This window comes from Melanotaenia boesemani, chromosome 6, assembly GCF_017639745.1.
Source record: "Melanotaenia boesemani isolate fMelBoe1 chromosome 6, fMelBoe1.pri, whole genome shotgun sequence".
In the NCBI taxonomy this organism is placed as follows: Eukaryota; Metazoa; Chordata; class Actinopteri; order Atheriniformes; family Melanotaeniidae; genus Melanotaenia; species Melanotaenia boesemani.
In genome coordinates, this window is record NC_055687.1 from 35,911,988 (window position 1) to 36,056,166 (window position 144,179).

At 40.9% G+C, this 144,179-nt stretch overlaps 3 protein-coding genes across 4 annotated transcripts; 1 reads left to right on the forward strand and 2 right to left on the reverse strand.

Moving 5' to 3' along the window:
* Nucleotides 1–24,061: 24,061 nt before the first annotated feature.
* On the forward strand, nucleotides 24,062–43,160 carry LOC121642226 (cytochrome b5 reductase 4). Its single transcript, XM_041988827.1, has 15 exons — nucleotides 24,062–24,540; nucleotides 24,722–24,875; nucleotides 26,501–26,601; nucleotides 27,017–27,101; nucleotides 27,811–27,889; nucleotides 27,968–28,025; nucleotides 29,045–29,138; nucleotides 29,896–29,928; nucleotides 30,113–30,235; nucleotides 30,383–30,523; nucleotides 31,082–31,228; nucleotides 31,370–31,520; nucleotides 35,204–35,287; nucleotides 36,023–36,184; nucleotides 42,132–43,160. Exons 1-15 carry the CDS (start codon nucleotides 24,457–24,459, stop codon nucleotides 42,184–42,186), a joined length of 1,551 nt encoding a protein of 516 aa, XP_041844761.1. The 5' UTR covers nucleotides 24,062–24,456; the 3' UTR covers nucleotides 42,187–43,160.
* A 9,987-nt stretch (nucleotides 43,161–53,147) lies between these two features.
* Nucleotides 53,148–86,193, reverse strand: cep162 (centrosomal protein 162). Of its 2 annotated transcripts, none has more exons than XM_041988596.1 (30): nucleotides 86,102–86,193; nucleotides 85,123–85,218; nucleotides 84,540–84,675; nucleotides 82,771–82,830; nucleotides 78,540–78,677; nucleotides 78,039–78,198; nucleotides 77,739–77,809; nucleotides 77,604–77,665; nucleotides 70,481–70,511; nucleotides 68,430–68,501; nucleotides 67,926–68,123; nucleotides 67,740–67,815; nucleotides 65,552–65,831; nucleotides 65,283–65,463; nucleotides 65,028–65,155; nucleotides 64,326–64,460; nucleotides 63,609–63,740; nucleotides 63,336–63,448; nucleotides 63,162–63,261; nucleotides 62,970–63,096; nucleotides 59,436–59,599; nucleotides 59,216–59,320; nucleotides 58,886–59,110; nucleotides 57,945–58,148; nucleotides 57,559–57,874; nucleotides 57,346–57,478; nucleotides 57,133–57,274; nucleotides 56,961–57,059; nucleotides 56,738–56,872; nucleotides 53,148–53,464 (listed from the first exon to the last, which is right to left on the reverse strand). In XM_041988596.1, exons 2-30 carry the CDS (start codon nucleotides 85,195–85,197, stop codon nucleotides 53,252–53,254), a joined length of 4,011 nt encoding a protein of 1,336 aa, XP_041844530.1. In that variant the 5' UTR covers nucleotides 85,198–85,218; nucleotides 86,102–86,193; the 3' UTR covers nucleotides 53,148–53,251. The 2 variants fall into 2 exon arrangements, with proteins under 2 accessions (XP_041844530.1, XP_041844529.1); XM_041988595.1 differs by having other exon boundaries at nucleotides 86,093–86,193.
* A 34,578-nt stretch (nucleotides 86,194–120,771) lies between these two features.
* On the reverse strand, nucleotides 120,772–121,744 carry si:ch211-198c19.1 (uncharacterized protein LOC100151013 homolog). The gene is made up of 2 exons (XM_041988408.1): nucleotides 121,614–121,744; nucleotides 120,772–121,529 (listed from the first exon to the last, which is right to left on the reverse strand). The coding sequence occupies exon 2, from the start codon at nucleotides 121,527–121,529 to the stop codon at nucleotides 120,921–120,923; it is 609 nt and encodes a 202-aa protein (XP_041844342.1). The 5' UTR covers nucleotides 121,614–121,744; the 3' UTR covers nucleotides 120,772–120,920.
* Nucleotides 121,745–144,179: the final 22,435 nt, after the last annotated feature.

Below are 144,179 nucleotides of genomic sequence, written 5' to 3' on the forward strand. Positions count from 1 at the left end.
CTGCTTCAACTACAAAAATGAATATAAAATCAAATCATCAAATCTGATTTGATTTGACAAGTTCTGTGTCTACTTATTTTGTATTTGTGCGGCCAGTAAGATGTGTTTTTATGTTATGTCAACTGTGGCACAAAAAATGTAAATTGTAAACATTGGAATTTCTGAATTTATTGTTCAAGTATTTATTACTAAAACAGTGAAAATGAGAGGAAATGTAAAGATTTGCTATGCAAGGCGATTTCAGTGTGCACCCCTAAATTTTCTGTTTGGCCCCTAAAAATTTAAGTTAGGGGCCACTGTGCTCCTGGTAAAAAAGTTAGTTAGTGGAGCCCTAATTTCCAAGAATCGTTATGACAACTGAGCCGGTTAAAATAGATGAATGTTGCTTCAGGTTGTACAAAAATGAAGCCAGTACAAGAGAGCCATCAACCTGCTTCCAGTTCCATGATAACCTTAGTTTAAATTGATTCAGGAAAGGTGGAGTAGGCTGTCAGAGTGAGCTCAGAAGGAAAATCAATTAAGCATTTCAACATTCACAAAAGCCTCTCTCTAAAGCTGTAAGAAGAATTAGAAAAAGTTCAAACAGCTGTGTCCTGTAGTAGTTTTCCTCCACCAAACCATTGGCTTCAACAACACAGTGAAAGCAAACATGGCCTCAGGGGTCAGCTAATTGGATGATGTAGCTTAATTCGGCTCCACAGAGTCACACAGATGAAAAAGCCTGTTATCATTGTAGTGAATTCTCTGGATAGTTAACACTATTATTCCTTCATGAAAGTGTGTACTGAAAACATTACGACTATATTCCCAGAGTCGTCTGAAAAAAGACACTTAGATAACAATTTGTAAGATAGAGGCCAAACTGCCAGAATCTAAAAGAGCAACATGAGGCTTTCCCTCTATAAATACGCACATAGTGCGCTCCGGCTCACTAGGGGTTATACATACATTATCCTCACTTTGTTGCAAATTTATACAATCTGGTGAAAGGGATATGCAATTTTTACTCACATGCTGACTCGGACAATCTGCTTTAAAGTGACCTACTTGACCACATAAATGACATGCCAAGGAACCTCTGGGTTTAAACTCCTGAATCCGGGGTCCATCCCTGGTGGGGAAACCTGATTTTGAATTCCTAAATTTATGCCCATTGCCAACTGCTGGCCTAGATTGTGTACTAGTAAAACCTTTAGGTGTACGCCGCGCTGTCAAAAAAGCATCTGCCATCTCCGCAGCTTGCTTTGAAGAAGTGGGGTTCCGCTCTTTAACCCATGTGCGAAGATCAGGGCTGAGACATCTCATGAACTGCTCCATCACTATGGCATCTCCTATTTGCTCCTTTGTTTTCTCCTTCGGAACAATCCACTTTTCATAAAGATCCTTCAAACGGGTGTGCAACTCTTTGGGGGTCTCCTCGTCCTTCACTGTTGTATCGCGAAATCTCATCCGGTAAGTCTCTGCGCTAATCTCAAACTTTTCCAGCACAGCACTTTTCACCTTGTCATAATCCATTGTCTCTGCAGTGTCCATAGCTACATAAGCAGCTCGTGCCTTACCCATAAGAAGAGGTGCAAGATGCAACACCCACTCTGCCCTTGGCCATTGACATCCATTAGCAATTCTCTCAAAAGTTGTTAAGTAATGTTCAATATCCTCATCCTCCCGATAAGGGTGCATCTTGGGACCTTTCCAGCCGGGGGTCCTCATGACGCTAAGTGGCTGATAAATTCCTGAAATATCCAAGGACTGCGTACCCCCTGGATCTGGAGAAGAAACAGACTGCCCGGCAGTAGGCCTCTGGATGGCGCCGAGCCCAGCAGCTGCTCCCCCTAGCGCCTGCTGGCGCTCTCGGCGTTCTGACTGTACCTCCTGCTGGAGCTGGCTGAACTAGTGCTGCATTCTCTTCCACTGCTCCTCCTGAAGTTGTCTCTCCTGCTCCCATTTTGTCTCACGATCCGTTTGCTGCTGGATCAAGCCCCGAATCAAACTGGAAAGTTCAGTCAGGTTATGGCCTTCAGTCGACTGTCCACCAACTGCGCCCTGGAGATCCCCTTCAGCTGGAACATCTTCCACTGGCTCCTCCATTAATACCTGCTGTTTTCTTCCTTTAGTTGATTTCTGCATTGCAGCGCTTTAATGGCCTGGATCCCACCACTGCCACCATTTGTAAGATAGAGGCCAAACTGGTCGAATAAAAGGAAGAAACAGAATCAGCAGTCCGGGGTTTCTTAATGAAGCAAGGTTTATTAATCCGGTGGTATCCACAAGCATTCTCTGGTTCCTTACTTCCCTCTCGAGAGCTTCCCCAACAAACTGATTATATACCCCTGTAAAAACACACCTGCCCTGATTTAGGCTAAACCATTTTCTTAAATCACCCACACCTGTAGCTCTGAAGCGCTGGGTTGGCCACACCCAAACTTCTAGCCTGTAATATGGGTTCAAACACAGACAATGTTAAACAGGAGCATACCAGATGACAAAAGAAATAAAGTCCAAATAATAGGGACAAGTGGTGAACTTCAGGCTCACCCACTTCGTCACACAAATGTTAGACATTCAATCAGTTTTCACAATCTGTTTAACTTTTTGAGTATTGAAGAGCTGAAGTTTGGTCATGATGATCATGTTAACATGCTGATGTAACCCTCTATTTCAGTGTGTTAACAGAGTAACATGTAATCAGTGATCTATGATAGAGACTGGACCAGTAACAGAAGATCCTAAGCCTTTAAGAGCCGGTGGTTTGACCTCAGTAAGGACAAATAACAATGACTGGAGTTTCTTGTGGTCGGTTGTTTCAACAAGAACAATACAGTAACACAAATGAACACTTTGGTTGGACAATATAAGAAAAAAGAATAACAAAAAATAAAGACTATTATTTATTTTTTTTTTTTAAATAAAAGAAATAGAGCCCCAATGAGCAATAAGGCTGATTTGAGGGGAACTGGATTCTCTTTTGTCTAAATTTGTGTCGTGTAGGGATGCCGCAAACAATTATTTTGATAATCGACTAGTCACCAATTATTTTACTGATTAGTCGACTCATTGGATCATGTGTAAATTGTAGCTAATCGCACCAGCATGCAACTGGTCTTATAACGCTGGTTTGGTAAAAATGATATCATTTGAAGAGGAATGCATTTTTTAACCACTGTAACATAGTGTTATAAACTAAAACAGCGTTATCACATTTTCTATTTAAACATGACATTGCTGTTGTAACGTTACAGCAAACACACAACATATGTATGCTAAGGGTAATTAAATCTCCATCACTCTTGTTAACATTACAGCTGTAAATACAAGTAGCTCACTGTTGATGTTAATGTTAACAGCTAACTAGCCAATTAGCTTACAGAGATGACTGTCCCGTTTTGCCAGAAATTGAATCAGCCACAACGTTCTTCCTCTTAAGATGCTCGTGCATCACCAGCGTACTGCCATGGAAGGCAAGTTCTACCTTGCAGATTTTGCATTGCACATGCATTTTTATGAAACACTTTCAAAGTCTCAAGCTCTGTTGCCAGTTCACCATGATACTGTTGTTTGGGCATAACTTTTCCAGTGAAGTCATGGCTGACCAACTGCCACTACTGCCATGTGCGTCAAAGACAGAAAGGCAGACAAGGCGGCGGAAGGTAGAGGGGCAGCTCTGAGAGAAAGACAAGCTTAAAAAACATAAACGTCAATTATTAAATTAATCGTGACTAACTGACTAATCTTGGCAGCCCTAGTGTTGTGTCAGTGTCAGAATGGGTTCCAGTGTCAGTATGCCAGAGTTTGTTGGTCCTACTACACAATCCATGAGGGAAGGGAAGTGAGGCTGCGCATACACACTTATGCTCATGGTTCTTTTGGCGCGCCACCCAGTTCACACTGGGAATCTTTCTGAGCTTCAAGATATGAATGTCCAATGCAGACCCAGTTAGAAGTACTTCCGCTCTGGGTTGGGTGCGACTCCTGATTCATCAATAATTGCTGAAAAAGACCTGGACGAAAAGAACTGACCTATAGGTTGGCCAGAGGAAATCCAAAAGCTCATTACATTCCTATTCTGTCAATCTTAGGCATTATCAGCCATCAATAATATTGTACTTCTTATGAATTGGCTGAAATCAGGTTTTCATTAAGGTTCAGTTGTATGGCAAAAATCCATGTTCATTTATTTTTACAATGACCATTTTTAAGTATTCAAGGACGTCGCCACACAAATTAGTGACAAACTCACACTACAAATAAAATAAAATAAAGAGCAAGAATTTGTGCTAAAACAACAAATATGGAACACTCATACTGATTTAGAGGTACTAATAAGGTTCAGTGTGCTTTATCATCCCTCCTTGCACTGTTAACAGTTGGGGAATGCACTTAAATCACTATGACAAGAGATACACAATAAACAAATAAGCTCTTCAACACACTTTTATTGTTTTCTATACATAGTAAACACACTGATTTGGAAAATAGCCTATTTTGTAAACTCAACTGGAAACAAATCCACTTTTGCAAAGACAAGGTTGTGCATGCAGCACCAGGTACCCATGTCAGGGAAGTAGCTAAACTCAGATTAGCAACATTAGCATCAAAATAGCATTGGGCAGTATTTACAGCTTGTAATGGCAAGACTGAACCAGTCCATACTGAAACTGACGTGAAACGTTTGATGGGAAACAATGTTGATCTGAATCAAGATGTGGATGTCACGTGAATGTTCCATATCACGTTCCATTACGTCACCAATCGTTCTGAAACATCACTGTTGTTTCACCTAGAATTAAAACACAGTCCAACAGAATTGAATGTGAAGCGATCTTTTTGTCTTGTGTCCAAAACGGAACAATGAAAAATGTTTACTGCGTTACAAGTAAAAGTACTCTTAATATTCTTATTCCTCGTGCCTTTGCTGGATTGGCGGATGATTAATCACCTGATGTGCGTAAAACATTTCTTTTTTTTCAAGTCTTGCCTGATTTATCTGAGTACATTGTACCGAGTGTTTTTGAGAAAGTTTGAATTGTCCGGAAATGGAAGGAAGCAGAAAGCATCCCAGGTCAGCGGTCTGGGATCACTTCAAGCTCCTTGAGAAGAAAAGGGTTGAATGTATGCATTGCAAGCAACTTTTGGCCTTTTGCAATAATACCACAATAATGTGGACACACCTATCGGCCACACATCCTGATGATCAGTCCCAGCGCAACACAGTCCGGTGTTGAATCAGGCCAGCTCTCCATTTAGACTTTAATTAGGCCTACTATTTACAATAATTGTAAATGGTACATTGAAGCAAAAATAGGCACATTTGTTATACGTCACACACATTTATGATTAATTCTAATGTTGCATATCATATCTAAAGTTGCGTATCATTATCCCCCCCCTGCCTCTCTCTCCTTGACAGGGACATAAAGGAATGGGACGAGGCACTTGTTGATCTGACTGTGAAGTATTCCCAACCCTTTTCAGTTGAGGAAGATGATGGTTTCAGGAATTTTATGGAGAAACTTGACTTCAATTATGCTCCCCCCACTCAGAAATACACTGAAAACAATGCTCAATTCCAGAAATGTTAAGCGCAAATACAAAGTAATTGATGCAGTGAAAAAGGCTAAAAACATGGACGCCTACCTGGCTGTAACATGCCACTTTGTTAACCAACAAACTTGCCACCACTGTCATTGAAGTGTCCAAATTTCCTCTGTCACCCCCATGAATATTTTTCTACATTCATGGGGAACACAGAAAAATGTTTGATCTCTGATGATGCACCTAATGTGATTGCCTGTGCACATATGTTACAAGTACGACATGTGCCTTGTTGAATTTGGTAGTGAGAAAAGCCATTGAGCATACCCCTGAGCTACATGCAATCGAGGCAGATAGTGTGTTTTTTTTAAATCTAGTGCCACAGCAAAGCAAAAACTTTCAGACATTCAGGTGCAAATGGGAAAACTCGGGCTGAAACTCATCCAGGAAGTTGAGACGAGACAGAACAGCACTTGTTTATTTGTTTCAACGCCTGCTGGCAGCAGCCTTGACCTCCCTGAACACAAAGTTTGACTCCTTTCAACAGTGCTGACCAAGACACAGGGGAGTGCCTTCAATTTCTTGCTGCCTTCGATGAAACAAATGGAATTGTCATCTGAGAAGAAAGCTTCTGCTTCAAAAATAATTCTATTGGTCTGACTGATTCATAAGAAGATTCACAAGAAAAGTCAGAGATTAACCAGTCCAACTGCCTCTCAGGTAGCCATCAATCTTCAGAGGAGCTTAAGAGAATGATGCGGGGTGGAGCCTGTAAGGATCCTTGCGGTGTCAACTCTTCTTGATCCGCGATTCAATGTTCTTAGTTTTAGATCTTCAGAAAATTCATCCAAAGCTGTGAAAGCTTTGACATCGGAGTGTTCTGCTTCCATTCGAGCAATTTCTCAACAACAGCCAGGTGCTCTTGTCCCATCAGCATCAGCTACCACAGCACAGATGGCCAGTGAAAATGGTGAAGAGAGCCTCTGGGATCTGTTTGACAGCAGGGTTGGAGAAATCAACTAAGGACAGAGTGTTACTGCTAATGCCACTGCTGAGGTTCAGCACTTCCTCTCAACCTCATATCTTCCAAGGGGAGATGAGCCTCTTGATTACTGGACTCAACATGCCACCATATTCCCTGATTTATTTCAGTTGGCCAAGATATAGCTTTCCATCCCAGGCACATCAGTCCTTTCCAGCATAGATAGTTGTTTTACAGGAAATTTATCAAGTCTCACGGAGTTTCACTCATCATTGAGTCAATAGGTGCGTTTTTCATGGCCCGTAGAAATGCACAAAACCTAAATATCACAATAAAAATCGGTCATGGAAACACCTACATTTCGAAAAACCTCTCAAATATCACTAAGAAGTTTTTACGCTCTCATGGGGTGGTTTTTCAGATAAGGTGATATAAAAGTATATCACAAAAGTATAATGGAAACACTTTTTTCACATTTACACGTCCTGGACGTGACGTAAGGGGTCATGTGACCAGTTAATTTTGAATAAAGATGGTGCGGTATGAGTAACCGTAGAAGGAGATGGAAATCTTTTTACAAACAGTTAAAGAACAAATATAACTGTCATCCCTGATAGCAAACAACAGCAAAATGCAAGAGTTTTACAAAGAATTAGAAATCTCCTTCTTCCTCAAAATGGATAACAGCCAATGCTCTAAACACCATTCAATGGAAACACCTGCAAATTGCAATTGCACTTCGTTAAAATTGTAGAAATATTGGTTTAATTTTGTGAAATACTGTAATGTAAACACAGCTAATGAGTGGGTCTCTCTATGCACATTATGCCTGATTAGTGGCAGTCTTAAGTGGCAAACTTTTTAACCAATGTATACTTAATAGTCATCACTTAACTGTTTAATGCATAGAAGCTATACTTCAGTTGATTAACTTGAAATGTTTATCAGAGGATTCCATTTAACTTTAATAAAAAGATGATCATTTCAAGACTTCAGTTTAAGACCTGGTTACACTCTCCCCTCCTGAACTCATGTATGTCCCTGTACACAGAAGTAATCAAATGTGATTTATTTGAGGGGAGTATGGCAGTGAAGGTGCAGAGACTGCTTGATCTTCACTCGAAGCATTAGTCAAGAGGTCAGCCCACGGAGAAATGATTTAACTACTGTGATCACCGGGTTTCCAGGTCCAGGATAATCTTGGATAGTTTTGATGGTTGACAATCACCTTCTGATCTGACAGGTGCCTCTGCGACAGTCATTGTCTCTGCTCCCCCTTTGGATTCAATTCCATTTACTTTTGGTTTTTCTCCTTCCTTAAACTTTCCACTCTTTGTTTTGTCTTCTTCATCCTCACCATCTGACTCATCAGAAGACACTGAAAAAAATAGTTTGAATGTCTGTTGGATCATTCTGCCTTCATCAATATGTAGGTAGTGTACTTTCATTGGTTAATTTATACTGCTGAGGCATCACAGCTGTACCCCTGTGTTGTGAGACATGGTGAAGACAACTTCCTGAAGTTCAAACTGAGCATCAGAATGAGGAAGAAAGGGGATTTAAGTGACTTTGAACATGACATGATTGTTGGTCTGAGTATTTACTGGGATTTTCACACACAACCATCTCCAGGGTTTATTGAGAGTGGTCTGAAAAAGAGAAAATATCCGGTGAGCAGCAGTTGCCTGTGTAAAAATAGGAGCTATTGTTTTAGCTAGGTTGTAGCCGAGCAGTCCATCTCTGTTCTTGTTTCTGTATGGACTTGGTAAATGATGACGCACAGGAAGTGTACAGGCATGAGTGTGAGCACATGTAGCCTTGATCAGTTCCCCAAAAAGTTAAATAAATCATACTACCCTGCTGTGTAGGAACAAAACATTCTGTGATCTATGTGTGTGAGAAAGACAGAAACAGTCTGCACCAAAATGTCTTGTTAATGCCAGAGGTCAGAGGAGAATGGACAGACTGGTTGGAGATGATAGAAACGCAACAGTAAGTCCAATCAGCACTGGTTCCAACCAAGGTCTGCAGAACAGCATCTCTGAACACACAACACGTCCAACCTTGAAACAGATGGGCTACAGCAGCAGAAGACCACACCGGGTGCCTCCTGTCAGCTAAGAACAGGAAACTGAGGCTACAATTCACACACACACTCACCAACACTGGACAATAGAAGATGGAGAAACGTTGCTGGTCTGATGAGTCTCCATTTCTGCTCCACATTCAGATAGAATTTGCTTTCTAGAACATGACAATGAGTTCACTGGACTCCAATGGCCTCCACAGTCACCACACCTCAATCCAATAGAGCAGCTTTGGGATGTAGTTGAATGGTAAATAGATAGATCCTACCAACGTCCTACTAATGGCTAGAGAGGGCTGGGTTGAACGACATCACAGAGGCACTAATCATGGCAGCACAGAAGCAGGCCTTGAGTACAAGGGCATTTGATGCCCAAATCTACAACACCAGGCAGGACCCCAGCTGCCATCCATCCATCCATCCATCTATCCATTTTCGGCTGCTTATCCAGGGTCAGATGCCTAAGCAGGGAAAACCAGGGATCCCGAGGCGTTCCCAAGTCAGCCGAGAGATGTAGTCCAGCATGTCCTGGGTCTTCCCTGGGGCCTCCTTCCGGTGGGATGTGCCCAGAACACCTCACCATCCTAACCAGATGCCCGAGCCACCTCATCTGGCTCCTCTCGATGCGGAGGAGTAGCGACTTTACTCTGACTCCCTCCCGGATCCCCGAGCTTCTCACCCTCTCTCTCTAAGGGAAAGCCCAACCACCCTGCCGCTTGTATTCACGATCTCGTTTTCAGGCACTACCCACAGCTCGTAACCATAGGTGAGGGTAGGATTGTAGATTGACCGGTAAATCGAGAGCTTTGCCTTTTGGCTCAGCTGCTTCTTCACCAGGACAGACTGATGTAGAGTCCGCATCACTGCAGATGCCGCACTGATCTGCCTGCCAATCTCCCGCTCCATCCTTCCCTCACTTGTCAACAACACCCCGAGATACGTGAACTCTTCCACTTTGGGAAGGACCTTACTCCTGACCCGGAGAAAGCACTCTACCCTTTTCTGGCTGAGGACCATCGTCTTGGATTTGGAGGTGCTGATTCTCATACCTACTGCTTCATACTTGGTTGCGAATTGCTCCAGCGAGAGCTGAAGACTGTGGCCCAATGAAGAAGGGCCGGCTCTAGGCCGGCAGGTGCCCTAGGCAAAACAGGAGTTTTGCCCCCCACCCCACGGGCAAAATGCTTACCAAAACTGAAGCTACATAACTCAGTAGCACACATTTTGTAACTCATGTATAAATTCTTGTCTCATTATTAACAAACAAAACAAAGTCACACTGAAACACTCTATACTAAACAAACCGCTACAAAAATTATAGATAGCACAAAATAAATAACATTTAGTGCAAAAGTCCAGGGCAAGAAATGGCACTAGTGCAAATCCTAAAACAGTGTAAAATGGTGCGATCAAAAAACACATTAAACTACAAAAACTGCTTCAGTTATGATCAAACAAAATAATGTCACTGTGTAAAACAAAAAAATTAAGGAATCAAAGAAAATTTTTAAGCATGTTTTAAGTTGTAACACAAAGTTGGTCAGTTATTAAGAAAACTCCCTCATGCCTTTCCAGCCACCAGGCCACCACTCAGAGACACAGACACAGTCTGTGTGTAGTCAATCATTCAAGACACAGATCCAGACATTATTTAATAATTGTTAGATAAAAAAATTATAAAACATAATAGTACTGCAGTCATTATTCTTTGTTGAATTAACCTTAATTCCTCACTGAGAGCCTCTGGTGAAGACCATGAGGCTGAGGCCTCCTCTCTAGCAGCTTCTACCTGTTGTGTCCTGTTGTGGTTGCAAAAATTTTGTCATCGCATCTGGACAAATACAAATTTTAACACATTACTTTAAGTTTATATCAGTAACATTAAATAGCAGTAGCGTACCCTTACAATAAACAGTCGCATAAATACAGTATTGCAAATACAATTAGAAAATTTTTATGTCGTAGCAAACCTTTATTTTGTCATTTTGACATTATGACATGCATGCTTTTTATTGCATAATATAGGTGGTACTTTATTATGTTGTTCAGATATTGTTGTTATGGTACAGTAGCATCTATCTTAGCTAGTGTTATCGCACTGTTGATGTCAAAATGAAAAGGTAACACATGCTGCCTTAATGTTCAGTAACTCAGACATACCTCTGCTCTGGGCCTGTTTTTCCTCCTCCTCCTTCCTTCCTTTTCTGTAAGCAGCACCTGATGGCTTGTATTGTCTTTTCGTCTTAAACTTTACTTTTACAACTCACGACAAGCTGACGTTGTCCATCAGTATTATCTTTATGAACCTGGATGCTCCGCTTCCCTCCCCCCTCCAGGCGAGGAGGTCGTCTTCACCACAGAATGTTGTAGCTTCTTTTAACTTTTTACTATTTGTTTGGTCTAGTTATTATTTACGAGGAAATGGAATGGAAATCAAATAAGCATAAAAAAAACATTTAATCATAATATATGAGAAATATTTGTTTATTTATTTTTTGAAGGCAATTTGACGCCCCTTCCAACAAATGGTGCCCTATACTGTATCCACTGAAAACCAGTCTAAACACACAGTTAAATCCCATTAGCAGCAAAGATATAGGCGATATCATATGTGAGTTAAACTCCTCCTCTTGCTGCTTGGATATCCTGCTCACAGGTCTTTTTAAAAAGGTCTCAAGAACTCTGGAGAGTTCGGAAAAGTAAGATAAAAAAAATCGTTAAAAATGACTTTTTAACACAAAACAACTGCTACAGTGTGTTCCATTCAAGTTTTAGACAGCACCACAGCACATGTGGAACATGATGTATGGAAAAATGTCAGTCTTAGTCTTACTGGACCTCAGTGCTGCATTTGATACAGTCGACCACAATATAGTACTTAAACGACTGGAAAACTGCGTGGGTCTTTCTCTGGTGCTGCACTACACTGGTTTAAATATTATATAGAGAACAGAAAGTACTTCATGTCAATAGGTAATTTTACATCTGAGCAGACAAGAATTACATGTGGAGTTCCTCAAGGTTCCATCCTGGGGCATCTTCTGTTTAACATCTACATGCTCCCACTGGCACAGATCATAAATACCAATAAAATTTGTTACCATAGCTACGCAGATGACACACAGATATATATTACAATGTCACCAGGAGATCGAGGCCCTATACAGGCTCTTGGGAAATACATTGAGGAGATTAATGACTAGATGTGCCTAAATTTCTTCAGTTAAACAAAAACAAAACTGAGGTGATTGTCTTTGGAGCCTATGAGAAATGAATAAAGGTCATCACAGAGCTTCAGTCTATACATCAAAAAACCACCAACCAGGCCAGAAATCTGGGTGTAGTGATGGACTCAGACCTTAACTTTGAGAAACGGGGGAAAGGGAATCCCAAACTCAACCTACTATCACCTTAGGAATATTTCAACAGTAAAAGATCTGATGTCTCAGCAGGACCTGGAAAAAGTCCAGCTTTAATCTTTAGTTGGTTTGATTATTGTAACAGTGTTTTTACAGGTTCCACCTAAAACATCAGTCAGACACCTGCAGCTGATTCAGAACTCTGTTGCTCCGGTCCTCACTAAGACCAAGAAAGTGGACCACATCAGTCCAGCTCCAAGGTCTTTACACTGCGATCCGTCAGAGGATAGTTCAGTTTAGTTTATTTGCCATTTGCAGAAGGAAACCATATTGGAAAAAACAGCTGCAAGGAGCTCAAAGTGCATTGTCACATTTAACAGACAAAACAAACAACCGCAAGCCTAAGAATACAACACAGACACATCCTAAAACGCATAATACTAACAACAATAAAAACACTAAATCAATAAAAAGAAAAAAAAACTGTGTAAAACACTGTATAAATAAATAGCAGTAAAAGTAAATAAAACAGTAAAATGCATGTCTTAGGCATTTCAGAGTACATTGTTCAAAGTCATGACAGCTTGTGGAAAAAAACGTTTACAATGACGAGATGTAGCGCATTTGGTAGCACGATATCGTTTCCCTGAGGGCAAGAGGTCAAACATCTTCGTAGCAGGGTGGTCAGAGGGATCATTGATGATCTTTAAAGCTCTTGTTAAAAGTCTGGATTTGTATATGTTCTCCAGAACTGGTTGGTCACAACCGATCGTCCTTTGAGCAGAGCGAACCACTCTGTTTAACGTTTTCTTTTCTTTCACAGTGAGGTTACTAAACCACACAGTGATAGAGCTGGTAAGAAGACTTTCAATACTACACCGATAAAAGTTTCAAAGAAAAGTTTTGTTTTGAGTGAATTCTTTAAATTTCCTTAAGAAGAGACGCTGGCGAGCCTTTTTTTGCAATGTTACCAGTGTTTTACTGCCAGCATAGATCTTTGGAGAGAGTGACACCCAGAAACTTACATCTATCTATCATAAATGACAACAGGTTTGTTGTTGTTCTTCTTACACCGACTAAAATCAACAACCAGTTCACAGGTTTTAGAAGTGTTCAGAACAAGGTTGTTTTCTTCACTCCAACGGACATTTTCTACCTCTGCTCTGTAATGTGATTCATCCTTTGAACTATTCAGACCGATAACAGTGGTGTCGTCTGCATACTTGACAATCAGATTGTTAGGATGGGTAGCAGCACAGTCATATCTGTACAGAGTGAAGAGCAAAGGATTTAGAATACAACCTTGTGGGGAGCCGGTGTTTACACAAAGTTCATCAGATACACAGCCACTAATTTTGACCTTCTGTGGTCTGCAAGTTAAAAAGTTTAAAATCCATTTGCAGATGGCATCACCAAGTCCAAGAGATTTCAGTTTGTGAATGAGCTTCACAGGAACCAGAGAGTTAAAAGCAGAGCTATAGTCTATAAAAAGCATCCTTGCATAAGATTTTCCTTTATCTAAATGTTTATATACAGAGTTCAGAACAAAGCAAATGGCGTCTTCAACGCTTCTGTTTTGTCTATAGGCAAGCTGCAGTGAGTCCACAGACACAGGAACCTGTTCTTTAATAAAGTCCAACACCAGTCGCTCAAAAGTTTTCATTAAAATAGAAGTTAAGGCTACTGGCCGACAGTCATCAAGGCACTTCACAGGTGTCTTCTTAGGCACTGGTATTATCACAGACTTTTTAAAGCTAGGTGAAACAGTACAGTTTCTAAGTGACATATTATACAGGTGAGTTAAAACAGGAGCAAGTTGCTTTGAACACAGTCTAAGAACACAAGGAGGAATGCCATCCAGACCACGGGCTTTCCTCACCTTGGTCCTGGACAGGACTCTCATTACGTCCTGCTGATTGACAATAAAATCACTCTCCTCACAACAAAGAGAGGAGAGGACAGACTCTCAGTTTCAAACCTGCAATAAAACTGATTAAGACTTTAAAGTTCTGCTGCTGGTCAATAAAGCTCCGAATGGTTTAGGACCAAAATACATCAGTGATCTCTTGAGCCAGGATGAACCTACTAGAACCCTCAGGTCATCTGGATCCAGTTTCTTATCAGTTCCCAGAATCAGAACCAGACATAGAGAAGTTGTATTCAGCTTCTATGCTCCACATGTCTGGAACAAACTCCCAGAAAGCCTCAGATCAGCTGAAACACTCAGTTTATTTAGATCCAGGTTAAAGACCCACCTGTTCTCTGCTGCATTTCACTAGTTCATACTGGGAGTCCAGATCTGCAGCTGGCTCTTTTACACTAAAATCTTAACTTTATTCTTGTTTCTCAGCTTTTTCTTTCTGTTTTATGTCATCAATTTATCATTTTTAATCTTTGTTTTTCTAAAACACTTCTATTTTTTTTCCTGCACTTTGCTGTAATGTTTTTATGTTTTATGTAAATCACTTTAAATAGTCTTGTACATGAAATGTGCTGTACAAATAAAATTGCCTTGCCTTGCTTATGCACAGGGCTCCTGCAGACACTGAAGGATCTGAGCCGTCTCAAGAAGTAAAACCTGCTCATCCCCTTCCTGTACACAGCATCTGTGTTGGATCTCCAGTCCAGTCTATGGTCGCTCCCAGGTACTTATGGATGTGCAGCTGAAAAATCTGCAACTGTGTGATGCGATCATGACAATATGGAGCAATAAAGGAATTAAGGAAAGGAGGGTCTAGCAAGGTGGACCTGATAAAGTGGTCAATGGGTGTAAATCTTCAAACATATCTCAATGGGAAATCTAATACAACCATCTAAAATAAGTGCTAACATGTTAACACTAATGTTTATTCCACACAAACTTTGCATGAAAATGTTGCTACATGTTAAGAACTGATCATTTTGGTTGTTTCATTGAACGTGGCTTTGAAAAGAAATATATAATGTGAAAACAATTAGAAGAATCAAGTAAATAAATCTTATGGAAAGCAGTTACGTCTCAGGCAGCTTGCAGAAATAGGGTTGTACACATGTACTGTATGTGTAGCATGTGGGTGATTTTCTGTGAAATAAGCTCTAATTATGCTGTAAAACACATCCAGAGGCAGCAGGAGAGAACAATGCAGGGCCTACAGAGGGAGACATCCGGACTTAAACACTCTCAGCTGTGTTCACACTGTCAGCTCTGACAATCGCTGTTTACAGCCCCAAATCTGGCCTCTTTCTCTTTAAGTCATTATCAGCCTCCCTTTATCTCTCCCTAAGATAGAGAAGTGTGGGAGAGCACATATTTACCTTTGAAAGGTGGGAAATACCACCAACACTTGTTAGTAAATACAGACTTCTCTGCTGTGAGTTTATTCATCTCAAAATCTGAAACCTGATCTGTGAAATGTCCAAAATGACTCAGAGCTGTTCCTTTCACTACATTTATTTCAATTTCTGAGTTACTATAGACTGTAAGTAGCACTTCGTAAAATGATGTAATGATCGTTTGAGTTAACATTTCAGTTCAGTTTGCTGAACTGAAATCTCGGTGGGCTTGACATCTGGTTGGGGATCTTCTCTGTATGTAAACTCTTTTAATTCCTCTTTAATCACCTACGTGGAGCTAGGCTGAATGTTATGTACCAACATAACTTAACCAGTGGTTCCTCTCTAAATCCCACTATCCCAGCAAAAATAATCATTAATTTAAAAGATGTCATGGAAGATCCAAAGTAATGACATCCTTCATGATATTAGTTTAGCTTAGCTTAGCTTAGTTTGGCTTATCTTAGCTCAGGGAGTATTACAAAAAGTGCGGTTACTGGTTTTGCTGGCTATGTTAACCTAGACTAAATGGTAATCTTGGGTTTTCTGTTGTATGGCTAATCTAGGTAAGTTAATATGGAAACTCTGAACATTCTGGTAGGTAATAGGTTTTGTTCAGGCTATGCACAACTTATCTCCTGCATGAGGGTCAAATCTGTCAAAACCACTTTGACTTAAAGAAATGCACAGGAAACTCTATTTTCTACATATTTTTTTTGTTTAAAGTTTTGTCTGGCAACGTCCCCAGTGCATGTTTCATTGCCTGAAAAGAGAAACACTTTGTTATGCAGTCATTGTTCACTAACTTTATTTCTCCATAGAATTCTTAACTTCAGATGTAATTATTCCATTTCCAGGTCCGCCTTTGCAATCTGATGTTGTAAATGGACTTTATGAATTCATGAAGTTATGAAGTCATCTGGGCTTGGTTCTGATTATGTAACCCCCCTATGATGCGCCTCATCATCTTTGGACTGTGATGCTCACTTCGAACTCCTCCACATGGGTTAGAGGTTGATGTGGTCGCCCCAAACACCACTTCCATGCCTCCGATGTCTTGTTATTGGGTGTGAAAAAGGTACCGCTTTGCACTGAGTCTACAGTGATAATTATGGAAATTATTGGCTACCAGAGGAATTTTGTCTAAGGTGCAGCTATGAAAGTCTGTCCCGTCTGAAGAATGTTTTGCTTTCACTTGGAACCAGGTAAACTTGGTGGCGTATACCTGAGTTCTATTTACAGTCTGTAATAACTCTGAAATATAATATAATATAATATAAGCTTATTAAGTTTAGTAATTAGATATCATGTGCCAACTGTAGGCTACCAGGCTTTTAATATCCACGCATGCGTTGACTTTGCTGGAAATCCTCTGCCAAGCATCACAGCAGGCAGTGGCAGATGGAGCTGTTTTCCTTTTTTGGTTATTTTCATTGTGATTTTGGGGGCTCAGTGGGTGATGCCTTTCATTTGGCTTAACCAACACAGGGTTCATAGCCAGTGCTTTGGAACTGACAACACATGTCCATGTCCAGATCACATGGGCTGGCAACAGGGGGGCCTCAGGGCTCGTTGCTTGACCCTCTTCTCTTTTCACTATACATCTCCTCACTCAGTGCAGTCATTTGCTCTCATGGTTTCTCCTACCAAAACTATGCAGATGACACTCAGCTTTTCCAACCAATTGACCTTTAAAGACCATGCTGCCTTGGTTGCGTGATCTTGCCGATTTGCTCTCTAAAATATCAGGAGGATCAGACCCTACCTGACAGAACACATGGCACAGCTCCTATATATATATATATATATATATATATATATGCACTGCCTGCCTCTAGCACTACATGACAGCACCTGAGTCCAACTTGACTCACAGCAGTCTGACTACCACTTAATTAGGATGTCCTATCTTGTTTGAATTCTTGCTTGTGTGGGTCTTACTCTCTGGATAAAAGAGTAAAAGCTAAATGACTGTAAAATAGAATAGAACACAGGTTAAGACATCAGTGAATTTAGCAACCTTGAGCACAGGCTTTATCACAGGATTTGTTTAAACTCCCTTTTGGAATTCCCCCACTTTAGTTTAGTTTAGTTAAGTTTAACTTAGTTTATCTTAGTTTAGATTAGCTAAGCTTATTTTGGCATAGATTTGTTTAGGTTAGTTTAGCTTAGCTCAGTTTTTCTTAGCTTTACTTTATTGAGTTCAATTTAGTGTAGTTTACTGTGGTTTTGTTTAGATCAGCAGTTTAGCCTAGCTCAGCTTAGCTTAGTTTAGCTTATCTCAGCTCAGTTTTGCTTAGTTTAGCTTAGCTATGCTTATTTTAACATAGGTTAGTTTAGTTTGGTACTGTTTAGCTTAGCTTTGCTTAGCCAAGTTTAATTTAGGGTCGTTTACTGTAGTTTTGTTTAGATTAGCCATTTTGATTATCTTATTTACCTTACTTTAGTATAGCTTAGCTTAGTTTAGTTTAGCTTAGCTCAGTTAAGGTTAGCTTTGCGAACTGTGCTAGCTGTGTGTAATTTAGTTGAACTTACTGCAGTTTAGTTTAGGTATTTCATTCTTGAGATAAGACATTTAAATAAAAATACTTCACTAAGGAAAATTTCAATACAAACAAATTAAACATCATCCAAAGCAAGAAGGAAAAGAAGCAGAACAAATTAATTGGTCATTTTTCCTTTACCACATTTTTTACAAAGCACAAAGACAAAAGATAAAAACAATGTTCACCACTAATGGAAAGGGATTTTAGTTTGTGTGTCCTTGTTTAAACCCTCAATTACTGTCTATAATTTCAGTAAACCTCCTTAAAAGATGTCCCCAAAATGTTTCCTCAAAACTCAGGTTCTTGGTGTCTTACTTTAACTATACCTGAGTAAATTCTAACAGAGGATACAGTATTTATTTATTTTTTCTGGCTATCCTACAGAGGATAACACTACCATGATTCGTGAACACAGTGACAATCACCTTTAGCAACTAATAATTTCTAAACATTGATGTTTGGCATAAACTACACTTTCAGTCTGGTTTTGGGAACATTAGAGTCTAACAGTTGAGAAGCAATTGAAAATAAACATCACTGTCCTGTTTAATTAGTTTTTATTGTAGCTGATTGTATAATTTTCAACCCTTTTGATGACTGACAAAAGTTAGGGCCACCATTTAACACACTTATCTTGGTGTTTAACACTGTAAAAATTTACATATTATTATCATTATAAATTACCCCATTAATTTAATTTAATTTAATTTAATTTAATTTCTATATATTTATACAATGTTTGATAAGGTCAGATGGTGATTCTATTTGGAACTTCGAAAATAACTTTCACGATTGTTTTTCCTGTTCATATATTATTGTTATATTTAAAACAAAACATAAAAACCTAAAACAGTTCAGTCAAGAAATTTAATGTTGCAAATTCAATAGAAATGTGGCTTTTTCACATCAAGTGTAAAGTAGCTAATTACATGTTAAAGTTAAAGATGTGCAACACCCACATATTTCCCTTATGTAAATCAGACACAGCATGTTATTTTGTTCCAGTGAAAGACGAATGGAGGAAATGCTGCCAGCTCAGGGTAAAGGTGAAGTTAATAAATTCTTAGAAGAAAATCTTTCCTTCTGGAAACTCTGACCTCAAACCAAGCCGAGTTGTTCCATGTGAAATCCATCTAAAAGCAAAAACCTTTACCTGTCCAACAGCGGTTTGACCATCTGACCTGACCTCTGCAGGGCTCCACGAGGTATCTATAGAAAAGCTTACCAGTAATTAGTTATCTAGGGCTGTCAGTGACAAAGCACGAAGTAATTAGGATGAGGTCGCTCCCAATAATTATTACAAGTGTAGAACATTTAAAGTGATAAAGGCTAGATGGTAGAGTCAGCTTCTTGTTGATGGAGATCTTAATAAAAACACGTGAAGATATTTAACTGTGCCTGTGGAAAGACTCCTGAAGGGGAAACAGAATACTTAAGGTTAGTATTTTATTAGGCCTGTAGCGGTTTTTATGGTACATTTCTGCCTTTTAACACAGAGGGCAACTCAGTTTTTCTGAAGCGCTGCACAAATATTGTTGTTTCTACTGTTCTGCATAATTTTATAAGATCTTCTGAATAAAGCTCAACTCCTCACCCTGGGGAAAGAAAGGTCTGCTTACGCTCTGCTCCCCCACAGATTTAATGGGCCCTTAGTTAGTTTTGTCCTGCTGAGAGTTTCTCTATGAGGCTGCTCAGATAACACTCACAAGACTATTTCATTCCCACCCCTCCTCCGGTGACTGCTGCCCACCAGGAAGAACAGGGGTAGTCATGGCAGTTAGGTTGTACTGACATCTCTGGGACTGGGGGGACCCGTGCAGAAACATGCTGCTTGACTGATGAAGCTCACATTCCAAGTCACTGAAACATGTTAAACTGCTGCAAAGCCTGAAAATGATCCACAGATTCACTGATTCACTGCTTGGACATTAGGACTTAAGATCGTCCGTACCTGAGGGATTTGTTGGTTGTTGACCAGATGTGATCGTGGATCTTATGTGTTAGGTCCTGAGCTGGGGTCAGAGGAAAGGTCACTGCGGTAGCCTGTCAGAAGTTCTTCTTAAATCATTGCTTAACAGTCCACTGAAATAACAGATGTCCTACTGAGCATCTCAATGTTTTACACACTTTGAGAAAATTATTATCACCTATATTCATGGTATGTTGGTCTGCAGCTGTTTTTACTTACATTTCATTACAGTTTAATTAATAATTAAATTAAGAGGCAGATTATATACATTTTTTTTCCTCTCTGTACGTGTCTGTGTGTGTGTGTGTGTGTGTGTGTGTGTGTGTATGTGTGTGTGTAAAAAGTTATATATAACTACACACACATATATATACGTGTGCGTGAGTATATATAATTATCTATTAGTTATTTGAATTATTAATTATTCATTAAAAACACACTAAATATAACTTGTTTTCTACATGATAAATATCAAGGGGTGTTAAATGATTTTTTTAAATGATTTTAAAGCACTTTTTTGTGCATGGAAATTTTTGTCCACGAAGATCACCAAAGGCAGTAAATTTGAGGAGGGTGGATGGATTATTATGAATATTGTTGGACATGAAATAACACTGCTGTATATAAAAACTTTCTTCTGTAAGCCACATTTACAGTTCATACTGTACAATACAGATGTGACATTATCTCTTTTCAACCTGTAATTAAGACGTTGATTTGGCAGCTGAGTTGACACACATGGTCACACCATCCCTAACAACTAACATGTTTGACCAACTTTACCGACAGCGTTAGAGCAGTGATGCTAAGATGCAAAGTGGTGAATACAACAAAGGCCAAGGTTACTTATTGATGCACCGTCTTTAGCCTCATTTGTTGTCATGGAAACTCTTTTCGCTGTGGTATGAAGCTGTCTGGTCTACTGACACAGTGAAGGAAACACAGGTTGCTGTGTCACATTTAAAGCAACTGAGGAAAAACTGTCAACAACAGCAGTCTGTTCAGCTGAAGGGTTTATGGGGACACGCTGGTGATGAGCTTTGAACTAAAAACAGAAGAGATGATGGACATTAAGGTCCAGGGGTTACATGACATTACAGGTAAAACAAAGGTAGTAGCCAACATAAAATAAATTAAATAAAGCTTGTAATGAACTATGTAAAGAAGTTTAAAAGCAGTCACATTGACAAACTGGAGGAATATAAAATATGACTTTGCCATTTGAAAACAGCATATGTTTGGACTTCACTGCATGAATCTGAATAAAATCAAAGGCAGATTGGTGGTTTTCCATGGGTTTGAATACGGAAGAAAAGGAAAAACAAATGATTAAAACATTCATGTAGCATTGGATAATTTCTTTCCTGTCACATTTCCACTCTGTCATCTTACAGCTCAGTCATGGACCTTAAAATATGGATTTACACTCCTGCAGGTCTGGTCTGGAAGAGGTGCGCGTCAAGCCTCCACGGACCTACGCAGAGCATATATGGTGCTAACGCTGTCCACATCAGACTTAAAGAGAATGAACTGATCCAGGAGTTCTGGTTCTGATCTGCACACAGTTAGCCTGTATGAAAATACATAATCTGTTGACCCTTAGCTGGAGAATGAATGATTGTAATGGTTTTATTTAAAGATATTTAAGTTAAATATGAATAGCAAATTTAATATTAGCAACAGAATTTCATAATAGAGCACAAAGTGAAAACTTTTCTTTTTCAAATCGTATTAATCACATTTCTCTCACTTAACGGGGATAGAACTGAAGAAAATAAACAAAGGAAAAATAACTGGCCATACAAAAAACAAACTTCAAATAAGACTAAAAAGACTAAATGCATTTATAGGCTAAAACAAAGCTAAGATAAAATGTAAATAAGTTGCCTTGGCTCACACTCTTTTTGTTCGCTAGGATCATTGCACCATAGGAACGGTGCACCAGCTTCAGTCTCAGCAGTGTGGTAGTCCTGCAGGGCAGACTGGTGGTCCTTGGCCTGTGTTTGTGAAAGGGCCTCAAGCTGCCCCTCACCATGGCAAATGAGGCGCGTGACTCATCAGACCAAACATGGGATTAGCTGGTAATGATCTGGCAAATGGTTTAGAAATTGTAATTATCTGCTCCTCAGCTGGGTCTGCTGAGGGGGAGGAGATGGATGGAGTGACAAAAGAGAGGAAAAAAGAGAAAGCTGATTAATACAGTACAGAGATGAAAACAGAAGAGACACACACTTCACACACAATGTAAACAAATATAGGAGCATGCCATAAAACATGCTGGGTTTGGAAGTCCTCAGGTTGCATCATTTGGGAAAATAATTCCTGCGTGTGTGTGTAACATTGAACAATAAGCAGCATCATGTGTGTCCTTAAGTTTCATGCTTTAAACGCAAAAACACAGAAAATGTCAGTCATGGAGTTTATTGTTGACTTTTGACGCCCTCTGCAGGAAGAAGAGAAGAAGAACATGAGACATGCAGCATAATAATAATAATAATAATGATAATAATAATAATAATAATAATAATAATAATAATAATAATAATAATAATAATAATAATAATAATAATAATAATAATAATAATAATCAGATATAAACACAGGAATCATTTTAAGGGCTAAGCTGCCCACGCCATAGGCACTAATGCAGCCCCATCAGAGATGCAGCTTTTCACCTGTCCACTGATAACAAGCTGGATGCTCCCTCTCCTCTTTAGTCTGCAGGACATGCCGTCCATGCTTTCCACAAACTTGTTCACATCTTCATCAAGGTTTCCACTTTGCCTCAGAACATTTTAAATGAGTCCAGAGAAGACGGCACTGGTTCTGGATCTTGTTCACATCTGGCTTCTTCTCTGCATGATGGAGCTTTAACCTGTATTTGTGGATTTCAGGGTGAACTGTGTTCACAGACAGTGGTTTCTGGAAGTCTTCCTGAGTCCATGCAGTGGTTTCCAGTAGAGAATCATGTCTGCGTTTAATGCAGATGATCACCAGCATCCAGCCTTGTCACATGCACACAGAGATTTCTCTTGATTCTCTGAATCTTCTGATGATATTCTACACTGTAGATGGAGGATCTTTAAAGTCTGTGGAATGTTTTTCTAACATTGTTCCACAATTTTTAGAGCCAGTTTGTCTCAGATTGGTGAAGCTCTGTCCATCTTTCTATCTGAGAGACTCTGCCTCTCTGAAATGCTCCTTTTATACCCAGTCATGTTACTGACCTGTTGCCAATTAACCTGATTAGTGCTCCTCCAGTTGTTTTTTTAAATAGTACCAATTACTTTTCCAGCCTATTTACAGACATGTTGCTGCCATCGGAATCACAATCAGCTCATGTTTTCCATTAAATGATAAAAAGTCCCAGTTTCAGCATCTGATGTGTTGTTTATGTCTTAGTGGAAATAAAATATGGATTAATGAGGTGTGGAATTAATTGGATTCTGTTCTTATTTTACTCAGTGTTCCAACTTTCTTTGAAATGGGGTTTACAACAATCTTCTCAATAGAAACAAGAAGAAATATGAATGTTTACTGCATATATGCAAATGAATTGCAGTTTAAATGTTTTGCTGTTATTTAAATTGATAATAAGAGAGTGTTTTGATTTTTATCTTATCTAGATAATTTCATGATGGCCAGTCTATGTTAAACTCACATGCCTCAGTCCATGTTTGTACAACCAAACAAAACATTAGATGTAGAAAAGAAATCTTTTAATTGAAGAGGAGGACTCCTGTCCAGGAATCCTCTTAAGAGATTAACCTTCGAGAAGATAAACAATTCGTCTGCCATGATGGAAATCTGAGCTTCACTGCGTTTCACTTTAAATAAATACAGCAAAACCTGCGTGAAGTACAATGATTCTGTAATGTCAGGTGCAAACCAGAGCGATTCAGAGGATGAAAGTGACAGTGAGAGTTTATCCAGTGGAAATGGTTCACATTTCATCAATGCTTTCAACAGCTTCATTTCAGGTGTGTAACTGGCGTTTTTTTGTGCATTATCGTACTGATTTTAGTGAGTGTACAGAATACTACAGATGTCAGTCCTTCCTTCACTTGTACACTTTTTTAAACATAACTGTGTAATTAACTGTTTTTGACATTTTTGCTTCTCTGTCATATATCCTAAAACGACTGAACGAAATTTTGTGTAACACCAGTTTCGTAATTGGCTTTTGTTGCTGTTGTAAATTGTTATTGTTTTGTTCTTTAGTAATAGGCAAACCAGATGTGGCGCAATTCGATGACGTAGTTTGTTGTCGCCAGAGTGAGCGACTGTTATTGCAGTCTTTATTTGGAGACAAACCAACTTATAATTAAACCTTATTTGTCAAGTTGTTGTTGCATTTTCCATACTAACATTTCTCAACAACACACAGTTAAATCTTAATCTCCTTTCAAAGTGGAATTTTACCATTTTTTGACGAGTTAGGTAGTGAGTATATTACATCATGTTAGCCTAGCTTAGCTTAGCTTAGCCTTCCAGTGGAGTGGCATTATTGTCTTTTAGGGGATGTGTCATGACAAGGAACGAGCTTGTTCCGGTTACAAAATGCTGCTAGGGTGACTACCGGAATATCTCTCATGTTTTTGTTGTTGTAAACCGCCGCTGGTTGCATAGGTTTTGTCAGAAACTTGGGCTGCCTCCGAAGGGTTCCCAACATGTTGAACATTCCGACCCAGTCCTTCCCTGCGCCGAGCTCCCAGCAGAGGGTCGCTCCGTCCGGCCAGGCCGGCAGGAACAAGGTAACACTCCAACTAGATAATACCTGATTTTTACATTACATTAGAGTTCACAAAACCGGTCTAAATATGATCATTTCAGCTCGTTTTTGCTCGGATAGATCATTAACTTGTGTTTTGAACCCATCAGTACAGTATATACCTGTGTATATATGCTAATTAGCTGATTTTCTGTGACTGACAGGTGGCTTTGAAGCCAGGCCATAGTCTGATGGACTGGATTCGGTTTGCCAAGAGTGGAAAGGATCTCACAGGACTCAGAGGACGTCTGATCGAGGTGACCCAGGAAGAGCTTCAGAAACATAACACAAGAGATGACTGCTGGACCTGCATACGAGGTGAGCGGCATCGCTTCAACACAGCTGATACAAACCTGTAAAGGAGGTAAAGGAAACAGCAGCTTTGGAGGACACTGTTTTGGGAACATTGTTCACTGCAATCATAATGACAGATGTTTGAACTTCCTAAATACTCTGGAAAGAAGCTCCAATGGCTCTTTAAAGATATCTTTTAGCACAGGTCAGGATACCTGAGACCATTCGCTTTGAAAGAAAGGAGATAGTTCTGTCCCACATCTATGAAGAGAATAAGCAATCAGACAAAACATATTTAATTTTGTACTTATTACTTTTTTAAGTATTAACATTAATTATAAAGTCCTATGTTGTATTACGTCTTACCATGCTCATCATCTACATTATCAGGACAAACTTCTAGTACCGGGTTGGACCCTCTTTTTTCCTTCAGATCTGTTGTAGTTCTTGGTGTTATAGATTAAAAAAGGTGTTTTCTCAGTTGTGCATCCATGATGAGAATCTCCCGTTCCTAAAGCTGCTCTACTGGACTGAGATCTGGTGGCTGTGGAGGCCGTTGGAGTCCAGTGAACTCATCGTCATGTTCTAGAAAGCAGGTGGAGATGATCTGAGCTTTGTGACATGGTGCATTATCCTGCTGGAAGTAGCATCAGAAGATGCTCCACTGTGGTCATAAAGGGATGGACATGGTCAGCAACAATACTCAGGTAGGCTGTGCTGGTTAAACCAGGCCATGTTGGTACTAAGGGGCCCAAAGTGGACCAAGAAAATCTCCCCCCACCATTACACCAGCAGCAGCCTAAAGCGTTGATCCAAGGCAGGATGGATCCATGTTTTCATGATGTTTCCAGCAGATTCTGAGTCTAGCATCTGAACGTGGAGCTGAAATGGAGACTCATCAGACCAGCAATGTTTCTCCATCTTCTATTGTCCAGTGTTGGTGAGTGTGTGTGAATTGTAGCCTCAGTTTCCTGTTCTTAGCTGGCAGGAGGCACCCGGTGTGTCTTCTGCTGCTGGAGCCCATCTGCTTCAAGGTTGGACGTGTTGTGTGTTCAGAGATGCTGTTCTACAGATCTTGGTTGGAACCAGTGCTGATTGGACTTGTTGTCTTTCTATCATTTCCAACCAGTCTGCCCATTCTCCTCTGACATCTGACACCAACAAGACGTTCTGGTCCAGACAACTGCTGCTCTGGATATTTTCTCTTCTTTAGAACATTCTCTGGAAACCCTAGAGATGGTTGTGTGTGAAAATCCCAGTAAATACTCAGACCAACAACCATGCCACCTTCAAAGTCTCTTAAATCTCTTCCTCATTCTGATGCTCAGTTTGAACTTCAGCAAATTGTCTTCACCACGTCTTCCTGCCATGTGATTGGCTGGTTAGATATTTGTGTTGACAGGAAGTTAAACAGGTGGAGCTGATAACGTGGACTAGTGTACTTTGGCTTCATGCAACATTATGTTCATATTAGACTAACTATCCAGACTTCAGCCACCTTAACCATGTGATGTTTTCTAGTGAGTTTTAGAAAAGATGGTTGGTAGCTGTTGACGCCGTCAGACTGAGTTTTCTAATGTGGTAAAAGGTCTTTTACTGTGCAGGTAATACACTGCAATGTAACGTTTAGTGTCGTGTTTATTTTTCAGGTATGGTTTACAATGTGACCCCATATATGGACTACCACCCTGGTGGAGAGGAGGAGCTGATGAAGGCCGCAGGAATAGATGGTACCGACCTCTTTGACCAGGTATGAGAAGGAAAATGTTGACATTTTGATGTTATTTTAAATTATTTTAAAGAAATACAACAACTTTTATGAAGGGAAAGGTCCAGTCTGTATTTCAAGGCGTGTTGGAGATCCACTGAGAGTTTTGTGTGGTGAATGTTGATCAACAGGAATCTGGACAGTGTCAGAACGTCTGCCACAAGACTTTTTGGATTTTTACTTATAGAATAAATGTTTCACAAATCAGAATGAATGTGTTTCCTCTATAAAAAAAATTCAGCCCAGATTTGAACATCATAAGGCTTTTACTTTTTAACAGAACCTGGTCTAACGTGGTTAAGGTCCTGGATACGTGTTTGAGGTGGTAATGGAAGCCAACTTCATGGTGGTACTGTGTGTGATCTTGTTAACGTGGTCGCTGTGGGTGTGTGGACAGGTCCATCGTTGGGTCAACTATGAGTCCATGTTAAAAGAGTGCCTGGTGGGCAGAATGGCGACGAAGGCTCCAACAGCTGTTAAAGGTACTCACACACATTGGTGCTCATTCGACCTCTGCAGGTCTTCCTCTGATTTCTGGCGTAAGGCTCAGTTATGCTCGCGTGACATCGGCATCAGGTCGGTTACGCCGTCACCGTTGTAGGCTCTGCGTAGGTCTGCAGAGGCTCGACGCGCCCCTCTCCCAACCAGACCTGCAGTCCGGCAACCCGACGCGACCACGCAGAAGTAATCCATTGTGATTGGTCAGTTTGGGATTACGTTTCCAGAGTTTTGGATCTTCTTGCTGAACGACTGTGGAACGACGTCTTCTTCTCATTTCTTTGTGATGTAAAATGTTCAACAGATCGAAAATTTTGTCGTCTGCTTTCATGTTCTGTCGAAGACACGGCACCATGTCGGCTGCCATTGTTGCTCTAAAATAGGAAATATTTGCTGGAACTGAAGCGAACCATCGAAGAAACTCCGCCCTGTGGATTTACCAGCTGATACCAGCCTTACTGCCACCTGCAGATCCAGAACAGAAACTGCAACAATGACGCTGTTACCCTACGCTCGAGTATATCCGCACATTTCATCTACATCAGCCACGCGGACCCGACGCAGACGCCACGCGAGTATAACTCCAGCTGTCCTCTAGTAAACAAGCACAGAAGCCTGATCTTTGGTGTAAAGAAGTCATGTTTAAATCAAGCAGATTTGTGAATATTTACTTCTTTTTCTTCCTTCTGTCAGCCATCATCCCTTCATCACCTCCAGGCCTCGCTCCACCTGCCTCAGCGGCTCCTCCACCAAACAAAGATTCCCGGCCTCGGTACAAACAGCAGATCTGAAGCTCGTACATCAGTTACAGAAACGTCTTTTGTGACTTATCGTCTGCTGTCTGCTGCAGGTTTGACTGGTTCCAGACTGAAGCTGCTGTTCATCTGGTGGTTTACACCAAAAGAAAGGTAATCCAGAAACCACATCACCTGTCGTTCAGAATGTGAGACAAGGAAAAGCTGCAGAGCTACATGGCTAGAGTTCAACCTTCAAAACTCCACTAGATCTCCTTCAGCCCCGAGTGCTGTCACTTCTCTCACCACCAGTGTCTCGGGACCTCTGTGGGGTAAACTGTGATGGATAGTTACCCTTTAGATGATCTACAGAGGTTTTCCAGACACTTCTATCCCATCCAGGAGGTTTACATTCCAGAGAACAAAATGTAGTTTTATTCAGAGACTCTATCTGGTAAATCCACAAAAATCCATGATAACAGCATTATTTATCACATTTCATCATAAAAACATCACCATCACTACTATGTTGCTAAGAGACCTCTATTTAGACCTGGACATGATGATGAAGCCACTTCCTGTCAGACTTTCCACCAATCAGAGAGCTTAGATTGACGGTAACGTCCAATCAGGAGCAGCCAAAGATCAACCAGTGAGCAGAAAGTTCTATGTGTGTGTGAAAAGAAGAAAAATAATGCTCCTCTATGGCTGGAATAAAGCCAAGAAGACGTTTCTGATGCACGGTGGCGCCACAAAGCAGCTGAGCTGGAGTTGCTTTAGTGAGGATAGCAGGTAAATAGTAGCAGGAATAACTGGAAATGAGGAAAAAGTGGCAGCTCCTACAGACTGGTTTATACTGGGAGTAAAAGCTGCTACAGACTGGTTTATACTGGGATTAAAAGCTGGGTTAGAAACATTTTTTACAAATATCTTGGAGTTTTAAGGATTAAATTTATTGGTAGCAGGCATCCTGTGTGTGGGACACACAGGATGGGACAGTAAACATTCAGGAAACACTGATTTCTGATTTCAGTCTCAAATGCAGTTTATCTTTGAAGCCCTACTGTACTCCAGTAGCAAAGGATGCTCCTGTTACTTCAGCAACGGTCCAGTAAAATAGTTGCTCCACTACCAGTCTTTTCTCTGTAAACACCTGTTTTCTTAAGACATATTTCTACCGTGTTGTTTCTCAGATCCCCGGCTCCGGCTGTGCGACCGTTGACCTGCAGGCAGGTGTACTTCGGGTGGAAGTGCTGCTGGGCAAAATGTCGTACATGATACATCTAGGTGAGCAGACTTCTGGTTTATTCTTACATTTCTATCTGAGACATCAAAGTGGCACATTTAGTTTATTTTCCTTAATTTATAGCGAACTATAAATACCTGTTAGTGTGTGGCAGAGAAAGCCATCAAGGAATCTAAACACGCTTTCTATGCTCGCTGGAGTTTCTTCACTTTCCTACATCGGATGACGAGGACCTCAGTGAAAAACACCTCGCTATCTCTTTCCTGAAACCTCTGGAACTTTGCTCAGATTCGCCTCAGCTCCATGAATCTCTGCATGTTGATGTCCTCATGTTGATTCCTGCTTTTATGGAGGTTCTTGTCTCCTGCGACAGATTTTTAAATATTTTTTATAAAATTTAAAAAGATGGAAAATCCTTCATTTTTCTGATCTTCCATCCTCATTGACTTTGATGCAGCAGCATCTGCAACGATGCTTCCACTCCTGATGAATCCAACATGGTTTTCACACAGTGTAGAATCGCAGAGAAATAATTCATTCTTTCTGATATTTGAAGCTTATGAGGTTTATCCTCTGAGGGAAATTATAAGAATGTCATTTGTAATAATATAATAATGTTTAATATATTGATAATTTATAATTTGTAATTATTTTCTTTAAAATTTAAATTTCACTTTAAATTTTTATTGAATGATTATTAAATAATTAAGTTAATTGATTAAATGAAGTATGTTTTATCTTGTGTAAAATCCTCCTCGTGTGGATCACAGGCTGTAAAATGAGTGTTTGCATTTTCAGGTCTCGCTGAAGAAGTTGAAGGAAACGTTTCTGGTGAGAGAAAATCTGAGTTGTTTATTTTAATGGTGCTGATGGTGATAATGATGCGTTTCTAACTCATCTCTGATTGGCTAAAATAACTTAAGTGATGCATTAAGGTGACTCCCTTCAACTTCTGAGGTTCAATCAAACTTAAATAGATTCATGTTGTTTATTAAACTCTGGTTATCACCGACAGTCCACACTGCTTCCTCAGTGGGAAAGATCCAGATCAGCATTCGGAAGCAGACTAAAGGAAAATGGACAAGTCTCGGTCAGCCGCGGGAATTCCACAACACCTTTCTATGCAAAAAAGACCGAGGTGAGACTCTCACATCCAGGAACTCTTAAAGTAAAACTAACATGTTTAGAGTCACGTGTAAAGTTATTTTATCCGTCAGATCTGTTTCTCATTACACAACATTTAATAAAGTGGATAACGAGCATCATTCCCGGTCTTCCTATCCAGCCGTCTTCTATCGAGATTGTGTGTTGGTATCAAAGACCGAGGTGACCCATAACACCCATGTGTTCAGACTGCAGGTTCCACATGGGACGGTCATGCATGTGCCTGTTGGAAAACACGTCTACCTCAAAGCCCAAATTCAAGGTAATTCTTTCATCATCCACGTCCAGCAGGACATGCACACCTGGAGGAAAGTGTGAAATATTCCCACAAAAGATCATTTAACTCGCTGAAAAGTTGCTCGTATTGGTCCAGCTCAGATCTTTTAAACATGTACTGTCTAGTTTACAGTCTTTGTGTCGAGACAAGCTGATTTTATCACGTTTAGCTAAATTCAGTAATAATTCGTTAGTAAAGCAGACAAGCAGCTCTCATTATCTCCTAAAACCACAGCAGGGTTTTTCTTTTGTATTATCTCCCTAATTCAGAAGGCAGTATTTCGAAATCATAAAACCAAGCAGGGTTTCAGCACGGGGTGGGGCAGGGGGGGCAGGGGGTCCATGGCTTCTAGTTGCATGACGGAGGTCCCCATGGAAAATAGGTTGGGCACCGCTGCTGTTGCAAAGCAAACATTAGTTTAATTAAAGCAGGAAAGAAGCAGCAACGCAATTATTCATGTGTCAGTCTGCATGTCACGTTATTACTCCCCTATTAAGATTTTTACTGATGTTTGTACATCAATATATTTTTATCCATATTCAGACACTGAGGTAGTGCGGCCGTACACTCCAGTCAATCAAAGCCTGGTAGCCGCTCCCCACCCCCCCTCACAGGACTCAGACCTCTACCTCATGATCAAGGTTTACCCTGATGGAGTTTTCACCCCATATCTCAACAGTCTGCATGTCGGTGAGTCGCGGCCAAGATACAAGTCTGTGAAATAGAACTCATCATATTTTCACTTTAATATACCTTCAAATCTCAGAATGGAAAGTCAAAATGTTCATTTAACCATCTTTAACTGTGTCCTCTGTTCATCCGATCTCCAAGGTGACCACATATCTGTCAGTGGTCCGGAGGGAGCTTTCAGTCTCCGCCCACTGCGTGATGTCACAAATCTCTACCTATTAGCTGCAGGAACAGGGTTCACGCCCATGGCTCGCCTCATCACTCTGGCCCTTCAGGACTTTGACACCATCAGGTAAGATCTTCAGTTCAATTCAGGTTTGTTTACACAGCACCAATTCACAAGAAAGTCATCTTAGTTTACTTTTACACTCATTCTGATTTGTTATGGTCCAATTAAAATCCAGTTTAAAGAAATCCACATTAGCTTAAAACTGTTCATAAAATAATGACCAGCTAAGAAAACCAACGGGTTGGATCAAATCTTCTCCATCCTGAACTGGACGAGGAGACAGTGGAGACGAAAACCTCCATCAGAACCAGAACCAGGAAGGAAAAACTCCATCAGGACCAGAACCAGGAAGGAAAACCTTCATCAGGACCAGAACCAGGAAGGAAAACCTCCATCATAACCAGAACTAGGAAGAAAAACCTCCATCAGAACCATAACCAGGAAGGAAAACTTCATCAGGACCAGAACCAGGAAGGAAAACCTCCATCAGAACCAGAACCAGGAAGGAAAAACTCCATCAGGACCAGAACCAGGAAGGAAAACCTTCATCAGGACCAGAACCAGGAAGGAAAACCTCCATCAGAACCAGAACCAGGAAGGAAAACCTCCATCAGGACCAGAACCCACAAGGAAAACCTTCATCAGGACCAGAACCAGGAAGGAAAACCTTCATCAGGACCAGAACCAGGAAGGAAAACCTCCATCAGAACCAGAACCAGGAAGGAAAACCTTCATCAGAACCAAAACCAGGAAGGAAAAGCTCCACCAGAACCAGGAAGGAAAAACTCCATCAGGACTAGAACCAGGAAGGAAAAACTCCATCAGGACTAGAACCCGGAAGGAAAAACGCCATCAGGACCAGAACCCGTAAGGAAAACCTTCATCAGGACCAGAACCAGGAAGGAAAGCCTCCATCAGGACCAGAACCAGGAAGGAAAACCTCTATCAGAACCAGAACCAGTAAGGAAAACCTTCATCAGGACCAGAACCAGGAAGGAAAACCTTCATCAGGACCAGAACCGGGAAGGAAAACCTCCATCAGAACCAGAACCGGGAAGGAAAACCTCCATCAGGACCAGAACCCACAAGGAAAACCTTCATCAGGACCAGAACCAGGAAGGAAAACCTCCATCAGAACCAGAACCAGGAAGGAAAACCTTCATCAGAACCAAAACCAGGAAGGAAAAGCTCCACCAGAACCAGGAAGGAAAAACTCCATCAGGACTAGAACCAGGAAGGAAAAACTCCATCAGGACTAGAACCCGGAAGGAAAAACGCCATCAGGACCAGAACCCGTAAGGAAAACCTTCATCAGGACCAGAACCAGGAAGGAAAACCTCCATCAGGACCAGAACCAGAAAGGAAAACCTCTATCAGAACCAGAACCAGTAAGGAAAACCTTCATCAGGACCAGAACCAGGAAGGAAAACCTCCATCAGAACCAGAACCGGGAAGGAAAAACTCCATCAGGACCAGAACCCACAAGGAAAACCTCCATCAGGACCAGAACCAGGAAGGAAAACCTTCATCAGAACCAGAACTAGGAAGAAAAACCTCCATCAGAACCAGAACCAGGAAGGAAAAACTCCATCAGGACCAGAACCAGGAAGGAAAACCTTCATCAGGACCAGAACCAGGAAGGAAAACCTCCATCATAACCAGAACTAGGAAGAAAAACCTCCATCAGAACCAGAACCAGGAAGGAAAAACTCCATCAGGACTAGAACCAGGAAGGAAAACCTTCATCAGGACCAGAACCAGGAAGGAAAACCTTCATCAGGACCAGAACCAGGAAGGAAAACCTCCATCAGAACCAGAACCAGGAAGGAAAACCTCCATCAGAACCAGAACCGGGAAGGAAAACCTCCATCAGGACCAGAACCCACAAGGAAAACCTTCATCAGGACCAGAACCCACAAGGAAAACCTTCATCAGGACCAGAACCAGGAAGAAAAACCTCCATCAGAACCAGAACCAGGAAGGAAAACCTTCATCAGGACCAGAACCAGGAAGAAAAACCTCCATCAGAACCAGAACCAGGAAGGAAAACCTTCATCAGAACCAAAATCAGGGAGGAAAAGCTCCACCAGAACCAGGAAGGAAAAACTCCATCAGGACTAGAACCCGTAAGGAAAACCTTCATCAGGACCAGAACCAGGAAGGAAAACCTCCATCAGGACCAGAACCAGGAAGGAAAACCTCTATCAGAACCAGAACCAGTAAGGAAAACCTTCATCAGGACCAGAACCAGGAAGGAAAACCTTCATCAGAACCAGAACCGGGAAGGAAAAACTCCATCAGGACCAGAGCCCACAAGGAAAACCTTCATCAGGACCAGAACCAGGAAGAAAAACCTCCATCAGAACCAGAACCAGGAAGGAAAACCTTCATCAGAACCAAAATCAGGAAGGAAAAGCTCCACCAGAACCAGGAAGGAAAAACTCCATCAGGACTAGAACCAGGAAGGAAAAACTCCATCAGGACTAGAACCCGGAAGGAAAAACGCCATCAGGACCAGAACCCGTAAGGAAAACCTTCATCAGGACCAGAACCAGGAAGGAAAACCTCCATCAGGACCAGAACCAGGAAGGAAAACCTCTATCAGAACCAGAACCAGTAAGGAAAACCTTCATCAGGACCAGAACCAGGAAGGAAAACCTCCATCAGAACCAGAACCGGGAAGGAAAAACTCCATCAGGACCAGAACCCACAAGGAAAACCTCCATCAGGACCAGAACCAGGAAGGAAAACCTTCATCAGAACCAGAACCAGGAAGGAAAACCTCCATCAGGACCAGAACCAGGAAGGAAAACCTTCATCAGGACTAGAACCCGGAAGGAAAACCTTCATCAGGACCAGAACCAGGAAGGAAAAACTCCATCAGGACTAGAACCCGGAAGGAAAAACGCCATCAGGACCAGAACCCGGAAGGAAAACCTTCATCAGGACCAGAACCCGGAAGGAAAACCTTCATCAGGACCAGAACCAGGAAGTATGGCCATCTTCCTAGACGGGTTGGGGGTGTAGAGGACAGGGAAGAGGGGTCAACCAGCAGCAGAACTCTAATCCAGGGATTCCTGCTGAGAAAGAAGAGAAACATGAATGAGTGACAACAACATATGTTTCTACGTGGAGAGTAAAGAGAGCAGAGAGGAGCCCAGTGCATCATGGGACATCGCCCAGCAGCCTTCGTCTATAGCAGCAGGACAAGAGGATGGATCAGGGTCATCAAGCGAGACCTGCTATAAGATTTATCAGGAAGGAAAGTTGAAGATGATCTGAAGGTAGAGACGGGGTCTGCTTCCTGAAGCCAGACTGGGTTTGGTTGTAGCTTCATGAAAACACACTCAGCTCCTCAGAAACATGAACAAGCAACAGAAGAAGAGTCGTGTGTTCTGACAGACTGACCCTCATCCTGTCTGTTTCACATAGATCTAGAACATGTAGATGTTCTGTAGCTCCAGTGATCTTTTAAACCTCAGATTGCCATCTTCACTCAGGTTGTTGTTTAATGTTGAAGTTCTGACCCAGTTTAATGAGCGTTACAGCAGAAATGAGGAGTGAAGTTTCTCCTGTTAGTTTATGCTGCTGAAATGGACAAATTAAATTATTGACAGTTTAATGGTGATGTCAGCAAACTGACCAAGTCTACAACAGGACACGCCTCCTCCTTGTGTTTCATTTTCCTCTCCTGTCACTAATTATATTTGCAAACACTGATTCACAGCAGGTTTGTGTGTTTTCAGACAAACAAAGCTGCTGTTCTTCAACCGACGAGAGGAGGACATCCTTTGGCAGCATGAACTGGAAGAACTGGCAGCTGATGAACGGTATGATTCCTGTAAGGAGTTAGGATGGGCTGTAGGGATGTGGGGAGAACCAGAAAAGAACTACTGGAGGTTTACATCCAGCTGCAAAACCAGTGAGGAGAAAGCTCTATCAATCAATCAATCAGTCAATCAGTCAGTCAGTCAGTCAGTCAGTCAGTCAGATCCCATATACGTTTTAAAAATAAAAAGTAAATAATCAGAAAAGGGTAAAAAAATACAGGTGATAGGAACAGATTAAAATCCTCAGGGTTTCAAGCCAATTTAAAATAAAATAATTTAAAATCAGGATTTAGTAACTAAACCAACACAACAGGTAGACGAGTATCTTCTTAGTTTAATGGGGCAATCACAGATGAAAAGTTGTTTTCTTGAATCTTCCATGTATTTTTAGGTTATGCTGCTATCTTACTTGTCCGACCCACTGGAGACCAGATAGTGCTGAATGTGGAGCCTGTAGATCCTGCAGTAAGGGAGGGTTAGCTTCAGTTAGAACAGCTAACCACAGCAGCAACGTCCAGAATATGAGTGGGAAAGCCGAGACTTTAGAATCTACAGAGGAAGGAAAACTGACCTGTTCGGTGCGTCAGATCATTGATGTTTTTAGCTGATTGTCCCATCAGTCTGTCCCTGGTTGTAGTGGGGGTTATGGTTTGTAACCAGGCCTCTGCTATGAGGCTGAGGTGTGATGCTGCATCTCTGTGAAGCTTATCATCATGCTGCTGTTCTGTGTTTCAGGTTTCAGGTAGAGAATGTCCTCTCCGAGCCCTCTGATAGCTGGACTGGCCGGAAGGGTCGAGTGGACGAGGCCTTGCTGAACGAGGTCCTCACCAGGCCGGACGGGTCCAAATGCTTGGTCTGTGTTTGTGGCCCTGCAGCCTTTACAAAGATCACCATGGGGTAGGAAGGAAGAGCCTTTCACTCTAAAGCTCCATTTGTGCTCATGTGGCGTCTGCGTGCGGTCGGCTACGGCGTGGTTGATGCTTGTGAGTTTGCTCCAACACTCGAGTGTAGGGGGAACGTGTCGCAGGTGTGAAGGTGGCAGCGTAGGTGGTACCTCTGGTAAACTCACCAGGTCAGAGTCCTTTTGGTGGTTCAGGTCGGTAGGTATGTCCTGTTTTGGCGTCCATTATGGTTCAGTGTGTTTATTAGCGATCAGCTCAATCAGCTTCTCATCAACTTGATCCACTGGGTGTTGTTTTTAAAAATGTTCAGCGATAAGATCCAGAAATCTGGCAACATGCGATCCCAAACTGACCAATCACAAGGGAGTACCTCCGCGTAGCCGCCTGCGTAGCAGGGGTGCACGTCAGGTCTGGAAGAGGTGCGCGTTGAGCCTCTCAGAGCTACGCCAAGCCTATGGCGGTGACGCCGTAACAGACTGTACGCAGACGCCGTGCGAGTATAAATCCAGCTTTAGTTTAATTTTTAGTCATATATCCCCACAACAGCAAGCTGTAGTTTACATGATGAAATGGTGACCCTCAGAGATCAGCTGAAATATTATCCAGAACAATAACTCAGAACATCTGCTCCCTGACTGCTTCAACATCCTGGACAAATATTTACCTTCTGTGATTAAAAAAGTTGTTCTTCATGTCATTATTACAGACCGTAGGAGGACACTGCCATAAATGTCTGGCCAGATAAATATTTAGACTCCATGTTGTTTAATAGTCAGAAAATAAAAAGTAGATTGGCTTTTTTTTAAATTAATTTTACTTTAAACAGATAAAAAACTGATAAAGCCGTTTTTCTGTCTGAGACTGATTATAAACCCAAACAAGCTTCTGTTCACACGCCTGTTAAATTTAAACCACAATCAATCGTTTCCAGACTTTTCCACCTTTAACGTGACCTTTAATAACCTGGAAAACCCTGGTCAAGGAGGCTGCAGAGAGACCTGAAGCAACACTCAAAGAGCTGCAGGGGGTTCTGGAAGTTCTGGTTGTCCCTTCGTGAGACAACTACTCAGCTTTATATATAGAGCTCTTCAACACGGCAGCTGAAACAAGCGCTGAACACAGCATGGAAGGAAAAATATTAAAAATAAAATGAAATGCAAAATAGAAACAGAAGTAAAACATTAAAACAATAAAACACACAAAAAAACAAGCGGAGACCAGATAATGTTGAATGTGGAGCCTGTAGATCCCAAGTGGTTCGGGCTGCGGTTCAAGCGGCGGTCCGGGCGGCGGTTCAAGCGGCGGTCCGGGCTGCGGTTCAAGCGGCGGTCCGGGCTGCGGTTCAAGCGGCGGTCCGGGCGGCGGTCCGGGCGGCGGTTCAAGCGGCGGTTCGGGCAGCGGTTCAAGCGGCGGTTCAAGCGGCGGTTTGGGTAGTGCAGCTGCGCTCAATCCCAGGTCAGTTGGGATGAATGAAGGAAAGATGATCAGAAACGGTTCATATTCATATATCTGAACGTTTTTCTGGCAGCATATAAGTTGTGCAATCCTTCGTTCATGAGGTTCCAGGTTAATAAAGGGGTGTGAAAACTTATTATATTTACTGTGCATCTCTGTCTCCCAATTCAGTTCATTTCAGTTCAGCTTTATTAGTGTAGCAGCACTTCATAACATCATCTCAGGGCTTTACAGACCAATCAGTTCCAGCCAGTTCATGACAAATAACAGCCTAGTTAAGGTAAACCAACAGATTGCATCAAATCTTGACTTCGATCCAATCCCCCAACCTGAGCTGCAGTGGGCGACAGTGGAAAGGAAAAACTCCCTTTTAACAGGAAGGAAAAACCATCCACCAGAACCCGGCTCAGGGAGGGCAGCCATCTGCCTCAACCAGTTGGGGTGGAGAGGAGAGCAAAGAGAGGCCAACAGACACTTTTAGCCAGGAAGACCTGTTGAGAGAAAAGAAATACTATAGGATTTATCAGAAATTAAGGCTTTAAGCTGGATCTTAAAGGTAGCGAGCGTGTCTGCCTCCCAAACCCAAACTAGACAACCTGCAGTCTGAGAGCAAAATGCTCTGTTGGGAATATGTAGAACTGTGAGATCTTTGATATACAATGGAGCCTGGTCATGGAGAGCTTTATATGTGAGGAGAGGAATTTAAACTCTATCCTGGATTTAATGGGCGGAGAGGGCTTCAGATATTTTTATCCATAGATTGAATGTGTAGATGCAGTGATGCCACAGATTACTTGAAAAAGTAATCTGACCACTGATTACTGATTACTTCTTTAAAAAGTAATCTAGTTACTTTACTGATTACTAAGGTTTAGAAGTAACTAAGTTAGATTACTAGTTACTTTATTAGTTAAAACCCCCCAAACAAAAAAATGACAATCGATTTTTTTTCGTATATACTTTACTGAAAGTGCATTAGTTACGAATGGTGACTTTACAATGTTTTGCAACTTGTAACTTTTAATTGTTTTTCACCTTCTATGAACATAGTCAGTCTCTTATTAACTTTGTAAATCATTCAGTGCTTCTTCCCTACCATCATATACATTAATTCAAATGAATAACAATAAAATAAAGCAACATCTCTCGTTATGGTCACAGCATTAAAGCAGCAATTGGTTTTACATAACATCTAACACCAGCTTAACACCAAACGTGGCTATGAGTGATGTGGCCTTCATCCTATGTTTATGGAAAAGAGGGAGAAGTGAACCAGTGGTTATATCTCAGTAAGAGAAGCTTCTCAAATCTCTTGTCAGATAATCTGTTCCTTTTAGGAGTGAGCACCAAACCTCCGAGACTAAAAAGTCGCTCGACAGGAGCACTAGATGGAGGTGGAGTGTTATACTTCAGGAATATTTTCTTTATGGTAGGAAACACATCCAAAACCTGAAGTTCATGCCCTGACCTTAGGTAGTCCATCACTTCCTTTTCTGCCACATACCCCTCCTCTGGCTCAGTCTCAAAGGAGAAAAAGTCCACCTCAACATCGCTGGTAGATGTTTTGGTGACAATGGCAAGACTTTGTGCTGCAGCAGGAGTAGCAGGAGTAGCAGGACCAGTGGAGCGACACTCTTCTATCAGGAGCTCCTTTATTTGCTCCCTCCTGCCTTCATCTCTCAGCCACCGGACTTTAAATTTTGGACAGCTGACAGCTGCAAGGAGGGCATCTTTATTGTCCAGCACACCCGCAAAGCGATTCCCGATAGCCTGAAAAACATTTTTGATATGTTTACAACCATATTGTATGTATTTGTAGTCTATAAAGCTTAGGCTACAATTTATTTATCCCAGAAATATTTGCAAACCATAAGTGGGATTAACATTATGGATATTTTTAATATGATTTTCAGTGATACAGTTATTACTCAAAAATTTTAAATATCCTGAATGAGTGCCTGCAGTTCTGTGCATTATTGTAACTTAACTTCAAAGAAAGAATGCACATATATAGACAAATGTTATGCAATATATATATACAATATATATATTGTTGATAAGGGTTTGCACCTTCAGAAAACCTCATATTAAAAAATTCAGAAAATTAGAATATTTCGTGGAATCAATAAAAAATTATTTTAAATACAATACTCAGAGTAAACTTTGGATCTGTACTTAGTACATAAAATGTATTGGTTTCCCCTTTTATGCTGAATTACTTGAATAAGACAACTTTTCCACCATAGTCTAATTTTCCAAGTAGCACCTGTATTTGTGCTAACAACTTACATACTGCAATATTGTGTTTTATGTTCATGAATAGTGCAGTATAAAAATGTCAAGATGGAACATACCTGCACTATGGCATCTGGAAGGCCTGCAGTAGTCTTGGAGAGGGTGTCCTTCAGAGCCAGGGTCTTTTGCATCAAGACTTCAAGAGTTGGTAGTAGAGTCCCATAAGGGCAGTCAGCTTGTAAAATGTCCAGTCCGACAGTGAGAGGCTTCATGGCAGTGCAGTACTCAGCCAGGAAATGATATTCTTTATCCTTGAAGCATGTCACTCCAACCTTGGTGCACAGGGTATTAAGCTCCTGCATGGGGATTTCTGTTATTCTTGTTACAGCGTCATAAAATGAATTCCACCTTGTGGATGTTGGCACCAAAAGCTTCTTTTTGCTGACCTCCTCCACCATTTCTGAAGCCAGTGTAGACCGACTTGCTTTGGTCCACAGGGCTGTACATTTGGCGGTGCTGCTCCTGTACACAGCTTTGCTGTCCACGCTGCCCAACAAATATTTCTCCACATCACTAGTAGCAATAATATTTAAAGTATGGGAAGCACACCTGTAGTGCGGGGGGAGAGTCACCTGCCCATCATTTTCTGCAGAGAGGATTTCTGCCAAATCTGCAAAAGTGACATCATCCGCGGTAGGAACATCTTCTTCCTCCCCCATATCATCATCGTCGGACTCTGCAGGCTGATAGACTTTAAAAGCTTTTACGAAGTTTGAACCATTATCGGTCACCGTTGCAACAACTTTTATTGATCAGTCCATATGATGAATGGATGTTTTCAAGTTCTGTACCAATAACATCGTAGGTGTGCCTGCCACGAATTCTCCGACATGCCAATGCAGCTTTGTTACGTTCTAATGTTGATCTACTGATCCAGTGCAGCGTTACCCCCATGTAACTCCGGTTATTAGCAGTCCAAATATCTGCTGTTGTTGACACAAAGTTAACCTCGTTTAGCGCGGCCTTCAGGTTCTTCTCCATGTCTGCATACTCCTGCTCCAAGTATGATGAGAAAGACGCTCTGTGGGGCAGCCCAGGATTGGCACCACTGGTAGGGATTTTGTCTATTATGGCACGGAAAGCGGGTGAGTCGACGGTATTCAAAGGTAACATTTCCTCAACAACATATCGCCCAACCAATTTCTTCAGCTCTTTCCCACTGATTTGTTTATTACTGAAGTCCAGTTTTTGCTGTTTGAGCGGAGGACCTCCTGCCGAAGTCGAGGCTTCCCTAGTTCCATCTTTACTTGGCGCCTTTTCTATCAATTCAGTGGCACTGTGCAGTGACTCCAAATGCTTCTTCAGATTAGATGTGGTGTTTTTAGCAGTTGACAATGTCTTGTTACCAGCGCAAAGTTTACAACGTACTTGAATGTTTTTCTCTTTAGATGAAATAAATTGAAAGTAATGGCGGAATTTCCAATGTGAAAACGCACCTTTTTCTTCTTGTTCCATTGTTGAGCTTGTGACCATCAACATAAGTAAATACATGAGTTCATGTCACGTTCTCGCGATAACCGGACTTTAACGTCCACCTCAGTTCCAGAGGCAGCTTGCAAGTTTTGAAAATTACGGGGGAAAAAAAAAACGAAAAAAAAAAAAAAAAAAAAAGCATAAGACAAATCTGCATTATGTTTTACGTTTACACATGAGAAAATAATGAAATAGTAACGGACTTATTAAAAAAAAAAAATCAATTCGGTTTGGAATAGGTTCTGATGAGGGAAGTGGAGAGGCGGACCTCCCATCATGCACCAGGGTAATAAGTTTCTATATCATATTTTTTTCTAAAGTCATGTGCAGTGAATGATTTGTGTTTGTCGATTTAAAAAAGGTCAAGTTTCAGCGAAGAAAGGTAACTGCATGCTTACGAGTACATAAAATTTCTGTACCACCGTTAATGAGAAGGTGTGTTGAGTTAGATAAATACACTTTCGTCCACGGCGCTTGATTTCAAAGCATATGTGAAAGGAGTGGGGAGTGCCGAAGTAACGCAGGACGAATATGAAGAGTAACGGTAATTTGATTACATTGTAGGACATCCTAACGCGTTAGATTATATTTTGTTAAAATATGTAGTCAGATTACTGTAACGCGTTGGCATCTCTGTGTAGATGGTATAAAGAATGTGCTGACGGAGACCTGTGGTGTCATCAGCGTTGCTTTTTTTCTGCTTCCTGTTCATCTCTCAGGTTGCTGAAGCAGCTGGGCTTTAGTGAAGAGGAGCTCCACGCCTTCCAGGGATGAAGAGTTCCTCCTCAAACTGACTCCACTCCTGCAGAGACTGAGTGCCTGGAGCCGAAGCACAGAGAGGATTTTAACCTTTAGACTTTTATGTATTTCTATGCACCAAGAACACGATGATGCTAACAGCACTCAGACAATCCATCCCAGGGTTTCACAGTGCAGCCAGATTTTCATGTTTCTGGACAGTTTATTCAAACCTGTGAGATGTTAAGGTGTGTGAAATAAAAGCAGTAAAATATCCATAGAGAACCAATGAGAGCGAGTCTCAGCGGGACTCAGACGTTCGGTCATCAGGTCATTCAGATGTAGGATCAGAACCAGAGGCCTCATTTATCAAGCTGGCGTAGGAACAAAACCCGGCCAAAAATACACCAAAAATAGTCAACTTTTGGGATTTATAAAAACAAAACTTGTCGGAAAAATGTTCCTTCCTCCAGGCAACTCTGACCCAGGCGTACGCACAAAATCTGGGAAAATGGGAAACGGCGACACCAACGGTCCATGATGGTCAAAATAATGATGTGAAATGTGAGACATTTGTACATAATCCACTATGACCTTTCACACCACATATTAATTCTCCACCAGATAAAGTCTCAGATTTACATGGAAACGTCAAGCTGCTCAGTCTGATCAATAATTCCTTCATACAGCACCGATTCACCAGTCATCCCAGCTTTACAGACGCAGTTCAGTTCATTCTAGTCCAGTTCAAACAAATCCAGTGTCCACATTAAACCAGGTTATAATAACTGTGTTCTTATGAAGCAGGGAGCAAATCAGTTCAAACTAAATGAATCTTTATTTATAGAACACTTCACATACCAAGAGGTACCAAGAGTGCTGCACAGGTAAAATAATACATAAAAACAACAACAAAAAACAATAAAAAAGAAAGGAAAACCTCCATCAGGACCAGAACCGGAAAAAAAAACCTCCATCAGGACCAGAACCGGAAAAAAAACCTCCATCAGGACCAGAACCGGAAAAAAAAACCTCCATCAGGACCAGAACCGGGGAGGAAAACCTCCATCAGGACCAGAACCGGAAAAAAAAACCTCCATCAGGACCAGAACCGGAAAAAAAAACCTCCATCAGGACCAGAACCGGGGAGGAAAACCTCCATCAGGACCAGAACCGGGGAGGAAAACCTCCATCAGGACCAGAACCAGGGAGTAAAAACCTCCATCAGGACCAGAACCAGGATGAAAAACCTCCATCAGGACCAGAACCAGGATGAAAAACCTCCATCAGGACCAGAACCGGGGAGGAAAACCTCCATCAGGACCAGAACCGGAAAAAAAAACCTCCATCAGGACCAGAACCGGAAAAAAAAACCTCCATCAGGACCAGAACCGGGGAGGAAAACCTCCATCAGGACCAGAACCAGGGAGTAAAAACCTCCATCAGGACCAGAACCAGGATGAAAAACCTCCATCAGGACCAGAACCAGGATGAAAAACCTGCACACTCCTGCTTAATTAATGACAATGTGAGATATTTCTGCGTGGAGGGTAACTCATAAGTGAAGGTTCTGCTTCCTGAGCTCCCAGTTAGAGTTTAAGATGTTTGTGCTGTTATTTTTGTGAACGTAGTGAAATGAGTTAAAGGAGAAATAAAATATTTGGACATTTCCAGGTCTTTAAATTGTACTGATGGTGTGTCAAAATATTCTTAATTTAAGCTTCTATTCAAGTCTAATTTAGCCATTATGAATGGTTATTTATTTATTCTTTTTAATGAATAAATCCTTCTTTTTGTGCATTTGTCATTGAGAAAATAGTTTATATTTACTGTTTCCATTAAACCTTTAAATCAAGGGTCTGAGCTTTTCCAATCCAAAGAGCCATTTCCCCTCAGCCAGCTAAATAAAACTCACCCAGAGCCGTAAATGTTACCAGACCCTTTGATAAAAGACAACCTATCATTTCTGATAAAAGAGAAGGAAGCTAACCCTGAAGCTAGCTGCAGATTCACCCATGAGGAATCAGGTCTCCTCCACCTCCACATTGGTGTGAGGCAGAAAGTTTAGCAGATGCTTCTGTTGGAGTTTCCACCCATAGTGGAGGCAACAGACCAGAGCAGCACGGTTACTAAACCCTCAGAAGTGTTGCTTCAGGAGCAAAAAGACGAGGAGAATCACTGGTTTTGTGGTAGATGAACACTCCTGTGTTTAGTTCACCTGGTACAGCAGCCCCTATATAAATGCAGCCAAACCAGGTTCAATACCAATGCCTCCCAGACCCACTTTCTCATCTACCTACTGGGTAATAAAGGAAACTAGAGCCCACACAATGTTAAATATATAACAATGAACAAACACTTGGATCTATAACAAACACATTATACAAATAATATTTCACATGGAGATAAACATGGAATTTCCATTTGGAGATAAAGTATTTTTTCATTTCATTATTGACGACATCATTATGACTTCAGAACTAATCGACTAATCAGTTTTAAAAGGCCTGAACAGTCAACTTTTAAAAAAATGCCAAAATGCCCCTCCCTTGGCAGGACACAGCATGCTTGGTTTGGGGTCTTTATCAATCAGTCAATCAGCTTTTATTTATAAAGCACTTTTCATACAATAATGCAGCACAAAGTGCTTTCCATGGTTAAAACAATCCGGCAAGCTGTTCCACAGACGAGGACCATACCACTGGAAAGCTGCCTCTCCGTGAGTATGTGTCCTGACTTTAGGTACAGTCAAGAGGCCAGTATCGGATGACCTCAGGGGCCGCAAGGGTTCATAAGGTAAAAGCAAATCTGAAAGATAAGAAGGCCCAAGACCATTAAGACATTTAAAAACCAGTAAGAGAACCTTAAAGTCGATCCTGAAACACACGGGGAGCCAATGCAGTGATTCTAAAACCGGTGTAATGTGGGCCCGCCCTCTGGTCTTCGTCAGCACATGAGCAGCTGAGTTCTGTAGAAGTTGTAGAGGTGCAATACTCTTTTTCTGAAGACCAGAGAGCAGGGCATTACAGTAGTTAATACGACTGGTGATAAAAGCATGCATCAGCATCTCCGTGTTGGCCCGAGAGAGAATGGGACGGACTCTGGCTATGTTTTTTAGGCGATAAAATCCTATTTTAGTAACATGCTTAATATGTGGAATAAAACCAAGCTCAGAGTCAAAAATAACGCCCAGGTTTTTTACTTGTGATGATGGGTTTAATGCGGATGCCTGTAATTTAGCTAAGAGTTTCTCTCTCTGAGCCTCAGGACCAATGATTAAAACTTCAGTTTTGTCCTGGTTAAGCTGTAAAAAGTTTTCTGCCATCCAGGATTTGATGTCTAAAATACAGTTGAAAAGGGCATCCATTGGTCTCGTGTCATCAGGAGACATGGAGATGTACAGCTGAGTATCATCAGCATAACTGTGGAAGTTTACTCCATGCCTCCTGATGACACTGCCAAGAGGGAGCATATACAAATTAAAAAGAACAGGGCCTAAAACTGACCCTTGAGGCACACCACATGCCATTTTATGGATCTTAGAGGAGCATGTATCCAAACTTACCATATAAGTTCTGTCTGTGAGAAAGGAAGTGAACCAGTTGTGAACAGCACCAGAGAGGCCCACCAGGTGTTTTAGTCTGTTTAAAAGAATAGTGTGGTCTACTGTGTCAAAGGCTGCACTAAGATCCAGTAGTACCAAGACTGAGAGGTTCTGTGAGTCACAGTTAATCCTAAAATCATTTAAAGCCTTCAGGAGAGCAGTCTCTGTGCTGTGGTTCACCCTAAATCCAGACTGATATGTCTCAAGGATATTTCTACTATTTAAAAAACCATTAAGCTGAATAAAAACCAGTTTTTCTAAAATTTTACTTAAAAATGGTAAGTTGGATACAGGTCTGTAGTTATTAAGATCATTACAATCCAAATTGCTTTTCTTCAGAAGGGGCCTCACCACCGCCGTTTTAAAGGCCGCAGGGAAAACGTGCATCTGAAGAGAGCAATTTATCATGCATAAAAGCTCGTCTTTAAAAAATCCATAAAATGATTTAAAAAGTGAAGTGGGAATTGGGTCTAAAAGACATGTGGTGGGTTTTACTGTGGAGAAAACTTTATCAAGGATCTCAGCATTTACCAGGACAAAACTGTAAAAGTATTTATATAGCGCTTTAATGTACCTGGAATGATACCCAGAGGGCTTTACATTATACATCACATTCACTTGTTCACACATTCACACACTGATGGTGGAAGCTGCCATGCAAGGCGCTAACCACGACTTATCAGGAGTAATCTGGGGTTCGGTGTCTTGCTCAGAGACACCTCAACATGAGTTTGACAGGCAGAGGGTCAAACCGTCAGGCAACAAGACGACCACTCTTCACAAGAAGCAGCGGAGTGGAATATTTAATGTGGCTCGTTGCTCTGACACAGAACCTGCAGCCCGGTCAGTCAGCTGGTGTATTAGACCTGATCAGTGGAGAGAAGGGAGATGATTGCTTAACTACGTGACACAAACGTTTCAGAGGGCGGGTGAAGCTCTTACAGCTTGTGTGTGTCCACAGGATGATGCCACAATCTGTTTCAGTCACAGATAGTTTCCTAAATCGTTTTTATTGCAAGAAATATTATTTACCATTCACTCTGATCATTAAATGTGTATCAAGCTAGTAAGTCTGTCCTAAATCGTTTTTATAATGTTATCCATCCTTCACTCTGTATCAAGTAGTAAGTAAGGTAATCAAGACAGAAAGACAGGCGACGACATATTAAAATTAAATGCAACGTTGCCGTTGATCGTGACGTTTGAAGGACGGAGATTTAACTGCGACAGATGTGTATACGGAGAATATCACACACTAGGATTTCTTAAAGTTGTGTATATGGAGGGTATCCAATGCTAGGATCTATCACAGATGTGTATCTGCCGCATATCCTATACTAGGATTTGCCATAGATGTGTATACGGAGGGTATCCTATAATAGGATCTGTTACACACCGATCTTCCCGTATGTCCCCGGAAACAGTCAGGATGTGCCGCGGATACGGAGACTTGTATCCGCTTGGATCTCTCCGGATCTTTGGTCTTTTTGTCCAGTGATCTACCAACCATAGGAAATTTATCATTTTTAAAGAACCACATTTTTATTTCTATTTTTAGGTTTTGAAATAAAGAAAAGCAAATCTTTTGCAGAAAGAGGAAAGAAAGACTTTATTATGTGGGATGAAGAAAAATAGTTTAAAAACAAAATTACTGCTACTTTTAGTGTCGTGATGTTGTGGAAAGTCAATGCAATTATTCCATGAAAAACACAAAAAAAACACAGAAAACTTGTTAAAACCCTGCATTTGTTATTATATATATATTTAAAACAATAGTTAGCTCTTTAGCATGTTTAGGCATGTATTAAGAGCCACAGTGAAGGTCCAGAGAGACACTTGCTGCTCTGGAGCCGCAGGTTGAACACCCCTATAAAAGAAGAGCAAAGTCTCCACATAGATTCACTAATCTCTCCACTTATTGATGTACTTCATGTACTCTAACAAGATAACTATATAATGCAAACTCATAAAAAGTAGTTTGATGTTTCTCACTTATCTAAAACCTTGATATTTATTTCAGGAAATTGGACAAAGTTTCTTTTTTCTTACACTGAGATGAGGGATGCACCGATACTGATACCAGTATAGTATCAGTCTGATACTATGATACACTGTGCATGTACTTGTACTCATAAAAGTGTTCAAATACTACACAACCCAATACCAATGTGAAAACCAGGACTGCCAACATTAACATGTTAATACAAACAGAATTATTATTAATATTCATCATGTGGTTACGGCGGTGAACAAAAACCACTTTAACCTCCTTATTTGTGAAGGTGGTGACAGTTTTCTAGTCTTACATGTGGAGGAAGCAGCAGGATGACCCGTGTGATCATCACACCAGCCTCTCTGACATCCTGGTCCACACTCCTTACCAGTAAAAACTAATGGGATCTATTAGTACTCATGTCGGTACTCTGTATTAGCCAGTACTTAAATGTCTTCCCTAGCGAAGATGGCTGCTTGTTGCAGTGTGTGTTCTGGGACTGGAAGGCCTTGAAACAAGTTTTAAGTTATAATTGGGTCTAAAAGAGTCTCAGTGAGTTTATTTAATATAATGTGCCTGTAAAATAACCGATTTTAGGATAAAGTAAGTAAAAACCATAAGACACGGTTAATAACCTTCCGCGCTCTGCTCCCTCTCTAAACCAGACCAAGAAGGCTTTTTGTTGGAAAAAAGATTCTAAGTCTTGCTTAGATTCATCATTTTTGCAGTGATTCTTCGAGTAATGATTTTTTCCTTCAACAAAAAAACACCTGAATGTGACACAGAGCTGCTCTGTCCTGTGCTGCGTTCGAGGACCAGTTTTTAGCAGTAATTTAAAGTCTCCAGTGATTGGACAGCAGAGCCAGCGAAGCTGCATCTCGCCTGACGTAGTCGACAGCGCTGATGTTTAAATCTGATCAGGTCTGTTTCTGTTTAAGCCTACTTAAGCTACTGTGAATGTTTTTATTTCTTTGTTTTATTTAAGCCTTCTTTCTACGCATTTTTTCATTAGAAAAATGAGTTTACTATTTAAAATTTTATCAAACTTTTGAATGAACAACTTAAAAAAGTCTGAACATTATGACGCTTTAGATTCACTAATCTCTCGTTCTTGATGCACTTGTAATGGCAAACGTTCCTACTCGCTCTCCTTCAGTCGGTGTACCTGTCCTATGAGCCTAATCTTTCCTTGCATCCGATTGGCTGCATGGTGTGTCAGTTAAAATAAAGTCCCCCCGCTGTGGTAGGTCAGCTCTACACCGGTCCCTTCTATCTGTAGACCCCCAACCACCATGAGCTCTGACGACTGGGAGCAGTGTTTCTTCCTTCTCCGTATCATGACATGAACATCACACACCATGTTTTCTTCTTCATGTGCTTCTAGGCTGTTGGTCACGTATTCACATCTTAATGCAGATGTGGCTCCAAATGAGGGCACATGCACTCCAGCGGGTACAAGAGAAAATAGAGAAAAAGTGCTTTTGTATAATTTAATAATAGTGTCACAAATATTTCAGTAAAATATAAAGAGAAGCTTATAAACTAAAGTTTAAGGTACATATTCTCTGGATTGGAACGCCTTCACTGTTTCTTTCATGTCCACTTTGTTGCAGCATTGATTTATTTCTGAGGACAGCCTCCTTTCCTCCAAGCGGTTCCTTTTCATATCATTTTTACTGAATTCTTTCTCATTTTGTATTTTAGAAATTGCCATTTGTTGGAATAGTTGCAGAGACTCTGAATTTTGAATTTCAATGATCGTTTCTTTTATGTGTTTACAATCATCTTCAATTTTCAGTCGGCAGGAGTTAAATTTCCAGTAACTTTTGTGTTTTCTACCATTGCTGGCAGAGCCGAGTTTCCTTTCTACAATGCACAGATCGGTTAGTGGAGCTTTGGAAATGAAATTAGCAGCTGGCTCAGCGACCAGCCAGGTCAGTCCTAGAGTTGGTTTGTGCCCAGTAAACAGTTTCTTTCCTGGATTTTGGATTCTCCATGTATCTACTAGTGACTTCTGTCTGTGACTTACTGACTGTAGTGAAAATTTTCAAACTGGGAGGGGCCTCTGTCTTTCCATTCATCTGCTGTCACATTCCAGTCGCCTCCCATTATAATATGTGGGGTATAGGAGTTTAAATTCTGAAACCATATTAGTTACAATTTCAAACAGAGACAGAAATGGTTTTGTGACCATATATATTAACTGTTCAAGTAGGTTCAACTTTTATCCCGTGAGCTTCAGTGAGCTTCTTGGTCCATTTCATACAGTGCAGCAAAAGAGTATTTATTCAGCCACCAATTGTTCAAGTTCTCCTACTTAAAAAGATGAGAGGCCTGTAATTTTCATCATAGGTAAACCTCAACCATGAGAGACAAAATGAGAAAAAAAAATCCAGAAAATCACATTGTCTGATTTATAATGACTTAATTTGCTAATTATGGTGGAAAATAAGTTTTTGGTCAGTAACAAAAGTTCATCTCGTACTTTGTTATGTACCCTTTGTTGGCAATGACAGGTGAAACGTTTTCTGTAAGTCTTGACCAGGTTTTCACACTGTTGCTGGTATTTTGGTCCGTTCCTCCACGCAGATCTCCTCTACAGCAGTGATGTTTTAGGGTTGTCGCTGGGCAACACAGACTTTCAACTCCCTCAGAAGACTTTCTATGGGGTTGAGATCTGGAGACTGGCTAGGCCACTCAAGGACCTTGAAATGCTTCTTATGAAGCCACTCCTTCGTTGCCCAGGCGGTGTGTTTGGGATCATTGTCACGCTGAAAGACCCAGCCATGTTTCATCTTCCATGCCCTTGCTGATGGAAGGAGGTTTTCACTCAAAATCTCATGATGCATGGCCCCATTTATTCTTTCTTTACATGGATCAGTCATCCTTTGCAGAAAAGCAGCCCCAAAGCATGGTGTTTCCACCCCCATGCTTCACAGTAGGTTTGGTGTTCTTTGGATGCAACTCAGCATTCTTTCTCCTCCAAACACGACAGCTTGAGTTTTTACTGAAAAGGTTTCATCTGACATTCTCCCAATCCTCTACTGGATCATCCAAATGCTCTCTAGCAAACTTCAGATGGGCCTGGACATGTACTGGCTTAAGCAGGGGGACACGTCTGGCCGTGCAGGGTTTGAGTCCCTGGCGGCGTAGTGTGTTACTGATGGTAGCCTTTGTTACTTTGGTCCCAGCTCTCTGCAGGTCTTTCACTAGGTCCTCCCGTGTTCTGAGATCTTTGCTCACCATTCTCATGATCATTTTGACCCCACAGGGTGAGATCTTGCGTGGAGCCCCAGATGGAGGGAGATTGTCAATGGTCTTGTATGTCTTTCATTTTCTAATAAATGCTCTCACAGTTGTTTTGCACGAGGAACAAGCCTTCTGTAATCAAGCTGTTTTTATTAGCCTTCAAAGCAGCCGTGAGGACTGCGGTGGGGCCTCGCTTTACCTCCCCTCATTCTCGTTCTACAGGTCCTTCGCAAAAAATTAAAATATCAAGAAAAAGGTCAAAATTTTTATCACTCGTTTCAGAAAGTGAAACATTCGTGACACACAGAGAAAAATATTCCAAGCCAATAGTCCATGTGCTGGTCCACTGGGCTTGATTAAGTCCAGAGTCCATGCAGCTGTCTACCAGGAGATTTTGGAGCACTTCATGCTTCCTTCAGAAAAGCTTTTTGGAGCGTTTGACCCACTGCCAGGAGAACCAGAACCTGGCTCAATGACCATGGTGCTACTGTGAATGACTGGCCAGCACACTCGCCTAACCTGAAGATGACACCAGACCCAACAATGCAGACGACCTGCATCGAAGCAACCTGGGCTTCCATCACACCTGAGCAGGCTGACTGCCTCCACGCTGCAGAGACCCAACCAAGTACTGAGTGCATAGGAACATACCTGTCTGCAGCCTGACATCTGTTTAAAATATCCTTTTTATTCATCTTATGCAATATTCTAATTATCTGAGACTGAATTTTGGGTTTACATTTTCTGTAAGCCATAATCACCACAATTCCAAGAAATAAAGGCTTAAACCTTTCCCCCTGTGTCATATATGAGTTTCACTTTCTGAAATGAGTGACACAAAACAGACCTTTTTCATGATATTCTAACTTTCTCAGGTGTAACTGTATCTGTGGCCATAGCTTCTTCCTCGCTTCTTCGTCCTCTCTCGATAGCTCGGCCATGAAATCTACATATCGTCTCCTTGACGAGCCTCCGTGTAAACAGCACCACAACAGGGCGAGGTTTGCTGTCACCCCTTCAGCCGACTGTATGATGTCAACATATCTTCTTCCAGCTGACGGACTTCTACGTTGGGAATGAGCTTGTTGAAAAACAGCAGGCCATCTGCTTTGACGTTTTCTCCTTCGACTTTCAAGCACCACCTCGTCTTGTATCTTTCCTGCTCTGAAACCCGCTCTGAGCTCAGCAGTTCATTTTGTGTTCCTGTCTTCGTCTTTAATTCCTTGATCCCTTCATTGTTAAACTGGACAGCTTTTGCTAAGCTGACTATCATGTAGCTGCTCTGCTGAACTTGTTGTCTGAGTATTGTGCGTCAAATTTTTGTCATGTTTCAAATGGTTTCTAATATTGTGGTATTTGAGACATTATCAACCTGCTCAGCCTTACTTTTCCTACAACTGGAATCTTACTGGAGTGGCGGGTGCCGCATCTTTCCTTTTGCTAGCTGTGTTTGTTTCCGTGGCATAGTCATGCTAACATTTCATTTTCTGCTCTTGCTTTATCGCCATCTGTCATTGCAGCGTTTCCTTCATGTTAAGGTTTCGATTGTTCATCTTTGGTTTCATTTGGACCTTGAGGAGTGGTTGTCAGAGTTCATGTTGGCCTTTTATTTGGGACAAAGCGAATGCAGCTATGACCAGATTAACAGCTCCACATGCCATCTTGTCATAAGTCCCTAAGACAGGAAGGTTTGAAACAGGAAGTAGGTCTGAAACAGGAAGTAGGTCTGAGGCAGGAAGAAGGTCTGAGACAGGAAGTAGGTCTAAGACAGGAAGTAGGCCTAAGGCAGGAAGTAGGTCTGAGACAGGAAGCAGGTCTAAGACAGGAAGTAGGCCTAAGGCAGGAAGTAGGACTGAGGCAGGAAGTAGGTCTAAGACAGGAAGTAGGCCTAAGGCAGGAAGTAGGTCTGAGAAGGAAAGTAGGTGTGAGACAGGAAGTAGGTGTGAGTCAGGAAGTAGGTCTGAGACAGGAAGTAGGTGTGAGACAGGAAGTAGGTCTGAAACAGGAAGTAGGTGTGAGACAGGAAGGTTTGAAACAGGAAGTAGGTCTGAGACAGGAAGCAGGTCTGTGAGGCAGCTTTACCTGAAGATGAATGTGCTTCTATGATTATTTAGTTTTTACTTAGGATGAAGATGTAGGAAAAGAAACCGTTTGGCTCAGTTTTATTTTCAGTACGTCTTCAATAAATTACAATAATTTAAACAAAAAGTAAAAAATCTGCACAGAGAACAGCAGGAAGCTGAATTGCCATCAGATCAGCTGTTCTGGAGGAGGGGGGCCATCTTCAGGGTGTCAGGAGTGGGGAGGACCACCCCCTGTTGTTGGAGGTGTCTCAGGATGTCCAGGATGGAGTCCAGCTCTGAGCGGAAAGCCTCCAGCTCTCTGCTCTTGTCCTGGGCCAGACGCCGCCATCGCTCAACCTCTGACTGGAGATCAGCTTCAGGAACCTGCAGCATCCCTCCGACGACCTGCAGACCCCCCCACAGACATCGTCTTTCATCAGAGGGTCTGTTTACTGCTACTGAGAATAACCTGATGGAAAAATGTTCTGATCTCATCAGAAACAGACAGAAATTCTAAAAACATTTTCTTTAAATTTACTGATTTAATGTGTCAGAGATCCACTGAAAGAAGACGCTCCAGGTTTTAGTTTCTTCCAGAGTAAATAATAAATGATTTATTAAGTGTTTCTCTGTCATTCACTAACTCAGAGGAACTTTAAGTCTAACGTTGGGACATATCCTCTCCACCTGTTCAACTTCCTGTTAACACAAATATCTGCTCAGCCAATCACATGGCAGCAACTCAACACATCTGGTCATGTAGACGTGGTGAAGACGACTTGCTGAAGTTTAAACCAACTCCAGCTCAGCTGCTTTGTGGCGCCACCGTGCATCAGAAACGTCTTCTTGGCTTTATTCCAGCCATAGAGGAGCATTATTTTTCTTCTTTTCACACACACATAGAACTTTCTGCTCACTGGTTGATCTTTGGCTGCTCCTGATTGGACGTTACCGTCAATCTAAGCTCTCTGATTGGTGGAAAGTCTGACAGGAAGTGGCTTCATCGTCGTTTCCAGGTCTAAATAGAGGTCTCTTAGCAACATAGTAGTGATAAGTGATCTACTGGGGCGGCTGTAGCTCAGGGGGAAGAGCAGTTGCCTTCCAAAGGGAAGGTCGGTGGATCAATTCCTGATTACATGTGTCACACCCTTGGGCAAGACACTAAACCCCAAGTTGCTTTCTGATCGGGGTGTGTATGTGTGTGAATGTAATTTGTAGTGTAAAGTGCTTTGAGTGGTCAAGCTGACTGGAAACGTGCTGTACACGTCTATTTATTTCCCTTCGGTCACATCATTCGTCACCATGGACTTAATTTTCACTTAGAGAATAAGACAGAACTCCTCATTTCCGGACCCAGTTCTCTTCTCCCCTCTGTACAGAACTTTACCCTCCTCACTGATGGTCTCATGGTCACCCCCTCCCCTCTGTATGTAACCTTGGTATCATAATGGACTCCACCCTCTCATATCAAAGATACATTTCACTAAAGCCTCGTTTCCACCAACGGCTGCAGCTCGGGACGGTTAGGGTGTGGATATGATCTGTAAACTGTAATCTCGCTGCGTTTCCACGGTTCACCACAGCCATAGATGCCTCAGCTACGTAACATGACGCCTTCCTCAAAGTAGAACCTAAACACGACTCAGAAACAAAGGAGGAGGATGGAGGTCATCCAACAGTTTGTGTTCTTTCATCTTGCTTCGTATCGGGGTTTCAAACAGAGATTTAATCAACAAAAAGAAAATCTGCTGCCGGGTCGGATGTTAGGGTACTTTCAGCTTTCGTGTGTAGAAACACAAAAAATGCGGTGCTTCAAACATCCTTCTTCCACCTCCATAACACCGCCTGCCTCTGTCCACTCCACCCCTCAGCCAACACCAACCTTCTCGTACTCATCACCTGCACTAAGAACCGGACCTTGGAGGACCAAGTCTTTGCTGCGGCTGCCATGTCACAAATCTGTAACTGTGTGATGCTATTATGTCAAAATGGAGCAAAATCTTTGAGGAATGTTTCCACCATCTGGTTCAGGGCTCCAGACAGCGATCAAATGGTCGCATTTTTGAGTGAATTTTTCATCCACTCGCTTAATGGCGACCGATACATTTGCCACTATTTTTCTTGTAGTAGTTATAGTTGAAATTATTTTGTCGCTAACAAACTTCTGCTCCCCTCTTCAGCCCAGAAGATCACAGTAATAACAAATTAGCTGCTGGTTTGCCGACTCAAACTAACTTCAATACGAGAAAAGGAGACAAACACCAACGAAGAAGACGACAGCCGTGTGAGCGGAGACGAACGACCACTGTGGTTGGCTTATGTGTGGAAAGAGGCGGGTATTGGAGGAATTTATTATTCCTTAGTGTTGCCAACTTAGCGACTTTCTCGCTATATTTAGCGAGTTTTCAGACCCGTCTAGCAGCTTTTATAAAAAAGTGACTAACAACAAATCTAGCCAGTTTTTCTGGTTTTATTGGAGACTTTTGGAGACTGAGGTGAATGAAGGTAGTTTATCTTCCCAACGAGGAGCGGTGCTGTGCAGACCCTCTCATACGAGGCTTGGTCTTCTCACAGCAGCAGCAGCTGCATTCAGACGACGTTCACCTCTGTTTCATGACCAGGCTGGAAATGAAACGTACAAAACTGCTGCTGGATGATCCTGCGCTGGTTTACCGTCAGATAGTAATGTCTGTTAATGAAGAGTGTGGACAAAATATTTAAAAAGTTAAAAGTGTTGTGACATGTTCCAGACTCCTAATTAAACAAAATATACTTAAAAAACTTGACAGAATTCTTATTTTATTTATTTCTTTTGCTGTTCTAAACATTTTTAAGTTGTCTTTTTATAAATTTTTGCCTTTCCCGCTCTTTATGGCAGCATCCATTACAACTATACGTACCAGGCTGATTATGCTAATAAACAATTTCTAGGAAAGCCAATAGCTGCTGTTCTTACTGAGGAGTGGGAACAGTGGCTGCAGAGGAGCATCAGTCCCTGAAGCTGTTTATTACCAGGAACTACATGGACCAGTTGTACCATGCCCTGTGGGGGATGATGAGGACAAAGTTGCCGCTCTGTTTCGACTACAAAGTGAAAATCAAATCAAATCTGATTTGATTCGACAAGTTCTGTGTCTACTTGTTTTGTATTCGTGTGGCCAGTAAGATGTTTTTATGTCAACTGCAGCACAAAAATATGTGAATTGTAAACATTGTAATTTCTGAATTTATTGTTTACATATTTTATCACTAATAAAAATGAGAGGAAATGTGAATATTTGCTTTGCCACATGATTTCAGTGTGCGCCCCTAAATTTTCTATTTAAGCCCCTAAAAATTTAAGGTGGTCTAGAAAAATTTAGTCTGGAGCCCTGTGGATCCATCTATCACATGAAGAGGTGTGGACCTGACAAAGCAGATGATGGATGTAGATCTAGAGCATAACGATGAACAATCGTAATATCTTCTTGTTTCCATCCTCTGTGATTCAGTCAACAGAAACGAAAGGGTTGAAGGATGCAAAGACACGAGACGTAGACTTTCGTTAAACTCTGAATCATGACGCCTTTCTCTGGAGGCTAGATGAAACGTAGCGGCCTGGTTCCAGCTCTGTGTCCACAGCTGTGTTAAAACCTTTCCAGGGAAGGTGTGTGTGTGTGTGTGTGTGTGTGTTCAGACCTGCTGCAGCTCCTCCTCTCTGTGCTGCTGTCTGAGCTCCATGTTCAGGATCTTCTTCTCCAGGCTGCACAGGAGTTTCACCTCTGAGCTCTGAGCTTCTTTAGCTTCCTTCAACTCCTGCAGCAGCCGTGTCAGCTGGAAACACGAAGAGATTCCAAAGGCCAGGAATTATGTTCCGGTTCAGCTGGAAATGGAAACTTCTGGAACAGGAAAAGCTGCTCACCTGCTTCTGCAGAGCATCTTCTCTGCTCCTGGAGACTCTGAGAGCCTCTTTGGATCCCTGCAGGTCATTCAGCTGCTCTTGCAGATGCTTCATGGATATCTGGAGGAAGATCTTAGGGTTAAAGGTCAGGATGAATCTGAGGAACCTCTGCAGCAGGAAACTGAGCTCGTACCTCCTGAGTGTTCAGCTTGTTGCTCAGCTCTGCAACCTTGGAGGATGAGTGCTCCAGGGCGTAGGTGGCCCGCAGATGGTCCAGGACCCGGAGGTGTTCTGCCTTCATGGAGGACAGCTGCTCTGCGAAGTGCTCCTTCAGCCTGCCGGGTCACATGACACAGCTCAGCATTTTTTCTGGTTCAGGTTAAACAGGTGGAAAGTCTCCACCTACCTGCTCAGATCCTCCTCAGCTTTCACGGCTTCAGCCTTCAGCGCCTCCTTCTCCTCCTCACGCTGCAGCTGGAGCAGGTCCACACGCTGCTTCAGAGCCTCGTTCTCCTGCAGAACCTCAGAGATGTGACTTCCTGTTGGAGGGCAAGGCAGAGAGGAGATCAGGTCAGGTTATAATAACTAAGTGGGTTATCTACGACTGAACTGTTGAGACCTGTGAAGACGGTGGGCTGGTAGGTCTTCTCGCACTGAGCAGCTGGAAACGTTTCTTCTGGACGGGTCTCTCTTCCAGTAGCAGAGCCTTGTGTTCTGGTCAGGCCCGGTTGTGGTCTGGTTTCTGTAGAACGGGATTCTGGTGGTGGGTTGGGTCCAGACAACATGTTCCTCCTCTCTTTCTGCAGCCTCTCCACCACGCGGCTCAGCTCTTGAATGCTTCGTGTCTTGGTGGCGAGCTCCTGGTTCAGTCGTTCTATCCGGGCTCCAAACGCAGCCTCAGCTTGGCGCTGGTGTCGTCCTGGACTGGGCTGAGCCTGAACAGGAGAGGGTTTTCCAGGACTTGTGTCCTTCCCACAGAAACCTGAACACCACACACGCACTCACCTTGTTTTTGAGCTGCTGCTGAAGAGACTCGATCTGCTCACGGAGACAGTTTTCCTTCTTCTGGTGGTTTTCCTGGAGGCGACGCAGGTCTTCCTCCAGACTCTGACACTTTGACATCCACGGTTCTGACCTGGCTGCTGCTTCAACTGGCTGTTTCTGCTGCAGCTGTTGCTCCAGGTCTGAGATCTGCTGCTCGTAGCGGAGCTGCACAACAAAAACCCAGATGCAAACATTTACAGCATTGCTTCAGTTGCAGCACTGGTTTCTGCAGCTCTCTGAAGGTCCCACCACAGCCTGTCAGTCAGGCTGAGGTCTGGACAAGTCAACACCTCAAATCTTTTCTTTTTCAGCCATTCTGTTGTAGATCTGCTGCTGAGTTTAGCTGTTAGACAGATGGATCCAGAGGAGTTCATGGTCCACTCGATGACTACAAGCCCAGATCATCATTCCTCCACCACCGTGCTGACAACTGCTATAAGGTGTTTAAGGACAAAACATGTCCACTTTGAACATGATAACCTTCCAAGACTGATGGGCAGCAACAGTTGCTTCTCTAAGATCATTTCTGATGTCTTTCTTCCTTGGCATCGTGTCAACATGTTGAAGAGAGGAGCTGAGTGATGATGATTAGCTAACCAATGTATTTTGCTCAGTTCTGGTTTAAATAAATACTGAAATCTTGTCATATATGAGGTTCTGGTAGAGACCAGATGAGTTTTCATTACTGCGATACAAAAAAAACAAACAAAAAACAAAAAAAACTGAAAAATAAACAAATTTACTTTCACTAACACTGAATTAACTTCACTTTCAAGACTTTTTAGAAAAGAAAAAATGTCCCTGAAAGTTTTTCCTGTGTTAAATAATTATTTTGACTCATGGTTCAGATTCCAACGATGAGTTCATGTTCAAACCGGCCGTAAAATCATGTTCAGTTCTACCTTGATCCTGTGGAACTGCTGCTCCATGGTCCTCAGGCTACGTTTGGCATCTTCATCGTGGCTCTCCAGCTCTGCCTCCAGGCGCTGAATCCTGCGCTCCAGCAGAGCATTGATCCGGCCGGGCGGGGACGCTCTGGCGACATCTCCAGCCGTGGCTGCAGCATAAATCAGAGCTGGCAGCGAGTTCGGGTTTCTGCTCCTCAGAATCTGCTCCAGTTCCTTCACCTGGCCAAAACAGGTGAAGTGGTAAAGCAGGAACAACAGCATGGTCCTGAGAAAGGAGGGTGGAGGTCAACAAGTCTAATTTGTGTTAATATCTGTGGGACAAACCTGTCTCTCCAGGTCCTTCATTTTCTTTGAGTCCACAGATTTGTCCCGGGCCTTTCTCTGCTGCTCACTGCTTCTTCTGCCCACTTCCTGTTTCAGTTTTTCCACCTGGAACAGAGACCAAAACAGCAAACATTATGGAATAAAACAATGAACTGGAGGACTGAAATTCAGTTTTCAGTGTGTTTCTTCAGGTCAAACTGATGTCAGAGCGGAGCCTCACCTGCTCTTTAAGCTGGTGAATCTCAGCTGTAGCCGTCTTCAGTCTGCCAGCATCTCTGTCCAGAAGCTCCTGGTTTTCAGCAAACCACTGCAGCTTCTTCTTCAGGGTCAACACTTCTTCTCTGTGCTTGTCCTCCAGAACACGCATCTCAAAGGTCATATCTCCTGAAACATTCGGAAAGGATCCAAACTTACTGTGTTTAACTGAGCATTAGTGTCGACTATCATCAAGCCTGTCTGCATTCTGCAGCTGGAGGGGTCAATTAAAACACACTGGCTGTAACTACTGGTTCCAACCAAGGTCTGCAGAAAAGCATCTCTGAACACATCCAACCAAACGTCATTTACTTTAACACAGCAGCATCTTCCATGATGCTACCACTCCTGATGAAACCTCACCTGTGTTAGCTTCATTTTCATACCAACATGCTTTACACACAGTTCAGAACTGCAGAGGAATAATCAATTCTTTTTGGGTCATTTTAGAGCAGAAGCAACAAAAAGCCTCTTAAGAGATAAATATCTTTAAAATAAAAGCAGCATAAACATGTGCAAACGTTTGACGGTATTTATGTTAGATTTGCAGAATGTGGTGAGGCCAACTTCACCCAGATGTTACCCGGCTTGCAGTCGTACCGTCATGATTTTTTTGTCTCATACAGGACTAGCTTGTAGAATTTACTTGCAATACCATACCCTAGAACTACTTTTTACATTGTGCTGAACATTACCCTAGAACTACTTTTTACATTGTGCTGAACATTACCCTAGAACTACTTTTTACATTGTGCTGAACATTACCCTAGAACTACTTTTTACATTGTGCTGAACATCACCCTGGAACTACTTTTTACACCGTGCTGAACATCACCCTGGAACTACTTTTTACACCGTGTGGAACATCACCCTGGAACTACTTTTTACACCGTGCTGAACATCACCCTGGAACTACTTTTTCCACCGTGCTGAACATCACCCTGGAACTACTTTTTCCACCGTGTGGAACATCACCCTGGAACTACTTTTTACACCGTGTGGAACATCACCCTGGAACTACTTTTTACACCGTGTGGAACATCACCCTGGAACTACTTTTTACACCATGCCGAACATCACCCTGGAACTACTTTTTACACCGTGCCGAACATCACCCTGGAACTACTTTTTACACCGTGTGGAACATCACCCTGGAACTACTTTTTCCACTGTGCCGAACATCACCCTGGAACTACTTTTTACACCGTGTGGAACATCACCCTGGAACTACTTTTTACACCGTGTGGAACATCACCCTGGAACTACTTTTTACACCGTGCCGAACATCACCCTGGAACTACTTTTTACACCGTGCTGAACATCACCCTGGAACTACTTTTTACACCGTGTGGAACATCACCCTGGAACTACTTTTTACACCGTGCCGAACATCACCCTGGAACTACTTTTTACACGTGCTGGACATCACCCTGGAACTACTTTTTACACGTGCTGGACATCACCCTGGAACTACTTTTTCCACTGTGCCGAACATCACCCTGAAACTGCTTTTTACACCGTGTGGAACATCACCCTGGAACTACTTTTTACACCGTGTGGAACATCACCCTGGAACTACTTTTTACACCGTGTGGAACATCACCCTGGAACTACCGTTTACACTGTGCCGAACATCACCCTGGAACTACTTTTTACACCGTGCTGGACATCACCCTGGACCTACTTTTTACACCGTGTGGAACATCACCCTGGAACTACTTTTTACACCGTGTGGAACATCACCCTGGAACTACTTTTTACACCGTGTGGAACATCACCCTGGAACTACCGTTTACACTGTGCCGAACATCACCCTGGAACTACTTTTTACACCGTGCTGGACATCACCCTGGAACTACTTTCTACACCGTGCTGGACATCACCCTGGAACTACTTTTTACACCGTGCTGGACATCACCCTGGAACTACTTTTTACACCGTGCTGGACATCACCCTGGAACTACTTTCTACACCGTGCTGGACATCACCCTGGAACTACTTTTTACACCGTGCTGGACATCACCCTGGAACTACTTTTTACACCGTGCTGGACATCACCCTGGAACTACTTTTTACACCGTGCTGGACATCACCCTGGAACTACTTTTTACACCGTGCTGAACATCACCCTGGAACTACTTTTTACACCGTGCTGGACATCACCCTGGAACTACTTTTTACACCGTGCTGGACATCACCCTGGAACTACTTTTTACACCGTGCTGAACATCACCCTGGAACTACTTTTTACACCGTGCCGAACATCACCCTGGAACTACTTTTTACACCGTGCTGGACATCACCCTGGAACTACTTTTTACACCGTGCCGAACATCACCCAGGAACTGCTTTTTACACTGTGCTGGACATCAGCCTGGAACTACTTTTTACACCGTGCCGAACATCACCCTGGAACTACTTTTTACACCGTGCTGGACATCACCCTGGAACTACTTTTTACACCGTGCTGAACATCACCCTGGAACTACCTTTTACACTGTGCCGAACATCACCCTGGAACTACTTTTTACACTGTGCCAAACATCACCCTGGAACTACTTTTTACACTGTGCTAGACATCACCCTGGAACTACTTTTTACACTGTGCCGAACATCACCCTGGAACTACTTTTTACACCGTGTGGAACATCACCCTGGAACTACTTTTTCCAATGTGCCGAACATCACCCTGGAACTACTTTTTACACCGTGTGGAACATCACCCTGGAACTACTTTTTCCACTGTGCCGAACATCACCCTGGAACTACTTTTTACACCGTGCTGAACATCACCCTGGAACTTCTTTTTCCACCGTGCCGAACATCACCCTGGAACTTCTTTTTCAACCGTGCCGAACATCACCCTGGAACTACTTTTTACACCGTGCTGAACATCACCCTGGAACTACTTTTTACACGTGCTGAACATCACCCTGGAACTACTTTTTCCACTGTGCCGAACATCACCCTGGAACTACTTTTTACACGTGCCGAACATTACCCTGGAACTACTTTTTACACTGTGCCGAACATCACCCTGGAACTACTTTTTACACGTGCCGAACATCACCCTGGAACTACTTTTTACACGTGCTGAACATCACCCTGGAACTACTTTTTCCACTGTGCCGAACATCACCTTGGAACTACTTTTTACACCGTGCTGAACATCACCCTGGAACTTCTTTTTCCACCGTGCCGAACATCACCCTGGAACTTCTTTTTCAACCGTGCCGAACATCACCCTGGAACTACTTTTTACACCGTGCTGAACATCACCCTGGAACTACTTTTTCCACCGTGCCGAACATCAGCCTGGAACTACTTTTTCCAGATGTGTTGCTGCATCAGATTCACTATCAGATCATATTTTCCATGAAATGGTAAAATGTCTCAGTTTCATCATCTGACATGTTCTTTATGTTCTGTTGAGTGGTCTAACCTTTTTGGTAACTGGGTTGCTGGTTTTGTGTAAGCATTGCCCTGTAGCCGGTCTAACCTGAGGTAGAGATGACTTGAGCTTTAGCCAGGTCTCTCTCCTTCTTCACGAGCTGCAGGTCAACCTCCAGCGACTGCTTTTCTTGCTTCAGCCTGTGGTTGTCTTCAGACAGCTGAGCCTCGTTTCTCTGCACACAGAAACTAGTTTGTGACGCAGACAGAACTTCAGCGTTTCAGCTACTGCGGTACTAACCTGAAGAACGCTGATCTGAGCCAGCAGGTCTGAAATGTGTTGAGAGTGATGAGCTGAGATCAAACTGCTCACAGGTTTACAGGTTTTCTTCAGCTGTTCTCTGATGAGGAAGCAAGAAATATGTTTGTTTGGTAACATGAATCACTGATATTTAAAACAGCTTTCAAACATCACCTTGTAAAAGCCAGTTCATTCAGCAGCCTCTGGTTCTCATTAAACATGGCCTCCTCATTGGCTTTACCCCTGGCCTGCTGAGCCTTCATTTGCAGATACAGCTTCTCGTTCTCCTGGAAAACATCTTGAATTTACCGCTTTGTCTGCAGACATACTGACAATACAATCACTAGATAAACAAATCCCTAAGTTCTTCCCCCCTTAGCTGCATCCAGTTCACTTTAAGAGAAAATAAAAGTCAAATGAAGGCCGTCAGTGCTGAGGTTGACAAACCTGCTGGTAACCTTTGATGAGAGTCTCCTGCGCTTTCATTTCTTTATCTATTTGTTTTAGCCTCTCCTCTGTAGCAGCATCTGCAGCCTCCATCCTGTTCTTTTTCTGACCTGCTTCTTCGGCACTTCTCAGCTGAGAAGGAAAAAAGGGCAAAAGATTGTTTGTTCATGTCCACATTTATTTGGATAGATGCAACACTCAGGATGTTGTCTTATTAAACTGCTTCCCTCTCCCCAGCCACTTCTTCCAGCTTATCCAGAGGGAATCCTGAGGCATTCCCAGGCCAGGGGACTATTTCCTCCGTTTATCTAGTATCTCTTGGCTGGAGGACGTTTGACAAAGGAAAAAAATATCCAAGAGCAGAAGTTGTGAGAGTAGAATGTGTGTGAGTGTGAGGGAACGAGACCAAGCTGGAGCACAGGAGATTTCAATCTGCAACCCTAAACTTAAGTAGAGCAGAGTTCTGAAAGGAAGACGAGATATTTCAGAGCAAGAAGGAACTTTTAGTGTGAGTTTTGAGAAAGAGCAACATGATATTTGAGCATGAAAACCAGAAATCTTGCTCTCAAAGCAAACAATTACGCTCTGATTAAGAGCGTAATGTAGACAATGTTGAAGGAACTCTGCTTCCACCTCCTGAGGCGCTGGATGATCAGAAGCAGTTTAAAAGACTCAGACTGGCTGATAGAAACTGAAATGATGGTGTGTGGCGGGTACTTTGCTCTGCAGTAAGAAGTTCTGCTGTCTGAGGGAACCAAGCTCCTCTGCTGCTTCCTTCATCATCTGCAGTTCCCAGTCTTTCTGAGCCAGCTGGACTCTCAGATCCTCCACCTCAGATCTGTCCTCGTCCTTCTGAAAGAACGACACCACCACCAGTTCAAGATTTATGAGAACTGCTGCTTCCCACAGATGTGGAGGAAGAATAAACTTACATTTAAATACACAGACATTTATGTCTAGATGCACTTTAGTTTTGGTTTCACTCTCACTGTGATAATCTGATTAAACCTGATGAAAGATGCTGCACATGCACATCAGAGTAAACTGCTGTAAACTCGTGTTGGCTGCATGGGACGAGAAACCAGAAGGTTTAATTTAACAAACTGGACTGTGCATCACAAACTCAGCCTTCAACCTCAACCTGCAGTTTATTTATAATTATAATAATAACAAATGATGCAAATAACAATTTTATGTGTAAGCGCCTTTCAAGATCCTTAAGGACACTTCACAACAATTAAAAAAGAGTAATGTATAAAATTAGCGTCCTATAAAGAAGATGAAGGGTTGTGTATTAGCACGTACGGTGGCTACAGTGAGTAGGACACCTGAAACAGGTGGGCTGTGAGTCTGGATTTAGAGGAGTTACCTAGTGTTACCATAGTGTTACCATAGTTATCAGGTGAAGGCTGGTCTTACACTGATCTGTCTGGTTTCATGACGACCTCTGACTTCCTGTGCAGCATCTGGGTCCATCTGCTGCTGCAGGACGGCCACTAAGGACTGAACAGACGCCACCAGCTCACTGCTCACCTTCAGACCCGACTCTGCTGACCAAAAACACATTCAGGATCTATCCATCAAACTCACTGATTCTACATCTCCATTCTGACATCACATGACATCATAGCGTTGGTGGGGTGACTTAATATGTGCGTGAAAGTCAGCGACGACCTGCAGAGCTGAAGTCATCGTTTCTTTGGCTCTTTGTGGATTTGGTTTTTAGTGGATGATGAGGGGAACGGGTAAGAGAGGAATTTGCTTTCGCTGATGTTCCTGATGACTTGGAGTTCAGTGCTGGTCTCCCCCTCACAGGAGCCACAGAGGGAGGGAAAGCAGAGGAGCCCCGGGAACCCTGGGAAAATGTGCATACTTTATCAATATTAAGTCTTACATGGTTGAGTTGCCTGTAGCAGGCCTGAAACCTGAAAATAGCTCCTTACCGGTTGCTTTCTAGCTTTAGTGGTCTTAGACAATGTCTGAGTGGGACAGTTACTATGATCCTGCATCAGTCTGTCCACCTCCTCCCTGATTCTCCAGGTCAGGTCATGGACGGGGGGGTCAGGAGAGCTGGACGGATGGCTGGTTCCTCGCCAGGCTCTCTTTATTCCTGCAGCAGCACCAGGCTTTTCAGGCTGCTTCCGATCCAACTCTGGACGTGACCTAACTGGAAAAGTCCTCTGTAAGGACCGGGATGTCTCTCCCTCGTTGAGCTCCACAGAACTGAAATCAGATTTTCAATTAATGACGGAGCTTTACCAGAAAGAAGAGACTTTTATATTTAGACAACATGAGTTGCAATTATAAAAATGTTTTAGGCTCAATACATATTTTAAACTTACAACTCCAGTTCTAAAAAGGCTAAAAAACAAAAAAGGTTCTCTTTGTAAAATGTAAATAAAACAGAATTCAATGATTTCTAAATCTCATCAACTCCCAGTGAAACATAAACAAGATGATGATGAACCTGAGACGTTTCACCATGTGATGAAAATATGAGCTGATAGTGAATCTGATGAAGCAACACGTCTGGAAAAAGTTGGAACAGGAGCAACAAAAGGCTGGAAAAGTACCTGGTACAAACCAGAAACACCTGGAGGAGCATTTGACAACTAATCAGGTTACCTAGCAACAGGTCAGTAACATGACTGGTATAAAAGGAGCATTTCAGAGAGGCAGAGTCTCTGAAATGTAGGACTGTAGATGTACTCAGAAAGTGGGCGGCATGGCTTAGTGGGTAGAGTGGTCATCCTGTAGCCCAAGGGTTGCCGGTTCAATCCCGGCCCGGCGAACTAATGTTGAGGTGTCCCTGAGCAAGACACCAAACCCCTAACTGCTCCAAATAAGTCGTGGTTGAACGCCTTGCATGGCAGCTTCCGCCATCAGTGTGTGAATGTGTGTGAGAATGGGTGAATGTGACACACATGTAATGCGCTTTGGATAAAAGCGTTATATAAGTACAGACCATTTAGCATATTTTGATTTGTGAAGACGTCAGTATAGATCTTATGAAGTCAAAGCAACATAAAGTAACTGAAGATTTCTTAAAGGTCTTCTAACGGTCATATGTGTCCTCATAGCCTCTGTACTTGCGTTGCCATGGTTAAGTCAATTCCTCCACTAGCGGGCAGCAAGTTAAGAGTTCACTTCCACAAGTCTTAGTCAGTTTCAGACACCGTTTACTGAAACTTAGACATGAAGAGTCATTAATTTTACAACATTTTTATAAACGTACCTGTCAGGAAGCACCACTCAGACCACTGTTAATATAACCTGGCTGTAGCTACTAGCTAACCTTGTTAAAAAGACAGGGGGATGACTGTGGGACTGAATGGAGTCAGAGCTCCATCTAGTGGTAAAACACAGCAAGGACATCATTCTGCAGACTCTGACACTTAACAGCATTTACTGTTTATAAGAAAGTAAGAATAAATTGGCGTATAATCACCAAAACAACGGCCGATATTGGCCATTTTGAAAAGGGCTATTATCGGCCGATTTACAAGGAGGCTTTAGAGCAACATCTGCTCCCATCCAACGTCTCTTTCAGGGAAGACCTTGCAGATTTCAGCAAGACTGAACCACATCCTGCATCCATCACAGCAGCATGGCTTCACAGGAGAAGAGTCCGGCTGCTGAACTGGCCTGTCTGCAGTCCAGACCTTTCACCAGTACACAACATCTGGATCATCATGGATGCAGGAATCCAGCAACCAAGGTCCAGGACTGTAGAGCAGCTAGAATCCTAACATCAGCCTGGAACTACTTTTTACAGATGTGTTGCTGCTATTAGATTCACAATCAGCTCATATTTTCCATCAAAGAGCAAAATGTCTCAGTTTTAACATCTAATATGTTGTTTACCCTCTACTGGGAATTAAATATAAGTTGATGAGATTTTAAAAAACCATTAAATTTTGTTTTTTTAAATATTAGACCTGACTTTGTTTGGAATTATGGTTTTATCCATGAAGTCCTGAGGGCTGTTCAAACAGGGAAACTGAACCATTAACTGAACTAAAAGTCATGAGTATGAACCTACGTGTCGTGTAAAATGTCTCTGAATGTTTCATAACCCTGAACTTGTGCTGGTGTGACATCATCACGTCAGATAATCTCAGGTTACTGCACCTGGCAGGCTGGAGGCTGAAGCCTCTAATGTCGTCTGGCCGGATGGGCTTCATCAGCTCCTCAGCCGTGGGCAGCTCTAGATGCACACACACACACACACACACACACACATCCTTGTTTTTATTAACATAGAATCCATCATGGGAACACAGAGCGTTCAGTGGTGCTTCAGGCTGGTTGTCTGACCTGACTCAGTGGTGGAAGCAGGTTGAAGAGACTGTGGAGGATGAGGAGGAGGGGAGGATGGAGAGGAAGACCTGGTGATCTTCCTCCTGTCTTCTACAGAGAAGTAATGATCACTTGAACTCTGCGCAGTCTGAATCTGTCTGTAAGCCTCCTGAAGCGCCTCCATGTCCGACCCTCCGCTCTGTCCATACGACTGGCCTGGACAGAAACACCAGTTCACCCGGAACTTACGGAACCAGAAAGATGATGACAGCTGTACACAAAATCTGATCTTATCCAAGTTACAATACAACAATTAGCTGGATTTAAAACACACAATATTCTACACTGAAATATGATTTAGATTTTTAACCAGACAACAACTGGACCAACAGTCCGACTGTTCATATGGATCAGGAGGCAAAAAACTTAACATGACTTAAAAAATAAAAAATCAAACATCCTATCAAGTTCATAATATACTAGTGTCTGAAACTGGTGTGACGTCACCTTTATGTCCATTACCTCTGTCCAGAGAGCCGGCCATGTCCTTCCTGTCCTGTCCACCGGTCTCATCCAAGGAATCATACAGAGACACTGACAGCAGAAGTCAGATGTCAGCTCAGTAACTGCAGCTGTTCTCAGTTCAAAACACTGAATGCAACCAACACAACTAACAACTGCTTTCAGGACTGAGATTCAGATCGTTTTCTTTCCTCATGAAAATCAGACAGAATTTTCATAAACTCAAACTAATGAAACTGGTCTGGAGAGAAAAGATGCTTCCTTTAACTTCTGCACCTGTCCAGGTATTTCTGCTCCAGCTGCCTCCAGGTTGAAGGGATTTTATCTCCAGACTGCTGGTTTCAGCTGCTTCTACACATCAGTTCAGATCACGGTCCAGTGTTAGGTTCTGATCTGTTCTTGGCTGGTTTCAGCTTTTTGGGTCAGGGTCCGGTAGAACAGTGGTTTTCAAATGTTCTGAGCCACGACCCCCAAGATAAGTTGGTGTTCGTAACCCCCACCCCCTCACAATTAGACTTGGTTAATTAATGGGTCGTCTTGCAGCCTCCTCTACATGTACGGCTGGAAAACTGTCAGACTCTTCATACATACGGAGGACAAAGTGGTTTTTGGTGGTTTCCCGCTGTAATAAAGCACCTACACACCCAAAATCAACTTCTCTCATGGGGAGAAAGTCAGATTCAGAATTTTAATATGGCCGGTTTACTAACTTTGTTGTTTATGTGTTAATGTGTTAAACAATTTTAAAATTTAAAAGATTTATCTCCTCATAAATGGCTTAATTTGAACAGCCCTTGTAAAATTTCAAATTTGTTAGATAAATGTAGGCTATGCACTTTTTACAATTATCTTACAACCCCTATGGGGGTCCCGACCCCCAGACTAAGAACCACTGCAGAGGACCTGTGACCAAGACCAAGACCAAACTGAGATCTTGTTGCACTCTGGACAGACTGAAGACACCTGAGCCAGAAGCAGCTCCAGAACAGAACCGAGCCTCCTCCAGGTTTCGCAGTGTGACGGGCTTGTGCACGTTAATCTTTTTCTTTACTTTTATTGCAGGGCTGCTGATTGGTCGTCCACCCTGATTTGGAGCACCTGGAGCCTGGGAGCCTTAGAACATAATAATTTCCAGGTTCCCAGGCCCAAAGTGTCCGGTTGACTTCCACTGAAAATACACATTTTAGTCTCACAGTTATTACTTTAAAACCATTTCATTTGGAAGAAAAGTTGTGATAATTGACATTTTTACTGGATTTCACCAGATTTACTGGTTTCCCATTAAAGGCATGTGCAGGAAATTCTGGTGTTTTTGCAGTTATAATATGGAGCCATGGGACCACCAGGGGGCGCTGATAGGGGTTCATTTATGATATCATTTCTGATTATTAAAACACTGAGCAGATGTTTCATAGAGAAAATATTTCTCTATTTAACGCATCTCTGTGGTGAAATTATTTCAGCCGTTCTGTCCCATTTCATTGTTAAATGATCTGTTGAACCGTGACTCAAACACACTGAATGTCATGAGTTCTTTTCATGTTTTACCGCTGCAGTCACTTTCAGGTTATTTCAGAGAAATTTGTGCATTTCATGTCAGATTAAGTCTTCCTCAGCATGAACGATGAAGATGTTCTGACATTTTCCTCAATGTTTGTTTTTTAGCCACATTTATCTTTAAAACTACTTCTGGGTTCATCATCAGACGTGGTCGTTATTCCTGCTGCTCAGAGGTTTTTATTCTTTTCTCTTAGTTAGAAAAATGTCAGCGGAATTTTCGGTACGACACCTGATGACTTACTGTTTGAAACATGATGCAGATAAACTGCCCACAGGTCTTACATTGACCCATAAGTCGTTGGGTTAACTGGAAATCTTGTTTCAAGCCTGTATTTGGCAGTGAGGGGTGGTCCAGTTTTTAAAAATCTGGTTTCTAAATAAAATGGTGGTGTACTTGGTTTTGTTGTAGATAATATTTGTGTCTTAATGTCAAACCATTTCAGTCCTGAAGACGCCAACGTCACAGTTCAATCCATCCATGTTTTTCTTACCTCCTGCCAGAATTCGAGACGTTTGAGGTTCCTGAAAAACAGACAGAAGAGGAGCAGCAGGATGAAGGGTAGACAACGTTTTCACGGGTGACAAGATGTCAGGTTTGCCACATTCGTTCCCTTCAGAGATTCCTCCTGAATCTTCTGGTGTTATTATCGACTGTAGTTGGTGGGATCTTCAAAATCTTCAGTTTTATGTTCAGGAACATTTTTCTAAATTTTTGTTCTCTAATGTTTAGAGCCAGTTTTCTCATATTGGTCAACCTCCGTCAATCTTTCCATCTGAGAGACTCTGCCTCTCTGACATGCTCCTTTTACTTTGATTAATTGGAGTTTTTTTTATTTCAAACATGCAAGAAAAAATAAATAACAAAACAGACATTAAATAAAAAAAAAATGCGGATGCCTGTAATTTAGCTAAGAGTTTCTCTCTCTGAGCCTCAGGACCAATGACTAAAACTTCAGTTTTGTCCTGGTTAAGGTGTAAAAAGTTTTCTGCCATCCAGGATTTGATGTCTAAAATACAGTTGAAAAGGGCATCCATTGGTCTCATGTCATCAGGAGACATGGAGATGTACAGCTGAGTATCATCAGCATAACTGTGGAAGTTTACTCCATGCCTCCTGATGACACTGCCAAGAGGGAGCATATACAAATTAAAAAGAACAGGGCCTAAAACTGACCCTTGGGGCACACCACATGTCATTTTATGGATCTTAGAGGAGCATGTATCCAAACTTACCATATAAGTTCTGTCTGTGAGAAAGGAAGTGAACCAGTTGTGAACAGCACCAGAGAGGCCCACCAGGTGTTTCAGTCTGTTTAAAAGAATAGTGTGGTCTACTGTGTCAAAGGCTGCGCTAAGATCCAGTATCACCAAGACTGAGATGTTCTGTGAGTCACAGTTAATCCTAAAATCATTTAAAACCTTCAGGAGAGCAGTCTCTGTGCTGTGGTTCACCCTAAATCCAGACTCAAGGATATTTCTACTATTTAAAAAATCATTAAGCTGAATAAAAACCAGTTTTTCTAAAATTTTACTTAAAAATGGTAAGTTGGATACAGATCTGTAGTTATTAAGATCATTACAATCCAAATTGCTTTTCTTCAGAAGAGGCCTCACCACCGCCGTTTTAAAGGCTGCAGGGAAGACGCCCATCTGAAGAGAGCAATTTATCATGCATAAAAGCTCGTCTTTAAAAAATCCATAAAATGATTTAAAAAGTGAAGTGGGAATTGGGTCTAAAAGACATGTGGTGGGTTTTACTGTGGAGAAAACTTTATCAAGGATCTCAGCATTTACCAGGACAAAACTGTCCAGTGTTTCCTCGGGTAAAACCAAGCACTCAGATGTGTTTGTGTTCTGGTTGGATAAAATACCACATCTGATGGCACTGATTTTACCTCTGAAGTGGTCTGCAAACTGCTCACAGAGAGAGTCTGTTGGGGTTCGCTGGGAGCTGTTAAAGTCAGGGTTACATAGGTGATCGATTTACATACCATCTGTAAAACTTTCTGCTGGGATCTCAAAATTAACCAAATGATAATTAATAAAATGTATTTATTTGTAATAACAGGTAGAAGTCATATTAATGGGCATGTTCACATAACTATGCAAGGTTATAGTCAGCTAATTTTGATCTTTGGTCCCTGGGCAAGTAGTCTTTTTCCATTGTCACCATGTTTACAATCTACACATTCAGCAACTCTACCCGGAGAGTCGGAGTGCTCTGATGAGCCCCTAGTGGAGCCCTCTGGTACCGAGTTTAGTAAACAAGCAAATAGATAAAAAGTTCCACTCCTAACAGAGCTGTTTATTTAGGGGAACGCAAGGTTAAAAAGCAAGAATATTCTTGGGCTTAGTCTCCATTGGACATGCCTATTGAAATAAAGATAAAATTAAATTAAAGAAAAATAATAAATAATATAATTAATAAATAATAAAATAAAGATTTTTTTAATTCACCAAGAGTTAGAAAAAAACATTTTATTATTGAAAAAAGTTCCATTTATTTAAAAAAAAAAGTGAAAACAAAATTCCATCAAGAATAATAATGAAAATTATGTTGAGATTTTTTTTATGTCAATTTGGAAAAAGAAAATCACAATCTTATGGTAAATTGTTATCACAGAAAAACAAATTTTTTAAAAATTTCCAAGGTAAAGGGGGTGTTTTCTAAAGAAATGAAACCAGCTCGACTAAAAGAACCGATTCTGACGGAGCTTTAAAACACATGATGATCTGGGATCAGCCGGTCTTTGTTATCAGAGGTTAATCTGATCTGTTTACATTTAAATTCTGAATTCTGAAAACCTCCTTGGCTGTGTCCGAATGTCCACCCTACTCCCTAACCCCTCCTTCACTACATAGGGCTGCACTATATAGCACACTACATAGTGACTCATTCTCTTGGCGATTCGGACACGAAGCTGCCTATTTTTTTCATCGCCGCAAATCACGTGACTACCGCCGTCACCACGGCAACCACAACCCACGTCAAGATGTCATTCCAAATCCAATCCAAAGTTGTGTATAAATAATTTTATTTTTATTCCTTATGTTGTATTTTATTCTTTGTTTGCTTATAGGTAATTTCGCGCAGCTCAATTTTTTCACCTCCTTGCGCCATGTTGAGCTTCTGCCCGCAATGCATTGTGGTCTATATTGGCCTGTCTAGTGACCATCGATGCTCACTACTTTTCAAGATGCATTGTGGGTAATTTTGAGTGCCCTACGTTTTTCTCTCTGGACATTCGGACACCCCTATCTATATAGGGCACTATGTAGGGAGTAGGGTGCATATTCAGACACAGCCCCAACCTGCCTCATGTTGCCTAGCAACAAGGAGAACTGCTGACCATTCCTTATTTGGGTTAGAATCTTTGTGACATCACTTTGAGGGCACAAAAAAGATCATAGAAATTGTCATGACAACGTAATTCCACCCTATATAAGGGTCAGATTTCAAGCTCACCTCTTTGTGGGATTATCTTGCGTGGAGTAGAGTTGTTCGAAGCATCTGAATTGATTTTCATATCTTTTCAAGATTGTTTGGTACACGACAGAAACTTGTAGAACGTTATAACATTGAATATCGTTTTGAGAAAGATTGTATTTCTCAAGTTTAAGTAAAGATTTCAGCGGATCCTTGGACATTGTGTTGAGAAATTTCAAATTTCTCAATTTTTCCAAAGAGTTTGACGGATCTTTGTTCTTCAGCGTGTTAAGAAATATTAAATTTCTTAACTTTTTCAAGGACTTCAACGAATCTTTGGACACTGTGTTGGGAAATATTAAATTTCTCAACTTTTTCAAGGACTTCAACGAATCTTTGGACACTGTGTTGGGAAATATTAAATTTCTCAACTTTTTCAAGGACTTCAACGAATCTTTGGACGCTGTGTTGGGAAATATTAAATTTCTCAACTTTTTCAAGGACTTCAAAGGATCTTTGGACGCTGTGTTGGGAAATATTAAATTTCTCAACTTTTTCAAGGACTTCAAAGGATCTTTGGACGCTGTGTTGGGAAATATCAAATTTCTCAACTTTTCAAAGGACTTTGGACATTTTTTTGTAGTAGTCGGACTCCAAGAAAACACAAAATGGAGGAAAACAAGGTCCTGACAGGAAAACTCTGGAGTGATATTATTGACGAGGAATTGGGTTTGCCTGAAGACGTAGATCCAGCGTCTTTTATCTTCACCTTCAATAGTGAAGAAACTAAAATGGAACCCATAGTCCAACGAAAGACTCCAGATCACGACACTGAACATGTCGCCCTTAATAAGGAGTGCTACAAAACCTGGACTACCCCATCCACATCTTCTAAGGACATGCAGGTTGGTGGCCAGGAGTCGACAACTCAGAAATCACAGAGCGTTCAGGGTTGTAATCGCTCCCAGACACCTTTGACTTCCGGTCGACATGAAGAAACGCAGGAGTTTTCACGTTTCCAGGGCCCTGCTCAGAAAGCAGCTCAGAGATCTGGCTATGTCCAGGAGCAGTCTTATCAACAAACTCCTGGTAACTCTGCGTTTATTTATTCACAAGATATCAGAAATAACGGGACACGATCCCAGACATCTGCTGACTGTGCAGCCAACATCCCACAGAGAGAACGCAGGTTCCCAAATCCTGCAAATAATGGTCAGAGATCACCATCACAACACCAAACACAACTGGACTATCTGAGAAATCAAGTAGAGGATCTCAGAGCTAGGCTCCAGAAAAAGAATCAGTTTCTTACTTTGGAAAAAGACAAAAGGATGAAAGCAGAACAAGAATCTCAGTCCAGCCAAAACCAACTTGACTACCTGAATAATGAGGTTGAGGATCTGAGAACCAGACTGCAGAAGAAGAATCAGCTTCTTACTTTGGAGAAAGAGAAGAGAATTAAAGCTGAAAGAGAATCTGAAAGTACCTGGAAAAGGTTTGTAGATGCAGACCGGGAACGGAAGAAAGAATGCTATCTCAGAAAGCTTTATGAACAGGAGCTGAAGAAATACCAGAACAATGAGGAACTGGGTCAATCACCTGAGGAAGCAAACCCAGAAGCTCAGAGTGATCTCATACAGGTAGAAGCCAAGATGGGGAACCCTGACGAGCTGGAAAGTTTAAAGACACGGTTGGAAAAAGAGATCCGAGCCAACCAAGACCTGAAATCCAAATTGAAGTCTCAGGAGGAGACGATACAAAATCTGGAGTGGAAGGTGGCAGATTTTACTGTCCAGTTCAGGATGGTATCTGGCACCAATGACCCTCAGATCCCTGATCAGGTATCTGAACCAGGCTGTCCCTCAGTGGAAGCAGAGGTCAAACCAGAACTGCTCGCAGAACCATCTGTGGACTCAGAAATTCAAGTCCCAGAACCACAAGCAGATTCAGAACCACAGGCGGTTTCTGAACAAGTGGACCTCCTGTTACAGGAAGTCTCACAGCCTGCACCACAGCCAGACCCAGAATCCAGGTCAAATCTACAAGGTAAGTCATCATCTCAGGTCTCAGGAACAGGAGTGGACTTCCAGCCACAGGAAGTCTCTAGACCAGAGGAGGACTCAACATCAGATGTGCACTTCAGAAGGCCAAAATCCTCTTCTCGGTGGAGATGTCTTAAATCGGAAACACCAGAACGTCTCCACCAATACAAAGGCCAAAACCAGTTCAATAAAACTGATAAACGTCCTCCAACACTGGTCTCAGGAGAGTCTTCCACACCAAGAAGAATCTCAGGACCAGAGGAGACCAGAGCAGAGACCCTGCCAGAATGGAGGCGCTGTAAAAAACAGATCAGTCCGGCACATCAACGCCAACACAAAAACCTAAGGAAAAAAAATTAAATCTGGAGTGAAGTCATCTTCTGTTTCAGCAGAGGATTCCAGATTAAACTCACAGTTAATTTTTAATTAACCGTTATTAGTTTATTCAAAGCATTTTATTATATATTTTATAATATATATATATATATATATAAATATATTATAATTATTAAATGAATTACATATATATATATTATTTAAGGAATTTTATGCATTATTTTACTTATTAGTTTTTTATTTAATGCATTTTATTTATTAGTTTTAGTTTATATTTTTTAATTTAATTTAATTTTCTCCAAATGGAGAAAACAAAAACAAAACAAAAAAAAAAAAAAATCAATAAAATCTAAAGAAAAGATAAACTAGAAATGTATTATGTTTTATTGTTTCTCTATATAATTTTGTATTTTAAAATATATTATTTGGACTTCTTCATGAATAACAGTATCATGGCAATTAATGACATAAATGTTTTCCATTTTGGTCCCTGTAACTTTCTCAGGAAACCACAGACTTTTATCAGGTTTTACTCCTTTTCTTCATCGACACGATAAATATGACATAATGAAAACATTGTTGAATATGTTAGGGAGTGTTTAATTCTAATTTAGTTACTTTTAATGTCCAAGGACTTTTAAAAAGGACATTTAATATTAAATAAAAACTACTAATGGAAAAACATTAATTATTGGGCACCACAGAAAAATGACAGAAACTAAAAACTAGATGTTGATTCTCGAGGGTGAATGTTTGTTGCCATAACAACAATAAAGTGACAAAATGGTTGTCAGTTGCCATGGTAAAAGTATTTATATAGCGCTTTAATGTACCTGGAATGATACCCAGAGGGCTTTACATTATACATCACATTCACTTGTTCACACATTCACACACTGATGGTGGAAGCTGCCATGCAAGGCGCTAACCACGACTTATCAGGAGTAATCTGGGGTTCGGTGTCTTGCTCAGAGACACCTCAACATGAGTTTGACAGGCAGAGGGTCAAACCGTCAGGCAACAAGACGACCACTCTTCACAAGAAGCAGCGGAGTGGAATATTTAATGTGGCTCGTTGCTCTGACACAGAACCTGCAGCCCGGTCGGTCAGCTGGTGTATTAGACCTGATCAGTGGAGAGAAGGGAGATGATTGCTTAACTACGTGACACAAACGTTTCAGAGGGCGGGTGCAGCTCTTACAGCTTGTGTGTGTCCACAGGATGATGCCACAATCTGTTTCAGTCACAGATAGTTTCCTAAATCGTTTTTATTGCAAGAAATATTATTTACCATTTACTCTGATCATTAAATGTGTATCAAGCTAGTAAGTCCATCCTAAATCGTTTTTATAATGTTATCCATCCTTCACTCTGTATCAAGTAGTAAGTAAGGTAATCAAGACAGAAAGACAGGCGACGACATATTAAAATTAAATGCAACGTTGCCGGTCATGCGGATAGGTGTAGATGGAGTTTTTTTTAAAAACGAAATGGTGTAGACGCTTTCTTTTTTTTATTATACGGATATTCTGTTTTACAAAAACCCGGCTACGTGTGGACAAGGCGTAAGTCTGGTGTTGAAGTCAACTTGCTCTGTACAAGAAGAAAAACAGCTGATAGAAATACTGATAAAATATCAGAGGCTCTTTAATCAAAGAGCATTGTTTTATTTTTCAACCTGTTCAAATCTGAGATAAACATCCTCCAACAGCCAGACAGCAGAGTCCAGCTTCTTCCATTAACTGCACAGTAACCAGGTCAAAAGTTAACTTTTAGGCTCTAACATGAGAGTCTGATCTGACTACAAACCTCCTCCAGCAGCTCCTTCATGTTCTCCTCGTCTTCAAAATCTTCACTGTAGTGAGGAGAGTCTGAGAGAGAAGAGCGTCTGTTTCAGACCAGCAGCTGAGTGTAGTGAGGTTTACCTGAAGTCTGCTGCTTTACCTGGAAGCTTGCCGACAGCCTCTGAGCCTCCGACTCCGCCGTCATCAGCCTGCCTTAGAGCTGCTGTTTTCCTGGAAGCCGTCACACACAAGTTATAACCCTGAGCTTCAGGTGCAAACACTGTTTTGTTAGAAAACCCCAAATAACCAAACCAATGTCAAGACTGGGCACAAGTCAGTAAAGACTCTCTACAAACTACTATTCTATACCTCCAGGTACCAGAAGCTTTTATTTGAGCTTTGAATGTGAATAACCAGATGACTGACTGACCTGCTGCAGAGGGGATGTCTGTCGACATACCTGAGGTCGGTATCGATGCTAGGACTGGTGGAGTCCAGCTCTCTGTTCAGCATGGAGTAATCTATAGCTGTAGAAGCTCCTGCCTCCAGCTGGGCGAAGAACCTGGCCTTCTCCTCTTCCTCCTCCAGAGTGTCCAAGCCCACACTGCTCATGTTTCCAGCTGGTGTCAAACACAGCAGAAATGCAAAGAACAGCTGAGATAGTTCTGAAAAGCAGGGCTGATTCAGCAGTCATAAAATTAGTTTTCCCTCCAAATGTGCAAATCTAGTACCAATATACAAAAACACAGCATGCAAAACATGTTCCTGACTATCTGTCATCTACATGGAAATAGGAAATTTACTTAATAAAAGATCATCTTTTTTCAAGATGCTTGGAATCATCTGATTGTTTAAATTCCTGCAGAGGAACATTAATCCAGTGAAAACGGCTAAAAGACACTTTGTGTTGTGCTACCGCGCTAAAATGTAAAGAGCGAGAAGCGAACATGCTCACACTCACTTTGAGCATCTGTGCCGGTTCTGCTGAGAAAAACACCTTCCCGTCCATCATCACTCAAACCAGCATCTCCTGGATCCTCATCCTCCTCCTGGATAGGCTGAGACGTACTCAGAGACTTTCTGAAAGACTTCCCTGATCCTGACAGCGATCCAGAAACAGAAAGTCAAAGAAAGCACAACAATGAAGCTTCAACTTGTTACTACAGGACATTTAGGTCCCAACAGAGAATCTAACGGAGATTATTAAAAACATTAAATAAAGCTGGGAGTCTCTGCATTTCCAGTTCTGAACTGGTTACTGTTCAGCATCTACATGAGGAGTTCCCCAAGGCTCCATGTTGGGCCCCTGCTCAGGATCTACCACCAGCTCAGATCATGGAAACAAACCAAATACCTGATCATAATGATGCAGATGACACTCAGCTCTATATTGCTGTCTCACCAGGGGAGTCTGTTCCCAGACAAAGCGTCAGGTAATTTCTTGGTCAAATCAATGCTTGGATGTTTCATGGTTTTCAGATAAATAAAGAAAAATCTGAAATTATTTTGTTTTAAAACAAAGATTAGTATCCAGCTTCAGTCAGCAATATTAAAACCAACTAAATCAAAACCAATCCAGAAATTCTGGTGTCTTTTAAACCCTAAGCCAAATTTAACCTCCCACACTGAAGCAGGAACCAAATCAACCTTTTACCACCTGAAAAATAAACCAAGAATAAGCAGACTGCTGGCTGATTCAGAAAAAGTTAATCTGACTACTGTAAAGGAGTTTTTACAAGTTCTCACATCTTTACGCTGGTTCTGGATTCGGTCTAAAACAGGGGTCCACAATGGCTTTTAATGCATGGTTTTTAAATATAAATATAATAACAAATGCAGGTTTTAACTTTTTTTTCTAATTTTTTTCATGTAATAATTGCACTGAATTTCCACAACATTACGACACTAAAAATACCAGAAATTTTTTTTAAATATATTTTCTCTTCACTATGTTGAAAACTATGGACTTCTTTTTAAACATCTTTTTTCATAAATATCTACTTCCTATAGAAGAAAATCTGTTTATCCTCTTTTTGAAAAAATGTTTTTATTTTAAAACCTAAAAATAGAAATAAAATGTGGTTCTTCATAAATAACATTTTTCCTATAGTACATATTTACGATAAATTTTCTTTTGTTCAAAAGCTCTGGAAACATTTGTATCTGAACAAGTTTTATTTAGCTGGCTGAGGGCAAAATGGCTCTTTGGACTGCTGTGGACCCCTGGTCTAGAATATACTGTAGATCTGGTCTGCAGACGAGCCACTGAGACTTCTAGGATCATCTGGGTCCAGCTTGCGTTTCATCCCGAGAGTTCAAACTAAACATTTAATTTTTATGTCCACATATCTGGAACGAACTATGAGAAAACCGGAAGTCTATTCAAAACATCAGTTCTGCTAAATTTGGGTCTGAAAATGAATTTATAAAGATAGAGTTTTTCTTTTTATAATAATAATGTTAAAAATCTGTAACTCAGTGTCTGAATATTTCTTATGAATATCACCAAGAATGTCCCCTTTAGTATGTAAATACCAGAGACACAACCACCATTTTTCTACGTTTTCTATCAGTATAGAAAACACCCTTCTTTAGCTCTCAAAGGTCAAAGCCTTTTTATTCATTTATTCGTTTTTTTTGTTGTTCCTTTTTTTTTGCTATTTTTGGTCTGACTGTTTTTAAATTTTTATTTTACAAATTAACGCCTGTAGCAGCTGAAGCTTTTAATCCCAGTATAAACCAGTGTGTAGCAGCTTTTAATCCCAGTATAAACCAGTGTGTAGCAGCTTTTAATCCCAGTATAAACCAGTGTGTAGCAGCTTTTAATCCCAATATAAACCAGTCAGCATCAGACATGATGTTTCTCAGCTGTCAGATTGGGAGGTAAAATGATGTAAAATGAATGTATGAATAGATTTAGCAGCATAAAGGTCGACCAGAAGAAGAAAACAGAATTTATTACTAACAGAACTTTGTAGAAATAACACACAGATCAACAGTGACCAAACCTTTTCTCATCTCATCGTTCTCTCAAGTCTTGGCTTTCAGGAGAAAAAATATTGTTATTGAAACAAACACACAACAGAAACTATTTCCATGTTTCCACTTTTTCCTCATTTCCAGTTATTCCTGCTACTATTTACCTGCTATCCTCACTAAACCAACTCCAGCTCAGCTGCTTTGTGGCGCCACCGTGCATCAGAAACGTCTTCTTGGCTTTATTCCAGCCATAGAGGAGCATTATTTTTCTTCTTTTCACACACACATAGAACTTTCTGCTCACTGGTTGATCTTTGGCTGCTCCTGATTGGACGTTACCGTCAATCTAAGCTCTCTGATTGGTGGAAAGTCTGACAGGAAGTGGCTTCATCATCATGTCCAGGTCTAAATAGAGGTCTCTTAGCAACATAGTAGTGATAGTGATGTTTTTATGGTGAAATGTGATAAATAATGCTGTTATCATGGATCATTGTGGATTTACCAGATAGAGTCTCTGAATAAAACTACATTTAGTGGCTGGATTGTAAACCTCCTGGACGGGATAGAAATGCCTGGAAAATCTTCTGTAGATCAGCTAAAGGGGAAGCTATCCATCACAATTCACCCCACAGAGCTACACACCACCACTCCTGGGACATTGATGATATGAGATCTAGTGGAGTTTTAAGGGTTAATGAGGCAGACACGAAGAGAGCAACATGAACACACAGGATGTAGGAAGAGCGATACAGGGGGACTACAACACTGCTGAAGGACTGGGGCGTCTGATGGGGCTGTTAAGGTTACCATCATCAGTGTCCCTCTGGGACACCTCTGGACCATCAGTGTTAGCTGGTGGAGATTCAGGAGAATGATGTGGAGTGGGACCGCTCAGACTTTCTGGGTCCGAGTCATCAGATGAAGATCTGCATCTTCCCATGGTTTGGGACACGTCCAAATCTGTGGCTCTGGGAGTCTTGTCAGACTGAACGGGTTTATCCGGAGCCTTGCAGCGAGGCATGGGGACGGGTTTATGGAGGGGATCCCTGCTGACAACTTCACAAGGCAAGAAGAGAGAACGTACAGATAAAATGATGCTGCGTGCAGCTAAATCTAATACAGTCTCAAAACTACACAAAGCTTTTTCAGTCATCTTCAGTCTTGCAACACTTTACTGCAGCTTTTAAAATGTCAAGACACGAGGACGTAATACGCTCTGCTACTACTTAGTGGCCCACACACTGCCTCTATAGTCCAGCAGCTTCTAGAAGCTCCTCCAGCAGCAGGAAGTTGCAGTACTGGTTTTCTGGATGGTGTTATCAGTCTCTCTCATGGTTGTGGAGGAATTTTGTTCCACTCTTCTCTCCAGCGTTGCTTCAGCTCATTGAGGCTTGCAGCTCTCTGAAGGTCCACCACACCATTTTAGTCAGGTTTAGGTCTGGACTTTTACTGGACCGTACTGAGACCTCCTCTCTCTCCTGGAGAATCTCTGCTACGATACCAGAAGACTTCATAGCAGTGAGGGGCCAGTGAACAGGGCCATGCACTGTTAAATACAGAAAAAGACCCTCCTGACCTCAAAGACAACACAGAAAAAGAGTCACGTATGAGTCTTCCAGCATGAAATGACCCAAATCATAAGGCCAACACACCAAAGGAATGACTCCAGAAGAAACCCATTAAGATCCTGGAGTGGCCTAGCCAGTTTACGGACTTCAACCCCAGAGAAAATCTGAGGCTGGAGCGTCGTGTTCTCAAGCAACTGCCTGGAAACCTTCAGGATTTGGACCAAACTTTCTCCTGAGATATAAACAAACCTGGTGTGACTACCAGAAAGATCTAACCTCTGTTTGTCAACAAGAGTTTCTCCATGAAGTAGTCATGGGTTTTATTTTATTCAAATACAGATGAACTTAAAAGCTTTATTTAAAGGTCCAGTGTGTAAGAAATACTGACTCTAGCGTTACTGATAGACCTTCAGATGCCAGGCTCAGCTGTGAATGGACGGTGGTCACCAGGGGCCAAAATCCCTCCATGTTTTCATCTACTTCAACATTGTGTGCTGTCTTCTTCCGCGGCTCTTTTATAGCATTTCTTTTCCCAAACGGTGCTCTAGCATCTACCAAACACAGCTGCTACTGACCCGCTGCACATTTGCTCTGGAAAGCTGGAAATTAAAAAACGGCTTCATGAGTTTAGTGAAAAGATCTCACCGTTGCTGAACTCGGGCTGTGACGTTTTGGTTTTGATAAATCTGCGCTTTGGAGACTCCGCTGAGAAAAAAGAGAGGAGAAGTTTTCCAGTCAGGAAAAACATGGACCAGTTAAACGTGGGCCCATACTGGCTCCATACTGGTTAGACATTCAGTTATGGTGAAGTGTGTTTCACAGCTAAATGTCTGACCTCATGACTGAAGCTGTTTTAAACCATGAACTGAACACCTTTCTGCTTTTTTCTTCCCACCAAACCAGCTGGTCCAGAGTCAAAGTCTTAACTTAGAACCAGTTCCTTCTGTTCCCACCACCAAAGGTCCATAGCAGACAAACTGGTTCTACACTGGAACCAACCGCTGTGTTTGCCAGTTCCTCTCATTTTCCTTCTGTTTAACGTTTTACACGACCAGCCGTGTCTCTGAAGGCTGCACCTTCTTCCACTTCCCGATTCCTGGGATTAAATGTTTGCTGGTTTTATAGAAACATTGTGATCTGGAAGCTGTAATGAACATGTATATTAAATAGTCTATTTTTACATACAAACTTTAAAAATCTATAAAATTAATAGAAATTTGTAAGATTTTATTAATAAATTAACTGTTTAAATGATAAAACCATTTTTGAAAAATTAAGGAAATTTTAAATTTATTTCATATATAAAGGCTGTCAAAAATAACACGTTAACGACGGTAACTAATTTATGTAATCAACTGTGTTAAACTTTTTATGTGTTTAGGCCAAAGCAGATTCAGGCATAGTCGTGAATGGTGATTAATCATGATTAACATGAGAGGGGCCAATGAGGACCAGAGTTTTAACGTTTTCAATCAGATTAATCACAGCTCACAATAAAACTCCAGTGTTATTGATAGACCTCACATGCCACGCTCAGCTGTGAATGAGCCACAACTGAAGGTTGTGTGTGTGCAGTAAAATGATCTGCAATGATCTGATGATGAGAAAAATAAAAAAAAAATCTAATAAAATGTGTTAATGTTGTTGAAACTTCACTTATTTTTCTCCAGGAATTTCCGGTTGTTCATACTGTTTTCTAAAATGTTAGATCATTAAATGTAAACATCGTGATAATGGACCAAACTTGTACTTGTAGGGGAAAAATTTGGCGTTTTCATTATTTATCGGTTAACTTACTGGTCCGACTCACTTTAGACTAGAGATTGAGCTGAATGTGGACCCTGGACTAGAATAAGTTTGACCCCGCTGATCTAAAACCCGCAGGACAGTGACCCACGAGGACCAGAGGCTGCATCTCTGCTCTGGACAGCAAAATGACGTCATTTCGCTCTTGTGGACGTGAATGGGGACAGTTCTCGACAAATCGGCAGAACTTTCTTCTCCTGGGGCTCTGAGAAGTATTGTGTGATTGGTCGGACATCTGAGGAGGGCGTAGTTAACGCGTAAAAGAATGAAGCAGAAAGTTGTGTTCTTCCCCTGATCCGAGGTTGAATGGTTTGTTTAATGAACAGCTGATTGAGGTGGTGAGAAAGTAAATGTTAACAACATGTGGAATTTAAAGTCAATCCCACCCTGCCATGGATGACCCCCACCCCAAAAAAGCTTCTCGTGGAGTATAAACTGACCAAACCAATATGAGCTTCTTCCTTGTTCTCGCGGCATCAAGAACAAGAACAAAGTTCTCGCTTCTCGTGGAGTAACAAGCTTAACAGGTCATGAGTGCAGCTAACCCCCGGAAAGGGTCAAAAACGCGACCAGTCCAGCGACAACCAGCATCCTCTCCTGAGTCGTACCTCCTCCAGTTCCTTCACTGCTGTTTTCATCATCCTGCCACCATGACACGGTTGGTTTCTGGCTGCATTTCTGGCTGCTTTGAGCCTGAGGCGGCTTGTCAGCGCCACCCAGATCCAGAGAGTCATCTGAAACAGACTGCCAGATACAGGTTTAAGCCAGGATGAAAGGCTATATGTTAAATCTATTTCTTCCTCGTTCTGATGCTCAGCTTGAACTTCAGCAAGTCGTCTTGACCGCGTCTAGATCTCTACATGCTGTCATGTGATTGGCTGGTTAGATATTCGTCTTAACAGGAAGTTAAACAGGTGGAGGTGATAAAGTGGACGGTGCCCTGACAAGGATCAAGTCTGCACATCACATGTGCCATCATTCGCTGCAGCGATTGATCAACAGGTTTGCAATCGTGTAGCTTCAGACATGTTCACTGACACTCTGTAAATGTCACTACTATAAAAGCAGAACATCATTATCTCAACTGGAAAGATTTAGTGAACACAGTAACACTCTGAACATGACAGTTACATGTAACATGTCACCCACAACATGAATCCATTACATTAACGGGCCCTTGCTAACAGTTACCTCTTTCAGAAACTGTTCAAACTGTGCATCCAGCTCTTCCTTGGTCAGCCTCTGAGACATCCTTCCTGACGACATTCACATCATCAGCCGAAGGACCTGAAACAAGCAAAATGTCAAAAGCTAGAACATTCTAAACCTAATTCATTTGGTGCATCAATGCAATGCACCAAATATCATCTACAAATTTTTATTAATTTTTTTGGTCTAATTTGGGGTTAAGACCAACTTTACTTCATATGTCATACTTAGTGTATTTTAGTAAAATCAAATGCTAATTTAACAACAGATTCGATGACATTTAGCTTCATCAACAAAGAAAATCATAATTAAACATATTTCTATTTGCATATGCTGTATTATCTATTTCCAGTTATTCAGTTAAGAGCTAATGATTCAAACATTGGACAGACATGAAATATATCAGAGGACTTCTTGACAAGCACACAATTAGCGCCTGAAACTTCACAAAAACCCAATAATTCACCAAACAGAAAATAGTGTGTATTAACCCCGCTATATGAATAAAAAATTGCATGGCGTTTAAAATAGCATAACCAGAAAACGAGATGTTGTAGTTCATTATCCTAGCTTTAAGGACTTAATTCTATCATTCGTTTCCGGTAGCTATCGTTAAAATAAAAGCTGATGAGGAATTTGTAAACCACAACAAATCAACGTTTAAACCCCGCTGGCATAGCATTAGCAAGCAACTTCTACATAAAAGGTTGTATGCTACCAAACTTTTACGTCTGGCACTTTCTTAAAACTGCCTGCAAAAACGCATTGTTTATTTTGAAGAAAGCATTACCGTATTTCCGGTGTGTACAGGGAACAGCTAACTATAGCTAAGTAGCTATTCCAAATCATCTACTTAGCTAGCAACGTAAGGTAACCAGAAGAACTGGCTAACTTTCGTGTTTAAGTACACATTTTTCTGCAGTTACGTTATGTGTATGTGTCTGGTATCAACAAAACTCACTTAAGACACTGGACTTTGACAGATCCCCCCAACGGAACACTTGTTGAAACCATAGACTGTGAAACACCCTCACGTCCCAGACGTCTGTTTTGAGTTTCGGGCAGTTCCCGCGACACTATACGCGAGTGAGAAAAGCAATGGGATTGGCTAATAAAAAACGTCATTAGAAAATAAACCAATGGACAGTGACAGAAGTAGAGGAAGTAGATTTTTTTTTTTTTTTTTTTTTTTTTTATCAAATTCACAAAATACAAAACAAAACTAGGGCATTTATCAGCATTCACTCAGGTTGAGCAAGAAAAAAAGCTTATACAGGAAACTTAAAAAGTAAAGCAAAATACAAAATAAAATATACTTGTATATAACTAAAGACACAAATAAAAATAAGTAAATAAGTAAATAAAGTTATCTTAAATAAAATGAAAATAAAGGGCATTATTATTCCATCAGGTTAAAATGTTCATGCATCAAGTATAGCTTGACTGCATGTTTAGTTTCGACCAATCTCAGATAATATCCAATAATTAATTGTAGGTTTAATTGTGAAATAACTACATCTATGAATAAAGAACTTTCCAATTAAAATCAAAATGTTTATTAAATATTCAGTTGTTTTGTTTTCATTTTCTACTGCATTTTCTTTAACCACATCCAGATTTGTAAATATATCCAAAAAGGAAGTTCTGGTTCACAAATAAAACAAATTATTCAAGCTCTCAACATTTCTCAAACAAAAGACGCAATTTTCTCTATTTAAATTGAATTTAGACATCAAAAACTCATTAGTTGGATATTTTTATTAAGCATTTTAAATCGCATCTCCTTTGCTTTTGCAGCGAGTGGATAACTGATGAAATTAGTTTGTATTTTAATAATTTGATCTCTTGTAAAGTCTTTAGGTATGTAGTTTCTTCGAAGGGAGTTTGGGAAACTTTCTTTAAGGAGGAAAATCCTCAGCGTTGTGTTGTTGTGTTGAACTTTCAATACATTTCAAAATATTTTTAAGTCATTTTTTGGGACAATCTAAATGATACTTAATACAAAACCTTTCATGATCTAAAAAAATCCCTTCTGGGTCCATCAAATGACTTACTGACAAGACGCTTTTGGAAAACCGCTCCTTTTCCAACACTGATTCCCGGTTGACCAGGATGTATCTCGGCTGTTCCATATAGGAATGTTGTGTGGTGTAAAATCGTGTTTGTATATTAATTTTCAATATAGTTTCATATACTGATGAAACGCTGAGAGTTTGACTGGTAACATATTACAACTAAAGTCACAACATAAAGGAAAATTCGTTCCTCCCATTTTGTAAAAATAAATTTGAGGATTGAGAACCACAGCGAATCTGCATTTTTAATGAATGACTTTTGTTATTTCAATTTCAAGATTTCATTCATTATATCAAAATCAATGAAATTTAAACCCCCATCTTCCAGCAGTTTACCCAGATCTTCTTTCCTTATGCAATGGCATTTATTCCTTCATATAAACTGTGATAATAAGTCATTAATTTGTGGTTAATTCCCTTGAAACAGGCAGAGAAGATGCAGGATAGATTAGTCTAGAGAAACCTTCCATTTTAGACAATAGCACTCTTCCAAATAATGAAATGTCTTTCCTTAACCAACTGATTGATTTGCAGTTTTCCAGATTCTTCACAACGTTGAAATTCTCATTTCTAGCCTTATCCTTGGAAATGACGATACCCAAATACTTTAGATCTATTTAAACATTTACGTTATACAAGGATTGAAATGAGCTAATATGCAACGGCAACACACATTTGTTACATTTAATTTTAAACCTGAAACAACTAAATAGTGACTAATTTTAATTATTTTAGCCATCCCTAGTTTATCCATACCTTCCACATCACTCTTCTGAATAAGAATAGATAAGACTTCTGCCACCAGAATAAACAGTAACAGGGAGCAACCACAGCCTTGCCATATACTTTATTTATCTTTAGATACTCTTTAGACCTTAAACCTCCACCAAGTTATACGTTTTATATTTCCCCAAATATCTGTCAGATTATTCATCTCCATAAAATTGCCAATGATATAACTGTGTCTGGCTCTCCCTGTTCCATCGTCGATCATGTTCCAGTCCCCCCAATCACAATATTATCTGTTATTATCAGCTATTTTTTTTGTTGTATCTATATACATTAGTAATAATAAACAACCTGTCCTCTTTTTTCAAGACCACAGTTAACCAGTGTCCAGCTTTATGTGTCAGGATCTTCCCGGAAAGCTGTACAAACAAATGTCGACACCACCAGACATCTTGTCTCCCCACTGATTAGCCCAAAATGTTTTATCCACCGCTGAAGTGAGTTTGCCCTTTAAAAACGAAAAAGTGCCTTTCTCTTTACAATGTCCCTAATGTCCCGAACATGTAAAGAAGTAAAGAAAAATGTATTATTCATAACTAGAACACTTGGAAACACAACAGAAAAAAGTTTTAGATTGTCTTCTCACCCAAAAAACAGTAGCTCACTACTGTCACTAACCATCCTGACCGTCCACTGTAGTAACTTCTCAATATGCACTGTTGTTTACACACACTTAAAACATAGAATCTTATTTATTTATTTATTGATCTCAAATGGGAAATAAGCCGCTGTATTTTACCCATCTCTAGATTTACCAGAGAGCAGTGGGCTGCCATGTTTCAGCACCCTGGTAGCAGCTTTGATGTTTATGTGCTCTCCCCTGTCCTGTTCACAATCTACACATCAGACTTCCAGTATGAGTCTGAGCTCTGCCACATGCAGAAGTACTCGGACGACACTGCCATAGTTGGATGTATTAAGGATGGACAGGAGGAGGAGTACAGGAGTTTGGTGGAAGAATTTGTTGGCTGGTGCAGGGCGAACCACCTGCAGCTGAATACTTCCAAAACCAAGCAGATGGTGGTGGACTTCAGGAGGAACAGATCAGACCTGAGGCCCGTCTGCATAGAGGGTGTGGAGGTGGAGTCGGTCAGTTCATATAAGTACCTGGGACTGCAGCTGGATGACAGACTGGACTGGTCAGAGACCATCAATGCCATCCACAAGAAGGGACAGAGCCGTCTGTACTTTCTAAGGAGGCTGAGGTCCTTCAACATCTGCCAGAAACTGCTGCTGATGTTCTACCAGACTGTGGTGGCCAGTGTCCTTTTCTGTGCTGTGGTGTGCTGGGGAGGCAGCATAAAGAAAAGGGACGCAGCACGGCTGGACAGAGTGATCCGAAGGGCAGGATCTGTGGTGGGCACAGAGCTGGACTCTTTGGTCTCAGTGGCAGAAAAGAGGACCTTGAACAAGATCCTGACCATCCTGGACTCCTCCTCTCACCCTCTGCACAGAACTCTGAGCAGGCAGAGGAGTGTGTTCAGCCCCAGACTACTGTCCCTGACCTGCTCCACCAACAGACTCAGAAACTCTTTCGTACCCCGGGCCATCCGGCTGTACATCATCTCGCTGAGGGCGCAGGGGTCACAACCACAACCATAGTCTGAATAGTTTTTATGGACATGTGCCTTTTTCTCATTTGGAAGCACATTTGCTCTTATCCCATTCTGTAAACACTGTCTCAGCAGTTCTTGCACATCCTGCACTTTTTCACTCATGCACCTTGTTTGGCTACCACCGTCAACATATGTACATACTTGATCACCTGAACAGTATATATGTACATAGACCATAATAATGACTCTTGTTCGGTCCAACTCGGAGTGTGGTTTTGCGTCACAGCACATCTAGCTGAGTAGACATTACAATGAGTGTACAATAGTTTTTACCATTTTGCCTTCTTTATCTACCGTTGCCTTTATTTAATTTTAAATTAGTCTAGTTATGCTTAAGTACTAACCCCTAATGTCAAGTACTAACCTTTAATGTATGTATATGCTACTGGATGCTTGAATTTCCCTCAGGATCAATAAAGTATCTATCTATCTATCTATCTATCTATCTATCTATCTATCTATCTATCTATCTATCTATCTATCTATCTATCTATCTATCTATCCATCCATCCATCCATCCATCCATCCATCCATCCATCCATCCATCCATCCATCCATCCATCTATTTATGTTAAATTAGTGAACAACGCTATTTTCATTGTGGAAGCCCACAGTCGGTTATCATCGAGCTGATGTGTTAATCATTTCCAGACCAGTGGCTTGGGACATTGGAACTGTGTTTTCTTTTCTTTTGCTTTTTTCTCTAAATGCAGCATCAGTACAGCTGATACCAAAACCAATGCTTCATAACAATTACGTTATGCTGTTTAGCTGCTATAATGCACGTGCACTCAACATTCAATCCGCCATGTCAGGTTGTGCACGAATCGTTAAATGTTGTGTAAACTCTGCTCTCACACTCTAAAAGTTCCTTCTTGCGCTCAAATATCTCGTCTTCCTGTCAAAACTCCGCTCCTCTTAAGTTAAGGGTTGCAGGTTCAAATCTCCTGCACTCCAGCTTGGTCTTATTCCCTCACACTCCGACACCTTCTCTGCTCTCTAAACTTCTGCTCTTGGATCTTGTTTTTTCTCTCATGGGTTCCTGAATGAGCTGTCTGTACTACTAGATAAATGATGATGATTCTCACCACCTTCAGGGTTCTATCTGAGTGTGGTTCTGCTGCTCAAAATCAAGTTCTATACCTTTTTCAGTGCTTTTAAAACTGTTCTTCTGTCTCATAAAAAAGAAGCTGATTGCCATGCACATGGACAACCTTATCATTTGTCTTCAGCACCTTTTGAACCATGTGTTCTACAGGCTAGTCAGCAGTAAAGAAGCACAACCACCACCCAGTTCCCCTTTTGTTCGAATCAAATGTCAGATCTCACACGTACAACCGAGAGACCTGCAAAATCTCTTAAGCACAGTTGTTGAATGTGTTGCACCCTTAAAGCAGACAGGACTTCCTTCTCCACTTTATTCGCCCCGTGCTGCATATATTTTTTTAAAATGTGGATTTTCTTAAGGGAAGCAAGGACATGCAATGTGACCGCAATACACATGTGAACTAGCAGCAACACACACGTCACACACACACTGCATGCAAGCTGATGTGTGAGTGAAGTGTTATTGTGTTCCTGCAACATACACAACAGAAAATACAAACAGAACAAATGACTTGAGCCCCGAATGATAAAAAGAAAATTAATATTACTGAAACACTTCTCCTGGACAATATCTAGATTAGAATGTTTTATTCCTTAAAATTTCCAGGCCATAACAAACGCATGAATGAGATATGTCCCAACACCAGAGGGACATGAACACTGAATGGACCGTAAAGTCCACTAAATGGACTTTCTGGTTAAATAAAGGTTTACTGTTTGTGTTGACTCTTCCTGCTCTGACCCAGCTTTCCAAAAGCACTTAAATTCACCATGTAATTGTGATACTGTGAGATGTCTGGAGGCTGGAAGATGTTTCACAATCCCACATGCACACCTAAACTGACCTGACTGTAAAAATACTTTGGACCATGCATATCAACAACAATTTATCTGCGCAGCAGTTTCTTTGAACATGACAATAATCACATCTCTGAGATTGAGGGTAAAACTCTCTGTAAAATAGTCAGTTTATAATGTGTATATGTGTAAATGTATGTTTTCAAATTGCTTGATATTTACAAGAACCCACAGTTACTCACAAAATGGTTTACATGTTCTAGAAATCATGTTAATCATGTGTAACAATACTGAGCTGATTTTCTCTCCCCAGTAGATGGCTTGTGACAGCTGTGCACCACATGCCCCTGATGTTAGATGATGGCTGAAAACTAAACTCAGATTTAATTACAGAAAAAAAAATCTAATTAAATAATTGTTTTTCTTATTCTGAGCATCTGTAAAAAAAGCCATTTCTCTGCAGCATTTCCAGCAGATCAGTTGTTAGAAATTTTAGTTGCATCATCACAATCAAACCACGCAGTTTCTGAATCTGTAACTGTGGCTTGTGATGATGAGTAAACTAACTTACTGACTCATTCTTTAATGCAGAAAATCCCACAGTTCATGGCCACGTTGCAGGATGTGTTGTTGTGGAAATGACTTGGCATATTTGCTCCACTTGGTGGCAGTATGGAGCTGTGAACTGCTTCGCTTCCTCCCTGACTGTGTGTGTACCTGGAAGGGCAACCCATCACCAGAGATCACTTGTAATCTAATAAACTCTACTGCTCACTTTTCTGTCTCTTTCAGAGGTCAGGGCGGATCCATATAAACTCTGTTTTCACCAGCCTCCCTGTATGACACTTCTTCAGCTCTCATCCTGTGTGTCAAGGATACAAGCAGGTGAAGGGATGTCACTGATGTGGCTTTGTGCAGAATTTCCTGTAAAGCTTTATTCTAGTCCATGTTACTGCAGGTATCACATCAGAAATGCACGTGGACATCAATGTGTTTAACCTCTTCCTGACCAATCTCTTTGTTTCAGCCTCCTGTCTGAAATTACATCCCCAAAATAAATAAAGTCTTCATGACTGCAGGGGCTGTATAATCTTGGTCTCAGCAGAAAGCTGAGACATGAGATTCCAACAGAAGTTTCAGAATGAAGATATGTGCGTGTCAGAGTAAAATCACCTGGAACACAGTAGAAGATGTAAATGATTATCTCCTCCTAAAAGAAAACGACATCACTTTCAGTAAAAACCAGAGGATAGCAGCCGTCTTCATCTAGGAATGAGTAAAGTAGGGATGAGGAACGGTGCTACAGTAGAAGGTAAAAGTGAACCTGAGCAGGTTTTCAGGTGTTTAATAGAGGTGTTATGCAGGTAAATATCCCAGGAAGCGATGATGATGATGATGATGATGGACGTCTCTATCAATGCTCAGAGTCAGGAGGATCCAGGGCCCCACATTCACCTTAGAAACACCATGAGGATCCAGAAAGAAGACCAAGCTAGCCCATGATAGGAAGAGTGAATCCTTCACTATAAAACCTCCTTCATCTCCATGGAAACCAGTAGGACTGTCATGGTTCATTTCAACAAAGGTAGAGTCAGAACACATTAGCAGAGTTTTTAGAGCTGGAATCAAACTTTTCACCACAAAACAGCAACAGAAAAACCTGGTTTCTGGTTCTGGCTGCTAGCTGCAGAGTTTCTGTCCCACCGTGATGGAACCAGCAGAGTCTCTGCTGTCATGTGACTCCTTGTTTGTGAGGAGAAATTAGCAGAAGCTCTAAAGTGGACAGAGCTGTTCTCATGGTTTTCTTACATTCCCATATAACTGCTTGGGGTTTGAACTGTGTTTGGTTTGGTAGAGTCTTTTAGCCGAGTTTCTCCCCGTCATGTTGCTATGCTACATGTTAGCATTGCTGCTTCCTGGTGTGTGCAAACACAGTTTGCACTACATGGATCTCATGGTGCCTCCTGTACAAGAGACTAGTCAAAAAGGAATATGCCTAATCATATCTTTTATCACATCTCTGTCTGACAAAACATGTGCTTAATTACATTTACTCCTGCTGAAGAGACAGGAGAGCATGTGTTGTTGTTACTGTATCATGTTGAACCAAAAATGCTTTAAACTGCAAATTTCAGCTGCAAGTTCAGCTTTGACTGAGCTGGCATGTTGGGTACAGAAATGCAAGAAAATATTCTAAACTCTAAACTAAATGTTTTACACTTTGTTGCATCACTCCAATTTCTGATGTGTTATAAACGGATCAAAGCCGTGACATCACGGAGGAGCCATGTGTGATGACATCCAGAGATGGAGCAGATAAAATCATCCTTAGAGGCAGTTCTCTGCACCGACTTACATCAGTAAGTTTCTGTTGGGCTGGCAGCTGTGAGAGTTTAGCTGTGTAATCCTACGCACTTACCCAGCTCTCCAACTTCAAATAACCCATGAAGCTTCTTCAAAACTCAAAACACCCCAGGTGCCACCGCAAGTACACACAACTGAATCTTAACATATATTTAGCGAAACTGATATTTACGTGGTTAAACCTCAGATGCACCAACTACAAGAGAAAGTAGCAGAAAGTGTCTCATCAGCATGGGAAGGAAAATAAATGTGTGTTAAAGTTAAATTAATATTGTCTGAGATGTTTAATGGAATCAAATAACCGATATAATAAAAGATCTATGAAATGTGACATTGATCGAATTGATAAAATCAGAAAGTTAAAGTGAAAAAAAAGTTTGTGGTATTTGTAAACCAAACCAATCAGCTGTTTTCCTGCTGCAGGTCCTTCCTGTTAACATGTTCTGACATGTCATCATATTTTTTTTTATCATAAGGCAGATTTAAGCTGCAGCTTAACAACATGTGTCCAGACTGTTTGTGTTTCATGCAGAAGATGTAAAAGTCATAAAACCAGCTGAATGAACGCTGATAAAACATCTGTTCAGACTCAAAGCTGATGTTTTCCCCTTTTCCACTCTGTGTCTTAAAGGTCAGGAACTACTTTGTTTATGTTGGTAACTATAAATCTAGTGAGGAGCTTCCTGTCTCAGAGTGATGCAGAAAAACTAGTCCATGGATTTGTTACTTCCAGACTGTAATTCCTGATTATTGTTCTGAATCTGATCCAAGATGCTGCAGCGATGGTTCTGATGAGATTTATCATCAGAGATCTTCCAGTTTCCTCCATGAAGGAAAACCTCTAATAGAACCAGGAAGGGCGGCCATCTGTCTCAACTGGTTGCAATGGAGAGGACATCAACGGGCACCATAACTTCTGTCCAGAGAGACCTGCTGAGAGAGAAGAAGAAAAATACAAGTTAATGATGCCAATACGTCTATAAGTTTATACATAGAAAATAAAGAGCAGACAGATGAAACAGAAAGAGCTGAATGCATCATGAGACGTCCCTCAGCGGTCTAAGCCTACAGCAGCATGACTGAAGGTATGACTAGACCCCCTAACTATTTCATCCAAAGGGAAGGTTTATCTTAAAGGTAGGGAGTGAATGTTTCCTGAAGCCAGACTAAGAGCTGGTTCCACAGAGAGGGGTCTGATAACTGGAGGTTCTGCCTCCCATTCTACCTTTTGAACCTCCAGGAACCACCAGTAAACCTGCAGTCTGAAAGTGAGGTCATCTGATGGGAAAATAAAAAGAAGATAAAACTGCTAATAATTCTCGTCAGAACCTACACTGCAGGGTAATCAACATTTTCAAGATGTTATTTATGTAATCTGTGTGTTCCATACACATATTATTTATTTTCTTAGATATTTAACATTCTGTGGGCTCTAGTGTTCTTTATTGTTCAGTGAGAAAGTGATGAGAAAGGGAGACATCAGGATTGAACCTACTTATGAGGCGGCTTCTTTGCCAGGTGAACTGAACACCACTCCCACAGCAACAGTCTTCTTTTTTGTCTTTCTGTCTGGTCCTTTTGCTCCTGAAGCAACTTTTCTTTGACGGTTCCATGCTGCTCGGGTCTGCTGTGTCCACTTTTGGGGAAAACAGAAACAGTTGGTAAACTTTCCTGCTTCCACTTTCAAACCGAGTTCACGAAGCAGAGATGAGGTGATTCCTCCTGGGTGAAGCAGCAGCTATCGTCAGTGTTAGCTCCCTTTACTTTACCCAGCATCAGCTAGCAGCAGCTAGCTTCAGGGTTAGCTCCCTTCACTTTACCCAGCATCAGCTAGCAGCAGCTAGCTTCAGGGTTAGCTCCCTTCACTTTACCCAGCATCAGCTAGCAGCAGCTAGCTTCAGGGTTAGCTCCCTTTACTTTACCCAGCATCAGCTAGCAGCAGCTAGCTTCAGGGTTAGCTCCCTTTACTTTACCCAGCATCAGCTAGCAGCAGCTAGCTTCAGGGTTAGTTCCCTTCACTTTACCCAGCATCAGCTAGCAGCAGCTAGCTTCAGGGTTAGCTCCCTTTACTTTACCCAGCATCAGCTAGCAGCAGCTAGCTTCAGGGTTAGCTTCCTTTACTTTACCCAGCATTGGTGAAGCAGACACAGGACTCTGCTGGAACTAGCAGGGCTGTGTGGTGTTTATTGCTAAAGCTGGTAACAAAACATTGACCACTAAACAGGAAGTTTCTCACAGCAACCTTACTCTGCTCCGGTGCCCCCCCTCCCCTCCTCTCCCTTGCACTGCGCATCTCTCCTCCCTTTCCAGCTCATAGAGGGGCCACGCTGTTCTTTTAACATAACACTGTAAACACCACCATGTTTCTGCCCAATGAGACATAACTCTTGCAATCATATATATATTTTTTTTTAATTAGTGTGTTGGCGGTATGCCACTTTTGGCCCACAGGCCGCCAGCTGCTGACTGGTAGGGCATGTACGCCACCCGAAAAATAATCACAAATCCATTCTGGCCACCCCAGTGCAAAAATTTCCAGGCTCCGCCCCTGCGTTTCAGGGCCAGATGGTACTGTGTGTGTTGTACCTGATCCTGATATTCTCAATAAATGGCTGACTTATTGCAGCGGCAATATTGACCATACGGTCAAAAATAAATGCATTTCTTGCCCTATTTAAGCTTTCATCTTCCATCACTTTGGCACTGAAATTACTGTCTTCACTGTGAAAACTGGACAGCTACTTTTATCTTCCTACTACTTCTTCCTCTTTATTCTCATTCATATTCATGTAAGTTGCTGCTTATGGTAAGAAATGCACTTCCCTCACAGATAATTGGAGCGACCTTCAGAGACTTTCTGCAGAAATAGGCCTTCTGAACATTCACCTCATGCTTTTTATGTTGAAAATGTGATTGGTCTGCATGTGAAGTGCCCTCTATACAAGTCCAAATCTTTCCTGTCAAAAACCATTATGATGAGAAAAAAACTCACAGTGATTATTTTTATAAAAACACCAACTGTAGTTGACATGGAGTGAAAAGATGATGAAGGATAAAAAGGATGAAAGAATAAGATATAGAGGAGAAACTATAAGTGAATGTATACAGCAGCTGTGTGTGGCCCTTTAGTCGATATATATTTACTATATATATATATATATATATATATATATACGTGTGTGTGTGTATGTATGTATAAAGCATTCATTAATGTATTAATGTAATAAAATGAAACATATCTGACAAAGAAGGTAATAAGTCAGCTGGATGAATCTCAAAGCTGTATGAATCTGCTTCTTCTAAACTCAGCAGGAAAAAAATCTGATTTATTTTCCTGCTGGAAAAGACAAAAAGCAGGATTAATATCTCAACCTTTCTAGATTGTGAAAGATTATGTGATATTTCAAGAAAAAAATAAAGATCATGACCTAAAACTCAAATTCAACATTTTCTCTTATTACGACACATCAGCGGTACGAGACAAAACGACACCTGATCAGTAACACGGTGATGACATGTTTAGCATGTACAAAAGTTATTTTAACATTTTCACATAAAACTTACATTTAAAGTGAAAACTCTGAAACCATGATCAAAGTTTAGTGTACATTACACTTTTTGTTTCTGGTAAAGACAAATGTTTGCTGAGAACATGAAGAAATTATTTTTTAATGACATGTTGTATAAAAAACTAAAACTTTCTCATGTTTCCTTGGTATGTGTGAAAGGGTCAGAGATTCTCAGGGGGCAGACCTTGACACAACATTGGTTCGTGTGATAGAACAAGATAGAATAAGATTTGATTATTTTTTGTATTTTGGGCCCAGTATGTTACTAAAGTAGATTTAAATGTAAAAAATGACCAGATCATGAAATATGATACCAATCATAGGTATGAGAAATATTTTTGGTAGATAAAAAGCCAGATTAAAGCTATTTAAGCAATCAGAGCTCTCCAAGTTATTATTTTTAAACAGAGTAGAATTACTGACATTTCAGTACTTGTCGATTCTAAACACCGACATGAGTACTAATAAGTCCCATTACAGTTCACTGGTAAGGAGCGTGGAGCAGGATGTCAGATGCATAGACTCACTGGTTAACTGTATGGTATATCAGATTATCAGATGGGCCATCCTGCAGCAGCTAAACAGGTAAGACTGGAAAACTGTCAGGATCTTCATTAAAAGGAGGACAAAGTGGTTTTTAGTTTGGTTCATTGCTGTGACAAAGCACCTACATGCCCCCCAAAAAATGCTTCTCTCAACAAGATAATGCAAAATTATGAGGCAGGATGAGTGTAATAATAATAATAATAATAATAATAATAATAATAATAATAATAATAATAAATTAGTTTCACTGATTAATCTCTTTGCATTAAAGTGTTAATTTAGTCAGCTTTACTTTTTCACATTGGTACTGGGTTCTGCATCGAACACCTTTATGATTTCAGAGTACCAGTACACACATATGTAGCGTTGGAATGATGCCTGGTATTATCGGAACAGGCACAATGATAACGCTATAGTAAGCCGGGGTGAATGTTGGACTAAATTCTTTTTTGCTTAAACAGAGTTTGGTTTCAGTATTTCAAAACTGATTTTATTCCTAAGTTTGGCACCACACAGAAGTTTTTATTTTTAATTTTTAAATGAACTTCAAAAGAAATCATAATTAATTCATTAATTTATTTTAAACTTTCAGCATTTTAGTTGTTTTGACCAAATAATCAAACTCATTTTTAAGGTTTAGAATAATCCTATTTAGATAAGTCTTTTTAATATTTTTAAATTAGTAAAGGTTGAACAATTACATTAAGTTAATTTCACAAATCCAAATGAAATTGTATTAATCTAAAGTATTACTGTAAATCAAACTGATTTAAAATGAGTTAAACACACATAATTGAACTGGGTCAAACTAGAAAGAAAAATAAGCTTAACTGAAATAACAAAATTGCTTCATGTTTAAAAATATTTATTTGTGTTGAAATAAATTCCACATTTTCTTTAAATTCATTCAAAAACCTTTTTTTTTCTTTTAGCATACAACAAATAACACCATCATCTTAAATTATTATATCTAATTATTATGGCTCATGCTCTAGAGCAGTACTTTCAGTACTGTACCCCCATGAAATATTTTTAAATGTTTTGTTCTCTGACAAAACGCTAAGAAATTATTATCATTTCAAACATTAGAAACACTGAAATATTCATATATGTGGTTTGTTTTGTACTTTTAAGTTGATTTTATTCCTAATTATTTTACAACTCAAAGTTTTTATTCTCTGGTGTCATTTATCTCAAGTACCTCCTTCAGTACTCCGTAGTACCCAGTACCAACCGCTGCTGCAGATAACCAGGAAGGCTGAATGTCTTCATTGTTGTTAAACATGGTGAATTTAGGTTCAGTTTAATGTTAAACATTTTGTCTTTGGTAGTTTTCTGGTGGATGGAGAGAGACGGAACAAGCTAATAGAAAAGGTAAAGAGGAAGGAGCAGCCAGGGGAAGAAGGAAGAAAGGAAAGCAACAGGAGCAGGTGAAGAGATAAGCTGAACTCTATCATGTTTCTTTTCTGTTTACTTAAAATGTAATTTTCTAAAACACAAAACATGAGGTCTAATATCTGAAATAAATGTATTAATCTTAATACATTAGATGGAACGTCGTATCGTTTTGACAAGCATGAATCTGGACATTAAATTATTATGTAGGTTCTCTACAGTCTACTACTATGTACACTATTGTCTACTATCACACTTTATTTTGTTTGAATTAACCTGCGGTCTGGGCCTCAGCCCAGGGTTTCCTTAAAGGTGAAATAAGAAACAATAACACTTAGTGTTTCAAATCAGACCTGCAGGCGAAAGAGAAAAACACGGAGAGCAGAGAAGCTGACTGTTGGTCATGTAAGTGAACAGAATCCACCGAAAAGCACTTCATCCTCCAAACATGCTTCGTTTTTTTACAGTAAATGATCACTTTTGTTGTAATAATCAGTTCAATATTTTATAAAATCTAGACCTTAAAAAAGGTCTGATTTTTGCCACCATTTTCCAGTGGGTCAGTGCGATGCGCCTGGTGAGAGGCACCTAGCAGGTCCTGAATGAAGCGGGACTTTGAGTCCAACTGGACTGTGTCCTGTGCCTCTATTGTTGAGACAGCCAACCAGAGCTTTGGCCATAAGGTGGTTGGTGCCAGTCATGGTGATAATCCCCGAACTTGTTGATGGACACCAGCAGTGAGGGGTACCTTCAAGCTGAATGAGTCTTATCGGGCCTTCTTCGCCTGTTGGACTTTGGTGGCAGCTGATGGGTATTGGCAGGCTAAGCAGAACGCGAAGACAAAAACTTCATGGGAGGAGTTTGGAGAACGACCTCTGAACGGCTTTGAGGAGGTTCTGGTCCACCACCTGACGACTCAGAGGGGGAAGCAGTGCTCAATCAACACTGTGTACACTGAAAAATAAAGGGATGCTGGCCTTGGATTAGGACATTCATTTTATCAAATCAAACACACACACACACACACACACACACACACACACACACACACACACACACACACACACACACACACACACACACACACACACACACTATCCCCCTCCCCCTCCTTCCCTATTCTTTACAAACATGAACTCCAAATGCTAATTTCTGTCTCTTAATAGAATATGGTTGTAAAAATACTCCTCTCCACACTACCGCTGGAGCCTTGAGGACACCAGCATCCAGTCCGGCCTTCTGCAGCATCCCCAGAAAATAGAGGTGCTGTAGGACTTTCTTTAACACAGTGGTGGTGTTGTTTAAACAGGTAAGGGTGTTGTTCAGGTGTACTCCGAGGTACCTGATGAAGGTGACAATTTCCACAGCTGGCCAGTTGATATGTAGAGGGGTTGGGCCTGTACCACTCCTGCAGAAACTGACAGCTATCTCTTTGGTCTTCTAGACGTTAAGGATAAGGTTGTTATCGCTGCACCACGTGTCAATTTCTTAATCTCCTGCATGTACGCCAGCTCATCTTCATGGGTGATGTGTCCCACCACTGCTGTCTGCGAACTTCAAATCAAACTTTATTTAAAGAGTGCTTTTCATGCTGAAGGAACCACACAGTGCTTTACATGCTAAAAAAATCAGTTCATTCATATTAAAATAAAACAAACAAAAGTAGGTCTTAAGCCGCTTTTTAAAAGCATGGACAGATCTCTGCAGCCCTGAGGTCCGGTGCCTCGTGGTTTACTGGTTCCTGTTTAATGTTATCCAGGGCAGTTTGAAAGAGTTACTGGTCCCAGTTTAACTGTTAAAAAACAAAGGAAAACTATTTTGATAAGTTTCTTTTAATCACTTAGGATAACAGCAATCAATAGTTTTTTTTATCAGACCTCACATTTTTTTTCCTCCAGAGCTCGACTAACACATTGTTGTCAACTTAGCTACTTTGTCGCTACATTCAGCGTTTTTTTGTTTGTTTGTTTTTGTTCTTTTGTTTTGTTTTTTACACCTCTAGCGACTATTTCAAAAAAGCAACTAGTAACAAATTTAACGACTTTTTCTGGTGTAATTGGAGACGACGTGAAAGCACGTATGAAGCATTCGTCTCAAAATTCGTCTCTGTTTGCTCAAGTTGCTCCTGATTCTTATCGGTGCAACAGCATCCATTACATTCAAGACTTTCAGACTGAAATGATCCAGGAGTCCATCAACTGACTCTGCACTGGTTGTTGGTAACATAGCTATGCCTTCAATAAACTTAGCACTTGTTCTTTCATTAATGTACCTCTTCCTAACCGAGGAGCAGGTTGGTTGGTGTCACGGTTTCTGGGTTTTGGTGGGTGTTTTGATTGTTTAGGATTTTGGTTTTTGTCATGATTAGTTTGGTCATGTTCTTGGTTTGTAGTTCTTATGTTCATGCTTTAGTTTTCAGTTTTGTCATGCTTGGTTTTCCCTCTTGTGTTCCTGTGGTTTTCTGTTCCTGCCTCGTTAGTTCACCTGGTCTGATTAGTCATCCACTTCACCTGTGTCTTGTTACTCCCTCTGTGTATAAGTACTCCCGGTTTTCAGTCACTCCTTGTCAGATCCTCATTTTGTCATGTTTGGTTTTTGTTCTCTGGAGTTTATCCCCGTTGTCTGTGGTTCCCTGTCATGAGTTCCTGGGTAATAAACCTTTTTACCTGCACCAGTTCTGCCTCCTGCCTGCATTTGGGTCCTCACCTCCGCCGCCACTCGTGACAGGTTGGACATTCTGAGTGATCAGTAAATCAAACTAAATACAAAACTGGTCAGACAAGGCTGAGTCAGTGACCACAACAGAAGAAATATCAACACCTTTTGAACCTCGAATGTTGGTCGGTTCTTTTACATGTTGCCACAAACCAAACATGTCCAGAATAGAAGGAACTTCCTTCATATTCCCATCCGTCATGTTATCTATGTGGATGTTAAAATCCCTAGTTCAGATAAAATGTTTAAAATCAGTCGAGATAACCGACAATAATTCAGAAAATTCATCATTAAAATTTGCACAGTGTCCTGGACGCCTGTAGATGATTAAAAATAGGATTTTAGAAACATCCCTTAAAATAAAACTAAGATATTTAAAAGAAGTAAAATCATCAAATGAAATTTCTTTACACTGGAATGAATCTTTAAATAAGGCAGCTTCTCCTCCCCCTTTCTTCCCGTTTCCACATTTATTCATAAAACTAAAATGAGGGGTGCTGTTTCATTAAGAACTGTAGCACTTGTGTCTTCTGTTAACCACGTTTCTGTCAGAAAAAGAAAATCTAAACTGTGAGAAATGATGAAGTCATTAACTAACAGTGACTTGTTGGACAGAGATCTAACATTTAGTACAGCTAGCTTTATGAAGTTTACACTGGTCTCTGTTGTATTCTGAGTTATACAAGGTACAGTTAACAGATTAGATCGATTCACCCCACAAGCTGACCGTGTTCGATTCCTTATTTTACTAACTAACACAGGAATCCTACTGGGTCCAGGCTTGATCTCAGAACAGCTGTCAGTAGTAGCAAAACTACAGCAAGGACCCTGAACGCATCATGGATGTTATCTTTGTTGTGAATGCTGCTGCTCTGGGAACCTCCTGCACATCCTCCCGTGTCCTGCTCTGCCAGGACAGATGATCTAAGAGGAGGATGAGGAGGGGGAGGAGGGGGAGCCCTGTGTTTCTTGGTAGATGGTGGTCGCTGGGGTCCAGACCGGGATAGAGACATCCTTTTAGGACCTTGGGTGATGTGGAGAAGAGGGTCTGGTGAGGGGGGAGAGCTGGGAGTTGATCTCCTCTCTGCTGTGTCCTTCGCTCTTATCTGTACATCATGTTTGGGTTTGCCGTCCCAACAGCATGACGCAAGTGTGCACCAAGTAATCTGCATCCAGTTAGATTTGGATGCAGACCATCAGGTCAACTGAGGAGGATGAGGAGGAGGGCCCTTGAGTGAAGCTTCACTTTCACGCGTTAGATGACTAGCCGTCATCCTCAGGAGGTAAATGTTCTCCTCCACAATCGGAGATGCTGATAACTAAGAACGTTCTTCAACAATGGTAAAAAAAAGTGTTTCGATGTGTTGCTGTTTCTCTGTAATCCACGCTGCATCACCAACTATGAGCTTCCTCGTCGGCTCTGTATGGTGTCTTTCAAATCATATTTCTTCATAAACCTTTAATAGACCCCCCACCTGTCCCTCCCCTCTCCTACCAATCAACTTACACTGAAGATTTACATGCCTGTCATCTAGCGGTGAAAACAGGTTTAAGTTCTCTTTCTGGCTTGGTGCTCGTCACCATTTTGTGACACTGGCACTCAGAGGATTAACTGTAACTCTGCATGTACGTCTACTGGACACGTAGTTACCCAGTTACAGAACTTGTAACACAGCCTGTACATTCATTTACACCTGGCAACCTCTTTTTGAAGAAAAAATGACTTGTTACTGACAAACCTGGATCTAGTATCACCCCGGGTCGGTGATGTGATGAAACACTGCTGCTCACTGTGGGACTTGGCAGGAGAGGCAGGTTTAATTGTAAAGCACATTTCATGTACAAGACACTCAGTGTTCTAATGCATTTACAGCAAGGTGCAAAAGAAACATTAAAACTACATTAAAATAGAAGAATGAAAACAAACTCAAATGAAAGAAATTAAATAGAAACAGAACAATCGAAATAGAGAGAAACAGACAACAGCATAAATGCACTGACCAGAGATGCTCACAAGTCCTGGTTTGCAAGTCCAAGTCAAGTCTCAAGTCACTTGTAATTGTGATGAGTAATTTGTTGTCTGGTCTGCTTAGACTGAGTTATAATATCCAAGAAATGTAAAATCCATGCTCACCCTTTAATCTACCAGCATTTAAACAGCTCTGATCTGTAGCTTAAACTGACCAAATATCTTTGCTTTACTGAATCCAGAAAACCTGGAGATGAACATGGAAATGTGTTCAGATTAGTAAATGTGTTATTAATATAATTTATTTAAGGGTTTTTACTATGAGCAAAAACCCATCTGGACCCACTGAGAAATTTAACGTACTAATACTGCAGTTCATAGCATTTTTTCTCTGAATGTAGAGAGGAGGCTCGATATGCTGCACTTCACCACCTGTCCAAAAACAACAACAAAAAAAAGAAAACAACCCCCCCCCCCCCCCCCCAAAAAAAAACCTTAACATGTGATTAAAAAATATTAACAGCATTAATTAATTATTGTGTTAACGTGCCCAGCCCTAATAAATATATATTTATATATATCATGGCTGTCAAATGATTAAAACTTTTAATCAGATTAATCACAACTTTTAAAATCACGATTAATCACCATTCCTGAGTTTTTATATGCTTGAAATCTGCCCGTTTTACTTTATTGTATCAACAGAACCGATGCTACACATATTTAGTGTTAACTGACCTTCTCTTGGGAAAACTTCAGATGTCCAAGGGTCAGTTAATGCAGCATTTAATGTACTTCTATATGTTATTCTAGATCATCTCTACCATGTTCTAGATCAGGGCTACTCAATTCGGTCCTACGAGGGCCGCAATCCAGCAGGTTTTCCATGTATCCCTGCACCAACACACCTGAGTCAAATTAGGTGGCTCTAACAGCCAATCAGGTTCTACACAATAACTCATTAACTTGACTCAGGTGTGTTGGTACAGGAATACATGGAAAACCTGCTGGATTGCGGCCCTCGTAGGACCGAATTGAGTAGCCCTGTTCTAGATCACAACTCAGAATTCATATATCATCATCTCACCAACCGTCTCCATGGTGATAATTTCTGTCATAAAACCAGCAGATGTTACGACTGAAGTTAAACAGCCAACACTGATAAAACTGATGATCTGGATAAAAACAGCTTTTTTCTTTTATCACTGAAGTGTGTTTGTGCAGCAGTGATAAATGTCCTACAGCAGCTTCACCCAAAGTAAACACCTGCTGATAAAATACACCATTGGCTGTTTGTTTTACTTGTTTTTCTTCACTTTTTTACATTAGATGAGCACTTTAGTTGTAATAATATGTTCAATATTTCATAAAATCTAGATCTAAAAATGGTCTTATTTGTGCCCCTTTTCCTGGTCCGTGCTCCTGCCTGGCCCCCCATCAAAAGTTTTCTAGACCCGCCCCTGCTTATCTGAAGTATAAACCATGTCTACCACCAGCCAGCTACTGTGTTAGAGAAGGTCCTGCCAACAACACTTTGGGGTAAATATGTGACGGTGTGAACCATGAACAAACGCAACGAGAGAGAAAAGTTGATCAGCTGATCACCGACAGCCATCATGATTCATGAAACAACATAAGAGGAGAAGGAGAAGAGGGAGGAAGCAGCTGCTGCACAAACGCAGAGACAACCAGAGCAGGAAAAACATGCAGGAAAGTCCAGGTGTGTGGCTCATCTTTTCCATCTCGCCACGTCCTGCCGTCATAACAGAGGAATGACGGATGTATGGAGCTCGTCATATGTTACAAATATTAAAAATATTACTGTTTATATATACGTTTGTTTTAATTTATATTAATAAAATAGTTACTGCTGTTAACACATTATTTTTGACAGCCCTCATATAATAATATTTATGTGTTATTAAACCTTATATAAAAGAGGGAAAGATTAGACTATTTATTGTATGCACGGACCCAGGAGACAATATCATACTAATAATATGGTAAACTTGCAGAAAATGACTTCTGAACATCTCTCCCATGAGACGCTGCTTACCACCAGGGCGGTACATACTCAGCTGATTAGTAAACTGAAAAGATTTTACGGCAAGTATGTAAAACTTTAAAATTATTCTCACCTATTTTCATGACCTTCTTTAAAGTATTAAAAAGGCTTTTTAAAAAGTCATTTAAAGTCGAAGTCTTTCAAAACCCCAACCAAGTGTTCCAGCAGCCAAAACAACCCAGAACCTATTTTTCTCCCTAACATACTTGGCAGGACAGCTTGGAGGTGCATTAATGTGTTTGCTGCAGAATGACTTGAAATATGAGCAGGCCAGATAGCATCAAAGTATATAGGATCAGCAGAGCAGTGGCAAAAGCAAATGTTGGCTACTGCATTAAAGACATAGCAGGAAATAGGTCATTGTCACATAAGACATTAGGATGTGTCAGTTGGAGGAGCATATGTGTAAATAATGGCACTAATAAAGACCAAATTGCACTCTGCTTCAGACCTGGGTCTTGGTATTGTTCATGCTGACTCACACATTGTCTGAATCACCGAGGCACTTGAATAGAGCTGATTTATAATAAATGTGATGACTAACTATGATCTCCCTGCACTGGTTCATTCACACTTGGTCACTTCCTGCATCTTGTCAGGATTACGTAGCGAAAAGTTTTGCATTCAAGGGGAAACTTGACTTAAACAACCTCCTGATGGATTCTGAGACATTTAATAGGTGTAAATAAATTCCATGTATGAGCTCTACTCCTAACTGTATGTTACCGCCACACACACACACACACACACACACACACACACACACACACACACACACACACACACACACACACACACACACACACACACACACAGACTGGTTTCAGTGCTAATGACGACTAAAATTAAACTGAAATGGTCTTTTATTCTCTCTGTCTCATTAAATGGACGGGGAAAATCAGCCTCGGCTATTTCAGGCGCTCAGTGATTTATGCAGGCAGGACAACACTGATCTGTGTGGGTGAGAGAGCAGCTAAGTAAGGGAATAATGACGCCAATAAATCACAATTTTTCCACTTGCTTTGAATGCTATCAGTTCATTAAACTGCGTTTATCCCTCCCACATATATGACCAGTACATGCCCAGCAGGATGTTCTCTGCTGTGCACAGATCGTAATGCAATACTCAGAAGAAGGAAGGTTGATGGTAGAACGGCCTGGATTTATCTCCCCATCACATCACCTTTAAATCCTAAAACTACAGGATATTTTTGCTATATTTGGTCGGCCTGCATTTCTTTTTTAAATCAACCAGTCTGTAGCAGCTGAAGCTTTTAATCCCAGTATAAACCAGTCTGTAGAAGCTGAAGCTTTTAATCCCAGTATAAACCAGTCTGTAGAAGCTGGAGCTTTTAGTCCCAGTATAAACCAGTCTGTAGAAGCTGAAGCTTTTAGTCCCAGTATAAACCAGTCTGTAGGAGCTGAAGCTTTTAGTCCCAGTATAAACCAGTCTGTAGAAGCTGAAGCTTTTAATCCCAGTATAAACCAGTCTGTAGAAGCTGGAGCTTTTAGTCCCAGTATAAACCAGTCTGTAGAAGCTGAAGCTTTTAGTCCCAGTATAAACCAGTCTGTAGAAGCTGGAGCTTTTAGTCCCAGTATAAACCAGTCTGTAGAAGCTGGAGCTTTTAGTCCCAGTATAAACCAGTCTGTAGAAGCTGAAGCTTTTAGTCCCAGTATAAACCAGTCTGTAGAAGCTAGAGCTTTTAATCCCAGTATAAACCAGTCTGTAGAAGCTAGAGCTTTTAATCCCAGTATAAACCAGTCTGTAGAAGCTGAAGCTTTTAGTCCCAGTATAAACCAGTCTGTAGGAGCTGGAGCTTTTAGTCCCAGTATAAACCAGTCTGTAGAAGCTGGAGCTTTTAGTCCCAGTATAAACCAGTCTGTAGAAGCTGGAGCTTTTAGTCCCAGTATAAACCAGTCTGTAGGAGCTAGAGCTTTTAATCCCAGTATAAACCAGTCTGTAGAAGCTAGAGCTTTTAATCCCAGTATAAACCAGTCTGTAGAAGCTGAAGCTTTTAGTCCCAGTATAAACCAGTCTGTAGGAGCTGGAGCTTTTAGTCCCAGTATAAACCAGTCTGTAGAAGCTGGAGCTTTTAGTCCCAGTATAAACCAGTCTGTAGAAGCTGGAGCTTTTAGTCCCAGTATAAACCAGTCTGTAGGAGCTGGAGCTTTTAATCCCAGTATAAACCAGTCTGTAGGAGCTGAAGCTTTTAGTCCCAGTATAAACCAGTCTGTAGGAGCTGAAGCTTTTAGTCCCAGTATAAACCAGTCTGTAGGAGCTGGAGCTTTTAATCCCAGTATAAACCAGTCTGTAGGAGCTGAAGCTTTTAGTCCCAGTATAAACCAGTCTGTAGGAGCTGCCACTTTTTCCTCATTTCCAGTTATTCCTGCTACTATTTACCTGCTATCCTCACTAAACCAACTCCAGCTCAGCTGCTTTGTGGCGCCACCGTGCATCAGAAACGTCTTCTTGGCTTTATTCCAGCCATAGAGGAGCATTATTTTTCTTCTTTTCACACACACATAGAACTTTCTGCTCACTGGTTGATCTTTGGCTGCTCCTGATTGGACGTTACCGTCAATCTAAGCTCTCTGATTGGTGGAAAGTCTGACAGGAAGTGGCTTCATCATCATGTCCAGGTCTAAATAGAGGTCTCTTAGCAACATAGTAGTGATGGTGATGTTTTTATGATGAAATGTGATAAATAATGCTGTTATCATGGATCATGGTGGATTTACCAGATAGAGCCTTTGAATAAAACTACATTTAGTGGCTGGATTGTAAACCTCCTGGGTGGGACATAGATGTCTGAAAATCTTCTGTAGCTCAGCTAAAGGGGAAGCTATCCATCACAATTCACCCCACAGAGCTACACACCACCACTCATGAGACACTGATTATGATAGAAGTGATGGCGCTCAGGGGCGCCGGAGATCTAGAGGAGTTTTAAGGTTTAAAGAGCATTTTTCTTATAATTCTTATATGCTTTTTGTGTGTTTTAATGTCATTTTCATCAGATAAAGGACCTTCATACTTCTGCTTCATGTGTCATGCTGTTTCCCTTTATAACCTGGTTCTGAAGCTTCAGATTTCTCCTTCGTTTATCTGCAGCATCTCTGTCCTCCTGCCGCCTAAAGACGCCTCACATAAAATGGCTCAGGTGACCTTAAAGTCCTAAGAGGGTAAAATATTAAACTACCCAAAAATCTAATGTTGCAGTTAGGCTGAATATTTCCTCTGTGTGTGTGTTCAGCTCTGTGTGTGTGTTCTGTCTCTGAGGATCTACATATGTATGCAGTTTGTGTCATATTTACTGCCCCCGGTCATATGGAAGGTGTCTGGATTGGTGTTTGAAAATAGTATACCCCACTTAGCTCCGTATTTATATTAAATATTAAATCCAATTTAAATACAAAATTACCATATGAAATATTAAGGAAGAGTGTAAATATTTAATGTGAGCCCTTTACCATAGGTCTGCTGTTCATTACGATGCAGGGCTGGATTTTAACGGGAGATTTCCCCTGAGACATGCTGGGGTTCCACCATCCCCCTGTGCTGCAGCAGGGGGCGCTATTGTTCTGCGCTTTCTTTTTGCTTTTACAGAGCTTATTTGAATAAATACATACAGTTTGGAATGTGTTGTGAGAAAATAAAAGACACTGTTCCCTCACTATAAATATATTTTTTAATATTTCCTTTTCGTGATTGTGAATGTGGAAGAAAGAAATCAGCTGAATATCATCGGACTACAAAAATAGAATCAAGTTATTGACAATAATAAATAAGAATAATAATGAATATTTATCTGCTGCATATTTTGAAAGGAAATAAAATCTTAGATATCAAAGTCGCCATTAGAGGTCAGGCTGACTTCATATAAAAAAGATCTTTCAGCCATTAGTGAAAAAAGACAGAATATCTGATTTATTTCCATTAATCTTGGTGATTGATCCCCTGGACACACAGGTTGTCCACAGCTGTCCCATGCTACAGTACAGTCCTTCAGGTTCAACACAGGGAATCAAAAATATCCAAGATAAATTCATTTGACTGGGAATCTTCCAGTTGTTTCTCATTTAGTTCAAAACATGCAGAAGAAGAGACTGTTTCTAATGAAAGATCCACAAGAGAGGATGTAGTCAGAGAAAAAAAACAGAGAAGCTAAGAGTTAAAGAAATTAGCTTTATAGAGTGACGGGGAGGAGGCGTGGGGTTAGAGATGCATGCAGCTCCTCTGAGGCAAGGCAGGGAGGAACATTAATCACGGGAAGACATCTGTTCATTCTGCCGCTTTACAATCCTGTCAAAGAGCTCGGACCCCGCCCTCCCAGCCCCCCCATCCACTCACAGAAAAACCTGTCCTCCGTTAAGCATCACAGTCATCTTTGCTTCAATTTGGTTTCCATCTGAAGCCATTTAAGACGACTAAAACACAGGGATGGTGAGACGCTGCGGTGTGTAAATCAGAGCTATTAGCTGCAAATGACAGCTTTCATGGAGCTACAGGCATGCACGCAGCGTGCACTGTTGTGCTTGTGTTACAAGCGGACACACACGTTTGTATTTTTCATACTAGGGGATATCAACATTGATCCATGATGGATGAATCATGAATTCTTTCCATAATCCTGAACTAACATGATATTTAAAATGGAAAAAAAGAATTAAAAACAATGAAATAAAAACTAGAAATTTAATTTTCTTTTATCAGTAAATCAGTATTTGCATTATTTAACAGCCTTTAAAGATCATTATGATCATTCCTTCACTCATCAATAACTGGGTTGTTTGTTTACATACAGATATTTATCCTTGATGGTCCCATTCTCCATTAAAATGTGACAACACATTTTCTGAAGCTGTGACGGGTTTGGGTTGTTTTACACAGTGAGGTTAAACTCATCTTCGTTCAAGTTCCACATTCACCACAATCTGGTCTTCAGTAGGCCGGACCAGTAAAATAACAGCAGAAGAACCAATTAATAAGAAAAACTCCACATTTGTTCATCATTAGGATGTTTACATTTAACGAGCTATCAATTCAGAAAACATCAACAACTGGAAATTTATAGAGAAAAAAGTGAAGTTTCAACAATTTTTTGCAAATATAGTTTTATATTTTAGTTAATCTGAAATAATTTGGTATATCTGAAATGTCACACACACACACACACACGCACACACACACACACACACACACACACACACACACACACACACACACACATATAGCTTATATATTATATATAACATCTATAATCATTGTGCTTTTTGACTTAGTATTCTATTTGTTCCCACATTATACCCGTGAAGTAAATCAAGCTTAAACTCTTCATGCAGCTTATTCTGTGCTGAGCTGAGCTGAATCAGAGCTGGATAAATCTTTCTACGTCATCCTGACGAGTAGAAGAGTTCAGCTACATGCGGAAATGCTCCTTAAACAGCTGAGCTTGCTCTTGGATGAGGACAGAGGTCGGTAGATCGTTCCACCACCGGGAACAACACAGGAAAAGAGTCCAGCTACGGATCTGGCGCCGCTCTGGGAACACCGGGCATCTTTCGCTGGTTTATTGATTTTCAGTTTCTCCCATCAATCCCTTCTGTCCATTCTTCCTTCAATCTGTCCTTCCTCCTCTCATTCTTCCCTTTTTCATTTCTCCTCTTCTTACTTTCATCACTTCTCTCCTTTAATTCTTCCTTTATTCTTATTATTTCACCCTTTTTAATTTCTTCCTTTCTTCTCTCATCCTTCCATCATTCCTTTCACCCCTCTACCTCTCTTTCTCCCTCCTTCCCTTCATCAACAATCATTAAACAGTTAGTGAAACAATTGAAAACCCTTTAATCTTGCTCAGATATCTGTCCATGCTTCCTTTCATCCCTCCTCTGTTTCTTTCATTCCTTCCTTTGTAATCTCTCCACTTCCAAGTTACTGAACAATATTATAAGAAAACAAACACCATGGACCATTAATACTTAATTATTTACATTCACAACTTGTCCAGTACTTGTATAGTTCATGTTTCCTTCGTAGCTAGTGTCCTGAACTTGTATTTGCATGTAAAGGTTTTGGGTTTGTAACAGTGGAAGTCCAGGGTCTGTCTTGATGAGCAAAGGCAGCTCACATCACGGATCTATGTCCCCGGGTGACTGTGACCAGCTGATGGATGCGCGTGGTTGATGGCACCACTGGGCAACCGGCTGGCATGTTCTTTAAGGCTTCATCATCATCATCCTCACTTACATAGAACAGCTTTACTGAGGTCCGTGCAACCACCAGTTTCTTGAAGAAGAGCTTAGCGTTTGGTATGTTTACCCCTGGCTGATAAGTCTGTCTGCGGTCTTTTGAGAGGCCTCCACCTCCACCCGGAGCGCCCTTGCCATGGCAGAACTCAAAAAAACAAAAAACAAAAAAACAAGGGTCAAGATGGGTCTTTTCTCTTTAGAAGAGCTGACTGTGCCAAACACACATGGTCTTTGTCCTGCTGCTGGTTTGATGCAAAGTGAAGAGTTTGAATTTCAGTGATACTTACGAGCACACAGTCATAGAAAAATGGTCCTGAATTAAGCATTCATGTTCTTCATGTTCCTTTAGTTTGCGGTGGAAAGCAAACTGTTGTTTAAAGCCTTCTGAAGTTTTTAAGTTGGCCTTGGAAGAGCTGCAGCAGGTCATGCAAAGTCGTTTCTGTCCTTGTTTTCACTGTCGTTTCTCCTTTTCACCTTCATTGTTCTTTTTTTCTCTGAGTACCGTCTCAGTTGTCTACTGTGTGTTGGACACGGGTGTTATCATGTAGTGCTTTTTTTCTCCTGTTTCTTTTCCCCTCTCTATAACAGTCCTTAGTTTCATGATGTGAAACAAACCTTTGTTTTATCAGTTTGTTACACAGTTAACAATGATTTCTCCGACACACAAAGTCAATAATTTCATGTATATCTTTGTTTTAAATAGATTTTAAAACAGCTTTATCATCTTTTAATGACTATTGTTTAACAAATATTACTGAAATAACATGTATAACATGCATTCTATTAAGTTTTAAGAGGAAACTTGAGATTTAAGATATTGGATAGCACAAAAACTGCTAAATTAAATTTATAATTGCATGTTTTTGCTAAATAAGTTATGGAAACGGTTAACTTTTTGTATGAAACGGAAGAGAAATTTCTTCCAATATAAAACTGGTCCTTGTTTGAAATAATAACCAATAATATTTGGTAATATTTACAAATACATCCTATGGGCTTGAAATGTACCCCTAATTTTAGAATCACATAATTATAGAATTTATATATATATACATATATAGTTAAATGTCCCTGTTTTATTTCCTGAAATGTCTGTCCATGTGGAGGAAAAGTTCTCGACAGCTAAAAGATATTTAGCTAAAAAGGGTGTTTGGCCATTCCAGGTTTTCTATGTTTTCTATGTTCATCCCGACTCAGATTTATTTATTTTTTATAGAAGTGTTTTGGCTTTAAAAAGCAGCTCCTGCAGGGATTTACTAATAAGCTAGTGTCTGAAATGCTTGGACACAATAACTTTGCCTGCTGGTACTGATTCATGTGCGTTTGTAGAAGTTCATTTAGGAGAGTTCAGAGAAAATCACCAAGGATGATTGATTAAAGTTTGAAGTAGAACCTTACTGGTGATTGTGCAGTTATTTGCTGCTGAAGTATTACAGAAAACAAAGCAAATAAAACTCCCCAATCACAAAAACAAAAAAGCATTTCATTTCTTTTTGTATTTCACCTGCTTGTGAGAAGCCCAAGGACACGGTGTGTTGAAAAGACAAAGGGTTGAGTATAAAAGTGATTTTAAACACTTCAACATAACAAACGTGATTTCAGGCAGCGTCATTGGGGGATTGGCTGGAGGTCAGAGCAGATGACAGGAGAAGAGGAGGAAAGGACAAAACAGAGGCGTTCATAAATATCCAATTTATTTCTCTGCAGATTTTTACTGCAGCACAACATCAGTACCAACATTTACCCCTATAGATAGATAGATAGACAGACAGATAGATAGACAGACAGACAGACAGACAGACAGACAGACAGACAGACAGACAGACAGATAGACAGATAGATAGATAGCTCAACGCTTCAGGCTGCTGGTATTTGCATGTTCTCTCTATTGATTGGTGTCTCTGACGGTGCGTTCACACTGGTACTGTTTGGTCTGCTATATGCTAACCCTGATCCACTTCCACTGAGGTCCAGTTCATTTGGAGCAGTGTGAATGCTCATTCTCACTCTGGTTTGGACCAAGGAAATGAATTCTTGCCTGATTGGAAACCACGGTGAAAGCAAACAGACTATCCAGCAAGGTTATAATAGTTTTGGATTTTTAATCAGTTTTAGTTTTTATTTTGTTTTGACTTTTTGTTTTCAAATTCAGTTAGTTTTAAGTAGTTTTTAGAGCAAATTTTCTAGTTTTTATTAGTTTTTTTTTTTTTAATGCTTAGTTTTAGTTTAGTTTTTATTAGTTTTATTGTTAGTTTTAGTTTTTTTTTCTAAATTAGGGTATTTGTCAGGAGCAAAATTCTAAATAATCAGAATAAGCACTGTATAATAAAAACTTAACAAGATACAATTTTTAAAAACTGTATCAGGAGGAAACATGAACAGCCATCGACAAATCAAACACAACAGCCCAAAAGACAGTAGCCTTAAGTTAAAAAAAATGTGTGTAATGCTGCTTCTGAGATAGCGTGCTGCGTAAAAATCAACATAACCAACATACTAAAGACACACATCAACATAACAACATACTAAAGACACACATCAACATAACAACATACTAAAGACACACATCAACATAACAACATACTAAAGACACACATCAACATAACAACATACTAAAGACACACATCAACATAACAACATACTAAAGACACACATCAACATAACAACATACTAAAGACACACATCAACATAACAACATACTAAAGACACACATCAACATAACAACATACTAAAGACACACATCAACATAACAACATACTAAAGACACACATCAACATAACAACATACTAAAGACACACATCAACATAACATGAATCCATTCAAGAAACAATTTACCGTCCTTGGCAGCCAGGAGTTTAAAGGAGCTCAATCTAACTAATCATGAACAACCTCAACTACCCAACAAACTCTAGACCAGAGGTTTCATTCATTAGATGAAACATTTCATAATTAACTACATAAAGAAATGAACGAGAGGTTCAGCAGCTTTAGTACAAATCACTGCAGCTGATTAACAGAACAGAACCTCATGTTATACTGGACATGATGAAGTGAATATTTTAGAAAGTGAGCGTGTTTGGTAGAACACAGAACCAGCAGCTGGTTAAGATACTGATGTATCTCAGCTGGATGCTGATGTGCTTTTCTTTTCTTTTCAGAATTAAGAGTTTAGTCTCCCAGTAAGACCAGGAGAAACTCCTCCATGAATCCATCTCCAGTAGACTGGATTACTAAACTGGTCTTTAACAGGACTTCATAAAAAGAGCATTAAACATCTGCAGCTCATCCAGATGCTGCTGCTGGAGTTTTAACCAGGACTAAGAGATCTGAACACATCACACCAGTTTTAAAATCTTTATACTGGCTTCCAGTTTATACTGGTTTCCAGTTTACACTGGTTTCCAGTTTATACTGGTTTCCAGTCAGTCACAGAATAGATTTTAAAACCCTTCTGATCGTTTACATCCCAGAATGGTTTAGGCCCAGATCACATCTGTTATATGTTCAGAGAATATAAACCTAGCAGATCTCTTAGATCCAAAGACTCTGGTCAACTAGTCCAGACCAGAGGCCAGACCAGAGGCCTGACCAGGGTCCAGACCAGGGTCCAGACCAGGGTCCAGACCAGAGTCCAGACCAGAGTCCAGACCAGACCAGAGTCCAGGCCAGAGTCCAGACTAAACATGGAGAAGCAGCATTTAGCTGTTATGCTGCAAACAAGTGGAACAAACTGCCAGTGGAGATTAAACTTTCACCAAATGTAGACATTTTTAAATCCAGGTTAAAACATTTCTTTTCTCATGTCTACGCATGAAATCTGCATGTTCACTTTTTAACTCATCTTGTATTTAATCATTTTAATGTAATTTATTATTTTATTGTGATTCTTGGTTTGTGTTGCTGCCTTTTACCATTTCTTAATATCTGTAATGCTTCTAATGTTTTATGTAAAGCACTTTGAATTGTCCTGTACATGAAATGTGTTGTACAGATAAACTGCCTTCTATGCTAAACATACAAAACCTGCTGTCCAACATTGTAAACAAAAATTAATTTAAGCCTCTCAAATTCAGTTTTTCAAGATTTTTTGTGTGACAGTGTGTGTAGGTCTGTTTGCGTGTGTGAGACTCTGTTTGTGTGTAACTGACAGTGTGTCTGTGACTCGCGTTCCCTCCCCATCCTGCTCGGCCTGGCTGAAGCTTCTCTTTCCAGGGAGGGGGGCAGAGAGGCTACCTGGTCCAGGTACTCCTGGTTAGCCTTCTCGTGCAGCTTTTCAAATGGATTTTCAGATTCGTGGTTTTTCCTTCCACATATTGAACCACCTGCTTCTTCTACAAGGCACTTTTATCTTTGGCATGGTCATAACGAAAGAAATCCCAAATAGAACTCCTCATTTCTCCTAACTTTCTCCGTAGCATCATGCTAACCGGCGCGGGCGGACACGCTTTTGACACGTGACGTCACGGACCTTTGGGTGCCGTACGACGCAGACACCTGCCGTAAATCCAGCAGAGCGAAGTAAATAGTTTTCATATCAACCCAGAGGGCTTATGTATGAAATAAATTTACAAAAAACGAAAACAAAGGACATTTTTGCTTTCATTTTAGTTCGTTTTAGTTTGTTCTGTAAACACAGACTGTGAATACAGTTTTAGTTAGTTTTTGTTTTTATTTAAACTCTCGTTTTATTTTTATTTCAGTTAATGGTTTTTTAATTCTAGTTTTCGTTTTTTTCGTTAGTTTTTGTTAACGATAATAACCTTTCTATCCAGTGAAGCATAGAGAGTAAATGAGCTAGATCAGCGTGGTGGATTCTGGCTGCCTGTCCTGTAGAGATGTGACGCCATAAATGACTTTTTAAATATACAATGAGAAGTGACTTGCACTTGCAAGCCATTCGTTTGCGAACTGATCTTTTTTTTAAGTTATTCTCGCTGCCTTTATGTGATATCTGATGTTCAACCTGCTCCATCCACGTAAATGCATCTATGGGAAGAAAATATTGTTCGGAAAACAAATACTCTGAGTTTTGTCCAAAATGTTTGTAAAGATTTTCACTGATGTCACTCAGGTTTATTCTATTTTTATTTAAATTTTTCCTGTATTTCTGTATCTTTCCTCTATTTTTTTATTATATGGAGCCATGTAATGGAATGGTTATGATGAAAACAGAAGTCAAATGAAATTATAACCAGTATTTAAGAATAATTCCCACCTACAGAGTTTATAGTGTTTAAGTTTGAATTATTATGATCCAAATCTTTCCTTATGATTGTTACCAGTGATTATTTCAGGTACTTTAATTTCAGTCAGCTGTTTTAATGCATATGTGCTGCTGATCCTTAATAAAAGTGCATTGAGCACTGAAGGCTGTAAATTAGAACTGTTTCTTTGGTTACTTGACAAAAAAAAAAAAAAAAAAAATATTGAGATATATATCGTATATCATGATTCAAGTAAAAAATATCAAGATATAAGATTTGGTTCATGTCGGTTCAGCCCTGGTTGAACGAGATGTTTTCAGTCCTGGCCAATTAATGAATCAGATTTTCTTCTTCTTTCTTCTTGGTCAGAGGTCATTTCAGGGAATACCTTCCCCTAGTGAGACGTTCTTGCTACTTTCTGATGTCCAGGTGATAAAAACAAACCAAACCAAAAGAAGATGGAAAAGTTGTTGGAATTCCTCCCAAATGAACCGAGTCTCTCGAATTGTCCTGGTGGGAATGCGTCTAACCCCTCCCTGACAGCGAGTGGTGGTTGTCTCTATGATGGACAGGCAACCTGTCCATCGTGCAGCCTGTTTCTTGTCTGATAACAACTAGGCCAGGCTCCAGTCCCTTCATGACCCTGCATTCGGATGAGAAAGTATAGACGATGGATGGATGGATGTTTCAGATGTTAACAGTTTTTACTTCCTGTATTATTTCCGTTCATTTTTAAAGAGACTTACCCATACCTCTCATTTCTATCTGACCACTGAAGGAAGATAAAAAAGTAAAATGTATGAATTTTCCTTTACTATTCCAGTTAAAGAGATGTAAATCATGATTTCCAGCTCTTCATCGACAAAGAAGGTGAGCAGCTTTACAAGTTGTGTGTTTGAAGAACCTGAACTAGCAACGTGTTTGTGGGATTGTGCAACACACTGGCTGCTCGGTGTTTATTTCAGAGTTGCATTTTAACATGTCACCACCAATTCGTCAGGACATTTAGGTATTTTACAGCACACATGGATAGAAAGTCAGATGGTGTACTGCATCTTTAATGTTTCACATATATTTGAGCAAAGCAAGGATCCTATAAATCTCTCTTATCTGCTGAGATTGCTCCGTAATATTTTCAGTGGGAGTATCAAATCAAATCTGAATTCAACCTGTGAGCGCACGGCGATCCAAATGGTGTCCTCCCTTTGGCAACAGAGGAGAGCCGAAGATGAATGAGGCCTTTCTGCGGCTTTTGAGGGCTGCAGACATCAGGGTGCTTTGTCATCATAATATTGAAAGTGAATTTTGCAGGAGTTTGTGCCTTTTGGCCATGAAGGTATGCGCTGCCTTGTTTCACAACTCATTAGAGTCAACATTTTGATTGACCGCCTGCTATTGGAGCTGATATTGGAGTTCAGACAGGTTTCTAAAGCTCTATTGAACTTTCATATTGTGAATGTTGACATTATGCAGCATTTCTGTTCAATTTTGACCTTGATGTTGAGTCTTCGAAGCAGGTGCCAGTCAATATATTCCCCTCGCTCTGGAAGCCCATTAATTATAGTTTTTACATTTATTTGAGTAAACTCGCACATTTTTCTTTGCTTTTGTACAGTTTACTTCCCTGAACTGGACTCTAGCTGACTCCTTCATCTCTTTTATTTCCATATTTTCATTTCTCTCTTTTATTTCTTGTTGCAACATCAAAATGAGCATGGAAATGATATAATTTGATCTACAGGTATGAAGGTGTAACCTTTGTGGAAATGCATTGAACTCTCTTTCTTTGTAATGACCAGCAGGTGTTAAGTCCTCTGGTTGCAAACAGATGTCAGGTTGTTCAGAGGTCTATGAAGAAATTACTTCATTACTCACTTTATGACCTAACAGACCATTATCCCAGAGAGTTTATGGTCTCAGTCACTAGTTTCATGTCTTCTTCAATAAGCTGCAGCATGATGTGCATTTTATAAAGTATTATCTCATTTAGAGTGGCGAAAAAAGAGACTATAAAGCAGGATGTGCTGTAGGGTGGGGCGGCTTTTAACGCTGCTACCATGCTGATGTGTGTCGTGTCCTCAGGCCTTCAGGCAACGCTGCCTGAGTCACCCTCCACTCATACATCTTCAGGCTTCAAAAAGCCAGACAGGAACGGTTAAAAGTGAAATTAAAGCATTTAAAATGGTTGTCTACAAACAGGCTGATAACACTGTTTATGTCTGTCTTTAATATCATATATATATATATATATATATATATGTATATATATGTGTGGAGGGCCGAAACTGTCATAATAAAAAAATAATTAGGAAATAAACAAATAAATAAATGAGGAAATAAAAAATAACTGAAAATAAAAAACAAGTGTAAAAACAATAAATTGCTGTGGAAATAAAAAAAAAGGGAATTAAAAATAAAGTTGGCAAAATAAAATAGATGAATAAATGGATAAATTATAAAATATAAAAAATGACATTTAATTATTTATCTCCTCATTTATTTTTGATGATGACAGTTTCGGCCCTCCATATATATAATCCAGTAAGTCTAATTTTCCTTGTTAGTGATTCAGAGTGAGGAGATCTGACACACAAAAAGACAGAAAATTACATTTAAAGTAACTTCTGCTCAACCTCTGAAGCTCTGGCCACATTTTCAGAAAACAAAAACCCTACGAAGACTTTTTAAAGGAAAAGTATCCCAACAATATTTGGTTCATCTTTGTGTTTTTGGTATGTGGGGACTAAAAATGTTTCACCTAAAATACACTTTCAGTCTTGTTTTGTGAACATTGGGGTTTAAACTTTGAGGAACAGTTAAAAATAATTTTTTCCACCATGTTTTCTCACTTTTTACTCACGTACTTTTTCAATCTTTCTGAGGACCGATCGGGATTTAAAGGTAAGAGCAAACTGTAAATCAGAGTTAAATAAGCTACAAATAATCTGTTAACAATGATGCTTTTGAACCTGGTTGTAATTACACATCATCCTGTGTTGTGATCACATCACCACCACACACATAATTACCAGCTGTGTTATCACTTCATCATTCGGCATGTTTGTGTTTGTTTAGGTGTCGCCGTCACCTGCTGAACCAGAATCTTTTAGAGTGCACAGTCTTTTAGAGGTTTTCTCTCCACACATGAACATAAAACCCTACTAATCTATCACACTTTAAAATATTTTATTGATCAGATATCAATCATTTTATGTGTTTTACAAGCAGGTTCTACAAGCCAGATTTGCAGGTTATACACGCTTCCTCACTTACACTGAAAACCTAAACTAAGCTCATCGAAAAAAAAAAGAAGAGAATATTAATCAAGAGTTCTTCTAAAATGTTCAGATTTCATCACGATTCTTTGGCATTTTAAAAACTGCTGAAGTTGCATCAGAAGACCTTCACATTTCCAGTTCTGTCGAAGGGCAGCTAGAAGATTTGGCCCAATGATGTAGGTCTCTTTAGGTGCATAATGAGCAGATGCATAGAGCTCATAGATGTGTTTGTTGTTTTTGTTGTATCTCACCAGAACTCTGTCCTTGTTGCTTTCAGGGTCGCTGCGGTTGTAGTACCTCCTGACATCAGGAGGCAGGTCCTTTGCATGAGGAGCGTTGAGGTTTCCGATGGTATAGTATGCATATTGTTTTTTGTCCCTAATCACTGGAAGCAGAGGCTTTGATCCTCGATTCATAAACTCGTGAAATCCATATTGTCCTTGTGTGGGACCACACAGAGACTTCATGTTGTTGTCCAGACAGTTCCTAACATACCACACGAGTAGTTTAAGGCCATGACGGGGAGGAGGCTGACCAAACCCACTGTTCTTCAGCTGCTCTTCCGAGTCAAGGGTTTGCAGAGCTGATGTCAGGACCAGTGACATTAGCATGAAGGGAAACAAGGGGAGCATCTTTTTGTTGTGTGCCATCTACAAAGACAGATCAGAATATGATCAATAAATCTTAAAACTACATGAAATATAATAAAACAGCTGCATTGTCCAATAACTCACCTCTGTAATAAGAGGAGAAATGTCCAGCTGTGCTGTCCCAACCAGAGCTGAAGACTGTCTGAGTCTGTTTGACACTTTCTTTCTTCGTATCTGATGAAGGCTAACAAGAGGAAGTTGTTTTTTCACATTCTGTTTGCTGTGAAAAGGGAAGTATTGCACAGCTGCTGCAGAGAGTTTGGTGTAAATTTAGTCATGCTAAAGCTCAGCTGAAGTCTGCAGGTGTCTGGCTACAGAATAGTAGCCTTATACTTTAAAAGTCTTCACATCATGAGCACTTTAGGCTTGATAGATCAAAATATCCTGGTTTTATTACTACACAGGCTTTTTCCCACGTTATTTACTATTAAAAAAGTGTTATCTCGCACAGCTAGATTTCACTATTTCATTATTTTTTTCAGAATCTTGGGTCACAACGTTTCAGAGGACCTTCAGTTGATGTTGCCATATGGTCACACTACATGTGACACAAACAAGGCTGTAGGCAGTATACATTTCAGCACTGCATTTCACTAACTACTGACCTCAAAAGTCATTCATTTCGTATGCTATGGACATTTTAGACCAGGTTTACATAAATGTATTTATGGTATTGCGATGGTTTCATATTTAATGGTATAGGTGGCCCGTTTCCAAGGCTAAGAGACAAAGTACCTTCTGAAATTCTCCACTAATATGTAAAATCTTGGATGAAATCCTCTAGGAACGAGGAAATTCCTGTCAAACAGCTTGGACCAAGCTTTTAGAACCTTAAATCGACATTGAACTACAGTCAAAAACAAACCTCAGGATTCCCATACTGATTAATTTTATTCAGATTATTGTTTAATATTTAGTGGCTGTAAATCTGATATTACACAGCTGGCAGGCAGAGGTTATTACACGTTCACCGATAAAACAACAGCCACCTGAACTCTGAAGGTTATATGTGAATACTGATAATCCTCCAGTCTGGTGCAATGTGTCAACAGACTAAGGTGACCTCTATGTTTATGTGGGTCTGTGTGCATGTAGAGCAGTGCAGGCTTTCATATTTATCTTATTTATGAATAAAAAATGTATTTATATACATATTTTCACACTTTTATGCTCACATTTTCACTGGTAGGCAGACAGAGGATTGTTAGAGCAAAAGAAGAAACAGCAGATCAATAAATAAATGAATGAAAAAATAAACAGTAACAATAAATTCTAGTAGAACATCCACTTGTGTGTGTTTAATTTACTGCATTTCATCAGCTGCATCGGTACACTGCATCCTAAACTTATGCCAGCAGTAGGCAATTTGCTTTCCAAACTGTAGAAGGTTCAGTAGTTTACCACTTTCCTCTTTATACAACGAGGATGTTCATCCTGATGCATTCATGGGACAAGACTGCAGGCTGCGGTCCAAGTTTAAGAGGTACTATTTGCCTTTTTGTATATAAAGCTGCTTTTATATTTTTTTAATCTCACTGTAAGAATATTTATAACCATCACTTTAAAAATGAGGAAAATCTGGTTTCAGTGCACATCATCATATTATTTGTTTTCATTAATTAATAAGGCATTCTGTTTGTTATTTGTCCTCGTCTGTCTCACCTCTGTCTGTCTGTTTGCGCATGGCCTGTCAGCCGTGACCTTTTATGAGCATTTTTGGGTGTTTACCTGTAATGAAGAGCCAGATGGTCCACCCCTTTAACTTATTAAAGATTGGCATTCGCCAGCCTAACAGGAAAGATTCAAACATTTTCATAGTCTATGAATACACTGGTGAATCTGAAGTCTTTGTAAAATCTGAAGTACAACTTAATAATCACAGCTGTTTTGCACTTGGCTGCGAGCAAGCTTGACTTCCCAGAGTCCAATAAGAGTTGGAGATCACAGCTTGATAAAGCCAACAGGACCACCAGAGCCCCTGGACCACATAGCTCCCAGGCTCACTGGGTCACGTAAGCCTCTCCACTTTGAGAAAGTGGTGGCTCTGGGAAGGGTATTCATATTATATCATATATCACATATCATTAATATTAAAATTGACCTGACATCATTATTTCCACTGATTTCATTCTTAAACGTGGGTACCTCTAGATTAGCTTTGCATCCATCATGACCCCAAATAGGTTGTAATTATCCTCCTTAAAAAATAGAATTATCATGTTAGAAGGGAATATGCACTTAAGATTTGAGTTAGTTAAGATGTGTTGACTTTGGCCACATGAATGGTGAACTCCAAAAAGTCTAAGCACAACTCGTTTCCCTTTGTGGATGCACATAAAAGGGTGGGCCAGGAAGATAAACATAGGCTGAAATCAATACAGACTTGCATGCGTATCAATCCTGTTTCATGCACTGTAACTGCACATGCACATCATCAGTGAATGCTGCCCTATGTCTGTTTGATTAGTTGTGCCTTTACTAGGTAATTTATGTGTGAGGGCACTTATTATGACCTGTGTCTCTTATCACAAATTGCCATGCCACATCTCATTTATTGTGAGCTGCTGATGGAGTCCCCTAAGAGCTTCTATTCCCCTAGGCTTGGAAAGCAGTGCTCAAACACAAAGATTGCATCTTTCGAACAAATAAGGCCATAATGAAGTGTGTTTGAAGGGATAAAAGAATGTAGTGGAAACAATAAGCGACATTTGCTCCTGTAACCTCTTTCCATCTGTGCAGAGTATATGAAACCATAATGAAAAACACAATTTCAATTTAAGATTAATTTCTTATTTCACTGCAAGCTTTGTGTCAGATGAGAGGAATTAAGATGTGGCAGCAACAGCAATGTTAGACAAAGGCTTTTAGTCATGCAAATATTGATGGCTCTGAAGATACATTTACCAAAGAAAAAGGAAGGAAAGAGTCCTGAAGCTTTACAGCAAGCTGATTTTTAGATATATTGAAATGAAATATTTAGTTAAAAAGAACATACAGGAATCATTATGTGTGTTTTTCTGATGGTTTTGTGATTAGATGCCCCAAATGGATCAGATGTAATGTACAGATCCCTGGGTAAAGCCACTTACATTTCACTGTAGGACGACCTTTCCTTAAAGGGGCTTAGTCTGAGGACAGTTTTGACAGTTTCTGAGTCCCCTTGTGTAACACCTTCGTGCTCATTATGCGACAAATTTCTTAGTTTTTTTTACAGGCAAGATTGCTGCTATCAGGTCTTTATCCCCTCTGTCTGGGTTAGATCCTGCTGTCTTGTCAGAGTGCTCATCTGTTTTTGAGCAGTTTGAGCAGGTGTCACTTTCTGAACTCTCGGATGTGGTTTTTCACTTGAAATCTTCTTTTTGCCCCCTCGATAGCTTTCACCCCGCGCTAATTAAAAGTACTTTTAGCTCCATCAGCCCTGTTATTTTGTCCCTGATTAACTCCTGCCTCTTTTCAGGCTGTGTTCCTGTTGTATTTAAGCATGCTCTTGTGCAGCCTCTTTTAAAGAAACCTAACTTAGATCCCTCAGTTCTGACTAACTGCAGGGCGATTTCTAAATGACCCTTTTTATCAAAAGTCTTAGAAAAAATAGTGTGCATACAACTACAGGCTCACTTAGATTTTCGTAAAGTTTTAGAAAAATTTCAGTCTGGTTTTAAGTCTCTCCAGAGTACTGAAACTGCACTTTTAAGAGTTTTTAATGACCTGTTTTTAGTTACTGACCAGGAAGTCCTTCGGTTTTGATTCTCTTAGACCTGACCGCAGCTTTTGACACGGTGGACCACCAAATCCTCCTGACCCGCTTAGAGCAGTGTGTCGGTATTAGAGGAACTGCCCTGCGCTGGTTCCAGTCTTACTTGTCAGACCAGTAGTTTTGTGTTCACCTTGAGGAGTTCGCCTCAGCTGCTGCCCCTCTCAGTTATGGGGTCCCACAGGGGTCCATCTTGGGTCCACTGCTTTTTTCCCTGTATATGCTGCCCTTGGGGTCTATTTTTCAGAAGCACAATATTGCCTACCATTGCTTTGCTGATGATGTTCAGATCTACATCCCCTTAAAACCACAGGGGGATTCTCTGACTAAGCTGTTTGTATGATCTAAAAGCCTGGATGGATTTAAATTTCCTCCACTTAAATAAGGACAAAACTGATATTGTTGTTTTTGGAAATTCCGAGCTTCTGAATGGTACAGTTAGTGTTCTCGGTCCGCTGACTTCGTTTTGTTGAACCCATGCCAAAAATCTGGGAGTGATTATAGACAATTCCTTTAACTTCCACCAGCAGATCAATTCTGTAGTAAAAAGTTTTTTTTTTCTATCTGAGGCTGCTCAGTAAGTTAAAGCCCTACCTGCCCAAGCATGACCTTGAAAAAGTTATCCACCTGCTCATTATGTCCCACTTAGATTACTGCAACTCCCTATATTACGGCATTGACCAGTCATCTCTACACCGACTGCAGCTGCCCAAAACGCTGCTGCTCGGTTGCTTACAAGGTCAAGACGGCGTGATCACATCACCCCTGTGCTCGCCTCCTTGCATTGACTTCCTGTTAGTTTTAGGACCCAGTACAAGATTTTATTAATTGTTTTTAAAGCCTTAAATGGTTTGGCTCCCTCATACTTGTCAGAGTTGCTACACCAGCATGCTCCAGCCAGGACTTTAGGTCCTCTTCACAGCTCCTACTGAAGGTCCCATATGCTGGCCTTAAATCCAGGCTGACAGAGCTTCTCTGTTGCTGCTCCTAAGCTGTGGAACAGCTTCCCCTTCACATCAGAGCTGCTCAGTCTGTCGTTGGTTTAAAGTCTTTACTCAAAACCAACTTCTTTGCGCTGGCATTTGAACAAAACTGAGCTTGACATCCTCGTGTTTTATTTCATTTTAGTTTTTTATTTTAGTTTTTAATTCTAGTTTTGCTGTTTTTGTTATTTTATTGATTTCATCTTTTTTTTTAAACAATTTTTATTTCTGTTTTTATTTTCATTGGTTTTTATTGTTTTATTGTGTAGTGTTTTATTTTCAACTGTGGAGTGTTTTTGTTCTATTGTTCAGAACTTTGGGCAACTGCTGTTGCAGAAAATGTGCTATATAAATAAACTTGAACTTGACAGTATACACAGACATGATACTGCCATGGGCCCTGACTGAGGACATTGGCCAGGAATCAAACGCGTTTGGGTTTCAGTGCTTAGATCCCACACCACACCAAAAAGTCAGATTTTGGGTTCCCACCTCTGAACCCTTCCATCTTGTCAGTCATCCAGTTTAAGTAGAATGGAACACACAAGGACAGAACACAATTGAAGAGACCAGAAGAAAGGAGAGGAGAATATAACAGCACAAGGCAGAAAAGAATAGAAAATTTAAGAACAGAACATTAAAGAAGCTGGGATCCAGGCAAGAGCACCTACAATGCAGCCTTAACAATCCTCCACAAACAGTTTAACAACCATTCTCACGTTGGTTCTTGTGAATCCCCCTTGCTAGCCAGATACCTGTTCCCTGGTTGTCTAGTGGCTAGGATTCGGCGCTCTCACTGCTGCGGCCCGGGTTCGATTCCCGGTCAGGGAATGTAGGTAGGGAGTCCACTTGAGGTCTGCTGGCTGGCAACCACTCCATGGCGGACTTTTGCACCATGACAAAAATGGAAATCTTATTTAGCTCTTCATGGGAATAAAACCGTCCTTTCACACAACAACTTAGGCCTGGAACACACATGAGTTTTTTTTTTAATCTGATGAGATTTTGTACTTCTTCGAGAACTTACACATGAAGATATAAAAAATCAGGCATTTAACAGTTTTGATCTTACTGTGTGTGGTGTGCTCTGATAATCTCATTACAGTAAAACACACACATAACAACGCTGTCCCGCAACCAATCAAGAATCTAGTCCACCGAGCCAGAAATCTCGCGAGACCAAATGTGATCTTACAAAAAGGTAGAAGACTAAACGTAGCAACAACCAGAAAACACAACACCCTGTATGGAAGAGGATATACAAGACGAGGGAATGATGGTGGTCTTGGGACTATAGTTAACAGAAAAAGCCAGAACTGAAAAGAATAACAGACTGGCGACAGCGTGAACATGGACTTTATATCCTTCCTTCTTCCCCAATCAGCTCACTTTCTGATTGGCTACATTCAGTCCAATGTCACGATCCACACAGTCACAAATCAGTAGTCGTCGGCGTTCCTCACACACGTCATGAGTGTTGGTCGTAAATATTGAACAAGTTTAATACTTCCGATTGTCGGCCTCGACCCGTTTTGGAGCCGTTTATCGGGACACATTTGCTCGTAACATACCTCAAACCAAATAATAATTTTATAGGAAAATCTTACAAGACGTAAGATAATCGGGCGTTTGCTCTCCTTGGTCGGGAAGGGGTAAAATCTGGAGGAAAACAGCCCGATAATCTTCATGTGTGCACCAGACCTTACTTAAGCAGCGTGAAAGTGTCATTTCAATTTCTGAGCTCCCTCTGTTGCTATAAGGCGAAAGTGCTGAAAAAACTCTGCTAATTAATCTGTATTATAATGTTCCCACATCCATATGGCTTTCTTTGAAACAGGGCTGTGAAACATTAAACCACTTAAGGACGTGAAAGCAAACAGAGCATCTCTGTCATGTCAAGGAAAACTCCTGACCACTGTGTTTCATGTCATCCTCTGCTTTTATCTAACAGGAAGTGTGTTTACTGCTGCAACACAAACAAAATTCAAAGTATTTCTGAGAGACAGATTCTGTTTCTCTTTACGCAATATGTCAAATAAATATGTGTAAACCAGTGCATCCTTGAAATGTAATCATTAAGATGAATTGTTTTCTCTCAGCTGTCATGGACCATGAATTTTTGAGGTTGTTTTTGTTGTCATTCTGAGTCCCATGTTCATATTTCATGTTTTTAGTCGTGGACTTTGTTAAGTTAACTATAATAATTAACATTAATGAAATTCAGAACATAGGCTATGATATGTGCAGGAATGAGTTTAATTATCCTGTACTGCTGAATCATTTGTAGTGATGTAGATTAAATGATTTCATTTGTAATTACCTGTAATCAGGTGCAATGAGGTGTAATGCATGGTGACCTTGAGTGCTCAATAAAACAGAGCCAATAACAAGAATATTCAGCAACATTTTTCTAACAATAGAGAGGTTTGCTCATTTTCCAGCTAAATTCATCCCATAACTTCATATACCCTATCTTATTATTTTTCTAAATATTTTTTTTTCTATGTTTGCAGCAATGCTTTGATCTCCCAGAGGGGTTGACGATGGGGGATGATGATTATCATTTTTGATTGACTCAATACTGAAAATGCACAAGAGGCTTCTAAATTGGACAAGACTGAGACTTTTTTTTAAATTATTTTAAAAGACCATTTTCACAAAATGTGTCTTCGTTACGTTATTTAATGAGAAAACCAACAGGCTGTTTGAAGGATCAGCTAACCAACATGGTTCCCACCCCAGGTGCAATGCAGCTGTCATGATTGCATCTGTACATTCTGCAGTATGAAAAAGGTCTACACATTATTAAACTATTAAAGAACATTTCCAAATTTAATTTAATTAAAATCTCATATGGCTTATCACAGTTTCTATGGTTTGTTTGGTTCTACAAGACACTAAACAGCTCGATTTGCAGACAAGGATGAGCCAGGGACTGGATTAAATAATACAATACAGATAAAATTAAACAAAACGGCCAAAGCAGACATCTCCACATGTTCCTGAGGACACTTTAATTAGTCCCACACCCTCTCAGATGGGTCAGCAGGGAATGCAAGATGCCATGTTTTTATTTTGCTGCCATGTTCTTTGTGAGATGTTCCTGCAGGAAAGTGATCAAACGGGCTCGTAGCTGTGCTGACATACCAGAAAGAAATCGTTACTCCAGGAGGTACTCATCGACCCAACTGGGTCTGGTGGATTCATCACTGAACACAAACCCTGGTGCACACAGGAAGATTAAACATTTCCATTTAAAATAAGATAATAGTAAATGACAAAGATTATTACTGTTTTCCTTTTTGACTTATTGGAAGTATTACTTCCTTACTGGGTTTTACTTTTCACTTTAATGGTTTTTAACATTAACGTAACTCATGTGTACCAAACTTATTAAATTAGAATCTGAAAATAATAATAACATATATCACTAATTACAACTCAGTTTTTCATAGGATGTCAGAATGTCACTACAATGCAGTAAAACCTTTTCAGCTGAACTTAACTTTTTATCCAAAAAGAAAAACAACCAAAAACTCCAGTTCTGGTTTTTCAACAGATGTGGCACAAAAACAAGGAAGCAGAGGAGTGATCCAAAGATAATATTTCCTCATCAACACAAAGGTAGGCAGAAAAATGGATCATACTGGTTTTCCAGAATCCAGGAAGAATTTTGGATCCATATGTAGAGACAAACCCACTCACTGTTTTCTGGAGGCAAACTCTGCTTTCAAAAAGGTCATCTGCTTCCACTCTGCTACCCCAAACAGACTGTAAGACTTCTATTAATGAGAAATGGGCTGGACTGGGTGGGCCAGCCTCTGGAGGCCCAAAACCAATAGAAAATCCTACTGGCTGATTAAGGCAGGGTGGAGAAGTGAATCAGGTTAGTTAATTTAAAGAGAAAAACATAGAAACAACATATGGCAGGCAATCAGGCTGTCACAAAACATGATATTGTCCTTATTGTGTGTCACATGTATTAATGTTTTAAACTTTCAGGCAGTCCTTTTAAAAGCATAGCAATCAGAAGGCCATCGCCTAATGTCTCACTCATGTTGAGTAGTGCCATGATGGCGGCCTCCATCCTGATGATTTACTCTGTAACCGTCTCATCGCTTCTCTTATGAAGCGATGTCAGCGTGGTGTACAGCTTGATCATGCAGGGCTTCCCCTTTCCAGCTTAGTTGTCCCTTAATCTCTTCAGTGCCTTTCTTCCATTACCGGGTGCATCTCTTATATGAGAGGCTGTTATTATCCAAAAATTGAATCAACTCGGCATATGCGTCAGCATTTTTTTAACTGTCTTCTGCTGCTTCGGTTTCATCGCTGGGTTCTCCCAGAATGGTTTTCTTTAAGCCTAACAAGTGCAAATATCCTAGCACTTTAGTTTCCCAAAGCTCGAACTTGGTCTCGTCTCTGTTAAACGTATGTCGAGGCAACCTGCTATCTGGTTGTTGATCCATGATGCTATCTAGCCGTTAGCATGCTATCCGTCATGACTTTCCATTGGTGATAAAACAGAAAAACTAAACTTCTTTCAGTTGCTCCTGGGCCCATAACCTGTTGAGCTTCGAAGCATCAACTGTCATGTTCTCTGCCCTACCTGGGCTCCTCAGTGGATTTAGGTCACCTTGTTTTTTCTAACTGCTACTCTGCCTCTGCCGTGGTTCCTGCTTTGACAGGCTAATCAGACCAGTTCAGTCCACCTTGGTTTCCCAAATTGCTTCTCGGTTTCTCTGTTGTCACTGCACTATTTAATCACTCTTCAGTCTCTCCTTCTGTGCCAGATTATCAGCAACAGCACCTCGCCAAGTTAAAATCCAGCATTCAGTTATTGCCTACCTGTTTACGTCCTTGGATTACCCCTCTTGCCTTGCCCTCATTGGATTCCTCTTGCCTGGTTTTTTTATTTCTGGAATTTGACTCACGCTTTGCTTCTGGACCACGAGCCTCGCCTATCGTCTTGGATAAGTACCCCATCTGCCTCAGTGTTCTGACCATTGCCTGCCTTCTGACCTTGCCTCTGGATTTTGGACTTTCTCAGCTCCTTTCCTTCCCCCTCCAGGACTGGATGGCTTCATTTGAGTCTCACCGGACTCTTGCCCCTTTGTTCAATAAATAAATCTGTTTTCTTTGTATTCCTACTCCCGTGTGGTTGAATTTCTGGGTCCTCACAGTCAATCATTACATCAACAAAAACTGAACTTTTCTATATTCGAACTACGACAAAAAATTGAAATATGAACGGCTTTATCTACCCACTGCAATATGCAACCTGTGGCACAAACACCAACATTTCCATTGGAACAAGTTCATATTTTGTTCTTGTGTCGGCCAAGATGGGAAAAAACAAACAAAAAAAAACAAAAAACCACTGAGACACCCTGACGTAATGTTTACATGGTTCAGCATGCGCAAATCTGCGGCTTTCATGTTGAAAATTACCGGAAGCTTTTACACTGCTCCCATGTCTGATTTCCTGACTGAACTGCTGCGTTTGACGCATTCTGGACACATGTTCCATCAAAAATAGACTCAGCCTTATGTTTAGTGGAGAGCTTTTGGGATGCTTCTGGCACACCCGCCCCATGGGAACCAAACGATTGACTAAAATGGCCTCGAATAGTTGCAGAGGCCTGGCGCAGCCTTATTGTGGCACACACACACTCAGTGGAAATTGGGTGAGCTCGCACTTTGGGAGGAAACAAGAGTACCTAGTACCCATGCATGAGGAAAACATGCAAACTCCACACATAAAGGCCCCAGTTGAAGCTTAAAAAGAAACTTTCGTGCAGTGAGATGACAGTACAAACAACCATTCCCCCACCATGCAGTCGCAAACACAATCCAATTCAGTTTAGTTAACCTATAATCCAATTAAAACAAATCCATTATATGATTCACATTATTTCATTTTTTAAAAAAACTTGGGTTTATATAAACCAGTTCATAAAATAATGACAGAGCTAAGGAAACCAATGGACTGGATCAAATCTTCTCTTTCATTCAGTCCTCCATCCTGAGGAGGACAAGGAGACAGTGAAGAGGAAAACCTCCCTTTGAACAGGAAGGGAAATCTGTATGGATGAATTTATGTGACGTGCAGAAGATTTTTTATTTTTTTTTCATTTCATAACAGCTGGTGTGAGAGCTGTTGGTCTAGTTGTTGAAGAAGCAAGCAGTTGGCTTTTTTGGGACAGTGATAACAGTAGCACATTTTGGGCATGATGGGATGTATCAGTAAGATATTAAAAATCTTTGTAAAGGTTTCATTCTCAGTAGGATATTATAGTTTGTAAAGACTCCTGAGAGCTGCTCTGAACAGGTACATTGCCAAGACCTCTATCAGGACCAGTGGCTTTGATTGGATTCACTTCAACCCTAACCCCCCATAACCCTTTATGTTCCTGCAGAGTAAGGGTGTGGGGTGGGGTGGCCCATGGAGGCAGTGTAGCTGAGACAGGTGATGTTATCTCAAAACAAGTAAAGAATTTATTTAATTCCTCTGCCAGTGGGGCGTCTGCTCTTTCAGCTGCAGGTGGTTTTCTTTTGTAGTTGGTGATCTGCTGTTGTCATCAGCCATCTTCAAGCACAGCCATGATGGTGCAGTATAATAAAGCATATACAATTAAAAAAGAGAATATTATTAGAATTGATGATAAGGAATAAAAAAGAACCATATGAACATACTCTCCTTTTTTAGCACCACTCTGTAAAGACCAGATTATTTTCTTCAACCAAAACAACATGATAAGACAGAGCCTTGAGATAAAACTGCCTCAGTCCCCTCTTGAAGACAGTCTCAGCAATGCCAGCAAGGACCCACCTCCTTTCTTTCATCATACTCCGTCCAGGTCACCCTCCCTCTCACCATCCACCCACCCCTCCTGGAATTCACAACTCAAATGAAGGAGCTGATCACCACTGCAACCAAACTGACCCCATGCCCCAGTCGCTTTTTTCACCCCGAAACCTCCCACCACTTTGCTTGATGTTGTTGCTCACACCAAGGTGAAAGTGATCGCTGCCAAAAATAGAGCTCTAAAGAAAAACACTACGCTGGTATGAGACGAAAAACGAGAATGTCGAAAAGCCGAATGCCGGTGGTGGAAAACAAAGTTGCAGGATCACTATGAGATCTATAAAGAGAGTCTGAGGATTTATAATCTGGAGCTGAGAAATGCTAGACCATCTTTCTTTCTGATGTCATTGCTAAGAACAACAATAATGCTCGTGCCTTGTTTGTTCACAGGCTAACTAATCTCCCTGGGTCAGTAACACCAAAACTTCTTTCCAACAGGCCTGTAATGAGTTTGCTTATTTCTTTTCATGTCAAAATTCAGAAAACCAGGCAGTCAGTCAGGGCTTCCATGCCAGGGGCAGGACATATATCCCTGTGTCCACACAGAGACATGAACACCATGACACAATCAGTCCTAAAATCCTGGATGAGGTCATTGGCCACCTGAAAACCACCACTTGCTGTCTTGACACCCTGCCAACTGGGTTTTTAAAGAATGTTTCAGGATGCATGGCCTTAGATATCTTCCAGATTGTAAACACATCTCTGCTTTCAAGTGTCTTCCCTCAGACCCTAAAAACATTAAGCCACTACTGAAAAAGAAAAATCTAGACTCATCACTCATGAGCAGCTACAGGCCGATATCAAACCTCCCCTTTCTTAGTCGGATTATAGAAAAGGCTATCTTTCAGCAGCTACACAACTTCCTGACACTAAATAACTGTTCTGATGTCGACCAGTCAGGTTTCGGACACACCACAGCACTGAGATGCTCTAGTTAAGGTCTTTAACGACATCGGCCTCAGCACAGATAGCAGGAACATTTCAGTCCTGGTACTGCTGGATCTCAGTGCTGCATTTGATATGATCGACCAGAACATCTCACTTGACCGGCTGGAAAATTGAGTAGGACTTTTTAGCACTGCAATTATTTGGTTTGAGCCCTATTGTAAACTACCTTCTGTTTAAAGGAGACTAAATCTGAGCGAACCAAAATAACCTGCAGAGTTCCCCAAGGCTCCATCCTGGGGCCACTGCTGTTCAACATCTACATGCTGCCACTCGCTCACATTATGGAAAACAACAAAATATGTTACCACAATTATGCTGATTATACACACATCTACATAACCATCGCACCAGGAGACTACAGTCTGATCAACTGTATCAATTAAATTAAAGATTGGATGTGCCAGAACTTCCTTCAGTTAAATGAAGACAAAATTGAAGTAATAGTTTTTGGAGCCAAGAGAGAAAGAATAAAGGTCAGTACTCAGCTTTAAACAATGATGTCAAAAACCAACAATCAAGTCAGAAATCTGGGCGTCATTATGGACTCAGACCTGAATTTTAGCAGTTATATTTGGACAGTTGTGAAGTCGGCCTGTTATCACTTAAAGAACATGTCGAGGATTAAAAGACTGATGACTCAGCAGGATTTAGAAAAACTGGTCCATGCATTTATCTTCAGTAGACTGGACTACTGTAATGCTGTCCTCACAGACCTCCCTGAAAAGTCCATCAGACAGCTGCTGTTGGCCCAGAACGCTGCTGCTCCAGTCCCCATTAAGACCAGGAAAGTGGATCCTAGAACTCCAGGCCTCACTAAGACCAAGAAAGCAGATCCTAGAACTCCAGTCCTCACTAAGACCAAGAAAGTAGATCCTAGAACTCCAGTCCTCACTAAGGCCAAGAAAGTAGATCCTAGAACTACAGTCCTCACTAAGACCAGGAAAGTAGATCCTAGAACTCCAGTCCTCCCTAAGACCAAGAAAGTAGATCCTAGAACTTCAGTCCTCACTAAGACCAAGAAAGTAGGTCCTAGACCTCCAGTCCTCAGATCTTTACACTGGCTTCCTGTTTGTCAAAAAACTGACTTCGAAATCCTGCTGTTAGTTTACAAAGACCTGAATGGTTTAGGACCAAACTAGATTCAGGATCTTCTGGTTTGTTACAAACCAACCAGATCCCTCAGGTCATCAGAATCAGGTCTACTTTCTGTTCCCAGAGTCAGAACTGTATGTGGAGAGGCAGCTTTCAGCTTTTATGCTCCTCACATGTTGAACAAACTCCCAGAAAACTGCAGGTCTGCTGACTCAGCAGTTTTACATCAAGGTTAAAAACTTTTTGATTTGCTGCCTTTTATCAAAACAACTGTTAAATTCCTCACATTGGAACTTTATTTCGTGCATTTTGTCTAATTTATTTGAGCTTTTTCTATTGATTTCTTTTGACAGTTTGTTTTTAATGCACTTGTTATTGCTTCCTGCAGCCCGCTGTAATGCTTTTAATGCTTTATGTAAAGCACTTTGAATTGTCTTGTATATGAAATGTGCTATACTGATAAACTTGCCTTGCCTTTTTTCCTGACACGTAAAACCTTTAAATTGACTCTATGATGAGGTGTGTGCATGTACTTCACACTCATTCCTGCAGCCACTTATCTGAGTGCATTTTCAATTCTCTTAATGACAAAAGAGCACCAAGAGGAATGTTCAATTCAGATCCACGAATCTGTCTAAGAAATTGCATCAGCAGGGAAGGACCAAGAGGAGAGATGAAAGCAGTGCCGTTTACTCCATCAGACACACCAACTTTAATGATTTTAGATTTCCATCAAGATTCAGGGACAAAATATTTCTACATATTCTCTGAACTTTTTAAACATAATGCCTAATGACAGGAGCACAACTTTTCTTTCCAAAGTGGGAATCCCTAAAAGAATGTGAAGACAGTGTTATCAGATGTGAGTAAAGCTCAGGGTGACAAATGGTGAAAATGAATGTTCCTGTGTACCTTTGCCACAGGATATGAGATTTTTTTTAATGTCAAAGAAGTGAAACCACAGCTGCTGCTCTCTATCTGCAGTCTTCAAGGTTAGTTGTAGATAAACGGCTGTGAATAGAGGGTTCTAGGCATCAGACCACCACAAAGACTCATCTTTAATGTTGAACATTCTCTGTATTAAAGCTCCTATCAGGATATCTTGTTTCTGCTGCTCCACCGTTTACTGCCATGCCTCCATATACCGCCTCGCACTCTGAGGTGACCTTCACTCGAGCTGAGGAAAAACACAAACAGGTTGGAAAATGAGGCAAAAGATGAGGAGAAGAAATACTGTAAACCCAGAATGAGTGAGGACAGCAGATGTTAATAAGACTACTGGCAGAGTGGGACAGAGGGAGATAAAGTTTGTCACTGTGTGTAGAGACAATTACTATTTGTCATCTTAGGTGATAGTGAAGGACTGAAAATTTCTGTTGAGTTCCTGCTTTAACATGTCATACTTGCACAAAAGGAAGACACTGCAATACCATTATTTTCATCTTCCAGAAAATGTTGATCCACATGACTTGAACATCCTCTTAACTAGACCTCCCTGTACAAGAGGCATGCAGTACAGAGTATGTTTACACATGCTAGGCCAGGGCTACTCAATTCGGTCCTACAAGGGCCGCAATCCAGCAGGTTTTCCATGTATCCCTGCACCAACACACCTGAGTCAAATTAATGAGTCATTGTGTAGAACCTGATTGGCTGTTAGAGCCACCTAATTTGACTCAGGTGTGTTGGTGCAGGGCTACATGGAAAACCTGCTGGATTGCGGCCCTCGTAGGACCGAATTGAGTAGCCCTGTGCTAGGCATTAGCAATGCTAACATGTAGCATAGCAACGTGAAGGGGAGAAACTCAGCTAAACATTTTACCAAGCGCTGGCATCCAAACCAAACACAGTTCAAACCTCCAAGCAATTATATGGGAATGTAAGAAAACCATGAGAACAGCTCTGTCCACTTCCGCTAATTTCTCCACTTCAAGCAAATCACACAAACAAGGTGTCATATGAAAACAGAGACTCTGCTGGTTACAAAGATGTCTGACTCATCACTGTGGGACAAAAACTCTGGAGCTAGCAGCAAGAATCAAAAACCATGTCTTACTTTTGCTGTTTTATGGTGAAAAGTTTGATTCCAGCTCTAAAAACTCTGCTAACGTTCTCCTATGACTCTGCCTTTGTTTGAAATTAACCATGAAGGTCCTGCTGGTTTCCATGGTGATGAAGGGGGTTTTATATAAGTATCACTCTTCCTATCATAGACTTTACTCATTCACAAGACTTCTTTACTCATTCCTAGCTAAAGCTTTATGCTCAATGAATTCACATGTTTATTGTTCATAGACTAGTTTCTGCTTTGTAGAAAAAAATGACATGCTAACTTTTCATAATCACCTCCTGCCTGAGCTTTTTCTGGGAGATTACTCAGGGGATTGTATCAACAGTTTTTTTTAACATTATTTTGCTGAATGAGGAGCAGAATCAGGTGATGTTAGAATTCTGCACATTAAAATCTATTTAAGCAGGAGAAATGGTGTTTGATTGCATATTTAATTAATCCACATCATCTAACCTACACTTTGTTGTACTGCTGCCAAGTGTGATAGAAAATTGACTTATTAGACTTGTTATTGTAAACATCCTCATTTTGCTTCATGCACAAATGTGTGTTAACTGAAGTGTGTGGACATGTCTCTACTCAGACATATAAAACAATGTGTTACAATAGATAAAAAGGAGTAATATTAAATCAATGACTGGTCTTAAACAATGAAAATTGCCATTCTTTGCCTCTAACTTTCTGCAGTATTCTGTGCAACTGGAACCTCGTATCTGGGCATACTTCCAGCCGGCGTGCAAAAGCAAAGAAAAAGAAAGTGGTGTTTTGAGGTGCATTTGATGAATGACTTCTGTGAGCTAAAACTGGTGGAGCCCTTGTTTATAGCAGAAACATAATGTACCATAAATTCCTCATCCACTTTTCCAGCTCGAAGATAACGTTTTATCCAATTCGCCTGTGCTTTCTCCGCTGATTAAAAGGCACTCTCAAGCAAACAATTTTACATCTGCTGCTACATTGCTTCCTCTCTCTTCCTCCCTGACAGAGCGTCATCCCCATTTCTCTGGCAGCCCGACCTAACTCCTTTCCTGCTTGGTCAGTGTTATCTTTTTTGTTAATTCCCATCTGTCTTTGTGAGGACAGAGCTACTGTGCTGAGCTAAAAGTGAGCAGAAAAATGCTTCCACAATTTGGTTGAGTCAGAAGCAAAATTTCAGACTGCAAATCTCAGCAACTTGGATTTAAATGATTTACCTCCCTGACATAAGATGCATTTTAAGTGTTTTTATGCCAGTCTAAAAGTCTTGTCCCTGAGTCTTTTTTTAAAAACCTGTGGCTGGTACAGCAACTGCTCCTTCATTAAGAAATGACTAAAAAAAAGACTAATACTGATAATGTGGCATGTTTTATTATGGTGACGGTTACATTATTCTCTAAAAGAAGAGTTACACTTACAGTCACCTTACTAGGTCCACCAGTTCAATTACTTGTTAACACAGTAGATTAAGTCCTGGTTCACCTCAAACTTTCTTAAATTAAACAGCAGCAAAACAGAAATTTTACTAGTAGGCACCAAATCCACTCTCTCCAAATCTGACAGTTTCTCCATTCCTATTGATGATTCTTCCATTTCCCCCTCCCTTCAGGTAAAGAGTCTGGGTGTCATCCTCGACAGCACTCTGTCTTTTACATCATATATCAATAACATAACCAGGTCAGCATATTTTCACCTTCGCAATATCAACCACCTCCGCCCCTCCTCACCCCTCACCACCGCCGACATACTCGTTCACAGTTTTGTCACCTCCCGTCTCGACTACTGTAACTCCCTTCTGTTCGGTCTTCCCCAAAAAAACACTTCATAAACTTCAACTAGTTCAGAATGCAGCAGCCCGGGTCATCACAAGAACCGCCTCCACCCATCACATCACCCCTGTTCTGCAGCAGCTCCACTGGCTCCCCGTCACCTACCGCATCCACTACAAAATTCTGCTGTTCACCTACAAGGCCATCCATAACCTCGCTCCTCCCTACCTTTCTGATCTCCTCCATGTCTCCATACCAGTCCGTTCCCTCAGATCCTCCTCCTCCATCCACCTCACCGTCTCCCCAGCCTGCCTTGCTACCATGGGGAGCAGAGCCTTCAGCTGCTCTGCTCCTCATCTCTGGAACTCCGTCCCCCCAGACCTCCATAACTCTGATTCTATACAACTTTTCAATCCAAACTCAAAAGCCTGCTGCTGGTGTAATGGTGGGGGGAGATTTTCTTGGCACACTTTGGGTCCCTTAGTACCAACGTGTCCTGATTTAACCACCACTGAGTATTGTTGCTGACCATGTCCATCCCTTCATGACCACAGTGGAGCATCTTCTGATGCTACTTCCAGCAGGATAATGCACCATGACACAAAGCTCATCTCCACCTGCTTTCTAGAACATGACAATGAGTTCACTGGACTGAATTTCTACCTGACATTTGGAATTGCTGGGTTTCATTCGTGACCCGGATGATGTATGAAATTCAGATGAGGGGGGCATGACATATTTTGCTCTGCTTTAAAACAGTACAATGGATGACAGTGAGTGTGCTAAGGCTGTGAACGGGCTGGTGCAGATGCGATATCCTGATAAAAATACATAAACATTTAGGACATGACCTAAATAGTTTTTAAAAATCTGACTTTTCGTATATTCTGGAGTTTTACCCAGCATTAAGGTGATTGATATATATTTTCTCATGCTGCACACTTCATTTTATACCCTGATTCAAATGAAAGCCTTCAAAAGCCTAGAAGACTACAATTATTTTGTTTTAGGATGGGTCAACCATCTAGGATCCAATGAAGCTTTAAATGACTATTGCCTTGTTTTTGCCTGGGTGAGTAGTGAGTTGTGCTTTTTGAATTAATTAGTTTATAATAATAATAATGCTATTGCTAACACCAAAAACACTTATTTTTATGTGCTTGGATCTACTTGTAAATAATTTATTTTGCCTCTGTTAACCCAAATTCCTGGAAGATTTGTATGTATATGATGGTGTCATATACTTCAGTTCTCCAATCTAGGTCAACCATTCACAGAGATCCACAGAATCCCCCCCCTAAAAACTTGTGGCCAGAGAGAGTGGGGAAATATGAATGAGCATGATGAGCTGGGTAGGTAATATTTAATACATTTTTAAGACCTCGTCCAGATTAATGCTTTCTTACAGTGGAACGCACCTATTTGACTTATAGACAACCCAAAACCCACGACCTGTCCTCTTGATTCTGTCCCTACCGACACCCTGTAGAGCATTCTACCTAAAATTGGATCTGCAGTAACCCATATTATTAACTCCTTTCTTAAATCCTGTGTCTTTCCCTATGCCTTCAAGCAATCTCGGGTTACCCCACTCTGAAGAAACCCACACTCAACCCAGCTGAGGTTTGAAACTACCGCCTGGTCTCACTGCTTCCATTCATGTCTAAACTACTAGAGTGTGCCATCTTCAGTCAGGTCTGACAGTTCCTCCAAGATAACAACCTGTTTGATCCATATCAATCTGGCTATAGGCAAGGCCGCTCTACTGAAACTGCTCTCCTGTCAGTTACCGATTCCCTACGCCTTGCCAGATCCACTGGTCAATCCTCAATCCTTATACCGCTGGACCTGTCTGATGCCTTTGCCACGGTCAACCATCAGATCCTCCTCTCCACATTCTCGGAGATTGGCATCTCAAAATCTGTCCTCTCGTGGTTTATATCCTACCTCACATGAAGATCCTTCTGAGTATCTTGGCGAGGGGGAGCGTCCAGATCACATGGGCTGACAACAAGGGTGCCTCAGGGCTCGGTGCTTGGCCATCTTCTCTTTTCACTATATACCTCCTCACTTGGTGCAGTCATTAGCTCTCATGGCTTCTCCTACCACTGCTATGCCAATTCAGCTTTTCCTTTCCTTCCCACCTAATGACACAACCGTCTAAATGTGAATATCAGCATGCCTTGCTGATATCTTCGCATGGATGAAGAATCGCCACCTTCAGCTAAATCTGTCCAAGACCAAGCTTATTGTCAGAAAAAAAAACTCAAACCGGGATTTACAAGGGAAAGGGATATGGTAGTAATAAGAACCTCAACCGCTAAAATATGTTCTATCATTGTGAAACAAAACTTGGGTTAAAAAAATTAATTCATGCTAAATAAAGCGACAGTCCTCTGCCAACATGTGCAAAAAGGTCACTGTGGAAGCATGCTCATCAGTCAGGCTACAATTTTCCCACCTGTAGCTGTTTAGAAAATTGATGGATATAAAACAGCACCCCAGTGCGTACAGACGCATAGTGTCTTACCTGGCAATGCTGGACGATATGGCGTGAGACTCTGGTGTGAGCGGATTTTCTGTGACCAGCAAGACTTACTGAATGACTCATGAACCGCTTTCGACAACTGTGTGCTGTGCTATCAGACCTCTGTGATGTTTTTGGCCTGATGTTACCGAGCAGGAGGAACCACACCCTGCCAGTACCTCTGCAAGTTGTGCCAATACTGGGTTTTCTGACAACTGGCATCTTCCAGAGGAACCTGGCTAATAGGTCGGAAATATCTCAGCCAACCTTCAGCTGTGTTATGCCAGACATGTTAAACGGCATCATTAGTTTGTCACAATGTTACATTAAATTTCCTACACTGAGGGAGAACAGGCAAACAAAATGATGCAATTTACAGGAATGTCCAGTGTCCCCACTGTAATCGGCACTATTGATGCACTAAGGTTGCAATAAGCGCACCAGGTGAGAACAAAATGAAAAATAACATTTCCCAGAAGGAAACTGCAAATTGGACAGTAAATCTGCTGTCATTAACCAAAGTACTTTCATTCTTTAAATGTCCAATTCATATGTGATTCAACATTTGGCTTACCAATGTAGTGGCTCATTGGCTTTTGTCCACGATAACTAAGGCGATTGCTTCATTTGCAAGAATATCTCTTATTCCCTTGTTAAAAACAAGAGTTTCAGGCGGCTAATGAAAGTAATGTAACCGCACTGCGTTATGATGTCTCACAAACTGGAGATGTTGTCCAAACATGTCCCAGTTGCTAGCAACATGCTGCAGTGCTGGGTGGAGTCTCTGGCCTCACCCTCTCCAAACACAGCTGCAGCACCACCCACCCAGCTGGAACACCCAGGAACTAGAAAGAAATATTATTTAGCACTAAATAAACTGCTACCAATCTCAGTTGTTTCTGTACATGTTAATTTTATAAATGAAAACAAAGGACTAAATTACTGCCATGCGGTACCTCTGGCGTGTCTTACCCTCTCACACGGCATTGACAGCATTTGCCACCTGCTGCCCTTCTCTGCCTTTCTGACCCTGGTGATGACCATTTCATCTCCACCGAATAAAATGCTTGTTTTAATATTTTGTACCATGCAGGTCCAACGCTGTTAGATTACGTAGAACTAACAGAGTTAGTTAGTGTTGATGCTAACAGATCTACAGAAGATGCCATAGCCATAGCTCTACAAACTGCTCTATGCCTCCTGGAACTGCAGGGATGCTATGGGCAAATGCTCTTCATAGACTTCAGCTTGACCTTCAGTACAATCATCTCAGACATTACTAGTCAACAAGCTGTCCCACCTAGGGCTTCCCCCACTCACCTGCTCCTGGATAAAAGCCTTTCTGACAAATCGCTCTCAAATAGTTAAACTCAACACCCACCTTTCCTCCTGTATAATCAACACAGGCTCTCCGCAGGGCTGTGTGCTGAGGCCTCTCTTCTTTTCACTTTAGACATACAACTGCACCCTCCCCCACACAGGAAATACTATAATCAAGTTCAACGACAAGACTACTGAGTTGGTACTGATCTTGGGAGAAGATGAATAAATTTACTGCCAACACTGGTGTGTGAATGTGAATAAATGTTCGGTAGTGGTCGGAGAGGTCATAGGCATGGATCGGCTGCCATGTTTCCGTTAGTCTGCCCCAGGGCAGGGTAGCTTAGCATCACCAGGTATGAATGAGGAGTGGATGAAAAATGGATATAATGTAAAGTGATTTGGGTGCCATGAAAAGCACTTTATAAATCTAATCCATTATTATTATTAATAACTAAAGGAATGATGTCTTGGAACTGACTGAGCTTGTTTTTCAGCAAACAAACTGCATCTAAACACCAGAAAAACAAAATAAGTCATCATAGACTTCTGAAAGAAGAGGGATGACCCCATTCCACCCTCCATCAATAGTGACCAGGTAGAAAGAGTCAAAACCTTTAAGTTCCTTGGTGCGCTAATATCTGCAGACCTCTCATGGATGGCAAACACATCAGCATTATTAAGAAGGCCCAGCAGCGAGTGCATTTCCTGAGGAGGCTCAGGAGGAACAACATAGACGGAAAGCTGCTCAAGACATTCTACCCTCTTCTGCCCCTTCGAGGACTTATATTTTGTCCAGCATAACACTGAAGACTTTTTAAAATTTTTGAAAGTATTCATGTTCCATTTACAGTTTTCATCTAAATGTTTAAGGTAATTTAAAGCATTTTTGCACTGTATGAATATGTAAAAGGCAGTTCTTATGGTGGGTCATTATGTAGGCATTCAAGAGGCTGCCCTCGACTGGTTCAGGTCCTACTTAGCTGAGAGAACCTTTTGTGTCAGCCTTGATTTTATTTAATCCTCCTGTGCTCCTCTGTCTTGTGGGGTCTAACAGGGCTCAGTTCTTGGGCCTTTGCTTTTTTCTTCATATCTCCTTCCTCTAGGTTCTATTTTTAGAAAACACAAATGTGCTTTCCATTTCTTTGCAGATGGTAGCCAGGTTTATATGCCTCTAAAAAGAAAGGACTTATTCCCTGAAAATTGTTGATGGTTTGCCTTGAAAATGTAAAGGCCTGGATGGCTTTAAACTTTCTGCATTTTAATGATAATCTAGACAATACTGTAACCACTAGGTCCTCCACTGTTGATTTGAGCCATCTGTCAAAATTTGTCAAACTGTCTA

Bases quoted from the DNA above. Each gene is read 5' to 3' on its own strand.
- cep162 (XM_041988596.1), bottom strand. From the start codon at position 85,197: ATGTCGTCAGGAAGGATGTCTCAGAGGCTGACCAAGGAAGAGCTGGAT. The intron at 65,832-67,739 runs GTGCAGTAACCT...ATCTGATTTCAG, and splicing joins TTCAGCCTCCAGCCTGCCAG to TTCTGTGGAGCTCAACGAGG. The intron at 63,262-63,335 runs GTGATGTTTGAA...CTTCCTCATCAG, and splicing joins AATGAACTGGCTTTTACAAG to AGAACAGCTGAAGAAAACCT.
- LOC121642226 (XM_041988827.1), top strand. From the start codon at position 24,457: ATGTTGAACATTCCGACCCAGTCCTTCCCTGCGCCGAGCTCCCAGCAG. The intron at 29,139-29,895 runs GTGAGCAGACTT...TTGCATTTTCAG, and splicing joins GTCGTACATGATACATCTAG to GTCTCGCTGAAGAAGTTGAA. The intron at 30,524-31,081 runs GTAATTCTTTCA...ATCCATATTCAG, and splicing joins CCTCAAAGCCCAAATTCAAG to ACACTGAGGTAGTGCGGCCG.
- si:ch211-198c19.1 (XM_041988408.1), bottom strand. From the start codon at position 121,529: ATGGCACACAACAAAAAGATGCTCCCCTTGTTTCCCTTCATGCTAATG.